This window comes from Piliocolobus tephrosceles, chromosome 5 (genome assembly GCF_002776525.5).
Source record: "Piliocolobus tephrosceles isolate RC106 chromosome 5, ASM277652v3, whole genome shotgun sequence".
NCBI lineage: Eukaryota > Metazoa > Chordata > Mammalia > Primates > Cercopithecidae > Piliocolobus > Piliocolobus tephrosceles.
The window spans coordinates 47,968,901-48,086,033 of NC_045438.1; the positions used below are offsets into that span (position 1 = coordinate 47,968,901).

General features: G+C 38.9%; 1 protein-coding gene across 1 annotated transcript; it reads left to right on the plus strand.

The window, feature by feature from the left end:
* Positions 1-47,772: 47,772 nt before the first annotated feature.
* Positions 47,773-109,595, plus strand: SAMD5 (sterile alpha motif domain containing 5). The gene is made up of 2 exons (XM_023188434.2): positions 47,773-48,470; positions 103,969-109,595. Exons 1-2 carry the CDS (start codon positions 48,012-48,014, stop codon positions 104,029-104,031), a joined length of 522 nt encoding a protein of 173 aa, XP_023044202.1. The 5' UTR covers positions 47,773-48,011; the 3' UTR covers positions 104,032-109,595.
* Positions 109,596-117,133: the final 7,538 nt, after the last annotated feature.

Here is a 117,133-nt window from a genome sequence, read left to right on the forward strand (position 1 = left end):
ATTTAGCAGTTGTTCTTCCAAATATGAAGTCTGTCTTATGTGTCCCATGGATTAAAGATTCCTGGCATCTAACGTGACCTTGGAGAACAGTGATTTAGTACAGAATAGCTGGTTGTCAGGCAGTGTCTTACAGATCTCAAATCTCAATTTTCTGTTCGCAAATTTTCAGTTTCAGAAATGGCTGAATTCATTGACCCAAAAGTCATCAGGCAAGCACACTGACAAAGACAGTGGTAAAGTGGAAACATAGTAGATCATTTGCAATGAAAAAACACAATAGTCAATAATTCCCAATATTTATGTCATCAGTGTAGCACATAATCATCTCTGGAGAGAAAATGACTTAATTAAATTAAGTTGGGAAGTCAGCCTAGTGATTATACATCTGAAAATGAAAAGGATTTCTTCTTTGGATATTTTCTTGCCAGGGAGTGTCTGGCTGTTTTGACTGGATATCTGGATATTTGCATTTGTAATCCAGGACAGGGTTTTCTAATATTTGATGGGATTGCTGGGTTGTATAATAGTATTTTCAATTTTATAAAAACCTGTTACTATGGGCTGAATGTTTTTTTGATGGTTAATTTATGTGTCAACTTGACTGTGGCTTGTGTCTCTGGAGAATTCGGACTAATAAAATTTGCATCTCCCCAAAATTCATACATTGAAGTCTGATTCCCCATGTGTTGGTATTTGGAGGTGGCCCTTTGGGAGGTGATCAGGTTATGAGGGCGAAGCTTTTGTAAATGGAATTAGTGCTGTTATAAGAAAAGATGCAAGAGAACTTGCTTCCTTTCTCTCTCTGTTCTGCACCACATGAGGATACAAAGATAAGACAGGTGTCTGCAAATCAGGAAGCAGGACCTAAGGAGACACTGAGTCTGCCAGTACCTTCATCATGGACCTCTCTCACCACTTCCTATTCAACATAGTATTGGAAGTTCTGGACAAGGCAATCAGGCAAGAGAAAGAAATAAAGGGTATTCACATAGGAAGAGAGGAAGTCAAATTGTTTCTGTTTGCAGGTGACATGATTGTGCATTTAGGAAACCCTATCATCTCAGCCCAAAATCTCCTTAAGCTGATAAGCAACTTCAGCAAAGTCTCAGGATACAAAATCAATGTGCAAAAATCAAAACCATTCCTCTACACCAATAATAGACAAATGGAGAGCCAAATAATGAGTGAAATCTCACTCAGAATTGCTACAAAGAGAATAAAATACCTAGAAATGCAATTTACAAGGACGTTAAGGACCTCTTCAAGTAGAACTACAAACTACTAATCAAGGAAATCATATAGGACACAAACAAATGGAAAAATATTTCATGCTTATGGATAGGAAGAATCAATATCATGAAAATGGCCATACTGCCCAAAGTAATTTATAGATTCAATGCTATCCCCATCAAGCTACCATTGACTTTCTTCACAGAATTAGAAAAAACTATTTTACCTTTCACATGGAACAAAAAAAAAAAAAAAGAACTCGTATAGCCAAGACAATCCTAAGCAAACAGAACAAAGCTGGAGGCATCATGCTACCTGACTTCAATCTATACTACAAGGCTACAGTAACCAAAACAGTATGGTACTGGTACAAAAACAGATATATAGACCAATGGAACAGAACAGAGGCCTCAGGAATAATGCCACACATTTCCAACCATCTGGTCTTTGACAAACCTGACAAAAACAAGCAATGGGGAAAGATTGCCTGTTTAATAAATGGTGTTGGGAAAACTGGATAGTCATATGCAGAAAACTGAAACTGGACCTCTTCCTTACACTATATACAAAAATTAACTCAAGATGGATTAAAGACTTAAATGTAAAACTCAAAACCATAAAAACCTAGAAGAAAACCTAGGCAACACCATTCAGGGCATAGGCATGGGCAAAGACTTCATGACAAAAAACACCAAAAGCAATGGTAACAAAAGCCAAAACTGACAAATGGGATCCAAATAAACTAAAGAGCTTCTGCACAGCAAAAGAAACTATCATAAGAGTGAACAGGCAACCTATAGAATAGGAGAAAATTTTTGCAATCTATCCATCTGACAAAGAGCTAATACCCAGAATCTACAAAGAATTTAAACAAATTTGCAAGAAAAAAGCAAATAACCCCATCAAAAAGTGGGTGAAGAACATGAACAGACACTTCCCAAAAGAATACACTTACGTGGCCAACAAACATATGAAAAAAAGCTCATCATCACTGGTCATTAGAGAAATGCAAATCAAAACCACAGTGAGATACCACCTCATGGCAGTTAGAATGGCAATCTTTAAAAAGTCAGGAAACAACAGATGCTGGCGAGGCTGTGGAGAAATAGGAATGCTTTTACACTGTTGGTGGGAGTGTAAATTAGTTCAACTATTGTGGAAGACAGTGTGGCGATTCCTCAAGGATCTACAACCAGAAATACCATTTGACCCAGCAATTCCATTACTGGGTATATACCCAAAGGATTATAAATCATTCGACTATAAAGACACATGCACACATATGTTTATTGTGAGACTATTCACAATAACAAAGACTTGGAACCAACTCAAATGCCCATCAAAGATAGATTGGATAAAGAAAATGTGGCACATATACAACATGGAATACTATGTAGCCCCAAAAAAAGGATGAGTTCAGGTCATTTGCAGGGACATGGATGAAGCTGGAAACTATTATTCTCAGCAAACTAGCCAAGGACAGAAAACCAAACACCACATGTTCTCACTCATAAGTGGGAGTTGAACAATGAGAACACATGGACACACGGAGAGGAACATCACACACCGGGCCTGTTGTGGGGTGGGGGCCTAGGAGAGGGAGAGCATTAGTAGAAATACCTAATGTAGGTGACGGGTTGATGGATGCAGTAAACCACCATGGCACGTGTATTCTTATGTAACAAACCTGCATGTTCTGCACATTTATCCCAGAACTAAAAGCATAATTTAAAAAAAAAGAGAAGGGTTTCATGTACATTTCTTGGGATAATTTGTGTTGACAATCGTATCTTCTGCAAACAGTGACACTTTTATTTCTCCCCTTCTATCAGTATGTTATCTACCTAGCTAGCTAACTATCTCTATCTCTCATTTCCTGATTTCAAAAGTTACCACAAAGCTAAAATGACAGTGTGGCATAAAGATAGACATGGAGATTCATGGTCTAGAATTGAGCATCTAAAAAACCCTCACATTTATGGTCTATTGATTTTTGACAAGCATGCCAATATTTGACAAAGATAGCCATCTATCTATCTATCTATCTATCTATCTATCTATCTATCTATCCATTCATCCATCTGTCTATCACCTTGCCTAATTGCACTGGCTAAGACTTTCTGTACTATAGTCAATAGGAATGATAAGGGTGAACATCCTTGCCTTGTTCCTGATCTTGTTTATTTTCTTTTTTAATTTTAGAATTTCATTTCGGTTCTTTATTTATATCTTCTTTTTTTTTAATTTGTTTCCAGAATGTTCACAATTACTAGTTGAAGAAAGTGGCATGTGCTCATTCCATCTTTCCGAGAACAAAAATCTTCCATTGATTTTCTTTTTTAAAACAGCTTTATTGAGATATAATTTGCATAACATAAAATTCACCTGTTTAAGGTATACAATTAAATGGCTTTTAATATATTCAAAAAGTTATGCAACCACCACCACCATGAATTGTAGGGACATTTTCATCACCCCAAGAAGAAATTCCATAGTCATAAGCAGTCATTTCCCATTTCTCCTAACCTGTGTATCCCAGCCGTAGTCGACTACTAATCTACTTTGTTTCTACAGATTTGCCTGTTCTGCACATTTCATATAAATTGAAACTACAATATAGTATTTTGTAACTAGCTTCTTTCAGTTATCATAATATCTTCAAGGGTCATCTATGTTATTGCATATATCTGTGCTTCATCCTTTTATTGCTGAATAATATTCTCCTGTGTGGATATTCCACATTGCATTTTTTTTTTTTTTTTTTAGATGGAGTCTTGCCCTGTCACCAGGCTGGAGTGTAGTGGTGCCATCTTGGCTCACTGCAACCTCTGCCTCCTGGGTTCAAGTGATTCTCCTGCCTCAGTCTCCTAAGAAGCTGGGACTACAGGCGTGTGCCACCACACCTAGCTGATTTTTGTATTTTTAATAGAGACGGGATTTCACCATGTTGGCCAGGATGGTCTCGATCTCTTGGCTTCATGATCCGCCTGCCTTGGCCTCCCAAAGTGCTGAGAGTACAAGCGTGAGTACAAGTGTGAGCCACTGCAACTGGCCTCCACATTGAATTTATCCACTCATCACTTAACAGATGTTTAGATTGTTTTCACATTTTGATTATTATAAATAATGCTCCTATAAACATTCCTGTATTAGTTTTTGTTTGAATATGTGTCTTGATATGTATGTACCTACAAGTGGAATTGCTGGTCATGTAATGTAGTAACTCTACATTAACATTTTAAGAAACTGCCAAACTTTTTTTTCAAAGCAGGTGCATCATTTTGCAATGTCACTAGCACTGTATAAATGTTCCAATGTCTCCACATTCTTGCCAACAGTTGTTATTATCTGTCTTTTCATTATAACCATCCTATCGGTTGTATATCATGATAATTTCTGTCATTTCAGTTGTTCTGATGGTTAATTTGTTTGTTGAGCATCTTTCCACGTAATTATTGTGTATTCATATATTTTGTTTGGAGAACAGTCTATTCAAATATCTTGCCTTTTAAAAACTTGATTATTTGTCCTTTTACTGTTGAATTTTAAGTGTTCTTCATATATTCTAGATACTAGTCTTTTATCAGCAAATAATTCGCAAATGTTTTTTCCATTCTGTTGTCTTTTTTATTTTTGTGAGGTTGACATGTTTTTTTTTTTTTTTTAATTTTGATGAAATCCAACTTATCTATTTTTTATTTGGTTGTTTTTATGTTTAATGTCATATTTAAGAAACTGTTACCTAAACCAAGGTAATGAAAAGTTTGTGTCTATGTTTTACGTTAAGACTTCTATAGTTTCAGCTCTTCTTCTCTGAGGTATTTGATTGATTTTGACTAAATTTTTGTGTACAGTGTAAAGTAGGGGTTCAGTTCCATTCCTTTGCATGTGAATATGCAGTTGTTCCACTACCATTTGTTGAAAAGACCATTCTTTCCCCCATTGAATGGTCTTGGCATCCTTGTCAAAAATCGATAGACCATAAAAGTGAGGGATTATTTTTTTATGCTCAATTCTAGACCATGAATCTCCATGTCTATCTTTTTGCCACACTTCATTGTAACTTTATAGTAACTTTTGAAATCAGGAAATGAGAGTCTTCCAACATTGTTCTTTTTCTTTGCTTTCTGTCTCTTTTTCTCTTCTTTCCTTTCTCCCTTCCTTCCTCTCCCTATTCTTTGAATTTACATATGAATCTTATAATCATCTTACCAATTTCTGCAAGAAGTCCTCTGGAATTCTAATAAAGACTATGTTGAATCTGGATATCAATTTGGGGAATATTGTCATCTTAACAACACTAAGTCTTCTGATTCACAAACATATAATGCTTTCCAGTTAATTAGGTCTTCCTTAATTTCCTTAAGCAATGTTTTACAGTTTTCAGAATATAAATTTTTGTGCTTTTATTACATTTATTTCTAAGCATTTTATTATTTTATGCTATTATAAATAGGAATTTTTTGTAATTTCATTTTGCACTGTTCATTCCATCAATTAAATTTTAACTTCAGTTGCTGTATTTTTTTTTTAATTACTTAAAGTCCTGTTAGTATTTTTTTCCATACTGGCTTAGTTGTTCATGCTTTAATACTTTTTCTTAATATGAAACATGATAAGATCACAGACCTAAATGTGAAACACAAAATTATAAAACTCCTAGAAGATAGCATAAAGTATAAATGACCTTGGATTTGGCAATGACTCTTTAGATACAGCACTGAAGGCACAATGTATAAAAGAGAGATTGATAAACTGGACTTCGTTGAAATTAAATTTTATGCTCTGCAAAACACACTGTTAAGAGAATAAAAGGACAAGCCACGGACAGGGAGAAAATATTTTTAAAACACATATCTGATAAGACTATTCTCCAAAATATACAAAGAACATTTAAAACTCAACAATAAGAAAGCAAATAACACAACTAAAAAATTGGCCAAAGACTTTAACAGATACCTTATCAAAGAATATGTACAGCAGACAAATAAGCATATGAAAAGATGATCCATATCATATATCATCAGGGAAATGCAAATTAAAACAACAAAAGATACTGGTACCCATCTATTAAAATGGCCAAAATCCAGAACACTGAAGCACTAAATGCTTACAAGGATATGGAGCAACATTGCTGGTGAGAATGCAAAATGGTACAGCCACTTTAGAAAACAGTTTGGAAGTTTCTTATAAAACTAAACATACCCTTACCATAGAATCTAGCCATTGTACTTGTCAGTGTTTACTCAAAGGAGCTAAAAACTTATGCCCACGCAAGGTTTATGGCAGTTTTACTCACAATTGCCAAAACTTGGAAGCAACCAAGGTGTCCTTCAGTTGGTAAATAAGAAAACTGTAGCACATCTAGACAATGGAATATTATTCAGTGCAAGAAAGAAATGAGCTATCAAACTATGAAAAGCCATCGAGGAAACCTAAATGCATATCACTAAGTGAAAGAAGCAAATAAGAAAAGTCTACATATTGTATTATTCCAATCATATGGCCTTCTAGAAAAGGCAAAACAATGGAGACAGTAAAAAGATCAGTGGTTGCCAAGGGTTAGCGGGGAGGGAGAGATGAAGAGGAGGAGTAAACAGGATCTTTGGGGGCAGTGAAGATACTCTGTATGATACTATAATGGTGGATATGTATAGTTATACATTTGTTTAAACCCATAGAATGTACAACACCAAGGATGAATCCTAATGTAAACTATAGACTTTGGATGATAGTGATGTGTTGATGGAGGTTCATCAATTGTAACAAGTATACGATTCTGGTGGTAGTTGGGTGTTGATAGTGAGGGAGGCTGGGCATGTGTGGGTGCAGGAGTACACAGGACATCTCTGTATCTTCGGCTCAATTTTGCTGTGAACCTGAAACTGCTCTAAAAATACCTTCTATTATTTTAAAAAATCAGATTCAGATTCATAGGCATTGAACTTATTCAGTATCTGATCATTTGAATATCTGAGGTCTTCACAGGTATATTTTTCTTGTGTTTTCTCTTTTTATGTATCATAGAGGCATAACCTCAAAAGGGTCTGATGCAACTTTAATTGCAGGTCTGATGTGGAGCTTATTTGAAGGTGCTCAGAGAGTATGTGGGTTTGCTTCTGCCAGAACCTTGGAAATGCTGCCAAGCATGGTCACTTGAAGCTAAATTTGTAGGTGAAGATTTACCACAGTGGAGGTGCATGCATTCCTGTTCCAAACCCCACTGAGTGCCAGTTTCTTGAAAGGAATCTTCCAGGAAAACCTGTGTTTTTGGGAAAACCCAACTGTGTTTCCTTCTGCTATTTGAAGCTGCAGGAGCAAATCTGAATGTTCGCCTGACATTCAGAGCCAAACTTGACAAAAGGTAAGTATATTAACTCTCTTCCTCCATGAGGTGATATTTTTCTACTTCACCGTATTGCAGAGATTATCATCTTTAAAGTTGCTGCTTTATGTGGCGGTCAGTTGCCCCAACCCCATCCAGCTTAAGCTCCAGATTTTGCATGTGGCTCCTTAAATTCTAGGACTGGGGATCCCAGGGATTGGCAAATACCATGAACAAACACAACTCCAGGATTTATATGCAACTCTAAATTTGTACTTTCTTATCATTTGGGCCCTTCTTATTATTTGTACTTCTCTGCCAGCTCAACCATGCATTGTAAAATACTTTAATACTTTTTACAGCAATTTACTTTCTTCTGGACATTTAGTCTACAAGGTGGTCTGCAATGGAACCTAATTAATATCTCTTTAATTTCACTCCAGTTGAAGTTAAAAAGTATTGAATTTGGTCCTGGTTCTAGCAGTATGACCTTTAATAAGTCTTTAATTCTCTCTGTGTCTTAGTAACTTCATCTGTGAAAAATGAGGGGGTTAGACCAAATGACCTCTATGGACCTTTCTGGCAATAAATGTCCATGACTCTTAGGTGCAATAAGTTTTAATTGCACGGGATCTTTGATTGTTATTAATTGCATTCAGAGAATTCTATCAGTAAGGATGAGATAGTTCTACTCAAATGTATAGCTTTTGTCTGACCTGAGTGGCTCATTCATTTTTCTCTCAGCTAGTGGGAGTTCTTATATTGGGGCCTGTACATCTGATTAATGACTACTGTAACTCCATTTTAAAATATTAGAAGAGTAAAACAAAACATACCAAAGCAAAAGATTTTTTTCTTCTCATGGATTTTAATAGTACCCCGAAGAGGTAAAATAACAATGTATGTCATTGAAAATAATTCATAACTACTACTTTTTTCTTTTTAAGATATAGTTTAGATTTCCTTAAAAGAGTTGTTAGTCACAGAAATTCTAAAATTTCTGATAACATTCCAAGATAACTATATTTTCGGCAGATTCAACACTTTCAAAGCCCTTCAAAAAACAACCCATAAATTGGTAGCAGGCATTGAAAAGGAAAAACCCTCTGGCAGCAAACGCTCTGTTTACTGCTGAGAACCCATGAATCATAAAGAACAATATAACCCAAGTGTGTTTCCTTCTGCTATTTGAAGCTGCAGGAGCAAATCTGTGGCCTTGAAGTAATGAAATGCACTGAGATGGTACAAAAATACATTATTCAGTTGCTTGCTATATAATGTGATTTAAATTGTTTTTCATTCCATTATCCTCGGCTCTTGGGCACTTAAGTTGAGGCAGATTTATGAGTGTTTCATAATTAACAAGTGTTCCTCTCTGACAAAGAAAGTAGCCTAATTTGGGAGGAGGATGGGGGTCTTTCTACTCTCTCTCCCTGCTGAGTTTCTCCTTCAACACCTTTACTTCCCACCAGTCCATTACTCCATTAACTTCAAAAGCAAATTAGAATCTATCCTCTCTAACTGTTCTCACTTCACTCAAATCAAAAAGCACTTAATTAGTTTGCTTCTAGGATATATTACAGCAATAACAGGATCTAATATAAACAGTATGTAATGATAGGGTCTAAGACTATGTGGGTTCAACAAACGATTTTGAACCTGAATTATGGTCAATGTTCAAAGGACATGCTGGACCAAGTCTATGACTGTATCCAACACTCGTAACATTTTCATCTGTCTGTAAAACCTTGAAGACCCACTTTGCTATGTTTGGTTAATGAGAATTTGACAAAAGTAAAAGTTTGATAGTTTATTTTTCCAAAGTGGTTTTAGTAGAACCTATTTATTCTCAACAAATATGAGGAGTTCTGGGAGGAAAGTGGCTTATCTACTTTTCTAACCTGCCTCCAACAAGCCTGGCACTGCAGACTGAAACACAGGAGTAAGGCTGATGTTCTCTAGTCCTATACCTTGTGGTCACTTGGGGGAAAGCCCAGGGCTTAAACTCCTGAAATTCCATCCCTCTTCGCCTAGATATAGAAAGCATGATATATGTGTGTTTTCCGGGATGGTTTAGTGATACAGAAACCAATAAAAGAAGTATTTCCAGAGGAAAGAGTGATTAATTCCATCCTGCTGAAAGAACAGAGAGGAGCCCTTTGGATTGGACAACACAGAAATCATTGGCAACCTTTCAAGAGAGTGGAGAGAAAAGGTATTTGACTGGGAGAAGTTAAGAAGAGAGGAAAAAAATGGGGACTAGATTAAAAACTTTGAGAGTTCTACTAAAAGAATAACAGGAAATAGTGATGTACCCAGAGCAGGTCATAGAGTCCAGGAAGTATTTAAGAAAGAAAATGTTAGACAAGTTTGTATGCAGATGAGAATAATTCAGTTGAGATAGAGAAACTGATATAGGAAAGAGAAGGTAAAATTGCAGAAGCAGAGTCTTGTAGACAATGGAGGAATGGACTGCTGTCACTCTGGTGGAGAGGTTGGTGGAGTTCAGGACATGAATGCTTCTCCCACTACAATAGAAGGGGAGGCAGGTGGCTGGGCACGGGGGCTCATGCCTGTAATCCCAGGACTTCAGGAGGCCAAGGAGGGTGGATCACGAGGTCAGAAGTTCAAGACCAGCCTGACCAACATGGTAAAACCCCATCTCTACTAAAAATACAAAAATTAGCTGGGTGTGGTGGTGTGCACCTGTAATCCCAGCTACCCAGGAGGCTGAGGCAGGAGAATCGTTTGAACCTGGGAGGTGGAGGTTGCAGTGAGCCAAAATCAAGAAGGGGAGGCAGGTAGGTTGGCAAATTTTGGTAGATGGGGAGGGTCTCAGCTAATTGTATCTATTTTTGCAAGGAATTAAGGGAAGCAAGGTGGATACCTACATTATTTCTGAGCCTTAGTACTTGAGGCTTATAAAATAAAAAACAAATTCTACTAAAGATGAGTGCAGTGAAACAACAGTATAAACGCGAAAGATTTTAATTATTAAATAATATGTTACTAAAATGGAAGTGAATATTTGCATATGCAAATGATTGGGAGAATCAAAGAAATGAAGGAATTTGCATTAAAAATAGTAAGATAAATAGGGTTTTGGGTTTAATACTTCAGGGTGGTCAATCAAGGTAAGCCCATTCCAGAAAGTTTGGGAAACCATTTGAAGAAAAATACAAAAATGTTACTGAAAGTGACCAAAAGAAAAAGTAAGATACACTCTATACTCTATTCCAGAAGTAGAAGACTGATTTAAGTCTATTGTATTCAAAAATATTACATTATGAAGGGAATGTAACAAACAGATTGTAAAATGTACTGGGAAGAATACATAGACTTGGTTAAAATTTTTTATTTAAGACAGATTCTAAACAAATTAAAAGATTGTAAGAATTAAGTTTGTATAGTATTGGCACAAGAACAGATAAGCTAATGAACAGAGCAGAAAACAGTGTAGAAGCAGACCCCAAATTAGAAAACGTTGACATCACAAACTAGTGGAGAAAGAAGGATTGTCAAATAGATAAGCTAATAGAATAGCTAGTTATTGTTTTTTTAATTATAAACTTAAACAGATATTTACATAACATTCTTCCTAACAACTACAGAATATACATTATTCTCATTGGCACATAAAGCATTCTCCAAGATAGACGATATGATAGGCCACAAAACAAGTCTCAATAAATTTAAAAAATCAAAGTCATATCAAGTGTCTTCTCAGATCACAGTGAAATAAAACTGGAAGTCAATTCCAAAAGAAATCCTCAAAACTATACAAATACATGGAAATTAAATGATCTGCTCTCACGTAACAATATACTGTAACCAAATTTAAGATGAATTAAAGGGTTAAGTAGAAAAAATCAAATGATATAAAAGCTAAAGAGATTCTTTACCTAGTCAGCTCATCTTTGACTGGGAAATGACTTCTTAAAGCAAAAATAGAGAATAATTGATTTGACTACATAAAATGTTAAATTTTTGTTTCAAAAAAACTATAGGTAAAGTTAAAAGACAGACTGGTAAACATAGACCAAGTATATGAACAACTAGTTTACCAAGAACAAATGCAAATTATTACTAAACATTTTGAAAAATGTAACTTCTCTAGTAATTAAAGAGATAAAGGTATAAACAATATTGTTATGTTAATTTTGGTTGTTGAAAAAAAATTTTTAATTACTTATATTGCCTAGAACTGAGTAAGACATATGCACCTTTGGTGGAAGGGAAATTGGTAGAATCTTTATGGAAAGTAATTTTAGCAATATGTATCAGACACTTTAACAGTGTAATTCCTTTTTTAGGAACTTGACCTAAGAAAATAATCAGAAATGTGAACAAAGGAGAATGTATAAGGATATTAATTATATGTCTATACTAGTGGAAGAAAATTTACATGTTATATGTACATATAAAAGTGGGAAGAAAATGTACCAAAATGTTAACAGTGTTTATCCATGGTTGATGAGATTATAAATAAGTCCTATTTTCTTCTTTGTCATCTACTATCTATATTTTCAACAAAAGTATATATTTCTTTTAATGTCAGTTTAAACTTTCCTCTTAGCACCACTCTTGCTGTATTTCAGAAGTTTGATAAGTTGTGTCACTATTATTATTCATTTCAAAGAATTTTAAAATTTCCATCTTGATTTCATTGTTGACCCCAAAATCATTCAAGAGCAGATCATTTACTTTCCATGTATTTGTATAGTTTTGAGGATTCCTTTTGGAATTGACTTCCAGTTTTATTTCACTGTGATCTGAGAAGACACTTGATATGACTTTGATTCTTTAAATCTGTTGAGATTTGTTTTGTGGCCTATCATATCGTCTATCTTGGAGAATGCTTTATGTGCCAATGAGAATAATGTATATTCTGTAGTTGTTAGGAAGAGTGTTCTGTAAATATCTGTTAAGTCCGTTTGTTCTAGGGTATATTTTAAGTCCATTGTTTCTTTGTTGACATTCTGTTTTGATGATCTGTCTAGCGCTGTCAGTGGAGTACTGAAGTCCCTCACTATTATTGTGTTGCTGCCTATCTTGTTTCTTAGGTCTAGTAGTAATTGCTTTATAAATTTGGGAGCTCCAGTGTTAGGTGCATATACATTTAGGATCGTAATATCTTCATGTTGGACTAATCCTTTTATCATTATATAATGTCCTTCTTTGTCTTTTTTAAACTGTTGTTGCTTTAAAATCTGTTTTGTCTGATATAAGGATAGCTACTCCTGCTTGCTTTTGGTTTCCATTTGCATGGAATATCCTTTATTTTATTTATTTATTTATTTTATTTTGAGATGGAGTTTCACTCTTGTCTCCCAGGCTGGAGTGCAATGACACGGTTTCAGCTCCTTGCAGCCCCCACCTCCTAGGTTCAAGCAATTCTCCTGCCTCAATCTCCCAAGTAGCTAACATTACAGGCACCTGCCACCATGCCCAGCTAATTTTTGTATTTTTAGTAGGAACGGGGTTTCACCATGTTGTCCAGGCTGGTCTTGAACTCCTGACTTCAGGTGATCTGCCCACCTCAGCCACCCAAAGTGCTGGGATTATAGGTGTGAGCTATAGTGCCCAGCCCTGCATGGAATTTTCACCCATTTACCTTAAGTTTATGTGATTTCTTATGTGTTAGGTAAGTCTCTTGAAGACAGACATTTGTTGGTGTTTTTTTTTTTTTTTTTTTTTTTTTGCCATTCTGCCATTCTGCATCTTTTAAGTGGAGCATTTAGGCCATTTACAGTCAATGCTAATATTGAAATGTAAGGTACTGTTCCATTCATCATGTCAATTGTTGTCTAGATACTTTGTTTTTTTTTTTTTTTTTTTTCATTGTGTTATTGTTTTATAGGCCCTGTGAAATTTGTGCTTTAAGGAGGTTCTATTTTGGTGTATATCAAGGTTTTGTTTCAAAGTTTAGAATTCCTTTTAGCATTTCTTGTAGTGCTGGTTTGGTAGTGGCAAATTTCTTCAGCATTTGTTTGTCTGAAAAAGACTTTTATCTCTGCTTCATTTATGAAGCTTAGTTTTGATTGATACAAAATTCTTGGCTGACAATTATTATGTTTAAGGAGGCTAAAGATGGGGCCCCAGTCTTTTCTGGCTTGTAAGGTTTCTGCTGAGAAATGTGCTGTACACTAACAATGACTAAGCTGAGAATCAATAAAAGACTCAATCCCTTTTACAAGAGCTTCAAAAAATAAAATAAAATAAAATAAAATACTTAGGAATATACTTAATCAAGGAGGTGAAAGATCTCTACAAGGAAAACTACCAAACACTGTTTAAAGAAATCATAGATGACACAAACAAATAGAAATACATCCCATGCTCATGGATGGGTAGAATCAATATTGCAAAAATGACCATACTGCCCAAGCAAATCTACAGATTCAATGCAGTTTCCCCTCAAAATACCATCATCATTCTTCACAGAACTAGTAAAAGCAATCCTAAAATTTATATGGAACCAAAAAGCCACCTTCATAGCCAAAACAATACTAAGAAAAATAACAAATCTGAAGGCATCACATTACCTGACTTCAAATTATACTACATGGCTATCATTATCAAAACAGCATGGTACTGGTAAGAAAATAGGCACATAGACCAATGTATCAGAATAGACAACCAGAAGTAAAGCCAAATACTTACAGCCAAGTGATATTTGAGAAAGCATACAAAAACATAAAGTGTAGAAAGGACACCCTATTCAATAAATGGTGCTGGGAAAACTGGCAAGCTACATATAGAAGAATGACACTGGATGCTTATCTCTCACCTTATACAAAAGTCAACTCAAGATGGATCAAAGACTTAAATCTAAAACCTGAAACCATAAAAATTCTAGAAGATGACATCAGGAAAACTCTTTTAGACATTGGCTTAGGCAAAGAATTCATGATGAAGACCCTAAAAGTAAATTCAATAAAACAAAAAATAAATAAATGGGACCTAATTAAACTAAAAAGCCTCTGCACAGCAAAAGAGATAATCAGCAGAGTAAACAGAAAAAACACAGATTGGGAGGAAATATTTACAAACTATGCATCCCACAGAGAACTAATATACAGAATATACAAGGAACTCAAATCAATGAGAAAAAAAAAAAAACAAAATAAATAATCCCATTACAAAAGGGACAAAGGACATGAATAGACAATTCTCAAAAGAGAATATACAAACAGCTGGCAGACATATGAAAACATGTTCAACATCACTAATTATCAGGTAAATAAAAATTAAAACCACAACGAGATACCATCTTACTCCTGCAAAATGGTCATAATCAAAAAGTCAAAAAATACTAAAAGTTGGTGTGAATGGGATGAAAAGGGAACACTTTTACCCTGCTGGTGGGAATGTAAACTAGTAAAACCACTGTGGGAAACTGTGTAGAGATTCCTTGAAGAACAAGACGTAAAAGTACCATGTGATCCAGTAATCCCACTGCTGGGTATCTACCCAAAGGGAAAGAAGTCATATGAAAAAGACACATGCACACACGTGTTTATAGCAGGACAATTCACAATTGCAAAAATATTAAACCAACCTAAATGTTCATCAACCAATGAGCAGATGAATGAAATGTGGTATATATACAACATGGAATACTACTCAGCCATAGAAAGGAATGAAATAATGTCTTTTGCAGCAATTTGAATGGAGCTGGAGACCATTATTCTAAGTGAAGTAATTCTGGAATGGGAAACCAAGTATCCTATGTTCTCACTTATAAGTGAAAGCTAAGCTAAGAAGATCCAAAGACACAAGAATGCTATAATGGACACTGGGGACTCAAGCAGGAAGGAGAGTGAGGGAGTGAGGGATAAAAGACTACCTATTGGGTACAGTGTATACTGCTTGGGTGATGGGTGCATCAAAATCTCAGAAATCACTGCTAAAGAGCTTATCAATGTAACCAAAAACCACCTGTAACCCCAAAACTATTGAAATTTTAAAAAAGCAAGTTTAAGATAAGTATGTTCTTTTTAAACAGGTGAAGGTATCAAAAGCTTCATCAAACATGTGCAGATACTATTCCTCATGATAATTATCTCCTAAATATAGTTTGATAAGGAAAAAGAGAATTCTTATTCATGGATGAAAGTGTAGTAGAGCCAGAAAAGACATATGTCTATAAGAGTTTTGACTTTCTATATTCACCATTTTAAGACAATGTTTATTCCAAAACCTAGTTTATAATTTTGAAGATTAAAAAATAAGATTATAGGCCATGTTTTTTTTAAAGGGAATAGCTTGCCTTATTACTGAAACTGCAAGCATTGTATATGAATATACAACTCAATCAACTGATTTATGCATATTCACAAAAATTACATTAGGTATATAAATTATGATAAAATGAAATGCCTTGTAGTAAACTAAAAGTGTGTGAACCAAATGTTTAAGAAATATTAAATGTAATAAGTCTACCATCTTACAGGTTGTCTCACTTAAAACTTATAACTAGAATCTATCAAGTTGGTGACAAAATAAATGCCTAGAATACAAAAGTGTAATTTATCCTTGTAGATAATTAATTTATTATACATTCTGCTTTGAAAATTTTGAAATAAGCTCAGTCTTTCTTTCACATATATCTCATAAACTCATTTATATTAAAAATGGTTTTGCAAATGACACAATGGTTTTATATTTAATTTAATTTTCATTATTGTCTTCTAGAGCAACTGTTTTTATCCTGAAATATTGAAGAAGAAAGATATTATATTGACTATGTAACTTACTCCAACAGCAGGATCTGCTACTTTCTTTTTATAAGATATTTATTTTCTTGCATTTTAAAAAATTCACAAGACATTCAATTCATTAATGAAATATTTTCCACATCATCGAAGCACTGGCTTTGTTTCTGAAATTCTGATTATATCAAAATTTATAACATTTGTCTATTATTTTTTTGAGCATTGACCTCTAGTGTGATAGCAGAAAACCAGGCCAAAATCTTTATAATGTAAAAAATACATTAGGCAATATTTTATGAGACTACTATAGGGAAATAACATACTAGATTGTGGCATTATTAAGACTGCTTAACAATCTACCACACAGAGGAGTTCATTTAACTTTAAGCTCTTTCCTGCCTTTAATAATAATGGCAATCCTTTCTTGAGTGCTCGGGAAGTTCTTCAGCTCAGTAGAACTCTCTTTTCACGGTGGATCCACAGAAATGCAGAAAGCACATGAGACGCCATTTATCTCTGCTATTACTATGATTGTTTCTGTTATGCCTTTGCTTTTTACTTTATTTTGACATTTCTTTTCATTTTGATACCGACCATTTGTTTCCTTCCTATATCTCAACCTCTTCCCTTTACTTAAAAGTATTATAGAAGCCCTCCTGTTTGCGAGGTTATGTGCTATCATTTTTACTGCTTTTGCGCTGCTTTTTAAAAATCAGTTTATTTCAGACACTTTAATAATTTTTGATCAAGGATCAATTAGTACGTGAACCTAATGCAGTGAAAAAGGCATATAATTTAGAGCTATTGGACGTGGAGTTGGTAATCCTTTGTCACTTAATAGTTATGTGGCTATTAAGGACTCCCAGGCTCTGTGAGCTTTGGTTCTGACATCTTTAAGGATAAAAATGTTTATTTCAAAGAGCGAATGAGGCTCACAAAAGATAAAGTTCTCAAAAGTGCTTTGTACAGTGAAATACTAACACTATTGTTATTTTAAAACTGAATGTTTCTTTGTCTTCCCTTCCTCCTAGTGTCTCTGAGGCTTTGCACATCTATAATTGAATCTGCTATTTTGTCTTTGTTAATATTCTGAGTTTATGCTAAAACCCAGATTCAACCATGCTCTGGAGCCCACACATTAGTACCTCATTCTATTCCAGTTTATCTTTGGGGTACAGGTACGGTTCTAGGCAGAGGAGCATGCAACGTGGCACACTGAACTCTGAACAGTGAAGCAACGGAGATAAATTGGAAAAGTGTTACAAAGAGTTAGAAAGAAAGAGACCAATTTTCATTGTATTACAAAGTTCTTTGAAGCTGCTATAATCACACTGCTATAAATCCATAAACACATTAGGCACCACATGTATCAAAATAAATTAATTTAGAGGAATAGACCAAGAGAGCTGGATAACTTAAACAGAGGCCTTTTAAAATCATAATAAATAAGTGTCTTTGACTTCTGCTTATGTTTGGCTTTCCAAATAATTGGAGTAATGTTGCTTATTATGCACTCAATGAACGTATTTTCTTTAACAAGAATTTGCGGAAACTGTACAGACTCTTTCACACTAGCCTGTTAGGTCTAGATGTGCCTTGTGGATTTCTTCACCAAACACCTCTCTCCTGATCTATTTAAGAACATCTACATGGCTTATCACTGCTCATTCACTCCAAAAATTTTCATTGAACACTTACCACGTGCTAGTGTTCTAAGCCGTGAGTATACAGCAGTACACAAAGCACTCACTTTCCTCCCACCCCAAAAAAATCTCTGCTGTCATTGAACCTACAGTAAATATTATGTTAGATGATAGTAAGTTCCAATAAGAAAAATAAAAGCCAAGAAGGGGCAAAGTGTATGAGGTGGTGGGGCTAGGGTTTTTGTTTATTTATTTGTTTGTTTGGTAATTTAATTACGGTGGCTAGGGAAAGTCCATTTAAGAAAAGACTTGAAGAAGGACTTGAAGGAGTGGGCGCTGCAGATACCTGGGGGAAGAATATTCCAGGCAGTGGAAGCAGCAAGAGTAAAGGTTCTGAGGCGGCAGCATGTGTGCATTTGAGGATCAGCAGTGAGACAAGTGTCCCTGTGTGGAATAAGGACGTGAAAAGTTGGTGGAGCTAGATGTGGTAGCATTTTTATGGCTTTGTAGAACTTTGTGAGACCATTGGCTTCTACTCTGAAAGAAAAGCAAAAATGGTGGGCATTGAGCAGAGGATAGATACGGCCTGACTTCCATCTTACGAGGATCACCGTGGCTGCTGGATGGGAACATATGTTAAGGTAGCAACGGCAGAAGCAAGGAGACCAATGAAGAGCTACTGTCGTCATCTTGGCAGGAGATGATGAAAGGTCGGGCCAGAACAGTGATTCTGAGGTCACCTAGAAGTGTTAAATGACAATCATCCAAAGGAGCGGTAGTTGAGCGTGCAAATCAGAAAGCCTTTATTTAACAAGGTAGGAGGAGGAACAGGAATCCTCAGAGCAAACCAAACCTAGCTTCAAAGTTGTAAGAGAACTAGGCCTCTGCTGGACTTAGGAAGAGAAACCAAGAAGCTGTTCTCTTATCTTCCGGCAACAAGGCAAGGATGTGTGCTTTCACTCCTTGTGTTCAGCCTTGTACTAGATGTCCTACCCAGAGCAATAAAACCAGAATAAATGACATAATTTGTAGAAGAAGTAAAGCTTCATTTATTCTCAGATAACATGATTATTTACGTAAAAATTCTAGGAAACCTGCAAACAAACAAACAAAAATCCCTACTCAAACTAAGAAGTAAATTTAGCAAGGTCACAGGATACCAGGTCAATGTGAAAAAATCAATTGTATTTCTTTATAAGGCCAATAAATTATCAGAAGTCGGAATTTTTTAAAGCAATGTTTACAATAGCTAAATATGAAATACTTAAGAATAAACTTTTACTAAAGTTTACAGGAACTGTACATTGAAGACTACGTTTATTGAAAAGATTATTCTTTCTCCATTAAAATGTCGTGATATTTTTGTTGAAAAGCGATTGGTCATACACATGTGAGTTCATTTCTGAACTATCTATTCTATCCCATTGAACTATATGCCTATATCTAGGCCAATACTAAACGTTTTTTTTTTTTTTTTTTGTTACTGTTGCTATATGGAAAGTCTTGAAATCAGATATACTTCTGGTTTATTCTTCTTTTTCTAAGTTGTTATGGCCATTCTAAATTTTTTGCAATTTTATGTGCATGTTTGAATGAGCTTGTAAGTCTCTACATATAATAATAACAATAGTAATAAAGTCTGAATCTATAGATCAAGTTGGGGAAAATTGAATTTTAACATATTGAGGTTTTTAGTCTATGAGAACCAGGAGCTATGATATTTAAATGCAGAGAGTGTTCTATTTAGGCCCTCAACAGATTGGATCATGCCCACCTGCCCACATTAGTGAGGTGTATATTCTTTACTCAGTTTATTGATGTAAATGCTAATCTCTCCCAGAAACACCCTCACAGACATACCAGAAATAATGTTTTCCCAGCTATCTGGGCATCCCTTAGCCCAGTCCAGTTGATGCATAAAATTAACCATCACAGCTGGGCACGGTAGCTCATGCCTGTAATCCCAGCACTTTGGGAGGCCGAGGTGGGTGGATCACCTGAGGTCAAGAGTTCAAGACCAGCCTGGGCAATATGGTGAAATCCTGTCTCTACTAAAAATACGAAAATTAGCCAGTCATGGTGGTGCACACCTGTAATCCCAGCTGCTCAGGAGGCTGAAGCATGGGAATCCCTTGAACGCTGGAGGCAGAAGTTGCAGTGAGCTGAGATTGTGTCATTGCACTCCAGCCTGGCTGACAGAGCAGGACTCCACCTCAAAAAAAAAAAAAAAAAAAGTAACCACCACACACACAAAGTGTGAACCCCAAAGGAAAAACATTGATAAATTAGACAAAATTTAAGAATTTTGTCCTAAAAAAACGATGTAAAGAAAGTGAAAAGACAAGCCACATACTGCGAAAAATTATTTGTGAAGTATAAGTATCTGATAAAAATCATGTATCCACATTTTATAAGAACTCTTGTTACTTCATATTAAAACAACTTGATAAAATAAAATGGGCAAAAATTGGACACTTCACAAAAAAGATATAAGCACAGAAAAGTATGGTCAATATCATTAATCATGACAGAAATGCAACTACACATCCAGTTGAAATTAAATACATTCAGGCAAAGTTAAAAGGGCTGACAATGATGAGTGCTGTGGACGTTGTGTAGCAAATCAAACTCTCCCACATCACTGGTCGGAATGCAAAGTCATTCAGTCACTTTGGAAAACATTTTGACAGTTTCTTATTCTTATCATATGACTCAGCAATTTCACACCTAGGTGTTTACTCAAGATAAATGAAAGCATAGTAGCATCAATTCACAGAAAGATTAGTGCTCAAATGTTCATAGCACCTGTATTCATAAAAGCCAAGAACTAGACAGAACATCAATTTTTTCCTTTGGGGTTGACACAAATGTCCATCAGCTGTTACATGGATAAACAGTGGCCTATTTTTTTTTTTTTTAATTTATACTTTAAGTTCTGGGGTATATGTGCAGAACATGCAGGTTTGTTACATAGGTATACATGTGCCATGGTGATTTGCTGCACCCATCAACCCGTCATCTACATTAGGTATTTCTCCTAATGCTATCCTTCCCCCCACCCCCTACTCCCGACAGGCCCCAAGGTATGTTGTTCCTCTCCCTGTCCATGTGTCCATGTGTTCTTATTGTTCAACTCCCATTTATGAGTGAGAACATATGGTGTTTGGTTTTCTGTTCTTGTGTTAGTTTGCTGAGAATGATGGTTTCCAGCTTCATCCATATCCCTGCAAATGACATGAACTCATCCTTTTTTACGGTTCCATAGTATTCCGTGGTATATATGTGCCACATTTTCTTTATCCAGTCTATCATTGATGGGCGTTTGGGTTGGTTCCAAGACTTTGCTATTGTGAATAGTCCCACAATAAACATATGTGTGCATGTGTCTTTACAGTCGAATGATTTATAATCCTTTGGGTATATACCCAGTAATGGAATTGCTGGGTCAAATGGTATTTCTAGTTCTAGATCCTTGAGGAATCACCACACTGTCTTTCACAATGGTTGAACTGTCTTTCACAATGGTTGAACTAGTTTACACTAGTTTACAGTCCCACCAACAGTGTAAAAGTGTTCCTATTTCTCCATGTCCTCTCCAACACCTGTTGTTTCCTGACTTTTTAATAATCGCTATTCTAACTGGTGTGAGATGGTATCTCATTGTGGTTTTGATTTGCATTTCTCTGATGGCCAGTGATGATGAGCATTTTTCATGTGTCTGTTGCCTGCATAAATGTCTCCTTTTGAGAAGCGTCTGTTCATATCCTTTGCCCACTTTCTGATGGGATTGTTTGATTTTTTTCTTGTAAATTTAAGTTCTTTGTAAATTCTGGATATTAGCCCTTTGTCAGATGGGTAGATTGCAAGAATATTCTCCCTTTCTCTAGGTTGCCTGTTCACTCTCATGGCAGTTTCTTTTGCTGTGCAGAAGCTCTTTAGCTTAATTAGATCCCATGTGTCAAGTTTGGCTTTTGTTGCCTTTGCTTGTGATGTTTTAGACATGAAGTCCTTGTCCATGCCTATGTCCTGAATGGTGTTGCCTAGGTTTTCTTCTAGGGTTTTTATGGTTTTAGGTCTGACATTTAAGTCTTTAATCCATCTTGAATTAATTTTTGCATACAGTGTAAGGAAGGGATCCAGTTTCAGCTTTCCACATATGGCTAGCCAGTTTTCCCAGCACCATTTATTAAATAGGGAATCCTTTCCCCATTTCTTGTTTTTGTCAGGTTTATCAAAGATCAGGTGGTTGTAGATGTGTGGTATTATTTCTGAGGGCTCTGTTCTGTTCCATTGGTCTATATCTCTGTTTTGGTACCAGTACCATGGTATTTTGGTTACTGTAACCTTGTAGTATAGTTTGAAGTCAGGTAGCATGATGCCTCCAGCTTTGTTCTTTTTGCTTAGGATTGTCTTGGCAATGTGGGCTCTTTTTTGGTTCCATATGAACTTTAAAGTAGTTTTTTCCAATTCTGTGAAGAAAGTCATTGGTAGCTTAATGGGGATGGCATTGAATATATAAATTACCTTGGGCAGTATGGCCATTTTCATGATATTGACTCTTCCTACGCATGAGCATGGAATGTTCTTCCATTTGTTTGTGTCCACTTTTATTTCATTGATCAGTGGTTTGTAATTCTCCTTGAAGAGGTCCTTCACATCCCTTGTAAGTTGGATTTCTAGGTAATAAATGTATTTTTAAAAGACGGCAACAACTGCATAAAAAGATACCACTTACCACAATAACTGATCCTATCTTTCCTTTCCACCACACCAGTACTAAAAGAAGAAACTTAGATTGGATTAAACATTTAATTAATTAATTTTTCTTTTATTCATTGAGCAATCATTTGTAACAGACTTTATTGAAAATTAATTGCTAACCAAGAAGGCAAGCCAGGACTTTGAGTCTGGGGCTTTTTTCTCAAGCAACCATAACAACATATCCTACACTGGGTGATTTACACAATGAAAATTTATTTTTCACAGTTCTGAAAGATGGGAAGTCCAAGACCAAGAGACTAGTAAGTTAGAATTCATTGCCAGGCCTCCTCTCTTGGTTTGTGGATGGCTGCCATCTTGTTGTATGCTCATGTGGCCTTTCCTTTATGTGTCATGGAAAGAGTAACTGGGGTATCTGGTGTCTCTTCTTACAAGGACACTAATCCTATTGGATCAGAGCCCTACCATCATGACTGCATTTAACCTTAACTACATGCTTAAAGGCCTGATATCAAATACAGCCACACTGGAGGTTTGGGCTTCAACATATAAATTTTGGGGAAGAAACAAACATTCAGTCCATAACAGATGGGATATGGCAAAGGAAATGGGAGTAGAGGGGGGATGGAAAGATGACTGTCTAATGGCAGATTCTACCAGTGGAGAAGACTTGCAACCCTGTGGAATGCAATGAAGAGGTGGAGAACCCCACTCAGATGACTTTTTATATTTAACTAGGGCCTATGTACACTGAGACTGAGCTTGGCATTAGAGATGTCACCAGCAGAGAGCCCACAAGGGACTGGAAAAAGAAATGCAGCCAGGGAAGGCCAGGTGTGGTGGCTCATGCCTGTAACCCCAGCACATTGGGAGGCTGTGGCAGGCAGATCACCTGACATCAAGACTTCAAGACCAGCCTGGCCAACATGGTGAAATCCTGTCTCAACTAAAAATACAAAAATTAGCCGGGCATGATGGCAGGTCCCTGTAATCCAGTGACTAGGGAGGCTGAAGTGGGAGAATCACTTGAACCCAGGAGGTGGAGGTTGCAGTGAGCCAAGATCGCACCAATGCAGTCCAGCAGCCTGGGTCACAAAGTGAGACTCTGTCTCAAAAAAAAAAAAAAAAAAACCATGCAGCCAGGGCGAACCTAAGCCTTTAGTCTTTCTTTTGTCTTTTTCCAATTTCCTCATGTACAGAAGCCTCTGGGTTCTTCTACTATGACTATGACAAAGTTGGAAGGGGTGGGCAACCTTGAAATACATTTTATCCTTCCTGCTAGCTCCAGATCATAAGGGTGGCCCAATTTTAGAAAAACAAAGAAATAAATATTTCAGTCTTTTGAAATTTGTGGAGCAATTCCTAACTGTTGTCCATTTACAAATACCTACTATAACCCTGGGACTGCTAGATAAAGAATAAAAAAGAATGACACATAGCCCCAGTTCATAAGCAGTAGGGCATACAGACACATAAATAGATAATACACAGTTTAATAAGTGCAATGATACACATGGGTACATGGCATTATGGGAATACAGGATAAAGGGGCCTTCCCTGTTGTGGCTACTCTGAAAAAGCAGGAGGGACCCCCACCCAAATTTTGGATCAGATGTCAAGATTGATGATGCCACACGCACCTCAAGAGGGAATGGGAAGCTTTATTACTTGCATGACATAGGTCTCTGGTGAGAGCAAGGCAGCCCCCTCAAGCAGGGCCAAAATGGCTTGATGAGGCAAGGAAAGAAGACTGGCTCTGGGTTTTTATTGTGGTTAGGGGCTGAGTTTGAATCTCCCACTAGATCCTAAGGAGGGGGAACTCGGGCGTTCATGTCAGCTTGGCTAGTTGTGACACACAATGGGAAAGGAATGGGTGAGGCATCAAACTGTCAGCAATCAATCATCAAAACTGGAGCCAGACTCTCTATTATAGTCTCTAATCCCTTTCAGAGGAGTAGGATGTGATTAGGAAGCTTTCCTGGAGAAAATTATGCCAGAGTAATATGAATCTTAAGAAAAGAATATTTCTTGCTTTATTATTGCTTATATTTGCTTGCAGACCCATAGTAATTGCAAAAAATTAAAAATACAGCTAAATATAACACAGAAATTGAAATTCACTCATGGCCTCACCATTCTAAGGCAATCACTGTTAATATTTTTGTTCCTTCCTGTCTGGATAATTAGAAAAAAAATATGGCCAGGCATGGTGGCTCACGCATATAATCCCAGCACTTTGGGAGGTCGAGGCAGGTGGATCACCTGAGGTCAGGAGTTTGAGACCACCCTGGTTAACATGGCAAAACCCCGTCTCCAATAAAAGTACAAAAATTAGCTGGGTGTTGTGGCGGGTGCCTGTAATCTCAGGTTACTCAGGAGGCTGAGGCAGGAGAATCACTTGAACCTGGGAGACGGAGGTTGCAGTGAGCCAAGATCGTGCCACTGAACTCCAGCCTGGGCAACAGAGTGAGGCTCTGTCTCAAATTAAAAAAAAAAAAAAAAAAGAGAGAAAGGAGAAAAAAAAAAGAAAAAAGAATTATTTAAAAAATGATAATTTTTTTCTGGTGTGCATTTTAGTAACTTCAGTTACTTTATATGTACCTTTTTGTCCATGGAATCTTGCTACAATCATTCTTTTTAAAGTTTTTATATAGAAAAATCAATATTCCTATTCAATTTTCCCTTCCATCACTGGTGATGCTTTAAGCCTATTCTGTTTTTTTGTTTTGTTTTGTTTTGTTTTTTTTTAAACAGAATTGAATACTACGCTTTGTAAAATCTTGCAACTCTATATTTCTTTGTTAGAGAAATGTTATTTTTACCACATCTATTTTCACTTTGCTGTCAAGAAACTACTGGAATTCCAACTTGACCTGGTTCAGTGTGTCTGTAGAGCCAAGAATCACCAAGAGAGCAGCAGTTCTACCTCGCTCTGCAAAGAATACAATGTACATTTGGAATTCCACATTCTTTTCCCCCTTCTACGTTTCAGGTGCTTGAAGAACTTGTTAAATTCAGAAAGAATCACAAACTTTCCTGTTTAAATATTTCCAAGGAGGTTTGACAATGATGCTTTAAAGACTGATAGAGTGGGGTTTTTTTTTATCCCTATAACTCTCGCCTTTTCAAAACCCCTTACTGGTATGTCTCAAATCACTTTTTATTACCACCATTCAGGAGAAAAGAAGAAAAGGAATTATCTATCCTGTCTTGCCTGTTTCCTAGTCTTCCTTGCTCATATCTGTTTCATTGTACTCTATGTGGTAAATATCAACTCACATAGTTCCACTATAAAATGAATGAAGTTAGGTCTATCATAAGGGAAAGGTAGTCACTGTTGTGGGTGTTGCAAAGAAAGTCTCCAATGTCCAAGGACCTTGGAAGACCTTAGTGCTCAAGGTAGTCCCCAGTAAATCCCCTCCTGGCTCATCAAAGGAAGGCCAACTTTGGATCATGGAATCATGTGAACATATTTCCACTGCATTTGCATCAGAGACACTTGAGTGAAATAATCAATATAAATGAATGCAGATGGACATTTCTTTTTAAAGGGGAAATGCATTTTGGATTCTTTACTTTGTGGAATCATCAGCTTGAGTACGTTCAGATCTTTGTGCAGAACACAAAGCCTGAAACATTTACTATCTGGTCTTTTATAGAAAAAGCTTCACAATCCCTGACCCAGTTGCCCATGTTCATATAGAGATAATTGTTTATTTATGTCACAGTTTATTAATAGTTATTATTAATAATACAGTGTATTAATAGTGTATTAATAATACAGTGGACATGGCACTGTAAGCACTTGAATTAATTAAAAAGTAAATTGTTGCTAGTTACTGATATAAAATAATGAGGTTATACCCATTATCAAAAAAGTATCTGGTAATTGGGGATATCATGCAGGGACAGACACTGGAATCATGCACACACACACACACACACACACACACAAACAGAGCAAATGACTTTGAAACTAGACATGTAGGCTGGGCGTGGTGGCTCACACCCGTAATCCCAAGACTTTGGGAGGATGAGATGGGGGAATCACCTGAGGTCAGGAGTTCGAGAACAGCCTGGCCAACATGGTGAAACCCCGTCTCTACTAAAAGTACAAAAAATTAGCCGGGTGTCCCGGCAGGTGCCTGTAATCTCAGCTGCTGGGGGGCTGAGGCAGGAGAATCACTTGAACCCAGGAGGCGGAGGTTGCAGTGAGCCAAGATCACGCCACTGCACTCCAGCCTGGGCAACAAGAGCAAAACTCTGCCTCGAAAAGAAAAGAAAGAAGTCCTGTGGCCTGTTGTATAATGTTTTCTTAAGACCTCATTTGTTCCTACAACTTAACTATATTGTGGAAAATATAGGTAGAAAATTCATATACCATTGGGTCAATACACAAATAAGTTTCATCTTCATCAACAGATGTTAACTTGGGTTGCTGCTGTGTATCCAAAGCTATAAAAGTCTAGTTTGTGTCCTAAGAAGCTTAGTAATAAGTATAATATTCATCAACATTTATGGAGCTTTTACTATGGGCCAGACTACATTCTGAGTACTTTCCCTGGATTATCTAATTAGCTCTGTGGGCAGCCTGTGAAGCGGGTACCATAAGCACCATTTGAAAGAGGAAATCCTCTAGCTCAGAGAGGTTCAATAACTTGCCCAGGGCCACATGACTATACGGATTTAGTCAGGACACTAAACCAGGCAGTGTCACTAAAAGTTCAGATACCTCACCTTTGTCTCTGCCATCTCCCCAAAGATTCCAGCCCTGTGTTGTAGGTGCTCCAACAGGGGGATCCATTGTAAAACTCTCTAGGTAGGGTGGGGTTACCAGAGTAACCCAGTGTCTGGAATGGTAAATAGGACTTGAAGGTCATGGTGGGAGGATACATTTTACCCTTCCAAGTTCTCAGCCACAGCCTAAGACACAGGCTTAACTTGATCTAATCTCTTAACAAATCCTCTTCAAGGTGGAGGATAAATTAAGAGCATCGCAGCCTCCATCTCTCCGTTTCTTCTGTCTTATGTCCATATTAGAGATGCTACACTTAAGTTTTTCTTTCTCCACCCCCATCTCCTTATCGGTGCCTTCTATACTGAGTCACAAAAGAATGTGTTCTTTCCATCATACAGTCTAACTACTGGATGCTACCACATGCTGCACAAACCCCCACGTCTTTACCTATCCATCCTCCCATGATGAAGAGCAGGTTGCCTCCGAGGCACCATCGTAAGTAAAATTGCAATGAATATTGTTATAGACCTTTGCAAGAATGTATTTGGGATACACACACACACACACACACACACACACACACACACACACACACTGGAGTGGAATTGTTGAATCTTTAAATGGTCTTTACTCCACCTCCCAGCAATACATGAAGTCTATCTATCTATCTATCTATCTATCTTCTATCTAATCTACCTACCTACCTATCATCTATCTATATAGTATGCTTGGCATTTTATTATACCTGGCAAGGTAATAGCTGGTATTTTCCGGAATATTCTTCACATAGTCATGGCAGCATCTAAAACCACATGTCAGATAGTTCCTCTCTACATACAGGATGAAGGCCAAGCTGGTTGGCATGCAACTGGCTAGGAAACCACAGCCCTTCATTCTCATAACCAGCCAAGCAAGTATTCCTTGTGTTATCATCAGGGTTTGGTATCTGTGCTGCCCATTGTACAGCAAGTCCTCAAGGGCAGTGAGGGGTATTACTCACCTTTAAAGCAAGAGGGCCTCTCACAGTGCACTCACTACATGGTTGTTGACTCTACTAAAGAGAGAATAGGCCTGATGTGGTGGCTTATACCTGTAATATTAGCACTTTGGGAGGCCAAGGCGGAAGGATCACTTGAGGCCAGGAGTTGGAGACCAGCCTGGACAACGTGCTAAAACCCCATCTCTACAAAAAATACAAAAATTAGCCAGATGTGGTGGCAATGCCTATGGTCCCAGCTGCTTGGGAGGCTGAGGTGGGAGGATCCCCTGAGCCTAGGGAGGTTGAGGCTACAGTGAGCTGAGATCATGCCACTGCTCTCCAGCCTGGGCAACAGAGTAAGACCTTGACTCAAAAACAAAAACAAAACAAAACAAAACAAAAACAAAAGAAAAGAAAAGAAAAAAGAAAGTGAACAGAGGGTTGAAGAATCAGTTTGGGAAGTAAGATGATTATATTTTGGGCAAATGGAATTAAATTATCAATTTAATTGATAGTGAGAGAGTCATGTATATTTTTTCTTCTGGAAACCAAAAAACTTGGATTTAAAAGCAGAAGAGATAGCTTAGGGACTAAGGTTCAGTTGTAGCTTTTGAGATGTTACTAGCAAATCAGTGAATTGCATGGGGAGAAAGTATATTGAGAGCACTACAGAAAACAAGTTGATTTATCAGTAAGTCAAGAAGTGTCCTCTTCTCAAGAGGGGCTGGAAGAGGAGGCTCAGAAAAGTGTAGCTGCAAGAGGGAAATCAGTGGAGGGTCACCAAGGCCAAGGGAAGGGTGGATGACAGAAAAGATCAGTGTCCTAGACTGCAGGGTGTTAGGGTCAGACAAAACCAAGCAGAGGCTACTGGGTCTGAAAATTTATATTTTATCAGTGTCTTCAACAGAGGCTTTTAGTTTATATTGGTAGTAGGAAATGCACAACCTCGGTTTTTCTTTTGTCTGTAGAAAATATTTCATTCATCCTTCTTGTCTTAGCTTGATTGTAGGAAATGTGACATGCCTATATGAAGAAGAAATTCTGAATGTAATATATTTAGGAAAAAAATGGAATCTTACTGAAATACAGTCAGGTTAAAATATTTTGCTTATAGATTACTCTGTACTGTACAAGGGCTAATTCCCTTAGTTCATCATATCACTTAAGAGTTCCTTTGAAAGTATAGGAGGTATGTGTACTTTTTTTAAAGGAGCTGTATGTATTTTAAAGAAAGGCACAATTCTGTATCTTTCTACCACATACTAATATTAACACCATTTGCTTCAAAGAAACCTGCCCTTACCTAGCAATTCCATAAGGAACTGCAAGATATGTGCACGTTAAGTTCTTTCAAGGTTGCATAATTTATTGTTGTAGTCTTATTTATCATCTTGTATCTTCCTTAGCAAATTTCCATTTTCGTGTGGACCTTAAGTTCTTTGTCAAAAAAAAATTAAACCTTTTCTCTATTAATCTCATAGAACTTCTTGGAGAACATAGCTTTTTTTCAAAGATCTTAAATTTCTACCTCTTCAGAAAAAGTCTACTTTACAGCTTTTATATTTTATAAATCTTTCATGGTGATTTTTATAAGTTATTCCCACTTTCCTTTTACCAATCAAAAGCACAACCTTTCAGAATTTTCTGGAAAGAAAAAAAATGCCTTAAGTCATTTCCCATTATTTCCAGGAATAGAATTAAATTAATGCAATAAAACTTAAAGAAGAAATTCATCTTTTCCTATAGCTTTTGTGCTCATTTCTTTTATTTCTTTTGTACCTGAAATTTATGTCTCTCTGTGCCTGCAGTCAGTGACTTGTAAATCGTCTTTGCCCATCTACACCATTGATCTCAGGCCCTGGAAAAAGATTTCTTGAGGCCTGTGATTTTCCTTCCTAAAGCATTTTCAGGGTGGTAGGTTATATTAAGGTGATTTTGATTAGAATGTATGTTGGGTTCTCTGGAATTCCATTAAGTATAGTCAACCCTTCTTCATCTCTCTAATATCAGGACAGGTACTTCTTTCACCAGTGCACTAATTGGTGCTCATAACCCCAAGGTACCTGTGGTCTTCAGAATCATCAAGAAGGTTGCCAGTATGCTTTAAGTAGGTGCTTTAGCATACTAAATCTTTAAAACTTAAAGAAGCTTATGATCCTCAGCTGGGCACAGTGGTTCACCCTTGTAATCCCAGTACTTTAGGAAACTGAGGTGTGGGGATCACTTGAGGTCAGGAGTTCAAGACCAGCCTGGACAACATAGTGAAACCTCATCTCTACTAAAAATACAAAAATTATCTGGGTGTGGTGGCATGCACCTGTAGTCTCAGCTACTTGGGAGGCTGAGGCAGGAGAATCACTTGAACCTGGGAATCAGTGGTTGCAGTGAGCTGAGATCATGCCACTGCACTCCAGCCTGGGCGACAGAGTGAGACTATGTCTCAAGGAAAAAAAGAAGCTATGATCCTGTATTATGAAGTTTTTATCCATCATATTATTTGGTGAACTAGATAACTCTTCCTTTGCTCTCTGCTGAATAACAGAAAGATGGTTCTATTTCTAAGCTGGTTTTTGTGACAGCTCCAATTTTTCATTTCCTATGTGAAAATCCCCTCTTGCATTTCACTCTGTGTTTTCTTCTGAATCCAGGTTTGGTTAGAGTAAACCTTCCACTAGTTCTGCACCTGCACCTGAGCATCTTAATGTAACTGAAAGAGAACACACAATCCTGCTGACTGGTCTCACTGGAGCTAATGACCATCAGCCTCAAGTGTCACTCTGGGATTCCTGGCACCCCTGCTCCATTTATCTAGCCCTTCACTCTCCTTGGGATGACTACTTCTGCACCATCTCCAGCTCCCTTGCCCTCCTGCTCTCTCAGCAGATGACCTTGCCTGTGGTCACCAATCAAAATAGAACTTCCACATCCTCTGATCAACAAATCTACAAACCCACTTTGAGTCTGTAATTGCAGACTCTACCTTCCAAGTCGTTACAGATGCATGGACCATCTGGGCTCCTACCCAAAGCCAGGTCCTCCCCTCATGCCTTGGATTCCATCCCCTCCCAGCCACCTAAAGACTTTGTTCCTGCACCACCAGCTTCTTCCTCTCTCCTTCGTTGTTCCTTTCTGTAGATCCACCTGGGGTAATTTTGTTTGTTTTTGATTTTTACAAAGAACAAGAAACTGTATTATCTGCAATACTGGTGCATAACAAATAACAAGCATAATTAGAGGGAAACTTCAGATACCAAGGTAATTTCTGGGGAGGTTTAAAAACCTTTAAAAGTTGATAGAATAACTGTTCATAAGGTCTTTTTAGATATAGGGCTTTTTACTTAACAACTTTTATTAACAGTTCTTACAATATGAAGTTCAACTAAACCTTTCACCTGTCAAGTTAAAACAGCAAGCAAAACAAAATTTCCCTAGTATATAACAGCATTAGAAATGGTTTTCTTTGTACATTCACACACATTTAATGTCTAGATTTGAAATTAATGATGTCTTAATTTTTGACTTTTAAAAATGGTTATGACAATGGATTTTCTTGATTTACAGATCAAAGTGGCTTTATAAATGATCAAGATACATGTACAAACGAAATTTCAGATGCTCTTGGAAACATGTCTTAAGATATATAGCACACATGATACATATTTGAGTTTACTCATCCTTTTGGGATAATGAAGAATACTCCATTTATCTTACACTAAAAATTTAGCCTTTGATAACTATGGCTTGAATAGATCATCTCCTACCATTAGAAGAGACTCTTCCTTTGCTGCTCACCCTTCTCCAGCCCTTGCCCCATTTCTCATATCCCTCGCAATATGACTCCTTAGAACAATTGCTCATACTACCACCTCCACTTCCTCCTCCGAGTCTCTCTTGAGCCTGCTCCAGCTGAAACTGCTCCTGACAAAGCCAGAAACTGACTCCTGTGGTATCTGATTTAAAGTCAATTTCAGTTCTCGCCTCTCAAGAACGTGAGCAGCACTGGACACAGTGACCCATTCCGTTTTTGAAACAGCTTTATTCACAGATTCTCGATCTCGACCTCACTGACTTCTCTTTTTCCTTCCCTCCCCCTCTCTCCCGCTCCTCAGCATCCCTTTTAGGTTCTGCATGTTGGAGTCCCCCAAGTTTTAGTCTTGGCCTTGTTCAATCTAGTCATTTTGTCCTGTGACTTTAAATACCAATTATATGGTGAAATGGCCCAAGTTTATATCTCTGCGACCTGTTTCCCTTAGCTACAGACTCATCTGGGCAACTCCATTTGAGGGTCTGCATTAGAAATAAATCGCTTGTTCCTCCCCACCCCCACTACCAAAACCACTCATCTTCTAACTTCTCTATCTTAGGATGTGGCAATCCATTCACTCACTTGCTGATGCCAAAAATTTAGAAGTCAACTTCGGTTTCTCTTTTTCTCAGTCTGCTTTCAGCGCATATCACAGTGTATCATAAAATATGTTTGCTTCTTACTAACTGTACTACTATCATCATGCCTGAGTCCACGTCACTCTCATCTCTTGCCTGGCCTATGAAGCAGCTTCCTAAGTGGCCTCACTTACTCTGTTCTCCATCCCTGTGGTGTCTATTCCATGGGGCAGCCAGAGTAGTCCTGTTAAATCATGAATCAGCTCTTACTGCTCCCCTGCTTAAAACTCTATAGTGGCTCCCAACACATTTGGAACAAGCTCCAACGCCCTTACAGTGATTTGGCCCTGTCTCCCCAATACCAATTGCTGCCACTGTCACTTTGCTCCAGCACATAGGCCTTCTTGAGGCTCCCCAAACACACAGTGCTGGGTGCTGCCTCACTACCCTTGCGTTTGCTGTTCCTTCTATCCAGAACACTCCTTCCTCTGGGTACTTCATGACATGTTTTATTCCTTTCTCCACTTTGTTTTTTTTTTTTCATTTTTTTATCTGAAATGATATATTTATTTAAGCTCCACGAGGAGAGAAACGTTGTCTCTCTTGAGCACTGCTACATCTCTGTGCTGAGAGAAGTGCTTGAAATAATAATAGATGCTCAGAAGATATTAAGTGACAAGACAATTAATCAGTGGTATAAGGTATTTTCCAAATTTTCAGTTCTGCTTCCACCCCTCTGGTACACTGGATAGGGGCCATATTCTTTTATATAGAGCTCTTGTATTTATCTGCTTGGGCTATGTATCAGACCATTCTCACACTGCTAATAAAGACATACCTGAGACTGGGTAATTTATAAAGGAAAGAGGTTTAATTGACTCACAGTCTCGCAAGGCTGCGGAAGCCTCAGAAAACTTGCAATCACTGCAGAAGGGGAAGAAAGGGAAGCAAACATGTCCTTATTCACATGGGGGCAGGAGAGAAAAGAATGAAAACTGAGTGAAGGGGGAAGCCCCTTATAAAACCATTAGATCTTGTGAGAACTCACTCTCTATCTTGAGAACAGCACAGGGGAAACTGCCCCCACGATTCAGTTACCTCCCCCTGGGTCCCTCCCATGACACGTGAGGATTATGGGAACCACAATTCAAGATAAGACTTAGGTGGAGACACAGCCAAACCATATCAGGCTGATATTACACAAAGCTATGTTTTTCTGTGGCAGCAACTGGGCAGCTTAAACAACAGAAATATATTTTCACAATTCTGGAGGCTGGGAAATCAAAGATCAAGGTGCCAACAAGAGCCTGGGGAGAGGCTTCTTCCTGGCTTGCAGATGGCTGACTTCTTGCTGTGTCCTCACATGGTGGAGGTCAGGGGCATAGACAGGGGGAGAGAGAGAGAACTCGAACAAGTGCACTCTCTGGTCTCCTTATAGTAGTAGTAATCCCATGGTGGGGCTCCATGCCCTCACCTAAGCCTAATAACCTCCCAAAGGCCCTGCCTCATAGTATATCATACAGGGGTTAGGGCTTCCACATATGAATTTTGGGAGAGGGGCACACACACATTCAGCCCATAACAGCTCCTTTTGTAGTTTTACTTCTAGGCCTCCTCGATGCTGACCTGTACGTGACATCTCTGATCTTTGTTATCGTCAGATTCATGCCCTGAGAGAGGGTAAGTTTTCTGTTTTCACTACAATAGGCTATATTGTGCCTGTCTACAGGGTTGCAGGTCATCCCATAGGGCAATGTAGAGCTTTCATAACCTGTAGACTTATTTAACACGTTATGGAAATTTGCAAACACATAAACTAGTAAACAGAGTAGTATAATGAACCCAATGCAATGTCACTCAGCTTCAACAATGAACCCATGCCTAATCTTTATGTATTATGTTATCACTTACTCCCTTCTGGGATTATTTTGCAGCAAACCCTAAGCATTATATGGACTTCATCTGTAAAAGTTTCATCTTTAATGTATAAGGAATCTCTATATTTACCAAAAAAGGAAAATGCGCATAACTATAAAACCATGATCACAGTTAAACATTAACAATTATTTTTTAAATATCAACACATTTCTGGTCAGTGTACACATTATTTTGTGTTTTATAATAATTTTTAACAGCGCTTGTTTGAATAAGGTTCCAGAAAAGTTCCACATTTTAAAAATTGGCTGATCTGCCTTTTATGTCTCTTGTGGAATTCTCTCCCTCTCTCAGTTCCTCCCTTTCTTTTCTGCTCCCATATTTTTTTAAGAAACCAGGTCATTCTTTTCTCCACAGTCTCCCTCAGTCTGGATTTTGCTGATTTCATCTCCCATGTGTTCATCTTTTGTACTTCCTATAAACGGGTAGTTACATTCATGGCTTTGATCAGATTCAGGCTCAATATAACTTCTGGCAAGACTACTTCATAGGTGGTGTTGCCTACTTTCAGTAGAAGGTAATAATAATGTCTGAATTTCTCTCTTTTTTTGATGTTGTCAGCCATTGATGATATTACTTAGATCAGCAGTTATCAAACTTTTTCTTATGAGCGTATTACATTCTTAAAAATTACTGAGTGTCCTGCAGAGCTTTTTTTAAATGTGGGTTTTATCTATTGATATTTATTATATTAGAAATCAAAGAGAAAGGGGCTTTAGAATATTTATTAATTTAAACTAACAACAAGCCCTTATAAGATGACAGAAATATTTTTATTGAAAATAATTATTTTCCAAAATAAAAAAATATTTAAGAAAAGGGACACAGTTTTAGATTTTTTACAAGTGTTTTTACTTTCTGTCAATTTAATAGTAGACATTTATATTCTTTCTGCTTCTCCATTCAATCTGTTGCTTTAGTTGAAGTATCTAAAGAACTTCAACCTCACAAAGATGTACAATTGAAAGTGTCAAAATTATTTTAGCACCTTTTTCTACAAAGAAAAAGGTACACATATTTTTTGGTTAATTGCATATATTCTTCTTTACCTAAACTTGAGAAATGGTAATTTATTAAAGGTTAGTTGCGGTGTATAATCTGAAACCATGTCAACAAATTTTCACTCTGTTACATTAAAATCCCTTGGTTTATCTTACTATTTTAATAGATATCTTATCCTTGTCTTATTTTGTGACATTATTTGGAAAATATTGAGTCACTGATACATGTGATCTTACAAATGTGAAAAAATGTCATTATTCAATGTCAAAGAAACACCACACGTATTAGAAACTATGAATGTTATTAGATAGAAAAGCCTATCAATATTGGGAAGCGATCCAAATAATGGTAGCAAGTGGAAATTTTCCAAAGTTCAAATTTTTACTTCAAAGCTTGAACCTTACCTTGAGCAGTAAGTACTGTCAGTTGTTTATTTGAAGTGTTCGATTTATTCTACTCATTTTCAAAAATATATCTTCCAGGTCCAAATCTGTATAACCATAAATTTTCTGTTGGTCACTTCTTAAAGTGAAAATCATGTACCATGAAAAATGTGGCTAGTTTAGCTGGCAACTCTAACAATCACATGAGTGGCTTTCAAGATGACCAGCATGGGTCAGAATGTAGCACAAGTGCCTCATGTGTTTTTCCTATTTTATTACATGGATTTTTTTAAGTACTCGAATTTCAAGATTCAATACAAGTAATAATTTTTACTACTCCATGAACGAAATTCTTACATTAAACTGGCCTTTCCTCCTGCAGCATGTGGTGGTAGAGAATATAACTGCCAGTAGCACAGTTGGTGCCACTGCCTTGATTTGTGTTGAGGCACCAGCTTTTTTGTTCACCATTGCTTTTGAATCACCAGTATAAATGTGAACAAAGGGGAAAAGGTCAATAATGTCTTAGCATTGCCATGAAAATAATATTGAACTTGTGATCTCCCTAGAAGGCTCCTACAGATGTTCAGCAGCCCATACCTAGAAATCTGCTGGTTCAGATGCTTTATTTTATTAAAAGTTGCATTAGTGATACTATAATTCACTTAGCTGGAATATGTCTATAAAAAAAAACCCCTCCTTCTGAATGATTTTGTTTACTCGGGTATAGATCATACAGAAAAACATAAAAAGTGTTTGATACACTCCCTTTATGCACCAGTGTTCAGAATAAGGAAGTGGTTCTCTAACATTCTTTAAAGGTTACCAATTAAGGTTTTATTAAAATATTAGATGAGCTTATGAGTTTAAACATATGTGATGGGTTTGAACTCAATTCAGTTATTACCCTTATTAGTGATGCTCCCAATTATTCCATCTTTGCCTGATGAGAACTTATTCAAGTTGGCCACTGATTATTTTGGCATGATCTTAATCATCTTTGATAAATTCCTTGCTTTCTGATATGAAAAAAATTTCCAGGTCTATTTTGTTCATTTACTGCTGTTGTTGACAGACAGGATTTTAAACCTAGAATCAGGCTTTTCTTCAAGGAGCCCTAGTTTCTTTTACTGAGAAATGATATTAGAGACCAAATTTGGATGCTAGAGATCTCATTACAATTGAGTCAATCATTGCTCTAAATCTTTTCATAGAGCTAAAAAATAAGCGTTTTTTTATAAAGAGAAAAATACATTATGAGCTCATACTGATATTTCAAATTAAAATTTAGGATTATAGAGTATTTATTTAAACTGATTGATCTTACAACTGTATCTCCTTTCAATTATGGCAAAAATCTTGCATCTCCACAATACTAACAATGATTCTTTTTTATACTGTATTATACACATAACAATCTCAGGATAATTCTCGTACTCCAGCCAACAGTCACATTACTGAAAATAGTTTATGACTTATTGCTGTTCTTTTTTCCACAGGGTAACCGTATTAGTCTATTTTCACACTGCTGTGAGGATACTACCTGAGACTGGATAATTTACAAATGAAAGAGGTTTAATTGGCTCACAGTTCTGCGTGGCTAGGGAGGCCTCAGGAAACTTACAATCATGGCAGAAGGGGAAGCAGGCACCTTCTTCACAAGGCCGCAGGAGAGCAAATGAGAGGGGGGAAGTGCTAGACACTTATCAAACAACCATATCTTGTGAGAACTCACTCACGATCAGGAGAACAGCATGGGGGAAACTGCCCCTATAATCCAATCACCTCCCACCACATCCCTCCCTCAACACCTGAGAATTACAGTTTGGATTAAAATTCAAGATGAGATTTGGATGGGGACAAAGAGCCAATCCATATCAGTAACTCAATCAGACATGCACAATCAAATTATTATTTTTGAAAGTCTCTTGGAATAGTTATCAGTTTGGTCATGCTACTCTATGGCAGAGGTTCATTTGTTTTATTTTAGTTCTAATTTTGAGAGGTTGCTTTTTAAAATTTCACTTTGTTTTATGATTATGTAAAGTGTTTCATGACTCCACAGTCAAATCCACAAAATATGTATTCAAAGAAGTCTAGGTCCTGTACTCAACCCTCTACTCTATTTTGCCTATCCCTTTTTAGGTAATAATTTCTTAAATGTTTATTCTTCCATTGTTTTATTTTAATTATATAGTCCTACCTCCTCCTTAAATAAAGAGTAGCATGCTATACATACTTTTCTGCATCTTGCTTTTCCCCTCTAAACCTTGAAGAATGCAGGGGCTATGAGGCCAACCTTCATGCAAAAATCCAAGTAAAACTTCTTAGTCTGCAGAAATGTAATTACTAATAGCCTACTGTTGCCTGGAAGCCTTACGGACAACCTAAATAGTAGATTAACACATATTTTATAGGTTATATGTATTATATACTATATTCTTACAATAGCGAGCTGGAGAAAAGAAATTGTTATTAAGAAAATCATAAGGAAGAGAAAATGCATTTACTGTTTCCTAAATGGAAGTGAAATGTCTCATAAAGGTCTTCACCTTTGTCATCTTCATGTTGATTAGTCTGAAAAAGAGGGTTGGTCTTGCTGTTTCAGGGGTGGCAGAGGTGGAAAAAGTCCTTGTATAAGCAGACTGGGGCAGTACAAACTGGTGTTGTTCAAGAGTCAATTGTAGTGATATATCCTGGAAATCACGACATTCTAGTGTATAGAAATAGTCTTCAATTCTTTCAACTGTTGTCAAGTACTTTATTATGTTGATGTACCATGGTGTATTCCATCAGTCCTTTATTGATGGATATTCGGGTTGGTTCCAATATTTAGTTATTACAGAGTGTTGTGATGAATAGTCTTGGGCAAACTATTATTTTATTTTAAAAATGTTTGCTAGTGTATCTTTGGGATAGAGTCCCAAAAGCAGAATTGCTAAATCCAAGGGAAAATACATACGAAATTTGCAGGATATTGACAAATCCCACTCCATAGGCATTGTGCTAAGTATTCAGTTATTTTTTTCTCATTTCTATACTTTCCACTTTATCCTCTGTTCTGTGAAAGGGCCGTATGTGCAAAATGACCTCCAAATGCTAAAGGAGTCAAGCAAGCTAAGACCAAGAAAAATATCACAAATCCAGTTTATCAGTCTGGGGTGTTTTACTGGGGGAGTTTACAGATAGAATCATGGTCTTGGGCAGCTGCAAGAGAGGTAGATCTTTACAATGTTACTCCCCAGACCCAGGGCTTCTATACCACAGGGGAAGGGCATATATACACCAGCAAGATAATTAAAGGCACTTTCCAGAACAGGCAAGAATGCTATGTGCATCAGAGCTATAATTTGTGCGATAACATCAAGGTTGGCTTGTTCTTTCACTAGGGACAGTACATAAAGTGGAAACCAGCAGGAATTCATGGGACTGGGATTAATCAGAAGTTAATATGGCAGATCAGCATCAAAGATGGAGTTACTTTTGTCTCCATACCCTCCACTTTGAGAAGCTGGGGCTAGGACACTGCACACATTTCTGCTTTATTAGTTGGCTCCCTATAGAGTTCTTCCAAAAGCATGCAAAATGTAGACTGAACAACAGGAAAAAGAATGACCAGGAAACTGGCTGCTTTCTGCTTTGTTTCCTCTTCCTGCCAGCGTCACCCAAGCCACAGCTTTTCACCCAGTAGGGGTAGGTTACAGTTTCCAACTTTCTACATTCCTAGAACCCTCTCAGTATCCACACGAGCCAGTCAGCAGCCCAGCTCAGAAGTCTGAGACTCTGCTCTGTAGGGGACCCTGGGGCTCCTGTACATCCAGATGATGCCCCTTCCTTGGAGGTCTGGGCCCAGCCTCATGGGGTTCTTTCTCCTAACCAAGCACTCCCTTTTCAGAATTCTGGGTCCCAGCTCAGCAGGGCCCCTCTTCCAAGTTTCTATATTCTAATAATCCCAACCTTCTTCCTTTGTTTCCCCAACATTTAAGGATAATTAATAATCCATTGCTTTCGATGGCAAAAACTGCAATGACTTTTGCATCAACATAATGCTTCCTAAAGTTACTACATCTGGGATACTTCAGAGTTTACTTTGTCTTTCAGACTCTTCAATACCTGATTAACAATTCTGTTTCTATTAAATTAAATCATATGAGTGGTATTTGACTCTCAGAGGGATTGTACCATTTTATCTTTATTTTTACTCACAATTTATGAGAATGCTTGTTCTCTCAACCTTGCCTGCTAAACCTTATGATTTGTGCTAATCTAATAGGTAAGAATAGTCTTTTAGTGTAGTTTGAATGTGCATTTTTCTTTTCTTTTCTTTTTTTTCTTTCTATTTTTTGAGATAGGGTCTTGCTCTGTCACTCAGGCTGGTGTGCAATGGCGTGATCATAGCTCACTGCAAGCTCAAATTCCTGGGCTCAAGCGATCTCCTGCCTCAGACTCCCCAGGAGTTGGGACTACAGGCATGCACACCATGCTTGCCATTTTTTTTTTTCAATATAAATGGGGTCTTGCTATGTTGCTCAGGTTGGTCTCAAACTCCTGGCCTCAAGTGATCCTCCCACCTTGGCCTCCAAGCCTGCATTTTTCTTACTTTGAGGCTACTTGAGAATCATTTCAAATGAGGGTCTATTTGCTTTCTTGTCTTTTTTTTTTTGCTGAGAACTCTCTGACCCATCTTTCCATAGCCCTGTTGGCCTTTTCTCTATTTTTAAATGCTTTTTCTGTATTAGCTATACCAATATATGGTTACTGTATACATTCTAAATATTTTCCCACAAGGACAAGCTGTTATTTGTCTATTTACTTTGCTAATAGAGGTTTTTGTTCCCATGCAAAGGTTTATCATATTTATATGATCAAAAGCATCAAGGTTTTTCCCCATTGCTTCAACAAGTTGAATCAAAATTAGGAACGTTTTCCCCACTCGGATTATAGAGGAATAAACCCATGTTACCTTTTAATTAAGTATATTGTTTCATCTTAATCTTTACGTTTCTGAAACATGACGAATTTATCCTACTGTAAAGCATAAAGAAAATGTCATCTATGTTACTTTTCTGGGCAGGTCCCTGAAGACCCTCTTTCCTTGCTTTTGACCCCAGCAAGTCCTCTAAGGCCACAGAATGCTGGCTGAGAGCATACTGCCCCAAGCCACGGCCCTGGTCCAAGCTGTGGGCACCTGGGCTCACTAAGACAAGATAGCTGAACAGCTCCAAAAAAGGGTTTGAAATTTGGCTTTCATGAAACTGTTAAGCACAAAAATTTTGAAGGAATATTCAAAACATCTCCTACTTTCAGGGGGTCAGTCTTATTTCTAGGAACTGGGCTTTTCTGATATAGGCTTTTACGATGTACACCTAGGTCTTGTATTTGCACATTTATAAATAGGGTCTAAGACACTATATATATATATATATATAGCCTCCAAGGTCAGAGATAGTTTCAAAACTGGGATGCACTCCACACTGCCTTGCTCCAAAGTTGCAAAGAGGCAAGATCTCAGACATTACTAAGAGCTCTAATTATGCTGGGTTCTTATAATTTAAGAATTGAAGAGTTATAAAGTATATATTCCAATAGCAAGTTTCAACCAGACAAGAAGCACTAAAGATTTTAAAACAAATACGTAAAATTACATTGCCTAAGACAGAAAACCAGCCACCTCTCAGTCATCAGTAGCCACGCAGGTCTCAGGAAGCAGGCTCCATGGGATCGCTTGTCCTAACTCCAGAATGGGAAGAAACTGTCAGATGGGAAAAACTGTTGTTTAGTCAATTTGCACTGGTCATAAATTGAGTGATTTCATCTTTGTGATTATATACATGACTTGCACTTGTCTGAAATAGCATTGACCGATATAATTTCACTTGTATGGGGTTATATAACCTAACATTTAGGTGCTAAATTATAATAGCTTTGCCAATTTAGAATGAGAAAATAAAGGTTCTTCTAAGAGCTGCCCATTGTTATCTAACAAAATACTGCACCTATTATTTTTACCTCAGGAGACACTAGATTAACCCTTTCCTCATCTTCTGGAGTACGCTTTAAAACACAGAACTTTTGGGGATTACCAAAGATGAGAGAATAAAATTTTTGAAAAATGGATCATATTTTATTTCCTATCACAAACATAGTCTGTAGCTTGGCTCTTTTTTTGTTAGTGACCTCTAAGTGCATGACGTCTTGAACATGCATTTCCTCTCCTTTGTTCCTTCTTTAAAGAAAGAAAGGCCTGTTATAACAGCAATGAATAATCTAATGGGATCCTGCTGGCACTCCCCACTGCTCCTTGTCTTTCCTTCTTTCATATGTGTGTTGTCACACACAAGTTTAATGTATACAGCTCAGACATATTAACAGACACCCCCACCCTGCCTGCCCCCAATTAAGTTGCCAACCCAGCACCTCACTCGCAGCCACCGAAGAAGAGATTGCCTGTTACATCACTCAAGCCCATTATTCTCTTTTCTCCCTATGGCATCCACTCCTTCTAGATGCTTTTTAGCTCATGGTTTAAGCAGAGGTAAGACATTTTTGCATTTTAAGATTAATATTATATATCTTTGACTTTTACAAGGCTAGACACCCTGGGGACTGACATTTAATAGATGTTAATGGAATTTAATTTTTACATGCACTAGGTGTGAACATTTATCTTCTAAAATAGTCTGAAACCTTAAACGGCACCAAGAAAATTCCATAACAAATTATTTTTCACTCTATATCCTTAAATCAAGTTACTGAGCAAGTAGAAAAGCTGTTTTCTGATATTTAGAATTGAAAACCTGAATATAATTATCATTAATTAATTACATGGAGAGGATCAACGGGCATTTTGCCATAGTGATTACCATTGCACAACAGTTCTAAAATGGTGCGTAAAAAGAAACTTTCTCCATAACCTATTTTCCCATTGATCTTTATTAGGCAAGACATCTCCTCTGCAAAAGTATGTGTGACCCCAAACATATTAAATACTAATCAGCATGACAAATATTTTGAAAATTTTTATATAAAGAAAAAAACTCTAACAAAGCAATGATAATCAAAAGTAACACAAAATTAGAGGTAGTTGACAATGTTTTCTGAATAAATTGTGTGTTCTAAGAATGTGACTAGGAGCAGAGTAGCCACTTGCATTTTCAAAGTACATTTTTGTCTGGATTTCAAATACAGTTTCATTTTAAATTTTGGCTAATATTATGATCACAGAATTTGGATAATATTACAGATAGAAGAAAACACTGCTTTGTATCTTTGTAACCTTTACAATTCATGAACTAACATATTTTAAAAAGCTGTCAGTTTATTCTCTACATATTTAAAATACTGAAGTCTCTCCCGTTCCAATTAATGAAGGAAAACTCTTCTTTTTTTGCTTCAGTGCCTGGAACTGAAGTGCCTACTTAATAAACATTTGATGAGTAAATGAATGATTTTGACAGTGGCCAAGTGCTTGCAGCAAAAATGAGGTAATGCAGTACATTGCAAAGAGCAATGTGAGGAAGCAGATCTGGGTTCTTGTCCCAGTTCTGTCACAAACTAGCTGTGTAACTTTAGGTAAAGAACTTGACCTCTCTGGGCCTTGGCTTTCTCCATGCAAATCTGGATGCTGGGTATGATCTCCAATGGCCTCTAGTTCTAAAAGGCTACAGTTCTAAATCTTAAAATTAGCCAATCGTTCTTGCCAGTGTCACTTTGAACCTTAGCCTTTAGTCTCCATTGAGATAGACACATTTTAGCATAGTAGCCTCTAGAATGAAATCTATTAAGAGGTTCAATATGCTAAGGCAAGCAGTGGAAAGATACAGTGCCTCAATGGTTCACCCAAAGAGGACTCGAGTAAGTAAGTATATGTTTGGACGAACGGAGGCAAGATGGTGCACTTCTGGGTTCTTTTTCACCACCAACTCTTACCGCACGCGCGAAAATGCAGCCGGCGCCTGGGAAGGTGCAGATCAACTGGGCATGTGCCAGGTGACGTCAATCCAAAGAGACCAAGAGTTACCTGGTCGCACCTGCTGAACGCCCCCCGACACGCCTGTGCCCCTCCTATTGCCCTCCCACTCCTAGAAAAGCCACTCTTGGCCAGTGAGCCAGGCGGCCTTCTCACAGCCCCACTGCTGTTGGGATGTCGGGACTGTGGGAACTCCGTCCCAGAGCCCCACGGGGGGACTCTGCCAGCCTCCTTAGCCAGAGGCCGACAGACTTCTCCCTCACACCTTAGGTTACCAAAATAAACTTGCAGTTTTGCTCCTACACTTGCCTACCCGCTGGTTCTTTTGCGCCTGCTGGGCTGGTCTTAGAAAAAACAAATCAGTATAGAAACGTACAAGAGAAATAGAAGGGAAACCTGGGGAAAAAAAAGTCTCCATCGCTCAGATTAGTGAAATCTCCAGATAGCAGGTTTCCTCTAGAGGTCAAAAGTGAGTAGGTTTTATTTATGACTGATTAACAAGTGATGAATTTATAAAAGGCTTCCCTTCCAAAGAGAGCACCAGGATGCTTTATTTCCTAATTGGAGAGTACTTTGCACATAAATAAAGGAGGATCACTGTCAGGGAAGCACTTTGACAGGGTAAGGTTGATCTTGTCTGTGTCCTGATTTACTGTATGACCTTGGGCAAGTCATTCATCTTCCCCCAACCAGTATCCCTAATCGTAAAACAGAAATAAAAATACTCATTGCCTTCACTGAGGATTTATAAGACAAGATGAATATTTTTAAGCCCCCAGAGGGGAAAAGGTCACATATAAGAAGGCAAAGAATGGCAGAACAGTGCTGTTGGACTTTTCATACAACTTGGGAAAGAAAACAACACCATAAAACTCCTGAGCTTTAGGCCGGGCGCGGTGGTTCATGCCTGCTATCCCAGCACTTTGGGAGGCCGAGGCGGGCGGATCACCTGAGGTCAGGAGTTCCAGACCAGCCTGGATAACATGACGAAACCCCGTTTCCACTAAAATTACAAAAATTAGCCGGGCGTGGTGGCAGGCGCCTGTAGTCCCAGCTACTCAGGTGGCTGAGGTAGGAGAATTGCTTGAACCCAGGAGGTGAAGGTTGCAGTGAGCCGAGATCAGGCTCTGTTAAAGTGAGACTCTGTAAAGAGTCTCTGTAAAGAGAGACTCTGTTAAAGAAAGGGGAGAGAGAGAGAGAGAGAGAGAGAAAGACAGACAAAAAGCTCTTGAGCTTTAAGTTTTCCAGTCCAAAACCAAACAAACCCACAAACAAATGAAAACAAACAAACAAAAAACCTCACCTCTTACAATCTGCGCATTTTTTACCCCTACATGTTGCACAGCACAGCACAGCACAGGCGGGGGACTGTGATGTGATTCGAAGGTGAGTAGTTGGACGGCTGAAGGCTGATACTAAATTTATCCCCCCACAATTCGAATCCCTTGCTCCATTGGGAACAGTGAGATCGTGGGCGAATTAGTTTTGAGGTCTCAATTTCTTCTTCTGTAAGATATGGCATATTACTATTTACCACATGTGTACAGATCTGTGAATGGATGCCTGGCAGAGAGTAACTTCCCGAAAAATATTTGCTGATAATTTCTGTTTCTTAGCAGCATCATTCAAACTGCTGAAATATTTTCTTTAAAAAAAATCAAAGATCCTTGTGAGGTAGTATTGGGATATAAAAATAAACGTGACAAAAACGTCTATACTTAAAAGGGGAATCAGTATAAAGTCACAAAGTCCACTTCCTTCGGGTGAATAGAATGAGTTTGGGGACAGGGACAACGCCTTAAAACGGGGCCGTGAGGACGCCAGGGGGCACTGTGAGTCCGCTTTGGCGAGGAAAAGGCGGCGGCCTGCGCGGGGCGGGGAGGGCTGCGCGCTTCCAGCATCCCAGCGCCCAGGAGCTTCGCCACCTACCAGGGTCCGCGACCTTAACTCGGCTCCGGAAAGGGCGTCCTGGGTGACCCAACGCTGGGGCCACAAGCAGCTCCACGGCTCTCCGCTTGGTCTCTCCCCTTCCCCCAAGCAGACAGTTCTTTCTGCCAGCTGTTCTTGAGATTCGTGAGTCCCGGGGTCTGGGAAACCAGAACCCCCCCCCCCCCCCCCCCCCCCCCCGCAACTGTAGGGAACGTGTTGGGTGCGCCTACGTAGGGTATTTTCCTGGGCAAAAGGACAGAAGTTGTCATCTGATTCTTTAAAGGGTTCGTGTCCCAAGAGGGGGTTAAGCTCTCTTGGTTTAGGGTAAGAGGGCCCACCCTACCTCCCAACCAAAGGCCAAACACACAGCAGGTCGGAAAACGACTCTGAAATCACTCCTTGTCCACCTCCCAAGGTCGGGCGAGAGACTGGCACGCCCCACCGGCAATCTTCAGGAAAAGGGTCAGATCCGGTCCTTAAACAGCTCAGGTGCGAACCTGAATCGCTCTTCTGCGGAAAGAGAAGAGACAGTACCTGTCCCCGCGGTCCCTCACTTCCCTTAGTCTCAAGAAGAGGTCAGACACCGGAAAATGGGGCCCAGGCACTTGGTCTATTCCATCTGCCACTCGAGTCCCCACTCCCAAGCGGTTGCTCAGACATTGGCATGATGGGGAAACTCGGTTGATTTTGTTACCTCCTAGAGGGAAAATGCCGTGGGCGGAGATGTCTGAGCGTCCCTTCCAGCACGAGCTGGGTGGTGCTCTATTGATTTTCACGCAATCCACGGGCGGGAGCGAGAGCATAGGCTCGGATTCACGGGCTCCAGGACTGAACGCATGGCAGTGTCCCTGGGAGCAAAGCCACCCAGGGAGCCCGTGCAATATACAAGGTGGGGGGCCCGGAGAGAAAGCATAGCGCCGACAAGGGTGAGGGGCCAGGCAGAAAGTAGGGTGGGGTACCGGGTGGGACAGACCGACCTAGGAGAAAGTACAACCCACCCAAAACTTTCGCAGACCCAGGAGCTTAGAAAGGGAGAGCCAGGCAGCACAGCAGCCTCTCCTGCCGCCCAACGTGCCCAGCTGCAGCGAGGAGGGGCGGCGCGCACGCCGGCTGGACGCTGGCCGTCCCCAAGTCGCGCCCACCCGCCGGGCCAAAGCGCCGCCGCTGGGGTCACTGAGTGGCCGCCCACGGAAGAAGCCAGATCGCCGGGCTCTGGGCTGCGTATGGGATCCGAGGAAGGGGGATTCAAACGCGGATCCGGAAGGAAGGGACACGGAACCCCGCAGCGTCTCCAGCGCCGTGGGGCGGCGGGACTGTCCTTGGGCTGCCAACGGGCGCGCAAGCTGGAGTCCGGCAGGGTCGGGAAGAAGTGAGCGCAGAGACTTCCACGGGCTAGAGGAGTCAGATCAAAGAGAAATGTGAAAAGCAACCCAGGGCAGCCAGCGGAGCTTGGTAGCGTAGAAGCCACCGGGTTCCCGCTGCGAGGAGTACAGTGACTGACACTCGCGAAGACGAGGCGCTTCCAGCAGCCGCGGGTCGGCGCGGAGGAGTCCCCTCGCGGCGCGGAGCGCGCCGGCAGAGACCAGAGCGCGAGATGCGGCGCGCAGCCTCCGGACCGTCCCGGCCGGGAAAACCCGCGGGCGGCGCTGCACGGCGCTGACCCGGCGCAGGTCCAAGGGGTGTGCCCCTGCCCCTCCCGTCTCCACCCCCTCCCGCGCCCGTCGCGCGCCCCTCCCCGCGCCAGCAGCGGCGGCGGCGCATCCAGGGGCGGCGCGGAGCGGCGCGGAGCGGCGCGGAGCGGCTAGCCCAGCCCAGCAGCCAGTGCCTGCGAGCTCCGCGGCTGCTTGGGGAATTCACTTTGCTGCTTGTTCGCTTCTCCCTTCCTCAGGCTTCTTCTGATGGCTTTCCGCCTCCAGCCCGAGCCTTTCCTTTAAAAGGAAAACTTTACTGCGATACCTTTTTCCCCTTGGAGGAGAGGATTAAAAGTTCCAAGAACTGGTGACGCCCGTGCCATTTGGGCGCAGGGAAGGTGCTCGGCAACGGGGTTCCCGGTCCCACCATGTGCACCAATATAGTTTACGAGTGGCTCAAAGCGCTGAAGCTTCCGCAGTACGCGGAGTCCTTCGTGGATAACGGCTACGATGACCTGGAGGTGTGCAAGCAGATTGGGGACCCGGACCTGGATGCCATCGGGGTGCTGGCGCCCGCGCACCGCCGCCGTATCCTGGAGGCCGTGCGCCGGCTGCGGGAGCAGGACGCCAACGCCGCCGGCCTCTACTTCACGCTCGAGCCGCAGCCGGCGCCCCCCGGGCAGCCCGCCGACGCCATCCCCACCGGCCGCCGCGGGGAGCCGTGCGGCGGCCCGGCCCAGGGCACCCGCGGGGACTCTCGCGGCCACACTACCGCCCCCCGCAGCAGGGAGCTGGTGAGCTACCCCAAACTGAAGCTGAAGATCATGATCAGGGATAAGCTCGTCCGTGACGGCATCCACCTGAGCAAGCCGCCGTACTCCCGCAAGGTAAGAAGGTGCCGTCCGGGCGGCCCGGGGCGTGCGGCGGGAGGGGACACGACCCAGCTGCCTGTGCCAAGGCTTTGCAGCCCGTTCCAGGTGACGACGGAGAGGCCAGGAGGCTTTGGGTATCTGGGACCCTCTTCTATGTTCTTTCTGTATTAGCCCATTATTTCTTCCTTCCTGGTGTCTCCAGTGGTTGGTAAGACAAGCCCCCACATCCAGATGTTATCTCTAAGCTAACAACCAAAACTCCACATCGTCTCTGGTGCTTGCCTGTCAGGAATCGGACTCGCGCTGCTTTTCCTGGTAGCCAAGGGGAATTCCTAATGTCCTCTGTAATAGTTTTGGGTTTGAAGAGTACCAGAAAAATGGTTAATACCTACATTGCTTTCTACCTTCCTTTCTCTCTTTCTTTTCCTGTTTTGAGTCTTGAGAAACTCCCAAGGGAAATCGGTGAACTCTTCAGAGAATGGGAAGTCAGGCCCTGCCTTTCTCAATTCCATAAAAAATCCCAGCGCTGCTGCAAATTTGGGAAGCGTTACCATTCACATGAGCATTTTAAGGGGAAAAGTGAAGGAAGCACGTGTCAGTCCACCTGAGATGATTTCCTAAACTCAGGTATACTGGAGGCAATAAGGTGCTAAGGACATCGGAAATAATCGGGTCACAGGATGTGCTTCAGAGGTCTGTACTGTCACCAGTTTGGTTTATTAAGCCAGATAAGATTAAGCCAGATAAGATTAAGCCAGTCACAACTGTGACTTCCAGGAAGTGTGAGTGAACTTGCATTTGGGAGAGGAGGATCGAGGACAAGTGAACTAAAGGGGAATCCTCTGCACAGGGGGCCTCAGGAAAGGAACCTGGAAGTTCCGAAATGTGGAGTAGGAGCTGGGTAATTAACAGAAAATTGTACTTCACACCAGAGCTCTGCTTCTAGCTGCGAATCTGTTCGGTTTAGGTTTCTAGCTTGGGCGGCTGTCAGAGTAGAGGGTCCTAACTTGATAGAGAAGTAGATAGCACAGGTAACCCTCAGGGTTGCGGAAGGTGCACAGGAATATGAGCACCTCAGCTTAAAAATCAGAAGAGCCCAGAGAGAAAATGATGGCAAAGATACTCAGCTGGTGGGCCACATAAACCCAACTCCCTAATAGGAAATGTGGTTAATCTCAGTGTTGTGTGGGCATCTTGGGCCCTGGTAGTATTGCTGTAGAATCTTAAGTAAAGGCCGTAATGCCTGGACTTAAGGAAGTTCAAGGGAAAGCTTTGTAAAGAGTAGATAACAATACCTAAGGTAGATGGTAATAAGGGGTTTACTATTATCTACTACCTTGCAGGTACCATAGGCAATTCAGATAACCTGCTTGACCATGTTAAATTGGTTTTTTAAGGAGGATACAAAGAAGGCAGGTTAGGAGGACAGAGTGCTTCAAATTAAACACATGTTCCGGTTACCCACTCTGACTGTGCCACTGATGTGTGCGCAAAACAGGAAAGGAGAGAACGCTTTTCCCAGTCAGTTGCCTGTATGTAGGAGTTCCGTGTGTGTCTAGTGTGGACAGAGAGATCTGGTCATGAGTATGAAGGCTTGGTCCTGGACACAGCAGGTCAAAGGAGATCAAAGCCCAGTTACATGTATGTTATTAGCATCCCAGGAAGTAAGGTGGGCTTAGTCTGAGAGAATGTGAGTACCTGGGCACTTGGTGAGGGCATAGTTCAAGTCCTGGCAAGAAAGGAATGCAGAAAGCAAAGTGTGTCACTAGAGCTTGCTTATTCTTCAGGAAAAGTGCTGTGTAATGGGGTGGGGAGAGCAGGGACACTGTGGGCTGGAGGTGAGAAGGGTAAGCTTGAATTGACACAGTTTAGTTCTGATTCTTAAAGAGCCAAAGACAGACCTACATATCAAACTTAGAGGCTGGAAAGGATGTTGAGGTGATGAAACGTCAGCGCATAGGCTTTGAACTGTGGACTCCTGCCTTGAACAGTGGGTAATATGGTAGTGCATTTGCATAAGTGCAGTTTACATAAGAAAATGCCAAGTTGCATTGCAATACTATTTACTTTCCACGTAAATAATTACTTCAGTCAACTTTGCTTTAAAATAAATCCCATAGCAATAATGCTTGATAACAAAGATATGCTCCTTTTCACTTTCTATACATATTTAATTCTCCTCAAACTGATGGAAGAATAAAATAGAAACAGAAGTGTTTTCATTATCTCCTTCACTGATCCTTGAGTTGGGGACCACAAAAAAACTTGCGCCGACAAACTTCATTGTAAGAAAGAGTAACACACAATGAAATAGGCATTAACATATAATTAATGTACACATATAATTAATATATATATATAGCAAGCTGAGCCTACACATGTTTAGTACCAGATCATGTTGATCATTCTGGATTTGTTGTTTATATGTGCATTGCCTCTTAAGTTTTGGATTTTAAATTATTGAAGAATTTGTTTTCTGATGTAGCTAGTTTCTTCATGAGCAGTGCTAGGACTTTTTCTTTTCTTATGTGATCCACATTCTAATTTCTCCACTTTCCTTGGCTTTATCATGATCGAAACGTGTAGTATTCTGTTTGTTTGTTTGAGATGGAGTCTCACTCTGTTGCCCAGGATGGAGTGCAGTACTAGGTCTCGGCTCACTACAACTTCTGCCTCCTGGGTTCAAGCGATTCTCCTGCCTCAGCCTCCCAAGTAATACCTGGGATTACAGGTACCTGCCACCACGCCCAGCTAATTTTCATATTTTTAGTAGAGGCTAGGTTTCGCCATGTTGACCAGGCTCATCTTGAACTCCTGGCCTCAGGTGATCCAGCCGCCTTGGCCTCCCAGAGTGCTGAGATTACAAGAGTGAGCCACCACACCTGGCCAGAATGTGTAGTATTTTTGATGTACATTTGGAATTCTGCTTGGTGGAATGGGCTTCAGTCTCCTTTGCAGTCATTTGCATCGATGATGCCTATGATTTTGTATTTTGCTGAGATTTTTAGATGGCTTGAAAGTGAATTATGCCAAAGATTATCGAGATAGGGAGAGTGAGTCTCTTACAGAGGAAAGTAAGGATTTGATCCAGTAATGGTCAAGGTTATGCGATTTAGGGACCAGTGAGTTAAAACATAAATAAAAAGTAAATTTTCTTGTGTTTTCCAAAGGGAAGTCTATAGCTTTGAAAAAACAGGAGCTTAGAGAGAGCACCAGGCTTGAAATCAAACATCATTGGAAGAGTTCCTCTTCTGCCCTGTATGTAGCTTCTCTGACTGCTGTGATTTCTACCTTTGTGAAATGGAGATAAAATAATTTTTTACCAAGCTTCTCTATGTCAGGCCTTCTGCTGGACTCTAGGTTGCTATGGTTGGCAGGATATGAAAGCTCTGCCCTCTGGGAACTTAGCATCCAGTAGGGAAGACTTAAAATGGAATGAACAATAATGATAATGTGTGATGACTGATTTGATGAGAAGTATATGATACCATGAACAGGTGTATCCAACCCAGTTTGCAGGGATTGGGCACCATCACAGTTTTTCCAGAACTGACCCATGGCCTGAGTACTGACGGTTGAGCAGACTTAGCCTGAAGAGGAGCAGGGTCTTAAGGGGAAGAGTGTTCTCAGCAGAGAACAGTGTGTGCAAAGGCCAGGAAGGGGAGGAGGTTTAGCATCAACAAGAATGGCAAGGAATTCTGTCTGGTTAAAGCACTGAGTGCCGGAGAAAGTGGCAGGAGATGGAGAGGCAGGCGGCGGCCAGTCTTGGGTGGCCTAGAAGTCATGTTAAAGAATTTGGAGTGTATCTTGTGAGCAGAAGGGAGCTATTGACACATCCTGACCGGAGGCAAGCCAAACACTTAGGAGATCGTTGCAGTGTCAGGAGAGAGATGCTGGTGGCATGGGCCACTTATGACAGTAGGGCAGGATCAATGGAAGTAGACTTGACAAAGCTTAAATGATTGTTTGGATGACAGGTTGGGAGGGGAGAGGGGTTGGAATGACACGCAGATTCCTGGTTTAGGATTGTGCTGTGATGTAGGAGACCCAGGAGAACAGCGAGTTTGGGCGAGAAAGATATTGCCTTCAGGTTGAAACATATGGAGTGTGAGATGCCTGTGGAATGTCCCTACATCACAAACAGCACACTGCAGCTGTGACTACAGATGAGCAGTAGAGGGAGGAGCCCTGGGGAACAGCAGGATTTCAGACACGTGCAGAGGAAGAGAAAGCTCTAAGGGAGGCTGTAAGTATATTTTATTTTCTAGCAGACTTGTCAAAGCAAAAGGGAAGCTCTAGGGTAAATAGCATGGAGAGACTGACAAGGGTAAGCAGAGGGTAGGTGGAAAGCAAGAGGAAGTGGTGTTCTGGAAGCCACTGGAAGCAGTGATGTTTCAAGGAGGAGGGACAGGTCCGGAAGTCAGATAACGGTCAGGTAGGACAAGAACAGAATCACTTCATGGGAAGTGGTAACCATGCCATCGGTTACCTTTGCCACAGCAGATTTGGATGATGGGAACAGTGGGTACAGACAGGGATGACCCACAACTTTGAAACCAAGTTTGATGAGAAGACAGAACTAAGGTTACAGCTGGAGGAAGAAGGGAGACTGTGTCAAGGGAAGGGTTTTGTGGGTTTGTTTGTGTTTAGGATGAGAGAATCTGGAGTATGTCTGAGTGTTAATGGTAAGTAGCCAGAGAAAAGGAGATGTTGGGGGACAACCCAGGAAACCAGAGTCCTGGAGGAGGTGCAAGGGAATTGTGCCCAGGGCACATAAGTGAAGGGAGCATTCACTTCTGCTTCCAGTGGGCGGGGAGCTTCTCTTCCAGGTCAAGGGGAGGGAAGAAGAAGGGGTCAGGAGACTGGGACCTTTGGAGTCATTACACCAAAGAGCTCTCATTTCTCTTTCTGACTGAGCGATACCAGTGAGAGAGGAGATGGAAGGATTAGAGGTTTAAGGAGAACATTGTATTAATATAGAAATGTTCGATGTTGTGATCTAGTGGAATCCTATACATTCCATCATGTAATGTTTAGATATGATCATAAACATTACATGATGGAATGTATAGGATTCTAAGTACGCACACACAGAAGGAATGCTCACCATTCACGTATTTGTGCATGACATTTTGTTGAATTCCATCATGTCTGGCAGTGCTTATAGGGCTGTGGCAGATATGAAGGGTATGGGGCTGTAAATATATTTGTCAAAGCAAAAGGCAGGCTCCAGGGTAAATCGTGTGGGGGAGGTGTCTAGATTTTTTCACTGAAAAGTTGCTCCTTGCCACATCTACCAATTAAAATTGTTTGAGTTAGTATAGCATTATTTAATAGTTTTGTAGGAGTGTTCATCTTCATTCATACCCTTAGTGTGACTTCTAAGAAGTAACAAGCATCACATACTAAGGCTATTTATGGATATTCTAGAGAGATGGCCTGGAATGAAGGGATTTCGAGAGACAGAGGTAGTAGGAAGGTTTCTGTCACTGGGGCCAGGGTAAAACATTTAGAAAGGAGAGAGAGAGATTGGCAAAGATGTGCTTGTGTCCTTTGGAGTTTTGCCTTGCATGTTGGCAGAAGCTGAAATGGCAATAAATATTCTTCCTCCCAAGAATTCCTTCTGCCCTCATGACATTACTAGGGACAGATTGGAAGCTGGAAAACTTCAACTGTCTCCAACTCAATCAGTGTCCTCAAATATCTTCAACCTATATCCTTCTAGGTTTTTGTTTTGTTTTGTTTTGTTTTGTTTTCAGTGGCTGATTGGAACATTGTGGAAAAAAGTGGGGGCCGGAAGAAGACGAGAGCTTTGATGGTGTGGGAACATCTGCCTTTGTGTGCTCCTCACTGTTTACTGCCTGTGGAGTTTCCACATAAGTGGACCATCAACCAACTGCCTGTCCACTCATCCATCCATCGATTTATTAATCTATCCATCCGTTCTTCCATTTATCCATTCGTCTCCCATCCATCCATCCATTCATCCATCCATCCATCCATTTATTCATCCATCCATTCTTCCTTCCATTTATCCATCCATCCATTCATCCATCCATCCTTTCATTTACCCATCCATCTCTCCATTCATCTATCCTTCCTTTTATCCATCCATCCATTCCTCCATTTATCCATGTATCCATCCATCCTTCCACTTAACAAATACTGAGCACATGCCATGTGCTAGGCTTTAAGATCAAGATTGTGAGGAACTAGACAGACATGGTCTCTGCTTGTATGTGGAGGCCCAATCCAATGCCTGACATGTAGTGGTTGCACCATGTCAAAGTTGAATGTTATTTCTGCAAACATGAAGGATTGGAGAATGTTGCACTTGTGTTTATTTCAAATGTTAAAAAAATCAACTCTGATTAAAACTCAAGTAAAGGTAATGAATGATGAAATTTCAAATCAGAATGTTTATTCCTCAAGGGTTAGTGAAGAAGAACTGGGAATGAAAATGCTACTCCTGTAGGACATTTTAAAAGAAGACCTCTTTCTGCAGCATGGCCAGGACTAGGGTGAAGCAAGTGGGACGACACCAAGGACACAAAATTGAAGGAGCTGCTGATTCTCAGGCTCATGCAAGCCCAGGCTTGACTAGATGCCTGACCACCATTAACAAAATAAATTAGTTACTGTGAAATATTAGTTATTAAGAGGTATTATAGGCATTCCTCAAATCATACACCAAGTCACCTAGTCTTCTATGCTTAATACCTGTCCTCAGGAGCAATGTGCTGAGAACCATATCAGTGCCCATCTCCCAGACTAAGAAAACATGGCTTCTGTGAGCTATGGGAGCCCATGGAATTCATTTAAGTAAGAATGATACTGCTTTCTGCTGACACGGTAGTGTAGTGGTTCAGCTCAACAGGCTCAGAACCAGATATCACAGTTCAAGTCCCAGCTCTGCTCCATACTAGGCCACTGTTGGCTCCTCTGTGAAATATAGGCAAAACTAGTGACTGCCACATAGGGTTGTTATGGAGATGAGATGAGCTAACACTCATGAACTTATTAGATCGACATTTCTATGTATCCTAGAACTGCCATAAAATGTTCCACAAACTAGATGTTTAAAACAATAGAAATGTATTCTTTACAGTTCTGGAGGCTTTAAGTCCAAGATTAAGGTGCTGTCACGGTCTTGCACAGAAACCCTAGAGGCCTGCACTGTGAGTCAGCTCTAAGGCCCAGCAAAGGCTTTAAACAGCATCCATGTCTGCCACTGTTACTTCAAGTACCTTTGGATCTGCCGGATCATATGGCCCAAGTGGCAGAGCAGCTTGCACGACAGCCTGGACCTGCTGCAGAACCTTCTTTTTTTCTGGCACTAGTCAAAATTAGCAGCTTTGGGGTCACTCAGTAAATAGGTTTCTGTAGCACACCCAAATGAGGAATATGTTGCTTTCAAAATTCAAAGAGGCTCACTGGGTATTATGCATCCTTCTTGGTTATAGGAAAAGCCATATGCAACACCTTATTCTTCATCTTAGAAGGGATGTCTTGATTTGCCCCACGTCACTGGACCCCTGCAGTTTTATCTTTTTTTCTTTTTTTTTTTTGAGATGGAGTCTTGCTCTGTCGCCCAGGCTGGAGTGCAGTGGCCGGATCTCAGCTCACTGCAACCACCGCCTCCCGGGTTCACGCCATTCTCCTGCCTCAGCCTCCCGAGTAGCTGGGACCACAGGCGCCGGCCACCTCGCCCGGCTAATTTTTTGTATTTTTAGTAGAGACGGGGTTTCACCGTGTTAGCCAGGATGGTCTCGATCTCCTGACCTCGTGATCCGCCCGTCTTGGCCTCCCAAAGTGCTGGGATTACAGGCTTGAGCCACCGCGCCCGGCCACCCCTGCAGTTTTTACTGAGGTAGAAAGTCCCTGATTTTTTGTCAGATTTATTTTCCACCTTCTGACATGCAAAGTAAGTCTAAAGTAACTGCTTCATTTCAGTCACTAGATCCAAACAGCATAATGTCATCAATGTAATAGACAGCAATGATGTCTTGTGGAAGAGAAGGGCAATCAAGGCCCCTGCTGGCTAAGTCATGGCATAGCACTGGAGAGGTGAGGTACCTGAGGTGGGACAGTGAAGCTGTATTGCTGGCCTTCCAACTGAAAGTAATCTGCTTCTGGTGTTCTTTACTAACAGGTGTTGAGCGAAAAAGAAACATTTGCCAGATGAACAGCCGGGCTGTAAGCACTCACCTGTGGTAGCTCCTCTGTACGTGGGTTTGCTTGGACATCTCAGTCTCCATCATACTGGCCATGTGTCAGCTGTGTACAGAAGGGTCTGCTGACCCAGATCTTATTCCTAATGATAGGGGTGTTTGATGATAAATCAGTGGTAGATTTTTGGTGGAAATGATACCTAGTCATTCCTGTGTACTGGAGGATGGAATAACAAAAATGATTTTTAAAAATATAAACATTTCAAAATTTAGATATTCAAAATTAGGTAGTAATCTTGAAAACAGTCACTTGGAAGATCACAGTGTTGCTGTTTCTGGGTTGCTGTTTCTCAGAACATTTCTAGAGCTCTGATGTCTCAGAACATTCTTTGGAGTATCTTCAGTGGTGGCAAGCCTTCATTCTTATCAGATAGATCTGGTTTGGGGTAAACACCTAAAGTAATTTGGAGTCAAATCAGGCAATTAAGAGTGATGACATTCAGTAAAGTGTGAAATGGAAAATGTAATCTTGGCAACAAAATAATGAGGTTTCTTTTTTTTGGTATGACTTATAGAATGGTTTTCAGATTTTATGATATTTATACTCCTTTTCCCTAGTTTAAAACACTTAAAAAATGCTCTTAGTGGGTATCCATGTTTGTAAATATGCAAATTCCTCCAAAATGCTTTTCAAAACACGAAAGTCAATTCCCCATGTATTTGCAAAGAGCAAGGTACCTGTCATGGTCTCTCCAGACGGAATTTTAGTGTAAAGGTGTCTATGACCCAAAAAAGGGAAGAATTAGGTAAATCGTGCATGGATGTCAGTAAACTGTGCGGCACTCGATGGAATAATCAGGATTTGGATAGTGTGATGGTGTTTTTAGGGCTCTTCATTTGCTGGTCCTTCTGTTCTTAGAAAGCCCTCTACTGTCTACCACCTTATCAAATCATAATGTAATCATAGCTGTGCTCATTCTTTCCTCCCCACTCTTGAGTGAAAAAAAGGTGCTAAAGGCAGGGGTGGCAATATTAAGGCTACCCTCATGAACTTTGTCTGTTCTTCAGTAGTTATCTAAGGCATACCCATGAAAAATAAGATAGAAATCAGAACTCTATAAATGGATAAACATGCAATTCTCTTCAGATTCTGTTCAAGTGCTCAGATTCATCAGAAATATGTTCTGAAACTAATTTTCCTGAAGTAAGGTGAGTCAGATGACATGGACTTGATCAGGGTTGGTTCCAGAAATAAAGAAGGCCTATCTTGAGGTGAAGACACCCTGAAGCTGAAAGAACACTGTCCAGGGTGGATTAAAGTACACTGGGAACCATAATTGATGGCACACAGCTTCTCAAGGTTATAGCGTGTGCAGAACTAGAAACAACATTGCATTTCTGGCTATGGAAAAGGCTTGTTATTACTATTAATACTACTAGTATTGAGTTGAAAGGTTTTAATCAGTGATTTTCTAAGTTTTATGAAAAAGTGTTCTTTCAGATCAGCCACTGGTTTGGACTTGGGGAGGCCTGCAAGGAGTAGTGAGGGAGTCCCCACTTTCAGTCAATATAAAAACTATTAAGGGCCAATAACTGTGGATCATGCCAAAAAGAATTAAACATACAATCTGTCTTACATAAAGACTAAGTGACATCTAATAGTTTAAAGAGATTTCATTACTGCTTCTAATTGAAATAAATGGTCTGATGCTCTCTAAAATCTTACTGTTACATTTTCATAAAGTTAAAAATGCAAACAAATAAGACCTCCTTGATTTGGAACGTGTCAGAAAGATAAGGAAAACGATTGGCATGTATTCTTTATTTAGCAAAGTTGTGATGCACAGATTGTACAAATTTAAAGATGTTTTTCCCCTGGGATATAACGTAACTCTATAATAAGACTAGAGATATACCTACTGCATTTGATACCCAAAATGCATCATTTTTTAATACCTTCACTTTTATATGAAAATTTACTTTAAGTAATAGTCATGTAATAATACACAGTAATTATTATTGTCCTCATTCCTTCTTTAGTTTTAAAGCAATTAATAATTAAAGGAATACATTTTAAAGTATTAAAATTTAGTAAAAATATTTCATCTGCAAAATAGAATTTGCATTTACCAAACTCAAGTATTGCACCTTGCAGTTTGTATTGTTTCACTGTTTTAATTTTTCAACACAAATAAAAACTTCAAGTGGTCACATTAGAATAAAAGAATTAATGTATCACAAATTTTGTTTGCTCATTTTTACAGATCATGGTGTTATTGTTTATTTCAAATTGACTGTTTAACTCAAGAATATGTAATCTCATGGGGGAGACAGGGCAGCTTTACAAAACTTACTCTTGAAAAGTACTTTTTTTCCAAGTATGTGGGTTGGGGGCCTCTGAATTAACTTCCATGTAGAATACAATGCTTATTAAAGGACAAGTAAGATGCTAATTTGAAGCTTATACAAACCATGAAAACTTAACATGCAGCAATTAGCATTTAGGCCAACAAAAAATTTTTCAAGGTGAAGTGTTTTATCACTGACATTGTTTAAAATTGTCGGCAGGACATGTTCATAATAAAAAGTTTTGTTTTTAAGGATTCCTTTATTCTTATAACTGGAGGGACCCTTCCCTCTGCCTGGTCCTTGCAAGATATAGAGAAATGTGTTCACTTTAAGAAAAGTTTCCGTATAGTGGTGCCAATATCTACCTCACAGAGCTGTGGTATGAATTAAATGGGATAATACTTACGAAGTTGCTTTGTAAAATTCTAAGATAAGTTTATAGATTTTTTTTTTTTTTTTTTCGAGATAGAGTCTCACTCTGTTACCCAGGCTGGAGTGCATTGGCGTTATCTTGGCTCACTGCAACTTTTACCTCCAAGGTTCAAGCGATTCTCCTGCCTCAGCCTCCCAAGTAGCTGGGCCTACAGGTGCCGCCACCACACCTGGCTAATTTTTGTATTTTTAGTAGAGACGGTTTCACCATGTTTGTCAGGCTGGTCTCAAACGTCTGACCTCAGGTGATCCACCTGCCTGGGCCTCCCAAAGCACTGGGATTACAGGTGTGAGCCACTGTGCCTGGCCAAGAACTTAATAGATTTTAAGTGCCTTTACTGATAGTGAGTAAACCATTATGTTTATAACACAATTCAAAAACTGTTTCTGTTAAAAAGCAAACACATTGTATTGAGAAAATTTGGAGAACAGTGAAACAGATTGATAATTTTAAGTGGCCTATATTACAATTTGTGACATTATGCTATATTTCTTTAAAAATAATTTACGTGTCAGAATACACAAAACTAGTATCACAGTCTAAATGGTTAAGAGTCGGGCAATTTTTTTGTCAGCAGATGTCATTTGAAAAATGATTTTCTCCTAGCTTTATTAAGATATAATTGACAAATAAAAACTATATATTTTTGGTGTGCAGTGTGATGTTTTGATATTTGTATACATTGCAAGATGATTAAATCAAGCCAGGTTATCCATTACCTCACATACTTACATTGTAATGGTGAGAACATTTGAGATATAATCTCTTGGCAATTTTCAAGTATACAACACATTATTATTAACTGTAGTTCCCATGCTGTATAATAGATCCCAGAACTTATTCATCCTGTCTAATTGAAATTTTATACCCTTTAACCAACATTTTCCCATTCTCCTTCCCTTCCGAAAAATGATTTTAATACTAATACATATTCAGTCTCAAGTTAATACCATAATTAATTTAAACATATCCTTATTGGCCTGAAATCTTACCCATGTTACTAATAATTATTTTTTTATTATTTGAAAATGTCATGTTTCAGAAGTGGCATTTCATCATTCTTTGAATTACATTTCTTAGATTACCAGTTCACATAGTTTTATATTTGTGGCTTTTTATGTATTGCCTGTTCATGGTACTTGCTTCTTTCTTCTACTGGTCTTAGACCACATCTTGTTGCTTTGCAAGAGCTCTCTATGGATTAAAGAAAACAATTATTATTTCATACATGTTGCAAATATTTTCCCAAGCATAAGAATGTAACTTACCAGAGAATTTTATGAGTATTTTTTAGATGTCCAGAAGTTTAAAACTCTTGTATTTTCTACCTTTTCAGTAATGTTTTAGCTATTTCTTTCAAACTGGAGAAATAGAGAGGGTGTAGTCTCAGACAGAATTGTCAATTCTTTCTTTACTGTTTGCTTGAATAAGTTTAGTTTTTGTAAACCTGAATTGCCTCATCTGTAAAATGGGTGTAATATTACTTATTAAGGCTATTGTGAGGAATCAATGAAGCAGTATGTAAAGGGCCTCATATAACGCTGGCCACACAGTAATCACACAGAACATCTGACTAATATTTATGATGTTATACATAACTTTATGATTGTGAAGTGATTCTCAGTGTGAAGACCTTATCTTAAATTATTAGTTCATTTCTTTGCCATTCTGTGGAGATGTGGTTGTTCTTGTCATAATTTTAAAAACTTCTTTAAATAACAGGAACTACAACTTGTTTTTACTGTCACAGCCATTAAAAAAAAATTGCTCAATTTGTCATTTGCCTTTTAGTTTTCTTTATTTAATTAGAGAAAACAGATCTTCTTTTGTGTTTGCTTTTATCTTTACAAATCTTTTCTCTAGTGCAAAATCCATTAATTTTCACCCATATCTCCCATTAATATTTTGGTTTCATTTTTACATGTAACTTTCTAATCTGTCTAAATTTATTTTAGTATGTGATATAAGGTAAAGCTCTATTGTTATGAAATTGCACACACATGATACTCTCATCTCCTAGTTTACAGGAATTATAGCTCTTATTTCTTTCTTCTAGTGTTATTGCACTGGCTAGAATTTACATAGCTATGTTAAATAATAATGACAACTAGGTATTCTTGTATTTTCCCAATTTTAATGGAAATACTGAAAGTATTTTGCAATTACCTTGCTGCTGGCTATCAGTTTAACATAGTTTTCATGACTATATTAAGGAAAAGCATTAAGGAAAACATCCTTCTTTTCCTAATTTTGTAGGAGTTTTTATTGGGATTGAATATTTAATCCTATGAAACATCTTACAGGCAACTTAAAAATAATCAGGAGCTTTCTAAACTGGGCCCAATATTGTGATGTATTAATATTACATTAACAGATTTCCTAGTCTTAAACTATTTTTACATAACTGAGAAGAAGTAAAAAATGAAACAATAGCTTTTAAAGAAAGCTGAGTGTGAGATGAGAAATTTATAATAATCTTACTCCAAGACCATTATACATTCTTTTACACTATTGTATATCTTTTCTTTCATGATAAATGTTTGACATTTACCTTCAGTTGTGTAACCACTTTGATGATTGTTGTCGTGATATCATTACAGTTGATTGCCTGCCAATAACTTTTTGGAAGTTTCGGTCTCTGTCTAGACAGGTACATGAGGCAGTGATAGCAGTGGGGCGTGGGGACCAGCACCCCCGTTGCTCAAAAGGGAACAGCCACATAGTTGTGGGTAAAAGTTTCCTTTTCTGGCTTTTGCAGACATTCTGTTTTTGAACCAGGGGACAGAGACTGTGAGGAGGCAAGGAGTTAACTTGAATCTCTACTGATTTTACTGTTTTCACAGTAAAGAGGGTTTTTTTATTTTCCTCAGTGTAGTTCAGGAAATTCCTCCCAGGATCTGGAATTCTGTTCTTCATCCTCCACTCTTCTACTCGCCTCTCCCTCAATCCCCCATAGTCGACTCCCTTCCTGCTCCCACCCCACCCCAGACATTTTAGTGAAATATACACTTAGGAGCTGCTTGCCAGATGCCATGTCAAATTGAAAACCCTTATAAAAGAAATTGAAATGACAGTCATTCTAATTTGAATCATGGGCTTTGCATAGAAACAACAACCCAATGTGTAACAAAGAAAATTGAAAATTCTACAAGAAATATTACTATAACAAATCCTTGATTTACATTTAAACATTTATTGAAACATCAAATAGGTGGAATTTTTTTAAAAGGTCATTGAAGCAAGGATTAAGAACAGGGTACAGGAATCATATTTTCTGGAGAACATACCTCAACTGGGTGCTAAACTCAGCAAGTTTGCAGAAATGGATGCACCCAACACTTTCCAAGGTAACCATCAATCATGCAATAAAGATATAGCCACTTTAAACAACCATGTATCAATATAGAATGGAACATTGCTATATTAAGACACGCTCCTCTGGGAAGTTCTTGATTGACAAAAATAGTACTGTGTTAAGCAGCAGCAGTATTTTCATGGCCAGAAAGTAATCAAACTAAAGATGAGCTTTGTGAAGAGAAAATATTTCACATAAAAATCCATGGAGTAATTCTTAGGACTTGGACTTGCTTCCTTCAGGATCAGGTTAAGGGGCAAAATGTGAAACGTGAAAGTAGAAACCGATAATTTGCTAATTTGTTAATTACCCACACAACTGGTCTTATAGTCACTGTCATTTACAGGCATCTGAAGAAAGGATGGGATAGTTGCTGCCTGGGATCACACAAACTCACTCTATCTCTGGCTTGCTTAGGCTTGTACAGTAGGAGCACAAATCAGGATATTCATATTGAACCCATTATAGATTAGAGTTGAGGCAGAGAGTATGCGAGGAATTTACTCTTTGAGACCTACTTCATTACAGAGAGGTGGTAGAGAGTCAGAGTTAGGTTGGTGACATTAACTTTTCAGTTTTATTGCAGTGTCATTTTAAGTCAGGGATTTTACTGCCACTTTTTGGCATAGCAGTTTGGGCTAGTGTATTTCTCTCTCTGTTAATGTGATCCTTCATGTTGATATACTTACCTTGAAAAAGGTGGCGAATTGACTCTTCTGCTCTTCTTCTGATCACTTCTCCAAACACTGTGGTGTGACCCACTTGACCTGCTCTTCGACAGCCAGTGTGATGTTCTTGATCATCCCCAACATAGCTGGTTTTGGATGAGCATGATAAATTATAGTAACAGTGATTTGGGGGGAAAGGGGAAGAGTAATGGTTTTTTTGTTTTTGTTTGTTTGTTTGTTTGTTTTTTGAAAGCAGGCAAATTGTAAAAGCAAGAGCTCCTATAATAGTGAACTGAAGCTTTATTCTGAAAACCTTTTCATCGTGTTTTGATTTCATTGTAATAATTAGACTTCTTCTTCGTTTGGCTATATGTTAATTAGTTACAGATATGTCTGCCATTCCTTTTCACTTCTGGAGCGGACTTCTCTGCTTGCTTGAACCACCTCCCTCCTTCTCTCTGTGGAGTTTAGAAAAGTAAAATATTGTTTTCCGTTCACACCTAGATTCACTTTTTAAATAAGACTTGCAGAAGTTGGGAGAAGCTTCGTGCTGTTGGTGGTCTGGTCAGCTATATTAATAACATAAGGAAACAGCCTTGAAATATGTCAAGTCACAGAAACAGTAGTGAGTTTATATTTATTATCATTTGTGAAGAGCCCTTTACCACAGTATTTCATTCAATCCTCACAGCAAGCTCTTAAGGTAGAGATTGTTTTTCCCATTTCTGTTTCATACACAAGGAAAACGAGGCTTAAAGAGCTTAAGTAACTCACACAAAGTTACATAATTAGAAAATTTCGTTTGAAGGCCACATGTACTGACCTCAGAGCCCATGGTTCTCATAACTGCAATTTCTCCAAGAAATATTGCTTTATAAGATTCGGCAACTGCCTGTTTCTCTGTTGGTGAAAAGTAGGTATGGTATAGGGAGTGGGTATGTCTTAGAGATTTTTATTAAAAAAAAAAAGTAAGACTTAGCAGCCTGTGCCCTCAGGAACTTGTGGCAATAACCGCTCAATCAGTAGGGTTTACATTGACTGTGGTAAGTAGGATGAGTAGCTGTGGGGACCTGTCTGCGTGGTTCATGGACTGGGCATCTAGTATGACAGGAAGGAAGATTTTCATGGAGGTGGTGATGGTGTGGCTGACCCCTGAAGATGTGTGTTGGAGACAAGTGTGTCATCAATTTGGCCAGCCTGGAGTGGGAATACATTTTTAAAAGTCTATAGAACACTAATACATGGGGAAATAAGAATAGACTGGAATCTGTGGAAATGGTATTTAATCTTTTAGTAAACTCTATTAATTGATATCCAAAGTATTAATAGCTAGAGGTTACAAGGGTAATGACTCTAACTTTTCTCACTTGTGACTTGGCATTGTTGTTACTGGCAATGGAAAGGCCAAATTTAAATCACAGTCATCAACCTTCTAAAGAGAGAAGTTCAGAATTTAATCAAGGTGTGAGCTATGGGGGTTGGTTACTATGTGAGCAAAATCAACACCTATGTCAAAAAGTCTGATGAAGAGAGAAGCCTTTGCCAGTCAGCATTAGGGAGACACTGGTTGCTGCCAATGTCCCTGAATGTTCTTGACCAGTTCTGCTTCTTTAGCAGGATCAGTCTGTTGATGTGTTCACATACAAGAAGAAAAGCACAACCAAGAAAGCCAGCATGCCTTCTGGAAAGCTAGATGGTTTCATGGTGGTGACATCAATCTCCAAACTAATCTTCAATTTCAACAAGCAGCAGGTATAGGCCCAGCCTTCTGGCCATTATCTTTGCATATACCACAGAGACCACACCTGGCTGCCTTTTGAGACTTCATCAGTGTCACCTACAACCACACTCTTCAAATAGCTTGTTAGAAATGAATTCCTAGGGCAGAGCTCAGACATGATGAACTGGGCTTGTTGCAATTCAACTAAAAAGCATGAATATGTGCAGAAGGAATGGGAGCAGTGTTTTGCAGGGAAAACACTTTAAAACTGGAGTTTTATAGGCTTAGATTTGGTGAGTCTCATATTTGTGTTTAGTAGTGCATTTTAGCCTATTATGTGATTATTAATTAATACTATTACTTACATTTTGCAAATATTAATTGAGCATCAAGAATGTGCAAAGCACTGTTAGGTGTGATGGGGGAAATTCAAAGGTGACAATAGTATGAATGTGCCCTAATGGAAATTATAGTCTGGAGAAAGATAAACACTCACACATCCACGGATCCATCCATTCATAGAAATATGTGTAAGTAAACATAACATTTCAGTGTGATATGAATGCCAAAATGAAATACAAACCTGTGGGAGCACCAAGGAGAGAACTATTCATTTTGACTGAGGTTTTGGAGTATCTTTCAGCAATAACTGAATGTGGAGGACAGATAGGATTTTACTAGGCAGAGCCACAGTGTGGACTGTATACTGGAAGCTAAGGGAACTGGACTGTGAACTCCACAGGGATACTGTCCATTTATAAGCTTTTGTATATTCAGCACCTTGCTATAAATATTTATTGAATGAATGCATGCATGAAACAGCATTAGCAAAATCTCAGAGTGGCAAAAGTGCAAGGTATGGATTGGTGAGTGGTCCACTTTGGGTGATGATAGGATAGGGGACAGTAGTTATTTGGTATAAATGAAGCATAAGGTTGGGCTGAGCTGTTGAGGAACTTCCCTGTGGTACTAATGAGTTTAGAATTTATTCCAGAAACTGGGACCTGTCAGATATATTTGATCTGAAGAATTACCTAACCCTGTTTATTTAATGAAGCTCCTTCACATTTTTACCATTTTTGGATTTCTTTCCCATTCTCTCTTCAGGAGTTCCTAATCTCTTTATCCCTAAGCACGCCTTTTACTGTATCCCACCTTATCCTCCAGCTTTGAAGCTTTGCATTGAAAAGTTTTGCTACATTGCTCCAGTGATAATCAGTTCATTTTCCTATTTTCATTGATCAAAGGGACATAACTCAGCGTACTAGTCCATTCTCATATTGTTATAAAGAAATACCAGAGACTGGGTAATTTATAAAGAAAATAGGTTTAACAGCTCTGGATTCTACAGGTTATACAGGAAGCATGGCAACATCTGCTTCCAGGGAGGCTCAGGGAGCTTTTACTTTCGGTGGAAGGCAAAGTGGTGATCCAGCACTGAGCATGGCCGGAGCAGGAGGAAGAGGGGGCAAGGGCAGAGGTGCCATAGACTTTTAAACAACCAGATTTTTTGAGAACTCACTATACATTTCCAAGGGGGTATGGAGCCAAACCGTTCATGAGAAGTCCACTGCCATGATTCAGTCACCTCCCACCAGGCCCCACCTCCAGCACTGGGGATTACAATTCAACATGAGATTTGGGTGGGTACACGTATCCAAACCATATCATTTGGCCCCTGGCCCTTCCCAAATCTCATGTCTTTCTCACATTTCAAAATACTATCATGCCTTCCCAAGAGTTCCTCAAGTTCTTAACTCATTCCAGCATTAACTGAAAAGTCCAAAGTTTCATCTCAGACAAGGCTAGTCCCTTTCACCTGTGAGCCTGTAAAATCAAAAACTTGTTAGTTACTTCCAAGAAACTGGGTAATTCATAAAGAAAAGAGGTTTAGTTGGCTCACAGTTCTGCAGGCTATGCATGAAGCATAACAGCATCTGCTTCTAGGGAGGCCTCAGGGAGCTTTTACTCATGGTGGAATGCAGGCGTCTTACATGGCAGGAACAGGAGCAAGAGAGTGCGCAGAGGGAGGTACCATACACTTTTAAACAACCAGATCTTGTGAGAACTCACTCACTATACAAGGAGGGAGGCTGCTAAACTATTCATGATGACTCCAACCCCATGACCCAGTCATCTCCCACCAGGCCCCACCTCCAACACTGGGGATTACAGTTTCACATGAGATTCGCTGGGGACACAGATCCAAACCATATCACTCAGGAACCGGATAAACCAGCAAGGGTTAAGCATGGATTTAACTGTTGACTGTATTCGTTTGCTATGAATGCCATAATAAAATACCACAGACTGAGTGGCTTCAGCAACAGAATTTTATTTTCTTACAGTTCTGGAGGCTTGAAGTCCAAGATCAAGGTGTGGACAGGTGTGGTTTCTTCTGAGGCCACGTGCCCCAACTTGCAAATGGCCGCCTTTTTACTGTGTCCTCATGTGGTCACCCCTCTGTATTTTGCCTGTGTCCTAATCTCCTCTTCTTATAAGGACACCAGTTATATTGTATTGGGACCCATCCTGTGATCTTATTTTACTCTAATCACCTCTTTAAAGGCCCTGTCTCCAAATACAGTCACATTCCGAGGTACTGGGGATTAGGACTTCAACATATTAATTTTAGGGGAACGCAGTTCACCTCATAAGACTGACCTAAGGAGTTACATCCGTGCTGTACCACCTGACTTAGAAAGTTATGTTGTCAGTGGTTAAGTTAATCCCAGTCACATGTGGTTGGAATTGGAGCTTGACTCTAACAGCTGATCAAACTAGATTGTTGCCTAGTGAAAGTGGTCTCCCCTAAATAGTTCCGTTTCTACCACATGCAGGAGCAGTCACTATTACAATAGCTTTAAGTAGGCTTGGAAAAGATGAACATAAATCCACTGCATATTTGCATGGCATTTGTTAGAGAATAACCCCCTAAACAAGGGCCAAACAGTACCATTGATGAAATAAATCTCAGACTCCCAATTCACATGGTCCTGACTCCATCACTTTTGATCTGTGTGACCTCAGCCAAATTGCTTCAGCTTTCCCTGCCACTGTTTCCTTATAGATAAATCTAACGTAACAGTGTTTCCTCCTGCCTAGAAATGTTCTGAGGATTAAGTCAGAAAATGTATGTAAAGCACTTAGCTTAGTGGTTGGTACATAGTAAGCACTTAGTAAACTATTATGTATTCAGTGTTAACTTTTATTAAAGATGAAAATGGCAGATCTATTCACAGGCATGTTAGCAATAAAACTACTAGTGAAATATTACCACTAGTGAAATAAAACTACTAGTGAAATATTTGCAGTTATATTTATGTAAATCAAATATGTTTTCATACATTGGCAATCATGTTTTAAAAATATTGTAAGTATTGTTCTTCTAACCTTATCAAATAAGATATAGATTTTATTCTTATCTATACCCCAGTATTATTCAAGAATAACTTCAATTGGTCTTAATCCAACAATTTGATGAATACCAATTTAAATGTAATGTAGGTGTATTTATCTTCTAGAATTGAACATTCTCTTCTGCTAATAGTATAAACGTTAATTGTCTTATAAGGTATACACGCAGATGAGCTCTCTTGTTGTGTTGCTAAGATATACAGGATGATTGGACACTTATTGTTTCATTATAGACAACCTCATAGGAAGCCTTCAGAAGGTTTGCATAAAGGAATATAGCACACATAGAAAATGCTGAATAAACTCATCAGTAATGATTTCCTTGGGTCATTTTTACTTTCTGCCTACTTCATCTCTACCTCTAAGCAAAGCATTTGGTTTTATCAATGCTTTTCATACCACTTATTTTGCTAGTATTATACTCATTTTAGAACATTTTTTAATATCCAATAAAAATGAATTGGACACTCACAAATATTTTGTACTATAAGAATTTTTTTTGAATATTATCATTAAAACAGTTATTTCAGGATTTCTCAGTTTATACAATGCATATGGCAACTGAGATACTTATGATCTGCATTATGTATTTATTAGAATAAAGTTAGTGAAAAAGATTTATTAGTTCTAGAAATCGGTTGAGAAGACATTTAAAAATGTCATGTGCATTAGGGATTCTTCAGCACTTTGTCTTATGGTGTTTTTTTTTTTTTTTCTTAAAGTATGTTTTTACCATATATGGGGACGATTTTTTTTTCCCTCTGATACTTAGGCTCTGTGTAAACTCCAAACAGAACTATCAAACAAACATATTAGAGTTTTGCTGCAGAAAGGACAATATTTATTTTTAGTGTTCGAGATTTCTATGCAGTAATAATTAACCTTAGATTTTGAACTATCATTGGAGGTGATGTGGACAGGAAACACACTGATACTGGAGGAGAAATTATTTTTTGCAATACAGTAACTTACTACCCTGCGCACACAGGCAGTGCCCATGTGCAGGGACATTTTACTTGTCAAGATTTACCTCGCAAGAGCATGGTCTGTGCGCAGCACAAAGGCGGCAGGTGCGGATGGCTTTTTTCTCAGTGATAGAGCATGTCAGTTCTTATTTCCTATATGCTGAGGAGCACAAAGCGAAGCAGCCGGTGTTGCCCTCTGGGGCCAACCAGCTCCTTCCTTCCCCTTGCGTCTTGGAGATATGCCATCCTGTCCCAGTCCCTGCCTCCTGAGCAACAACTGGCTTGTGGGTTTGCTTTTTGTCTTTGTGGTCCTTGTCGAGGTTTGTGTAATTAATAAGCAGAACCACCAGTGAGAGGCAAACCTTGTGGACAGGGGAATTCCTACAAAAGCTAAGAATCACCAACTGAAGAGAGCAAAGGTGCAAATGGCTTGGGGTGGAGTTGAGGAATTGCCTGACCAGGCCATGGTTCCCAAACACAGAGAGAAAAAGCACATTCAGGGTTCTCAGCCCCAGGCATTTTGCATAATCAGCCTTCTTTGCTGTTTCTACTATTTGATGTCTTAATCTGTTATTCTGGGACCTATAAAATTGTGGAACACAGATCCAAGTTAATCCAAGTTAACCTCTGAACTTGACCTACTTTCATTTAGAATTAGTCTTATTTAAAGTTGTAAACTACAATCATGACTGAAACACACTAAATAGTGTTCTGTTATAAAGCATAAACCTTTTTCCCTTTCCTGTAGATCCTTTCTGGCTGAAGAGGTCTATATAAGAAAACCAGAATGTATTTTTCAGTTATCCCAGGACATTTAAACTTTTGAGAATTTAAAAATGATAGTCTTAAAAGTTTTTTCTTTTTTTTTTCATTTTAGAGATGATAGAGATTCTTAATTTTGGTTCTGATTTTTAGAAAAATATTTTAATCCTGTTTATGTGAATAAAGTCCAGTCCACATGTGAAATTACACTGAAGCCATAATAATCAGTTATGATTATGTAAATTGTAGAACTGATTTTGGCTAAGCATTTCAAAATCCTGCCCAAAATTGCAGTATTTAATTGTAATCTTAGATTATTACCAGGATAATTGCTGTTTTAAATCTTCTTATTTCCATATGATGGGAAGGCAGGCCCATGCCTTACTCATCTCCTCGGCCCCAGGCCCAGCATAATGCCTGGTACCTGGCGGGCACCCAGTGAGTGTTGCTGGGAATGGAATGCTCACGAGGACACGTTCCTCCATTTTCATTTTGCCCATCGGTGCAAACAAATGTATCAACCAACATTCATGTCAGAACTTATTGCTCATTATTGCAACTGTAGGATGGCTTCCCATATAAGAGCTTGGCCAAAATCAACAAAAAACATTCTGTGAGAACCAATTGGATATATGAAGTTGATAATGAGGGATATTATAGAGTTTATTTATTTTGTAAATTGTGTGCTACATAGCCTTTTATTTTTGGTCTAGAATAAAATATTTTATTTAAAGATGAGCAATAAAACGACCCATAATAGAAATTTGTATGAGATTATATCATCCAAAAGTTTTAAAAAGGAGGAAATAGGAGAATTGTATTCAATATAATAATTTTTCATGGACAAGATAAAAATATTGAAATATTTTGTAGAAATTCAATGGAGTAATCATTTCTATAGAATAGGATCACAAAAGAGATACTAAAACCAACAATTATGTAGATACTACCAGAAAACAAATGTTCATCTCTTTTTTCATTGCTCTATTACTATCCCCTAGAACACTGACTGGCACATAGTGTTTCTCATATATATATACACATATATATATATTTAAAATAATTATTTTTATTTCAGTTTTGGAGGTACAGGTGGTTTTTGGTTACATAGATAAGTTCTTAAGTGGTGATTTCTGAGATTTGGTGCACCTATCACCTAAGCACTGTACACTGTACCCAATAGGTAGTCTTTTATCCCTCACTCCCTCCCACCTTCCCCCACCTCCTTGAGTCCCCAAAGTCCATTATATCATTCTTAGGCCTTTGCATCATCATAGCTTAGCCTCCACTTATAATTGAGAACATATGATATTTGGGTTTCCATTCCTGAGTTACTTCACTTAGAATCATGACCTCCAGCTCCATCCAAGTTGCTGCAAAACACATTATTTCATTCCTTTTTATGACTGAGTAGTATTCCATGGTGTGTGTATATATGTGTGTGTGTGTGTGTGTGTGTGTGTGTGTGTGTGTGTATATATATGTATATACACCACATTATCTTTATCTACTCATTAGTTATGAGCATTTAGGTTAGTTCCATATCTTTGCAATTGCAAATTGTGCTACTATAAACATGTGCATGTGTCTTTTTCATATAAAGACTTCTTTTCCTTTGGGTAGATACCCAGCAGTGAGATTACTGGATCAAATGGTAGTTCTGCTTTTAGTTCTTTAAGGAATCTCCAGACTGTTTTTCATAGTTGTTGTACTAGTTTACATTTCCACCCACAGTATCAAAGTGTTCCCTTTTCCTATCAGTAGAGTTTATAACATAGTTATAATGAGGTTATGAATGTGTCCACATGCATACATTTTTCCTCCCGGAGAGCCAGTTGTTAAACATTTAGCCCTGCACCACCGAGAAGGCATTTTTGTTATGGTTACTTGTAGTTCAGATTTTGACTAATAAATGTCAACTAAAGTTCTTTTAAAGTGAGATTTGGGGGAGTGGTGGTGTTTTACTTCCTGTGTCATCCTCCCTGTACAGCAGAATGAAAGCAGTGCAGCCAAGGGGGAGGCCTTGGTTGGGAAGGGGGCTGGCAGTGCCAGCAGAGGCCAGCACACCTGGAGCCCAGACCCGACATAGGGGTCCAGACCAATCCACCAAGCCCTGGGGCGGGTACAGGGCTTGTGGGGCATGAAGTTTATGAAATGTAAAGGTCTTCTTTAAAGGAAAAGAATACAAAATTAGGTAAAGGGCCTGGGAAAACCAGGGCAAGAGGGCTTAAGGCCTCAACTTCATAGTAGACCTACTGATCAAGAAGAGAGAGCATTTAGGAAACCAAGGCCGGGCGCGGTGGCTTCCACCTGTAATCCCAGCTACTCCAGAGGCTGAGGCAGGAGAATGGCTTGAACCCGGGAGGCGGAGGTTGCTGTGAGCTGAGATCACACCATTGCACTCTAGCCTGGGCAACAAGAGTGAAACTCTGTCTAAAAAAAAATATAGGAACAAAAACTGACAGCAGGAAGGTAGAGGACAGGATTTGCAAGAGCATCAGTGGTGACAGAAGGACAGCAAGAAGAGAGTCACCAGGAGTCCAGCAGAATGAAGAGATCTGTATTAGAGAAACAAAACCAAGAGGATGTGTGTCTTCCCTTCCTCCTTTCTCCCCCTCCCTGCCTCCTCTGTTATTTTAAGGAATTGGTAACACCACTGTGGGGCAGACTGGCAGCTGCAGATCCAGGGATCCAAGAAAGCTGATGTTGCAGTCTTGAGGTTGAGGGCAGTCTGGAAGCAGAATTCCTTTTTTCTTGGGGGACTTTAGTCTTTTTCTCTCAAGGCCACCAACTGATTGGATGATGCCTACCCACATTATGCAGGCTAATCTGCTTTATTCAGAATCTACTGATTTAAATGTTAATCAACATCTAAAAATTACTTCACAACAATGTCTAGACTGATAACTTACAAAAATAAACTGGGCACCACAGTCAAGCCAAGTCGACACTTAAAATTAACCATCAGAAGCCCCAGTGTAGATTCTCAGCCTAGCCCAGGAGATAAGAGGGCCAGGAGGGCAGGTCATCTCTTCCCACAGTGTGGACGTGACCCGAGGTACCTAGAATAGAGGTGAAGGACTGCAAGAGGAATGTGGAATTCAGAGCCCTTTGATGCCATTAGCTAGTTTTGTTTTGGGCCCAAGGGCGGTGAACCCTTTTACCTTTCCAGCCTGAGTTTTCTGCTATGTGAAGTGAGAGCACTTGTAGAGACATGACGAGTCACAGGCGAAAGGACTGAGTTCTTTTTTCTCATGGCACCCTTTTTAAAGCAAAATCTCATGTGAAATCCAAACCTCCCCAAACAGAGTTCAAAGTATCTTGTCTAAATGAATGGTTAGGGCAAGGATTGTAACCACCCAGGGGGTTTACCCTGCCGGCTGCCTAGACAGAGCCAATTCATCAAGACAGGGGAATTGCAAAGGGAGAAAGTATAATTCATGCAGAGCTGGCTGTGCAGGAGACCAGAGTTTTATCATTACTCAAGTCAGTCACCCCGAGCATTCAGGGAGCAGAGTTTTTAAGGATAACTTGCTGGTTGGGGGAAGCCAGTGAGCCAGGAGTTAGGGATAAAATCATAGGAAGTTGAAGCTGTCTTTTTGTGCTGAATCAGTTCCTGGGTGGGGGCCGCAAGATCAGATGAGCCAGTTTGTTGATCTGGTTGGTGCCAGCTGATCCATCAAGTACAGGGTCTGCAAAATATCTCAAGCACTGATCTTAGGAGCAGTTTAGGGAAGGTTAAAATCTTGTCACCTTTAGCTGCATGACTCCTAAACCATAATTTTAAATTTTGTGGCGAACGTTAGTCCTATAAAAGCAATCTAGTCCCCAGGCAAGAAGGAGAGATCTGCTTTGGGAAAGGGCTGTTACTGTCTTTGTTTAAACTATAAACTAAGTTTCTCCCAAAGTTAGTTCATCCTGCGCCCAGGAATGAACAAGGACAGCTTGGAGGTTAGAAGCAAGATGAAGTCAGTGAAGTTAGATCTCTTTCACTGTCTCAGTTATAATTTTGCAAAGGCAGTTTCAGTCCCTTCCTTTAGGTTTTATAACACCTTAATTTCAAGGTATAGGCTATGAAGACAGGAAAAGGCCGTTGATTGCTTTGGCTTCTTCCCGCTGACAGGAGACACAGTGGGAATGGGAGTGAACCCCAAGGTGAGAAGTGTGGAACCGCTTTGTAATTGTCTAAGCGTACTCATGCAGACCTGGTTGAGCTTCCAAGGCTTTCAGGGCAAAAACATTAGTATTTCCTTTCTCGTTTTACTACAGTGTTTAAGTGAACAGCCTACTATAAGGTAAATAACGAGTCCTAGGATGAGGAGTACAATTTTCAATTTTAAAAGCAAAGATTTGAAAACATTAATTTGGGGACTTTTAACCCACACATAATTTAGAATTTAGTTTAAACTGCAGAAAAAACCTTAAGAACAGCTAACAACAGGGTACTATAGTTTTTCTTTTGAAGCATAATTTTTTTCTTTAGTCCCCATTTTTATTAAAAACAAATCATGATAGAACTGATTTGTTTACAAAATAAACTTTAGTCTTTCTGCACTTGACCTAATTATTTGCATACAGTGTAGCAAGAATAATTATTTTTTACTTAGACTTTTTAAATTGGCTTTGATAAAACTTTATTCTATGAATAATTTTAGCTAAGACTTTTTAAAAGCCGAGCCTAGTCATCGTTTATATCCTTAAATATCTATGAGTTGGGCAAATTCCTTTTCTCTGGAGGTCCTAAGATAATTTGGGGTTCCTGGGCCTGTTAGAAAGTGACATTTTTTATTTACCACAGGTCAGGAACCTTGTATAGGGAATCTGTTTTAGACAAGGTGTGAGGTCAGATGCCCTAACGTGCTTTAATTGGCTGTGTAAATCAACTTGGATTCTTTAAAGGCACCATGCCATTTCAGTCAAAGCCTTAATAAAATAACCAAGTTTTGTTTGTTTGTTTGGTTGGTTGGTTTTTTGAGACGGACTCTTCACTCTGTGGCCCAGGCTGGAGTGCAGTGGCGTGATCTCAGCTCATTGCAAGCTCCGCCTCACGGGTTCACGCCATTCTCCTGCCTCAGCCTCCCGAGTAGCTGGGAGGGACTACAGGTGCTGCCGCCACGCCCAGCTAATTTTTTGTATTTTTAGTAGAGATGGGGTTTCACCATGTTAGCTAGGATGGTCTCCATCTCCTGAACTCGTGATCCGCCCTCCTTGACCTCCCAAAGTGCTGGGATTACAGGCATGAGCCACTGCGCCTGGCCAAGAAAACAGATTTTTATTGTAATATGCAATTAACTATACTGCCATAAATTGGGAATACTTACAAATAGTTTTTAAATTCTGGAGAAATAAAGTAGAGAAGAACAAATCTGCTTTAAGTTTTGTTTATAGGAGCATACTTGTTAAAAGTTGCAAATAGCTTTAAAGATATAAGTTTTTTTGGCTTTGCAAACAAAAGGTTTAGCAATGTTTAATGCATTAGCTTTTTATGACAGTCCAAGAAATTTGTTTTGTTTTTAAATTCCAGTAGCACAATTTTAAAAATTATTTGAGACCTGCACTTAGAGCCTTATATTTGATTATAAACTGCCTTTTGAAAAGGACCAAAGTAAGACAAAATATCTGTGGATGATAAGTCTGTAGCCATTATTGAATCTATAATTGACTAGGAATTTTGGTTACTTCTGTGGTGTACAACAATTTTACATAATTATAATTATTGATAATGTACACTAAATTATATCAACATTGTAGAAGTTTTCCATAATTTTGGAATACATCTTAATAACATATTTATACAAATACAGTCCAAAGAAAACCAAACACCATTCACCCTTATATTTGAATAGTTTTTTATTCTAATGTTACAATTTTCCAAAGTTATTAATCAGAAACCTGCATTTAAGAACACCTGTTAAGTTTTATAGCTGATTATAAAATCATTTTTTAAAGAGGACCAATGTGAGATAATAATTGTCTGTGGATGACAAACATTTTAGAGCAGCCACAGTTAAAGTCACAATTGATGAGGAAATTTACTTCTGTGGCACATAGTCATTTAACATAATAATTGTAATTATTACTGATAACATATACTAAGTCATATTAGAATTATAGCAGTTTAACATAATTTTGGAATATATATCAATAACACATTTACACAAGTATAGACCAAAGAATGCTAAACACCATTTTATATTTGACAATGCTTTCTGTTTGATTTTTGTACCAAATAAGCCAAATGCCATTTTTGGACTTTAGAGAACCTAATATCTAAAATATTAGGTTAGAAAGAGACATGATTTATAATTTGATTTTGGAAAGTTTATTAAATATTAAAGGTTTAAAACACTGGATATCACGAAATAGAATTCCAGGTCACCATAAGTTATTCATTTGGCCAAAATGGTAACTCCAAAAAATTTTTTAAAAGAGGAAACCTTTACTCTGATAGAGGAGACTCAGCTTTCCAAACAAGACCCAATAAAGATAGCATGAAGCTAACTAAATTAGTCTCTTTTCTTTTCTCCCTTTTTTCCTGGCCATTTACCCAAAGGAGATAATAAAACTCATTTGTAATTTTAAACATTGCATAAAAATCATCTTTGAAAGAGAAAAGTAAATTTCATGTTTGCATTAGTGAATTTTTAATGTTAAAGCTAGTTTTTTATTTTTACTTTATTTATTTATTTACTTATTTATTTATTTGTTTGTTTGTTTTTTGAGGTGGAGTCTCGCTGTGTCATCCAGGCTGGCATGCAGTGGCACGATCTTGGCTCACTGCAAGCTCTGCCTCCTGGGTTCATGCCATTCTCCTGCCTCAGCCTCCTGAGTAGCTGGGACTATAGGCACCTGCCACCACACCCGACTGTTTTATTGTATTTTTAGTAGAGACAGGGTTTTTTAATAAAATTTTATATCTGTTCAGTTTTAATTTGACCATAAAGTAAGATTTTTATAAACTTTTTAGAACCCTTCACAATTTTCCATCAAATAGCAGATTAATTTTTTTAAGAAAACCCTGTTATTTGGACACATGGGCCCAGATTCTGGCCCCACAACAGTATCGTTTTAATGTTTTAACCTATGGAAAAAAAGCTAAGTAATTTTTTTTTTAATCTTAGCCAACTTGTTTATACTCACAGATTTGAGACGGAATCTTGCTCTGTCGCCCAGGCTGTAGTGCAGTGGCACGATCTTGGCTCACCGCAAGCTCCGCCTCCCGGGGTTCACGCCGTTCTCCTGCCTCAGCTTCCCAAGTAGCTGAGACTACAGGCGCCCGCCACCTCGCCCGGCTAATTTCTTTTTGCGTTTTTAGTAGAGACGGGGTTTCACTGTGTTAGCCAGGATAGTCTTGATCTCCTGACCTCGTGGTCTGCCGGCCTCGCCCGCCTCGGCCTCCCACAGTGCTGGGATTACAGGCTTGAGCCACCTCGCCCGGCCAATTTTTTAATGCGATAAACTCTTTTTAATGCGATAAACCCTTTCACTTTGCTTAAACTTTTAGTTTTGTTCCGTTACTCTTTTAGGTTAAGACCATCTTTAAGACCCTCTGAACTAGACAAAATTATATTCCCTTTAACAAAAGCCATATTCCCGTGCCTTTTTATAATCTTTTAACCAAAACACATTTTTTACACACCTTGCATGTAAAACTGTTTCTCCCATTGTCTTAATTATATGTTACAATGTTACTTTTATTTTTAGTGAAAAACTTGATAAATAAGCAATGTTAATTATGTACCGGGGTGATCCTAGGATGTCAGACAGAAATGAAGATAAGATTTGACTGTTTTTAGGATAGTTAGTGGGCATAGCTCTTCATATGTCCCCAGGCCTTATTCATAATCTAATGCTCCAAAGTAGGTAAATCAAACAGTTTTCAAAAGTTAAAGAAACACTTTGACCTTGAAGCATTTAGCAAATCAGATATCTGACCTTAATTTAGACCAAATGTTTACACTTTGAAGACATTTTATTTTACTAATAATTTTTAAAACTGTCTTTATTTCCAAAAGATTACTGAGGTCACGTGAACAAAAAGACATTAAAGGTTTTATTTTTTTGACAAAATATTTGATTTAAGCGCTTTTGTAAAATCAGTTAATCAGAGCTTTTTTATATATAAACATCACACACACGCACAACACATATACATACAGACAGAAGATTCAGCACTTATAAGATTTTTCATTTGCCAGTTTTGTGATTGGATTACTGGCTTAAGGGTGGATCACTTGGAGGAACAGGGCTAGGAAAGCATGCATTTGTCGAGTCAAATAAGCAGCAAAAAAGCAGCCGAAAGCAAAGACAGATCCCCAAAATTAAGGGTGCCATTTTATACTGGATCCTGGATCCCCAAGAGGAGGGAAATATCTCCAGGAGAAGACAGTGCAGTACATCTACTCTGCATTTCATTGCAAGGCAACCCAAAGCCAATCAGCCCGTTTTGTAATCAGCCTATCCTTCACGGGAGTCTCATCTCCCAGTCGGGGGTGAGGATGTTTTCTTGTCTTCCAGGTGGCCAAGAGCATGCTTCTCTGATCCAGGTGTTCAAAGAGTCAAGTAGCCCTCCGTAACTATTATTAGCCATCCCTTAAAGTATATTTCCTACCTAGTTACTACACACCAAAGTTCTTTCATAATGCAAAGTAATTTCTGATGCCCCCAAAACTCAAAACCATCAGATAACACAATGCAAAACAGAACATAACCTTTGATTTTGAGAGGGATTTATCTGCTTTTAATTCCTGGGGAATCATGAGGAAAACAGATGTTTCTTTTTTTTTTCCCCCAAAACGGGGTCTGTGGTGTCTTCTCTGTTTTTCCCAATGATTTCCAGGCTACCAGAAGTTATCTTAGGACCTCTTATGGGTGCATTAAGAGTGGCAAGACAAAAAAAAAAAATGGAGAAAAATAATTTGGTTGACTGAGAAGAAAAAGCTTTTCTCTAGAAAAAGAAGTTCCAAGAAGAGAAAAACATAAAGGCCTTTTAAAGATATTTATAGCTTGTTTATCTACTTTTAATTGAGCTGGCTTTTAATCAAAGTTTTTTAAAAAAATCCTTTAAAATTTTTTTATTATCCAACTTTAGCCACGCCAAGCAGCCAATGATTTTGGCTTTTGAATTTTACCACAGGTAATGTCCCACATGAAATTAATCAGTTTTAACTAAGATTATAACTTAACCATGGACACATAGGTGTCTTAAAGAAATGGTAAGCAGTTTCTTTTCTTTCTTTTTTTTCTTTTTTAACAAGATTTAGAATCTCCCTCAGGGTAGTTTAGAGAGAGGTAAATTTAAGACTGCAAATCAGAAGCTAATAGGGGGAAAAAACCTCAATAAATGAGCCACAACACCGGGCCCTTCAAGCCACTTTACAAGAGAAAATCACCCCTTCCTGTTTTATGGAACCATACACAAGATTCTTAATTTGCAAGATGCTGCCCAGCGGGCTGCAGGGGGGATAGAATTAACATTTTCCACCCCAGCAAAACACACGTAACAAAGCAAACATTAGTCACCTTGTTTGGCACCAAGTATTAACCTGGCAAAGCTCAATAAATGGCAAAGTTACATAAATAAAAAACCAGAAAGGAATAATTCCGGAAGCCAAGAATAGAACCCAGGCTGTCATTGTCAAAAAGCAAAGCCTTAGCTACTGAGTTGGAGAGCAGTGAGCAGTTTCTATTGCTCTGCCCAGAAGGAGCCTAGAGAAGCCAGTTTCAAGCTTGCAGTGGCTTTTAACTGCTTAAGATAATGTTTAGGTTTATGACGGGAACCTCCAAATTCCTGTCCTCTGGATGGTGGAAACCAAGAGAAAGTATCCCCATATGGTCACAAGGTTAAGCTCTTAAGGACACAAAACAAGACAGAGAAATTTCATACAGTATTTATTGGTTTCAGAGACCTGTAGCAAAGTTTGTAACTGACCAGCCTGCTGCAAGCTTGCAGGGATCTTAAACCCACATTCTATCCTTTGATACTCCTTTCTCCATTACAGAACACAGAAAAGCAAATTCTTAGCACAAAGTACACCAGATTTGCTGCCACCTAAGACTAGTCTTATAAATCCTTTTTCTGTTAATCAAACCCTTGCAGAGAGACAAGAAGTGACATTTACCATTTACCCAGACAGAGAAAGACAGAGAGAGGGGGACCAGAAACTTGCCTGGTAAGAATTTCTTATCCTTTTTTTGCCAGCATACCAGGTTTCTGGGATCCCTTTCTCTGCAGCTTCCTGAAGAATGGAGTGGTTTCTGATGACCCTGCTCACTGCACCATAGCTGTGGGGTTCAAGCTACATTTTTTTTTTTTTTTTTTTTTTTTGTGATGGAGTCTCACTCTGTCACCCAGGCTGGAGTATGTTGGTGCAATCTCAGCGCACTGCAACCTCTGCCTCCCAGGTTCGAGCAATTCTGTTGCCTCAGCCTCCCGAGTAGCTGGGATTACAGGTGTCCACCACCACGCCTGGATAATATTTGTATTTTTATTAGAGACGGGGTTTCACCATGTTGACCACGCTGGTCTCCAACTACTGACCTCAAGTGATCTGCCAGCCTTAGTCTCCCAAAGAGCTGGGATTACAGGCGTGAGCCACGACACCGGGCCCTTCAAGCCACTTTACAAGAGAAAATCACCCCTTCCTGTTTTATGGAACCATACGCAAGATTCTTAATTTGCAAGATGCTGCCCAGCGGGCTGCAGGGGGGATAGAATTAACATTTTCCACCCCAGCAAAACACACGTAACAAAACAAACATTAGTCACCTTGTTTGGCACCAAGTATTAACCTGGCAAAGCTCAAACTTTTTCCCGTTGGTCCCTGTTGTCTTTGATTCATTCCAAGTGGGAAGGGACGACCTCCAAATGGTAATTCACAATGGGGTCTCTGGGCAAGGCAAAGAGCAGCTAGTCACTCTGAGAGACAGGCCTGTTGAGCCTTCTTTAGGATTCATTGAATGTGACCAGACAAATAAGGAGGGTTCTCTGAGTTAGGCATGCTGGACTTCCATCAGCAACCCCTTCTGAGATCCCTTCCACATATACAAACACACACAAAGACAGACAGAAGGCCTTCCGAATCAGATCCCTAACCAAGAACTCCAAGAGTGTCTCTTCCAAACGATAGTCCTATTCTCCATTTGAGAAACCTCCTCAAAATCTTCCTGATTGAGAAGTCTCCCATACCAAGACTCTTCCTACTACTTAGAAAGAGCCAACCAAGATCCCCCAGGAGCTGAACAGACACCCCACAATGGGGCTATAGACACAGACACCCCATAGTGGAGCTACAAAGAGACACCGTGCAGTGGGGCTACAGAACCAGTTTGGAGAAGGAAGGAGGTGTTGGCAGTGCCTAGGATACTTACCAATCCAGACACCCCACAATGGGGCTACAGACAGATACCCCACCATGGGGCTACAGACAGACACCCCACCATGGGGCTACAGATAGACACCCTGTCATAGGGCTATAGTTAAGAGACATCTTGCCAGGACTATTTCTCCATTGCAATTAAATCCATGCATATTGTGTCGGCAGCACCCTGCCAGTAGAGAGAGGACCAGAGTCAGTCCCCAATCCAAGAGAACTAAGTGGCTGCTCGGGCTGGCTTCTGGATCCATTGCTGGAGGTGTGCCATTGAACCGGTGGCAGGTAGCTGCAAGGACAATCCCGGATAAGCCCCCAAATTTGTAACCAGCCAAGGGGTTCACCTGCCCACTGCCTAGACAGAGCCGATTCATCAAGACAGGGGAATTGCAATGGAGAAAGAGTACATGTAGAGCCAGCTGTGTGGGAGACTGGAGTTTTATTATTACTCAAATCCGTCTCCCTGAGCATTCGGGAAGCAGTTTTTGAGGATAATTTGGTGGGTTTGGGGAAGCCAGTGAGCCAGGGGTCCTGACTGGTCAGGGATGAAATCACAGGGAGTCAAAGCTGCCCTTTTGTGCTGAGTCAGTTCCTGGGTGGGGGACAGAAGATCAGATGAGCCGGTTGATTGATCTGGTTGGTGCCAGCTGACCATCAAGGGCAGGGTCTGTAAAATGTCTCAAGCACTGATCTTAGAGGCAGTTTAGAGAGGGTTAAAATTGTGTGGCCTCCAACTGCATAACTCCTAAACCATAATTTTAATTTTGTGGCTAATATTAGTCCTGCAGAAGCAATCTAGTCCCCAGGCATGAAGGAGGTCTGCTTTGAGCAAGGGCCGTTACTGTCTTTGTTTAAACTATAAACTATAAACTAAGTTTCTCCAAAAGTTAGTTCAGCCTACGCCCAGGAATAAACAAGGACAGCTTAAAGGTTAAAAGCAAGATAAAATCAGTTAAGTTAAATCTCTTTCACTGTCTCAGTTATAATTTTGCAAAGTTAGTTTCAGGATTGGTCACCAGCAACCCTGGGTAGGCCGGACAACTGTGAGGAATGTGATTTGAAAACACTGATTGGCATCATTCTAACCATACTCCCCCATCCTAGTTTTTTTAAACCACTGAACCTACGTCTGTCCGAGGATCACAGAATGACAAAATTAAGAGTGGAAGTCATGTTCCTTCTAACTGCAAAATTCTTTTTATTGATTGAAAGCTGTTTAGTTTTATCCTTGTTTACATTAATTTGCCTAAACACACATGTTCTGATACCTAGAAACAACTTTGTAATTTAAAAATAGAGCATTTTGCCCAGCACTTTGGGAGGCCTAGACGGGCGGATCACAAGGTCAGGAGATCAAGACCATCCTGGCTAACATGGTGAAACCCCATCTCTACTAAAAAAAAATATAAAAAAAAAAAAAAAAAAAAAAAACTAGCCGGGCGCGATGGCGGGCGCCTGTAGTTCCAGCTACTCCGGAGGCTGAGGCAGGAGAATGATGTGAAACCGGGAGGCGGAGCTTGCATGAGCCGAGATCGCGCCACTGCACTCCAGCCTGGGCCGCAGAGCGAGACTCCGTCTCAAAAAAAAAAAAAAAAAAAAAAAAAATAGAGCATTTTGGTAGATCTCTCATTTCTCCTCTTGCTAGAGAAAAGTTCTTAGAGTGAGGGCAGAATTATAGAACTTAGTTGAACCTGCATAAAAGTGAGAAAATTTTAATTAAAAAGATTTACTATCAGAGTCTTCATATTGGTGTTTGTGTGGTTGGTTTATTTGCTTGACACCTACCCACATTATGCAGGATATACCGAATTGGTTATAATTACCATAATTTATAATATTTAGGTATGTATACTTGAGAAAGGACACCTTGTTCTGAAATTATGCAAAGGCTAGGTATTGAGAATTATGGACAATTTTCTTTACTACTGCAACACTAAGATACGGTCTCTAATGATGAACTTACAGTTGACAAAGACAAATCTGTGAGATATTAAATGCATAAGTTAAGTGACAGTTTGAGGCAGCAAATATGGGAAATCAGGGTGGTTATTAAATGAACTAAAGGTTCAGAATAGGGAAAATGATTTCTTCAGGATGAGGTGATCTGGGTATGCAGTCAGGTCTAGATATGAGTTGGGAGAAGGTTTGGAGGCATTGCAGGAGAGTGTAAAATGCAAGCATACATGGGAAAGGAATGTTTAAGGGAGAGCAAGCTCCTATCTTTTAAAGATAATAAGAAAGGTATGTTTAAAATTAAGATACTCACAAGAGATTAAGGCCCTTAACAGTATACTGTGAATAGAAAATTATAATGCACATAATTTATAAAGTACTTCCTAAGGTGGCACAACATTTTTATAAGAAAACTGTTGGGTTTGCAGGGCTGTAACCCCCATTGTGGACAACAGATACGTTATTGTCAAAATATAGAAAATTTGATTTTAATGAGCTGACTTGCATTGCATGATCAGTTGTATGATGTTAATAGTAAATAGTATATTTAGATATATCCATGTGAATTCTAGTATTTATGGAATATTAATCTGAAATTCTGAAAGATGCACTATCTTAGATTTTCCCACATAACCAATCATTCTTCCCAGAGTAACATTTATATAAATTTATATGTGTAGCAAAACAACTTGACTTATGGTTATCTAAAGTATTCATCAGAGGAGTATTAAGGGTTTTTAAGAAGTGGTTATTAAGTTATAAGCACTTAAACTTCTGTAGAAAGTTATATTCAGAGTATGGCCATCTCTCAGAATGGCTTGGTGGATTATCCTGTATTCATTTCTTATATTCATGCAAATAAAACTGTTGTCATAGTGTCCTTGTTACCTTTTTGCAGATTTAGCGACATACCTTTGCCATCTTTAGTAAGGAGATTCATTTATGCTGACATTGCAGGATCTGTTGTAGTCAGCTCTGATGGGTGGAGGTTTTGCAGTGGGATGGGAAGTGATGTACTACTTTATATCCTTTTGTGGCTGGTATATTCTATTTGATTTTTTACTCTATTTTTTGCATACCATTGTTTGCTGTAGAAATGTAAAATCCTGAGTGAATAAGAAACAATTCACATAATTTTGTTCCAGAACAGACGACCAAATTTGGCAGCCTAAAATACTGTTACTTATTGCTGTAGACAAAATGAACACTTTCAAAGTTAATTCTGCATAGCTGAAATTCTTTGGCAACAAAATAAATTCTGGATACTAGTAGAAAATTTATGGATTTCAATTAGAGTTTGTAGTGTGTCATAATTCCAGTTTTATATTCCATGCAGTTCAGAGTTTTGGGTTTTTAATGGGGCCAGTGCAGTAATAATAAAAATGATTCAAAATGCACCCAGTAATTACAGAGATTTGCTGTTGCGTTTGCATTAAAAGTGATGATGATTTATGCTTGGTGAAATTGTGGTCTGTGGCTCTATTTAGGGCATTCTTGCTATTAAGCTGCTTATTAGTTATGGTCAGTGATTTAAAGCTTAAGACCTACATTAGAGGGCTGTAAAATTATTTATTCTTTAATAGATAATAGTAAATTTGAAGCAGACGTTAGGTTAATTATAATCTTGTACATTAACGAATACAGATTAGTCCTTTGTCTCTTTTTAGGTCTTTTGAAATTCAAGTAAATGGAAAAATGGTTGATTGAGTTAGAGAGTTCAGTGAATTTACTTTCCGCTTCCTGGTTTGTAAATAGTTAACACCTTTTCTGAATGTTCTTGAAGAGAATTTTAACTTCTCATGGTGGCTCCTTCTCCATGCTAAACAAATGCAAGTTCTCTCAATAACCTGTCTTTGTTCCATGTTGACATTCCTTAAATTAGCTGAAAAGATCCGAGAAGGAGGCTTTTTGCCTGATTTGTCAAATCAGGGGTGGGGGTTGTGGGGGATGGAAATGTAGTTAAGGATAAGTGGACTTTAATTTGGCATTGCAGAAGGGAGTTTGTCATTATTCCTATTACTAGTAATTATGTATAATTTACATATATATGTGTATATATTTATACTCAGGTGCACACAAGCACAAATGTGTGCATGTGTGTGTGTATATATATATACATAAAACACAGACACACACATATATACATACGTAAATCAGGATTTATATACTCTTCTTTATAGTTTGTGTAAGATGGAAATCATCTAATATATAAACATCAAAGTGTATTAGGATAGGAATTTCTTGTAACATTAATTAAATTTGATATTCAAATTCCTGTGTGATGGTTGGGTGTTATGCTAAAACAAGATAAATATCTAAGAGAAAGAGACTGCGTATAAAACTGTTAAATCAAATGAGAAGATATGTGGGTATTATTCAGGATAAGGTTTGGTTTCAGGATATGGTTTAATAAGAAAATATCTGCCCCTCCTCCAACCTCCTAATTCTCAACCTTAGCATAATAAATGCTTATTTCTGGCTCTTGCAAAGTCCTTAGGGTCTGTGGAGGCTTTGTTCCATTCAGTGATTCAGTGATCCAAGCTCCCTCCATCTGGTGGCCTATCATCTCAAAACATGACCTGACCTCTTCAGGAACAAGTGAAGACTGGCTTAGGATGATTTTTAAGAGTGAGGCCTGGGCTGGGCATGGTGGCTCACGCCTGTAATCCCAGCACTTTGGGAGGCCAAGGTGGGTGGATCGCCTGAAGTCAGGAGTTCTAGACCAGCCTGATCAACATGGAGAAACCCTATCTCTACTAAAAATACAAAAATTTACTGGGTGTGGTGGCACATGCCTGTAATCCTAGCTACTCAGGAGGCTGAGGCAGGAGAATTGCTTGAACGCTGGAGGCGGAGGTTGCAGTGAGCCAGGGTCATGCCATTGCACTCCAGCCTGGGCAATAAGAGTGAGACTCTGTCTCAAAAAAAAAAAAAAAAGAAGAAGAAGAATGAGGCCTGGAAGTGACTTCTTTTATTTCTGCTTACACCCTATTGACCAGCTCTCCATCAGGTGGCCCCAACCTATCTGTAAGAGAGCCTGGGGACTAAAGCCTTTTGTGTGTGTGTGCTAAGAAAGAGGAAAACAAAATGGCATTAGATGAACACAGTGTTTTGTCCGCTGCAGTATGTAAATGCTTCTGAACTCTCTGAATATAATCATGTGAATTTACAATCAGAAAAATGCCAAAAATGCATGGCATCTTTTTAAAAATTTCATGATCTCCCCATTCCCTTCTGCCCTATGTGCTAAGAATGGGAAAGAAAAATAGTTGGTTGTATCTAGATTCATATCACTAGTGGTTTGGTACACTGTAGTTTATTCTAGTTATTCTGCCTCTTTCTTTCTTTAGAGTTGTTGATGGCCTCACCTGAGAATAACACTATACAGCTGGGCAAGGTTGGCGTTTCCCATTAGTCTGTCCCACTTTGGGTCCTGTCTTTCCATCACTGACCTCTTCCCTCTTTCCCCGGTTGAATTCTCTTCCTTTTGTGAGAATTAATGGTGCACATTCTGAAGGTGGGAAAGAGTCATTATTTAACTGTTTAACAGAACACCTCGGTTGATAAATCTAGTTACATGTTGCATTAGTTTTCTATTGCTGCATAATAAATGGCCACTAACTTAGCTCCATTTATTATCTCATAGTTCTGTGGGTGAGAATTCTGGGCAAGCCCCAAACTTGAGTGGATTCTCTGCTCAGAGTCTCAGAAAGCCAAAATTAAGGTGTCAGCCAGCCCGGGATCCTATCTGGAGGTTCTGGGAGTGGGGAATCCACTTCCAAGCTCATTTAGTTTTTTGGGAGAATTCCTTGCAGCTACAGATAGGAGATTCCCATATGCTTTGCTGGCTGTTAGCCATGGTCCGCTCTCACTCCTTTTCATGTGGCACCTTCCATCTTCAAACCAGCAATGGTGGGTTGGTTCTTTGCAAGCTTTTAATTTCTCTGACTTATTATTTTCCAGCCAGAGACATACTATGCCTTTTAAGGGCTCAAGGTATTAGATTAGGCCAACCCGAGAGAATAATCTCCCTTTTGTCATGTACTGTAAGCTCATCGTGGGAGTGCCATCTATCATATATTCACTGGCTCCACCCACACTCGAAAGGGAGGGGATTATACAAGAAGAGGAATCATTGGGGTCATTCTTAGAAATCTGTTGACTGCGTATATTTCTGCCCAAGATAGCTTAGGAAGGAAGTTTTTTCATAGAACCTGTAGTTTTGCCCAAATGCAGAATTGAAAGGCAAGAAATCTTTCTTTGTTGAAGAATTAGATACTGATAGGGGAAGAGGAGGTGGCTGAAGCTGGTGGGGAGAGAGGATGAATTTTCTTTTAAAGGCTTCTTGATATACAGAAAATACTTAAAAAGCAGCTTAATTTAGGTAATGGGCATATAAGATAGTTTACTTGCTTGATTTTCAAATTAAGAACAGCACTCATAAAATCTCATTTAATAAGTTCAGCAGGAAAAAATATAATAATAGCCAATTAAGAGAGAGATTTAGCAGGGAGTGGGAAGTAGAGAGACAGCACAGAGAGCAAAATCCATTCAGAGATCTTTATAGAGGAACAGTATCCCTTGGAGGATACTGTTGCTAACTATTATTAAAAATCAGGTTGTGATTTTACATGAGTGGTTTAATAGTTTTTGTACATGTTGCTTCCTCAGAGAGACCATCATTTCAGTACTCCAACACTCATTATCATATCACTCTCTTTCTGTCTTTCTAGAAAGTGGCAGAATTTGAAATTGTCTATGTAACATGTCTAATTGTTTATTCTCTGCTTCCCAATTTGAATACAGAATTGCGTGTTCCCTGTTAACTTTATCCCAGAATGGGAAATACAGAGAACCAAGTCCTAGTCCCAGGTCTGTCATTAACTTGCTTAGAAGTCAATTCATTTGTGATTCTGAGAACTGAACTCATCGCAACATCTATAAAATGAAGAAATGTACAGTAGAGGAATTAGATGATTTCAAATGCTTCTCCCAAAGGTATCTTCTATGCCTTTTTTTCCCTTTGGAAAATGATCTACTTAAAATGATCTGCTTTCTTGATTAGTACTTAATGTTTCTAAAAATATTGGGTGGTCATGTGCTGAAAGAAAAGATGGTGCTGTGAAGGAATTTGCACAGGATTCCCTGAAGTCAATTGTTTCTCTTACCCTTGGCTTTTTCCCTATGAAAATGAAGGCAGAGTATGATGGATTGTATTTCTCTTCTTGAAATCACCTTTCTTGCATGGCCCCTCCCTGCAGGAGTATTATGTGTCTTAACCCTTTGATCTCTGACATGCTTTGGTTAACGAAAGGTGAGTAGAAGTGATGTGTCTGTCTTCCAGGCAGAAGCTTCACAAAACTGTGCATGGTCCCCAAATTAAATCTTTTCCCTTAGTCACAATGACTGGCAGTGATCCTGGAGTGAAGAAGATGGCACAGAACCATAGCTGACCCACAGTGGATTTGTAGCATGAGTGAAAAATAAACCTTTGTTGTTGAAAGCCATTGAAATTGTGAAGTCATTTGTTACTGCAGCAGAACTGGCCCCTCCTGACTGATACACGTGGCCTGATACTTGCGTGCACCAATTCAAATCATCTTGGCCTGAATTCGTACTGCAGCTACTGCTGAGTAAACAGCTCTGCACAAGTTTCTACCAGCATCACATAGGTGCACCCTAGCAACTCATTGGTTTAGGCCTGTGCTTGTTGCTTTCGGTCCAGAGGTTCCTGTAACTTTGTCATGTACTCCCGTGGGAGCTGGCTGGGCACTCATACATGTATGAACAGGAAGTGCAAGGATATTAATGCCCATGAGACAAAACTTGACAAATGGATAATGGAAGGTGATGGATAAATGTTTCTCTCTTTGTTCTTTTTTCATGCACAGTTCTGAGATGCATTTCCTAAGGCTCCTGGAAAGATTTTACATAATAGAGCAACACATCTCCAAGTGGCCAACCCCTTCACGCATCACATGGTTTTGGGCTTTCCTTCCTTTGTTTCACTCTCTCCTTCCTTTTATTCTCTGGGATCACATTCCTCAATAAACTGTCTACATATGAGGCTTTGCCTCATGTTTTGTTTACTGGGAGAACATGACTCATCACCAGTTAGACTCTCTTTGAATTGAACCAACTTGAACATTATCCCCCACCATAGCGAATTATGTACTTCTACAGCATGGAGGATTATACTGTACATTTATAGTAACTTGCAAAACACAAACAGTTTTCTACTTAGACTGGAAGTTATTGTTAGATTTGCTGATTTAAAAATAAGTTCTCCCTTCCCCCATTAATCCTCTATCAACTGGCTATTATTAAAAAGTCAAAAATAGGCCATACGTAGTGGCTCATGCCCGTAATCCCTACACTGGGGGAGGCTAAGGCAGGAGGATCACTTGAGCCCAGGAGTTTGAAGTCATAGTGAGTTATGATCACTGCACTCTAGCCAGGGCAACAAATGAGACTCTGTCTCTCTTAAAATAAAAAAGTCAAAAAATAGCATGCTGAAGGGAAAGGGAACATTTATACTCTTTTGGTGGGAATGTAAATTAGTACAATCTGTATGGAAAACAGTACAGAGATTTCTTAAATAATTACAAATAGAACTACCATTTGATCCAGCAATGCCACTGCTGGATATTTACTCAAAGGAAAAGAAATTATTATATTAAAAGATACCTGAACTCGTATGTTTATCACAACACTATTCACAATAGCAAAGATATGGAATCAACCTAAGTATCCATCAATGGATGACTAGATTAAAAAATGTGGTATATGTACACAATGAAATACCATTCAGCCATATAAAAGAATGAAATTATGCCTTTGCAGCAATATAGATGGAACTGGTGGCCATTATGTTAAGTTAAACTATTCAGAAACAGAAAGTCAAAAACTGCATGTTCTCACTTTTAAGGTGGGGGCTAAAGAATGTGTACGAATAGACATAGAATGTGAAATAACAGACATTGGAGACTCAAAGGGGTGTGAGGTGGGAGGGGTTGAGGGATGAGAAATTACTTAATGGGAAAAATGTACATTATTGGGGTCACTGTTAGACTAAAACAGCCCAGACTTGACTACTACTCAATATATTCATGTAACAAAACTGCACTTATGCCTCTTAGATATATATATATATACACACACACACACACACACACACACAGACACTCCCATTATTAGTTCTCAGTCCATTCTGGTGCCATAACACACAGATTTTGATTGGGAGGCATCCATGTTTTTTGGCATTCAGTGATTTGTTGAGTAGCATGTTGTTAGACACAAGTTTCAAAGTGAAAACACAGTAGAGGGGTTGGGAGAGCTGCCATTCTATAATGCCTGTTGTCCTTCCACTCCAAGTTGTCAGACCACTGACAGTGCCCTGGGGGCACAGTTCAGTTGTTAGGTGCCAAGGGAAATATTGTTTTGTTTAGGAACTGAATTGGCCAAATTCTCGTTTGCGTCTGGGCTCTGTTCCCTTTTTCTCCTCATCAGTCTATTCCCTAGAAATCATAAAATTATAGCATAATAGAACCAAATCTTAAAATCATCTAGCTAACTCCCTTATTTCATAGGTCAAAAAACAAGAGGTTAAGGAAAATGATCTACTTTGTGGGGTGAAGGAGAGAAATTAAGGGGGAATGTAATTTTGGCTGTTAAGAAAATACCATTCTCTTTTAACATAATTAAGTTCTTGATTGTGATGCTCTTAAATGAACCATGAAATTCTAAGCACTTACCATGCAAGTGTGATTTTTAACTAAGCCTTTTTTTTCTACCCCCAATCTGAATGTTAAGGTGGCAGATGCATAACTAATCTTAGCTGAATCTATATTAAGAAATCAGCAAGGTGTCTTTATTTAACTTCCATGATGTGTGAATATAATGTAATGTTAAATAGCATGATTTTGCCCATTATGTCGTAAAATAAAAACAACTCCCTTAAAGTGATAGTAAAATGCAGTAATGTGAAAGGTTATTTTTTATTTGATCTCAAACAAATGAAAAGCACAGAAGAAAAGAATTGGATACCTTATTCTTAAATGTGATTCTTATATATATGTATTATATATATACACTTTAACATTTTAATTTATATATATTTAATACTTTTAAACCTGAAAAACAAAAGTCAGTGTTTGGGTTTATATTCTGTGTCACACAGAGGAAGCTCCTATCAGCAGGAGAGAGGATCTAAAATCCTTGTTATCCGAGTTTAAATTTTCTGAAAAATGTTCTTGCTCAGATATGTCTCCATGGGTCTGTATTAGTTCCAAGAAATTTGGGTCCTTTCTATTTTGTCTCTGGAATTGAGGTTCCTGCAGAAACTACAAGGGATTATCTGTGTTCTTTGCTGTTTAATGTCTTTGCTGCAATGAGTCAGATTCCTGAAGGAGTAAACAATGAAATGTTTTAAGGCTAACTGTGGGAGATTATGTGGAGGGGAAATACAGCTATTCTGAGAGAAGACATATAAAATGTTGGCCTTTTGCTTCTTGAAATAATACTGTAAAGACCTCTTGCCTGTTGTACATTAACCACTGCAGGCATGTTATATTTGAAGTTGGGATTCTGGGGTTCAACTTTTTCTCAGTTAATGAATTTTTGTTTTAATGTAATTGAATTTTCTTTAAGAACCCAGTTTCCACTTCAGAAGATACCATTCCCCTGGGAAAGTGGCTCCCAATCCAAAGAACACAGACCCTTGAGGAATTAATACAAAACTCTTGGAACCTATTTGGACACCAACAATTGTCAGTGAACATCTGCATAAATAGTGTTTTATATAAATACATTTGAAGGTATTCTTACATTTTTGGTCACTTTTTAAAGCAGTACTTTTTCTCAATCAAAGGGTAGCAGGAATATAAGAAAAGCCTAACAGTAAGGTGACTCTGTGTATGTGTTTGTGCACATGCATACATATGCCTGTGTGGGGCAGGGGTGCGGAGGGGCCATCTGTGTTTTTAAAAACAATTAAAAAGGCCTTTATGCTTTAACAAGCTGAGATCTACTATGGTAGTTATGTTCTATACAGCATGCATCACAAAGCTAAATAAAAATTTTAAAGTTAATGGCTAAACAGTGCTTAAAGCATACACATTATTCATGATTTATTCTAATAACATTTGTGGATGACTAACTTAATAATGGTGCTGAACATCCATTATGTTTTTGTTCTAAACATGTGCCTAAGTATCTATGCCTCCTTAGGGGTGGCTTTACATCACTCAGCTATTGAACTAAGATATATAATTCCATGTCTTTATATAGGATAGGTACTGGAAAAATCATCCAGACAGGTATATAGGCTTCCACTGTGCCAGATCCTGTTCTAAACAGTCTTACAGATATCAGCCCATTTAATCTTTAGGATAACCCTCTGGAATGTAGGTACTACTGTGGTTCCCATTTTGTAGATGCGGAACTGAAGCAGAGAGTGGTTAGGTTGGGTAGTATGTCCAAGGCCATCCATCCATGAAATAGCAGAGCTGGACTTTGAATCCAGAGTCTGAGCAGATCCTTTGCCCTGTCCTGCTTCCCCCAGGGAACTTCATGTCTGTCCTGGCAGGAAGGGATGGGATGACTGCTGGGGAAAACCTAGAGGCTGGCTGGTTTGCTTTGAAGTAGTATGCCTCATGTGTTCTCCACTCCCTACCCCCAACTTCCAAATTGTTTTCTCTCTTTCTGTTTCTTTCTCTCTCTCATATACAAACTCACATACCTACAACCACTCTGGACCCACTCTTGACACCATGCCATAAGGTTGGCTGAGAGGTCCTTTTATCTGGGCTTTGCTCCTAAACATTCTCCTAGGAATTGTCACTGTATAACACCCAGCATGAATGGGTAAGGTCTCCAATGCATGATAGAACTCAGTCCTATTTACATATTTTCCTGCTTTAGGTCACCCATTTAGGTTTTTTCCGAATTCATTTGGACAAAGTCAACATCTTGAGGGTTATTCAGATGACTTTGTAAGTCCGTTCTTTTAAAGCAGTTAGCAATGGTCTAACTTGAAAGCCACATCACAACATTTTTTTTTTTTTTTTTTTTCTGAGAAGTCTGAAAGTGTTCTTTTTCAGCCCTGCCAAAATTGGAGATGAGGTAATGGGATGGAAAACAGCACGGGTACCCTGGACTTCCTTGATTCTGGCTGCCACTAAACATGTGTGTTAGTCCATTCTCACACTGCTTTAAAGAACTGCTCAAGACTGGGCGATTCAAAAGGGAAAGAGCTTTAATTGACTCACAGATCTGCAGGGCTGGGGAGACCTCAGGAAACTTACAATTATGGCAGAAAGCAAAGCAAACATGTACTTTTTCACATGGTGGCAGTAAGGAGAAGTGCTGAGCAAAAGGGGGAAAAGCCCCTTATAAAACCTTCAGATTTTGCAGGAACTCGCTATCATGAGAACAGCAGTATGGGGGTAACTGCCTCCATGATTCAATTACCTTCCGCCGAGTCCCTCCCATGACACACGGGGAATTTTGGGAACTAGAATTTAAGATAAGTTTTGGGTGGGGACACAGCCAAACCATATCAACATGCATATGTGCCTGGGAAAGAATTGCTAAAGAGGATGACGGCTGTTGTCTTGCTTCCTTGCCCCTTCCGATTCATCAAGTGAGGTCATGGCCGGTGGAGGCCAGGCTTCAGTGTTTGGGGAATTGAGCTTCGTTGCCAGGAGGCCACAGGCTATTTTGATATGGCAGACTGACTGCACTCAGAATTGCTGGGTCGCTTCAAAAGCTCTGGCAAGCACAGTCTTTCAGAGAACCATGTTTTTTTCCAGGCAGAGCAGCCGTCTTTGCAACCCCCTCACCAGACTTCCTCAATGGCAGGAAGGTTCCAGACTTCTCAGTTCCTGAACGGGCTAAGTCAGATGAGAGCCAGAAGGGTGAATGTGGAGTGATTGCTAGGATGGAGCTATCATTTGAATGGGCAGAATTCTATTTCAGACTGACGACTTGGTTTGACACTTGATGCTGATTTTATGATACCTACCTTGACTTCTTGTATCCAGACGTGGTATAGAGCAATAGTTTTCAAAGTGTTGTCCCCAAGGCCCTTTCAGGGGGTCTGCAAGGTAATAATTATTTCATAACAATACTATAATGTGATGTTATTTGCCTTTTTCACTGGGAGGGCATTTGTACTGGCAGCACAAAAGCAACAGCGGATAAAAATGTTAGCGTCAAACTGTGTTAGTACTTACTGGATTCTTCACCCGTATGCACACCCACATACACCTGCCAAAAGAAGCAATTTTTCCTTAAAATAGCCTTGATGAAGCAGTAGAAATTAATGTTTATTATATCTCAACCTTTGTGTACATGATTTTGAATATTCTGTGTGACAAAATGAGAACTACTCATACAGTGCTTCTGTTGCAAATGGACATGTATGTAAATCTTGTCCCCTTGCAAACCACTTGTACTCTTGTTTGAGTTGCTGGCTCAGCTGGCTGCTTCTTCCATGTAACACCATTTTCACTTGAAAGAGCAGCTGAGAAACAAGCCATGCTTATTTCGACTTGGGTATTTGGTAGATTTCTTAAAAATAACTAAAGTGAACCTAATATTTCAAGAAACATGATTGATAGTATTTGTTGTTGATGATAAAATGTGAATGTTCAAGTGAGAACAAGAATTTCAGAAAACTTATTATTTGTCCCAGTGACCTTGATAGTTTCATACTGCCTAAAGATTTTTTTAATTAGGCTACCTTGGGTGGTGATATTAACACATGGGATTTTTAAAATATATTGAATAATGAGATGTGTTGACATTTGGAAGATCTGCATAATTCAGAAACTGAATATTTCCCAAATGACCAATACATGATACCATAAAATCATGTATGATGGAAAAAGTCAATTAAAAGTAGAAGATTGACTAAGATTTTAATGTAATAAACAGTAAGAAAAGTTGACTGATATGGTTTCAAATTTCACATGGCAAGTGACTTTTAAGAAACCATCTCTTATCAAGTTTTGCCATGGTATTAAGATGAATATCTACAATTATTTATCTGAAAAGTCTGTTCAGATACTCCGTACTTTTTCAGTGACACGTCTGTGTGAGGCCAGATTTGCTTCATATACTTCAATTAAAAACATATTGCGACAGATCAAATATAAAGAGATATAAAGAGACATACAGAGATATGCACAAAAGTAGAACAATGCCGTTCTTCTTAATTTTGGGGAGAATATATGTTTATTTTTCATAAAAATATTTGTGTTCACATGTAATGCATTTACTAGTGTTATTTTAAAATGAGTTAAACATATATTTTAAATATTTCACAGTTATAATTTAAAATACAGTACATATCAATAGTTATAACCCATAAAACAAAAGCTCTTTGGAATCTTCAGTAATTTTTAAGAATTCAAATGACTCTTAGAACCAAAACCAGAGAATGGCTGGGATACAACATTGCAGTGTTTCTCAAGTTTCTGAGAAACATAGTATTGTTATGGAGGTTTCTAAGCTGTCATGAAATTACAAAAAGTTTCCCAGGTTGGGAATAGTGACTTTTCATTATGTCTTTAAATACATCAGAGACAATTACTTAAATATTTTTATCTTTAAAATGAAAACTTCGTAGAGCTTTCATTTGTAGAGCATGTGTATGCTTATATCACACATTAAACTCTCATTCTTCAATAACTGATATAAAAACAAAAATACTGGCAATTATTTTCAATTTTAATTTATCAGAAATAAATTATATCTACAACGATGGTATGTTATTTTTAGAGCAATGCTTGGAAGTGGCCACTAAAACCTTCTTTCTTGTCTTGCAATTTAAAATAAGTCACAAATATTCAAGTAAATAATAAATAAACCCGTGGATATTTTGAGTAAAAGAAAAATAGTAGTTCTATATGTTGACTATTTTCTATTTTTGATGCTATAACCAATAGTTAAATCTCAGTCTGCGTATTAATATACATGGAGTCAACATATAAACATATAGTTTTTTTATGTATTTTAACAAATCATATTTTTCATACATAATTTAAACAGTTTGCATCATTTATTGAATAGGAAGAAATCAAACTTTTTCATTATGACATTAAATATAACTAAGCATCATGCATAACATTTTATATTCTGAATAAAAATAAAATAACTTTTGTCTAAAATCACCTTTGTGTCTATCACCAAAAGCAATTAAGGGATTAAAAAAATATTTCTAATGGCATTTAAAATTCTGTGTTTCCTGCAAAGGAGCCCATGTTTTCTAGGGCTTCTGTAACAAAATAACACCAACAAACAACAGAAGTTTGTTTTCTCACAGGTCACAGCCGGAAGTCTGAAATCAAGGTGTCAGCAAGGTCATGCTGCCTCCAGAGCCTCTAGGGGAGACTTTCCTTGTCTTTTCCAGCTTCCCGTGGCTTCTGGCATTCCTTGGCTCGTGGCTGCACCACTCCACTCTCTGCTTCCACTTTCACCTGGCCCCTTGTTGGTGTGTCCCTGTGTCCTCTCCTCTCCTTTCCTTATGAGAACACCAGGGATTGGATTCAGGGCCCACCCTAAATCCAGGATGATTTCATCTTGAGATCCTTAACTAAGAACATCTGCAGAGACTCTATTTCCAAATAAGATCACATTCTGAGGTTCCAGGTGGATGTGAATTTTGGCAGGGGGATGCTATTCAACCATTACAGTTTCCCAATAAAAAATGATTGGAGAGCATGGAAGTAGTTTTAATAAAGTGAGATTTGCTGTTGCACAGAACCACCCTGCCACTGATTAGCAGTTTGACCCTGGCGGGTTGTCTACACTTTAAAGCCTCAGATTCTTCACTTATAAAGTTGAATCTAGGATCACCATCACATTGGCTTGTGGTAAGAAGTAAAGGTGATTATGTAAAAGTGTACATTCTCATCACAGTCCCCGGGAGGTAGGCACAGAGGGAGTTCACACAGTAAATGTTACCAGCCGTTTGCTGCTGTTGCTGGGGCAGGCAGGTAATAATAATCATAGTATGTTCTATAAGCACACTGTCATGGCAATTATATTGGTGATAACTGAAGTATGAGTTAGCAGATTAATGTTAATGGTGATTTCAAAGACAATTAGTATACAATAATAGATGATTTTCCTGTGGAGCAGGTTGATGAGAGAGAGAGGCAGAAGGAGAGAGAGAATGAGAACCTTAAGTGAGCAGCCCAGGAGCCTGGTGAGAGCCAGGCAACAGAAGCATTGTATCCAAAAACCCACCATATTTTAAAGAACTGCAGTAGAGGCCAGACACTGGCATTCAGCACACTCCAGTATTTATGGCTATTTCTGTTCTGGGCTTGTGTTGCATAATTATAAAGCCTGTGTCTTGATCACATTTTCGATGGTATTTGGAGGACCTGAATCACAAGACAGAGAAAAAATCTAAAGGCACCTATCACTGTGATTCCAGTCAATCCAATCTAAACCTGCCCTCAGCTGTCAAATTGATTTCCTGTCACAGTTCTCTTGGTGGCTATTTTCAAATCTCTCCCTTGTCCTCCTAGAAACTCTGCCCTTACCCCTCTCATGGGCTCTTCTGCAGGTAGCCTTGGCCTGTCAGAACTGAGAAGCGGTCCACAGCACACTCCCGCCCTCCCTCCTTCTCCCACTGACCTCCAAATGTGTGGGCCCACTGACCCATCTGTCTTCATTCCTTCTGATTTTGATGAGAAATTACCCCTCTCCCCTTTAAGACTAACTCCCTCCTTATCTACTCCGACCCAAGTGATAATTATGGTTCATAATTATCCCTTTGTTTTTTGCATTTAGTCTGTCTCCATGGAATCCTTCTGCTCCATGTGTAAATATGCCCAAGCTCCCTCTTTGTTCTTAAAATCACTGTCCTTTCCAACTACCAAATACGTCCTTAATCGTTCCATTGAACTTCTTGAAAGAGTGGTGACCTTGCCCCCGCTTCTTGTTGTGATCAGCTGTTAATTATTAAACAGTGGTTGAAAGTACAGTACAAAATTCCCAACAGTTAGAGTCCCAGTCATTTCTTCCTGACTGAGATAAGGCATGTCCCTGACTCCAGGCGGTAAGGCGGCGCTAGCCTCAGAAGCAGCTGTCTCTGGACGCTGCCGCCTGCAGACCACAGCCCTGTGGGTTGTTCTTTTGTGTAGGAAGTTGGCATTCTCAGAAGTGTCAGTGATGGGTACAGCAAAGTACTTTTAAGAAAGTAGGGAATTTGCATAGCTATGCAGTTGGAAAAATTATAAAATCGGTTAATGCCCCAGGATAGCATAAACAAAGAGGCTTTGTTTTTTAAACACTGAATTTGTTTCTGATAGTTTCTTCCTGAAGAAAAAGCCATAGGAAAATGTCCAGCCAGCCTCTCTACTATACTTTCCGTTTGCTGAAAGCTGCAGAAAAGTCCTGAATGAAGGTTAGAACTTGTGTGGCCCTGAAGAGGCAGCGAGAAGCCCTGAATTTTTCTATGGGAAGTAGAGAAAATAACTTCACTTACCAAGGACACACCTCTGATGAAGACAGGACAGTGAGAAGAGTTTATAAATTAGGATGGCATTTAAATATTTGCTTCTAAAATCGGAAAAAAAAAAAAAAGAAAATACATGTAGATCATAATGTGGATCATTTTGGAGTAGGCCAAACATTTTTCTCTTCTATAGAATCTTAGATAATGTACCCTAGAAGACTTATCTTTAAATAGAAAAATACCATATTGGGACACATGTGTATGCCAGCTATTTGTATAACCTAACATTGCATCCTTCAGTCGTCTGGGGTTCGGGAGCCAACCTGAGCCTTCCCCAGTGTAGAAGCCGAAGAGGAGATGCTTAGAGGAAAGATGATCGTTAAGACACATATGGGCTCTGTGAACATATGTTGATCATGTTTTCTTTATTGTATAGGCAATAAAGACTATCTGACTTTCTAGACTAAACTTTTCTAAAAGGAATTTAGTTTAGTGAAAAATTTTGGTGAAAATTATAGTAGGGATGATTCAATCAATCAGCAGTAGTAGTGGCTGACATTACATATAATGCTCCTATAGGAGATATGAACAAATGTAAAATGTGGGGGTTTTGTCCTTGGAGAAATTTACAGTTACACTGAGGCTATATTTAACTGTTCTCTCTCCACACAAATTCCCACCTTTCTTGGTCCTATAGTAATAGCCAGTGTGACATAGCTGAATGTTGGAAAACTGAAGTTGAGTTCTGTCATGAGGTCAAAAAATCTTGTGTCTTGTCACCAACCACCCAAAGACTCTGCTTAGTGCCCCTGTGTTACCCAGAAGGATGGAAAGCAGCAATCCTACCATCATCAATTTTTTTGTTACACAGTTGTCTCCCAAATTGTATGCAAATTTCACATACTATTAATATACAGTCACCAGTTATATTTCTTCAGCAACCAAATATGGAAAATGTGTGTCAACTGGTTCTACAGCTGCAATTGAGCTATATCCTTTAGAATAATGTCACAATAGAGAAGTGACTTCTGAATGGTGTTTAGCCTGCATATCACTCTGATTGCCTTTAATTAGGGTGAAAATCACAAGCTAAAAAGAGTCACAGACTTGAAGTCACTTAAAAATCAGAGTAATCAACTGAGAAAAAAATGCAATCTCATAAATCTTAATTTTTAACCATAGGATAATAGTTTCTTCCTTCAATAAATAACTTTTACTGCCTCTCCCTGCTTCTCAGATTAGAATTCTAACACTGATAGGAGATTTGGCATAGGAGAACTGCCTAGCCTCTGAAATGAAGGGCCCCTCAAACCCTGTAAAAGCCTAGAACAAATGAAACTGCGAAAGTCACAACCCAAGAATTAGGTTTGGGTGGCTTGAATGTAAAAACTCCCTGATTGAGAGTGATCTCAAAGTCAAAGGGGGAGAATAGACCAACTGTGATGTAAACATTTTAGCAGTGTTCTCCTAGAAATAGGGAGATAATAATTTGGCACACTACAAAGAAACTTCTGGCAATCACTTTAGAAAACAACAGTAACAAAACCTTATCTTTAAAAATGAAAAACGTTAGGGGTGTTAAGACACCAAAATATAACTTGGTATTCCTGCAGTGGTTGGCTTTCATGAATTTATTTATTTATTTGTTTGTTTGTTTGTTTATTTATTTATTTATTTATTTATTTTTGAGACGGAGTCTTACTTTGTTGCCAGGCTGGAGTGCAGTGGCACGATCTCGGCTCACTGCAACCTCCAGCTCCCAGGTTCAAGTGATTTTCCTGCCTCAGCTTCCTGAGTAGCTGGGATTACAGGCACACACCACCACGCCCAGCTAATTTTTGTATTTTTAATAGGGACAGGGTTTCTCCATTTTGGCCAGGATGGTCTCAGTCTCCTGTCCTACCTTGTGATCTGCCCGCCTCGGCCTCCCAAAGTGCTGGGATTACAGGCGTGAGCCACTGTGCCCAGCCAGCTTTCATGAATTTTAAGAAGGGATCAATGCCTTTCATGATTTTTAAGTCAACCTAGTATGATGACCGAGAAAGAAGACTGTGAACACATGTGACTAGATTATTTTTCTTGGTGGAGTAAAGAAAGAGCTTTAATTTTCTTCATAGCGGTGTGCCTGAGAATTTAGGGGGAAAATGAAATATGAGAAATGTGTGATACATATGGGAACAGCTCTGTGAAATGCATATTCGTCTGTAAGAGTTATCTTCAGCAGTTACCTCCTTCAAGCTTGTCAGAATTTTAAAACTGTTCATTTCTGTTCCACTCAAAGAGTGAGATCTATCAAGACCAGCCTCTGGAGTGCCACAATGTGATTAGCCAGAAAAGAATGAAGGCACATTCGGCACAGGGAAATCACCGACGTGTCCTATGGTCATGAAGCAACATGTGCTCCACTAATTATTGTTCTCTGTGACTGCTCTCACGTCTTGAAACTCTCCATGACCCATTGTGGAAATCCTGTTCATCTGCCCCTCAGCCTCTCCCCCAAAGAATGAAAAATAGCAGATTGCAAGGCTGGACTTGTCTAATGAATGTGATTTGTTTTTGTGGAACCAAAGGCATGAGAGGTTTTGGAGGCTGTTAGTTTGACACTAGATTTGTGAAATGACTTCATGGTTCACACCGTTGGATGAGTTTAATAGGCAGGGTGTCTTTGCTTGCTAGATGATAATCCGTCCAAAGGCATTTTCTTTGTTTTTCTATGTTTCTAGAGCAAAGAGACCTTTGAAGGTAGGCAGGATCATGTCTCTGACTTCAGGCAGAAGTCTGTTGAACATGGGGCAGACATGGAATCTTGCATTATAATGAGAATGTCCTCAAGATACAGCAGACTCCCTCTGTGGCCTTTTCTTTTCCTGGAAGTAGTCTTGCTGCCATCTGAGTGACCCCTAACGCTATAACCTAAGGCTTTTCCTGGATTTTTTTCTGACACAAATAGCTAGTTTTCTTGTACTCTATAGTAAATGCAATTTTTGGTGTTAACGCCTTTTATGTATTCATTTATTAGAGCATTAAAAACCAAAGTGTTGGCCAGGCACAATGGCTCACGCCTGTAATCCCAGCACTTTGGGAGGCCGAGGAGGGTGGATCACAAGGTCAGAAGATCGAGACCATCCTGGCTAATACGGTGAAACACTGTCTTTACTAAAAATACAAAAAATTAGCCAGGCGTGGTGGCAGACGCCTGTGGTCCCAGCTTCTTGGGAGGCTGAGGCAGGAGAATAGCGTGAACCCAGGAGGCGGAGCTTGCAGTGAGCCGAGATCGCACTACTGTACTCCAGCCTGGGTGACAAAACGAGACTCCATCTCAAAAAAAAAAAAAAAAAAAACAAAGTGTTACCTTCTTTATATTCAGGTAACTTCCCTTCTCTACAGAATTTTCCCTCACTCCTCCTCCCTCCCCGCAAAAGCCCAACAACTTGGTTTGTTCAGATAGGTTGAAGATTACTTTTTTTGCAGTTTATAACAAGAGCTGATGTTTAATAGAGGTGTTGGGTTCGATATGGGTTTATTTTGGCGACTATTTGAACATATTAATTAGTGGTAACATATCATTACTTAGTATTACAGCAAAATAGCTTGATTCTCTGGAGAAAGAAACTTCGCGAGCCTGGATAGTAATACTTTCCATCTATTTAGATGTGATTGCCTGATGGTGCCACCCAAACTAATTAATAATGACATATTAGCTAACATATTGCCGTCAGCAGGTGGCTGTTTGAGCAGGGGTGAAAATGGCAGGTGCTACAACAAATTGCTGTACCCTAGAGAAATGTACAGAATTCTTCTTTTAAAGAGTCTTGATGATGTCTGCAATATGATTTTTATTTTTTGGGCGCTTACAAGGCTTGGAGAGGTTGGAGAGATAGAGACTAGAAAAGCAAAACTAAAGAAAGGAGAACAAAATTGATTTAACCTTTTCCAATAGTTTTCCAATTCAATAAGCAAGTGGTTGGATCTAAGCAGCACAAAATTCCCAGGAAAGACTCAGGCATCCTTCTTCTTCCTTCCAACTTTCCTTTTCTTCCTCTTGTTTGTCCATCTAGATCTGTCAAGGGATTGTGGGCACACAGCAGAGCCCTGACAGACGGGCAGTGCAATGTAATCTACTGCTGCTTTTCAATTTCAGAGGGATAATTGTGACAATGAAGGAGTTAAAACTGTCAACAACTATCAGAGCTTGGAGATAATTAGTGTAATATAAACCCAAGAACTTTGATGGCAAAGACCACACAGCAAATGAATTCGACTAGGTTGCTGCTTTGTAAGAAATACTTAATTAACCTCTTTCCAGCTCACATGCAACTATGGTTTTTATATGCCTATGTGAAAAAGTTACTGTTTATACATACAGATGATAATGATTAAATATGATTGTGAATCATTTTTACTTTGGAAGATGCATTTCGAATTAGCACTTGCAGCTACAAGCTGAATAGATAAGTGCTCTTCCAGCATGAGATAGGTTGCCTTTGGAATGTCTCACAATGTATTGACTGTTGCTGTAGTACTAACGTTGCTAACATGTAGTACTGAGTAGTGTGACTTAGGATGAACTATTATAAGGTATATTTTATCTAACCTTTTTTTTTTTTAAGTTTCCACCTCTTAGAAGGAAAATAAAGTAGACCTTTTTAAACAAAATATAGGCTTGACAAGGATAAAATACATTCTTTGTTAATTAGCTTGAAAGAGAAAATTGATAGATAACAAGCAAAAACTCTTAGGGCTGTTCTTCAAAAGTCCATGTGGTAAGCAGAAAGAGACAAGTATGACTTAAAAATAGGAGCAGAAATCCACGATGGACTAGGGGAAGAATGGGTAAAGGAGAACTTCAATAACCCAGATATGTTCAAATCCACAGGTCCCAATGGCTGGCATCCTAGAGTACTTAATGAATTGGCCGAAGTCATCACAGAACCGCTAGATATCATTTTTGAGACCTCGTGGAGGACTGATGAGGTGCCTGAAGACTGGAAAAGGGCATATTTAGAACCTTCTTTCAAAAAGGGAAATGGATGATGACCCTGGAAATACTCATCAGCTTAACTTTTTGCTTGGACAATTTCTGGAATAATCAACTTAGTAAACTGGGTAACTGGCTTATAGCAGCTAGAAATAAGGCAGTGAACTATCACACATAAAGAAGTACTGAGTTCATTTTTTAAGAAGATATCATTATGAGATACAGTCCTATGCATTTCTTGGCATTCTCCCTTCCATTCTTAATGAAAACAGATGAGGTTGGCTAAGGCATTTGAGTCATAACTTACTTTAAGTACAATATAACAAAAAGGTAGATTTCTGATATTAAGTAGTAATTATATTATTTCCAATTTTGCTTTTAATTTGAGAACAGTAGCTTTAATTTTTATATTCTAGTATACATTCTACTTCATTTCATATAGGACCATGTTTTCATAAGATAAGATACATAATTCTACGTAGAATAGTTTGGTGAAGGAATTCTTATTTTAAGGTGCTTTTATATAGTTATTTTGTATATTGGTACAATGATAAAGCTGATGAATTAAGGAACATTACCAAGGGAAGACAATTTCTTCTACCTTCTCTTTTTAAATTTAATCTGGCTGAGGTTTAGTATTAGGACTAATAAAAGTGTCTTGCTCTGACTTGTATCAAGCAAGAGCCAGCTATTTTACTTCATAGCTAGTTTCTTGCACTCTATGGAGACTGCCAGGGTCACAGACCACAGCCTGTTCTGAGCTGCAGTGCTTTATCCCACCTTGCTCTTCAGGCTTCTGACTTCAGGCCTGTGAAGGCCAGGAGGTGGGCAGTGGCAGTGGCCTGAGGAGTCCTGTAGAACTACGGCCAAAAAAGAGAGTAGATTGAGGTGGGGGGAGGAAATTAAGATGAATCTAGAATTGTTCTAATTCTTATTGTTCTTGTGTTTGGATGCTCGTAGTTTTATTTTATTTTATTTTTTTATTTTTTTGAGACAGAGTTGCTCTGTCACCCAGGCTGGAGTGCAGTGGCACGATCTTGGCTCACTGCAACCTTTGCCTCCCAGATTTAAGGAATTCTCCTGCCTCAGCCTCTTGGTAGCTGGGATTATAGGCACGTACCACCACACTCAGCTAATTTTTTTGTATTTTTAGTAGAGACGGGGTTTCACCATGTTGGCCAGGCTGGTCTCAAACTCCTGGCCTCAAGTGATCCACCCACCTTGGCCTCCAGTAATGCTGGAATTACAGGCGTGAGCCACCACACCCGGCCTGGATGCTGGGAGTTTTATTTTCTGCTTAGAAAATGCAACCATGTTGATGGGACCAAAAACTTAGTTGAAAGAAGCCATGGCAAAAGATGTTGACATGCAGCAGGCTCCTGAGGCTGTCAATTTTTGAGAGCTCCCAAGTAGTACTGCATTACGGAATCTACTACTTAGAAGTACGTACAAGATGTAAGTTCCTATCAGCATTGTCATGGTAAGAAGAATAAGAAACTCTCAAAGGGAAAGAAACTTACATTCACTTTTTCTTGGTCCATTTTGGTTCCTAAGAATAGATAGGCAATTAAGAGGGATATTAGGTTTCTAAGGGCAATTTTAATACAATACTGCTTTAAAAATCTGAAGTTTAAATAGTTTAGCTATTTCTATAGGTTAATTCAGGCACGAGTAAAATCAGTCTCATTATTATATACAAATGTAAGGAAATTGAATTTTAAAAGCATGTATAGGTTGTCCTTAAACTATACAAAAGCTTGTAGTTTCATAAGGATTATATTTCAGTCAACCTTTCATCTTTTTTTTTTTTCCAAATGAACTAGGGTCTTTAAAATTCCTAAGATAGATTCTTTTAAGTGGTAGGGGAGTCTGTATAGATTACAGATATAATTTATTGTGATAACAAATGGCTTCCTGTTTGACCTCATTTCCAGGTGTTGCGTCTGTGGCCGATTTATTTCACAGATGTACATTTGCATGCACTTGTTGAACTTTGCTAGAAAGAATGTAAGTTTTGAAAAATCTATTACTTTCACTGTGGCCATTATGAGGCAATCTACTGCAATGGAAAAAGGGTTCCTTGGTCATTTCAAGTTTTATTTTCTATTTGAGTAATATCTAACTTCAATTAATTTGCCAAGTTTAAACCTTTCTGTGTCTGCTGTTAGAATTTAAAAATAACAATGCTCTACTTAAAGTAAGAGTCACAGTCAGCAAAAAAGCCAGTGGATTTTTTAAAAGACATCTTAGTTAAAGCTAGAGGAAGAAAACTTTCAAATAAGTGAGAAGTATTGAAGGACGCCCATGAATTCCTTTGCATTAAAATCAAGATGAGGTAAGACGTAAAATATAAGAGAAAGGAATTATTTTTACAGTGAATTATATCTGGAGACAATTAGTCTTAGGAGGAGTATTTTTTTCAGTGTTTTTTTTTTTTGTTTTTATCTAAACACCAATAATATATTTAACTTTTGAATATAAAAGAAGTAGCAATTGACTAAGAATAAATATGTTATAAAAACTAGAGTATTGTCTTGATTTGCATTTCCTAGAGCATTAAAAGAGACTAATTATAGACTTTTACTTGATAATATTGAGGAGTTTGGAGGGTCATAACAAAATTTTCTTTAGTTCATCTTAAAATTTAGGGAGGTAAAAAACGATTTTATTCACATGAAAGATTTCTTGGCATAGCGAAGGCATAATGTTAAGGGCTCTTTCCTTACCCATGTGGGAGCCGAACCAGTAATTGTGGGAAAAACTGAATTTATAGCAACAAAAGATAGTAGTTTCTCAACCTGGAGCATTCAAGCAGTTTCTCAGTTCAGAGGTATTTGTAGCATCTTGTTGTTGTGCAATAAACAATGACAACAATAAGCATTGAGTCTGCACTTCGGAGTTACTCAAGTCTTAGTTTAAATTCTAAAATTATTCCAGTAGTATTTTCCTGTGGTGAATCTGTTAAGGATGTAAGCTATACTGTAGCTTGGGGAATCATCTTGAGCAGTTATGAAACTCATTAAAGCTTCTTTTCCCTTGTCTGTAAAATGGGAAAAATAAATACCTCTATAGTTCTTAAGAGGCTTAAGAGTTTTACACCCACATACAGTCCTTGGCTCAGTGCTAGGCGTGTAGCAGGTGCTGAATGCCTCTCTCCCTTCCCTTCTTTACTCTCAGTTGTCTTATTTCTTCTTATGTAGAAGAGATTACCTTAAAGCTGACTAGAAAACTCAGACATAAATTGACATTTCCTTATCATTGCCTGAAACCCACTGAATAAGTCCCCTTTGATTTCTCTAAGGAAGGATAAAAATGGCTACAGTACTGGCTCATCATAGCAGTTCAGTAAATGTTTATTGATTGAATGAAAAGAATTTGATTTAAGGAAACAATAACACTCCATCCTGGGCAAAAGAGCAAGACCCCGTCTCGAAGCAAGACAAAACAAAACAAAACAGCAAATTCATAGAGGACGGCAGTTTCAAGTCTGGGGAAATAGTCACATAGACAGATACGAAGGTATTTCATTAGCTTTCTTCTTTTTATGGCAGCTTCAGATTGACAAATTTGATGTACAAATGAGTGAGTGGCATATGTATATTTTCCTCTGATTTTATGACTGATTTACAAATTAGGAGTGCAAATGGGCTATTCCCTGATAGCATCTTCTGGGAAGAATCCAGCCAAGATACAAAGCAGATGATGGTGGATTGGCAAACTCTTTTCTATGAAAAGAAAAACCAAATGTACCAAGGACTGGAAAGCACCTGCTTGAAAATTGATATGAGCATGTCTGAATTTTTCTTTTATAAGAGCCTGAGTATTGTTAACAGCTCACTTGCACGGGGGTTGAAAAATAACAACAAAAAAAAAAGTTAACGTAATTAAAATGCTTGGACAAAACATTTGCTTTATATAGATTCTTATATGTAATATTCAATTAGGTATCAAAATAGGTTCAGGCAGGTGGAAGAGTTCTGAATTTTCAAGGCAAATAAGGCATACAGGGTGGAACATTGCATCTACGGATGAATAAGAGAAATAAGTGAAAGTCTGATCCTACACTGCCAATTCTCAGACCGAGTACAAAGTGTTAGGAATTTTTTATATCAACTGACATCTTGTGCTTAGAGTAAAGCCATATAGATACACACATATTTACTTTATTAAATCAAATTGTGCAGAGCAGAGCAAATCCATTAGCTTTCTCTTTTAAAGTTTTCTAATTTTACTCTTATTAACTCCCTCAGTTGTCATCAATTACATATTCCTACATCAGATATTTTACACTATCAGAATCTTTGATTAAAAAATCATCTTCAGCTTTACATTATTAATCTCTGAGGAGATAAATAACTTTCTAGTCCATGATCATTAATCACTACTATTTTAGATATTTCCATAAAAGGCTTAAAGGGAAAAAATAATGGTAGGTACTTCAGAAAAAAATGGTGGGGCATGGTGGCTCACGCCTGTAATTCCAGCACTTTGGGAGGCCGGGGTGGGCAGATGATTTGAGGTGAGGAGTTTGAGACCAGCCTGGCCAACATGGTGAAACCCTGTGTCTGCTAAAAATACAACAAAATTAGCTGGGTGTGGTGGTGTGCGCTGTAATCCCAGCTACTAAGGCAGGAGAATGGCTTGAACCCAGGAGGTGGAGGTTGCAGTGAGCTGAGAACGCACCACTGCACTCCAACCTGGGCAACAGAGTGAGACTCTGTCTAAAAAAAAAAAAAAGAAAAGAAAAGAAGAAATGAAGAACATAACTTTTCTACTTATCAAATAGATAATTTTTTAAAATTGTTTAAACTCCTGGAAATTAAGTGTTATTTTTTATTACTGCAGTTGAGAGATACCTTTTAACAGAGGAAAACGAGAGGCTAAATTCCATGTTTAGAACTAAGCAGTATTTTTTTTCTTAACAATTTTGCCAAAATTTCTTCCACCCGACCAAAAGGAAGTACATCTACAATAAATCTACTTCTAAATATTATTTAAGATGGGAAATGTGTTTTATAGGTATATTCTCTATAATACCCTTAATTAGTTGAATTATCCCTTATCATTCCAAAAATGAAATGCTGTGTTAAATATCTCCAGGGCAAAGTGGTATGTTGACTGGGACAAACGTTAGAAATTGTATTGTTCATTGCAGTTGTTGTCCTGTTCCCCAAGCTTGTCAGTGTTTAGAGATACTATTTGGGTTATTAAAGCCATTGTTCATAGAAAATTTCTGCCCCTACAGAAGTGTGTGCATGGGCCTTGGAAAATCTACATGTGTATATCTGAGTAGCCAAGCACAGATTCACTCTAATTGAAAGCAGCAGTTTGGTTTTGTAAATGTAATTGCAACTGACACTTTCTTTTTCTTTTCAGTTATTATTATTTTTTAAAAGGATGTTATGAGAAGGCACTATGAAAAGCCTAATTGGAACAACATTATGAACCATGTAATGTATGCCCATGCACATGGTGATTTGCAAACATATGTCCGCTCTTCAATAAATGTTACGGCTTTCACAGCGGTTCCGCCTTGGCCTCTTTTGTCATCTTCCACATTTTGATGAATGCGATGGAGTTTGTGCATTGTTTAAATTGACAATATGTAAATGTTTATGGTACTATAGCATTATGGTCAGCATGGAAAATCAGAGTTCTAACTGGAAAGAAAGAAAAAAGTGGCTCTTCCCACACTGCACACCAAAGTGAAATAAATCCATTTTATGAGCTGGGATTCTTTGGTATGGTTGTTACATAGGAGTATGTTGTAGCCTTCTCTTGTATGATTCTGTGCCAGTCATGGCAGCTCACCACGGTGGGAGATGGGATGGTGGGGGCTGTCGGGTGGTAATAGGGGCCGTGTATGGAGTTTCTGTACCTGTGTTTCTGCTGTGGTTCCCGCAGCCCCTGAATCTCCATCACCTGGAATGTGTTGTGATTCACCTCCAGATAAGCAGTATTTCAGTGGTCATTCATTAGACACAGAGTACTGGATTCGAATCCCAGCCTTACTACTTTCTGGCTTCAGGACCTTTGGCAAGTGGACTAACTACTGTGCATGCTTAACACAGTCACCAGTTCCCAGACATTAATTTGAAGACGTTTTATCACAGTGTTTTGGGTTTTATAGAAATGTCATCATGTGCGACGATTTCATGATGGTGCTTATTGTTTTTCCCACTGGATACAAGATGAGGAGAAAGTAAATATAAAGAAAAAACAAGTATGGTAAATATTAGGAGGAATATGTACGAATTTGAATTTTAGAAATGAAAAGGACCTTAGGGATAACCTAGTCTGATTCATAAATTGTGTAGTTAAGAGACTAACGTGCCAGGAATTTGTGGCCTGTCCATGATAACACCCCAGGTTGGTGGCAGACGATTGGCATTCTTCCATCTCCTTGAATCCTGGCTTTTGTCTGATGTCAAATCCTGGGAAGTATACCTAAAGCGTTCTGTGGCTCCTTCCAAAAAGACTCATTTTTCTAGAATGGACTTAGTTTGAACTTAGATCCCTGGTTTTTAAGGCATAGACATAACCCTTTTGTTCATAAACCAAAGCTCCAAGCTGCCCCAGGGCTCTGCAGGGGCCAGCATTGTGGCTTGAAAACCTGATCTTTCAGCCTTAAAACCTTATGCTTCAAGTCCTCCTTGATCTGATAAGCATATTTAGAAAAGTTCATGACACTGGTGGGCAGCCCTAAAAAGTACTTTTTAAAAATAAGGAAATGTATGCCTGCAGTAAAGTTCACAAGTAAGTGTTTGTCAAAGAATAGGATGGTTTATATTATTAATGAAATCACATCACATAAGGCAGCTTTTAAAACATCTTTCATCTGAATCTAGATAATGAATATCTTCTAGTTTCATTCCAGGCCATTTGCTGTCCCACTGAGGATTTTTTTTAATTTAAAAGAGAAATCTTGAATAATTTTAAATGAAAAACTTACTCCACCCCCCCCCCCCCCCCCCCCCTAGAGTTACCCTGAGGACAGAGTACATTCATGTAATTATGGACACTTTTTTGACTAACTCGTCTACTTTGAAGTACATTCATGTACCAATAACAGGATGTCTGTGGAATCTCATTTGTTTCTTGGCTGAATAATGAGCACCAATTGTGAACACTGTATATTCGGTGTACATTGTTTTAGATCCCTTTAGCTCAATCAATTTAACTTCAACTTCATTTTGGAAGTTAATTAATCTACATAATAGCATTTACAAAAATATCCATTTTGAGTGAAGAATATACATTTAATTAAAAAAAAATCTTTGCCTGTAAATCAGAAGTTCTTAAATCCAGTCTCTTGGTTTTGCTGGTGAGCGGAGCTGTCTAAGTCACTTCCTTTTACACCTTCAGTCTCCCATCTGCAAAAGTGCTCAGTGGACAGCATTGCTAAACACACCCTGTGAAAGGTTTGAGACACAGATGGGATCTGTGAATAACCTCAAGTTTTTGGTTTTTTTTTTTGATGACCTCCACCAGGCCATCAGTACATCTGGTTTGTCCCCACTGGGGTTGTTCCCCGTTTGGTGTTTCCCTCATTCCTAGTGTATTATCTGGCATGGTGCAGTGCTCAGTAATATTGTAGAATGAATGAAGGACTACGTAAATTTTCTCATAAGCCTAAAGAAACTGAATGCTGAAGTTATATGAGATGGTTAGACAGGGCATTTCCTATTTTCAGGGAACCTGAAGGAACACTGTGACTTTGTCTTGGAAGGACAGTGGCTTTCTCCCCCATACCTGGGAAACCAAGTTTCCCTTTTTTGGAAGTTCACTTTATGGTGTGATTTTGTTATTATTCAGATTTTCTGAATTTCCTGTTTACTTTTCTATAAAACCATAAATACAAATAAAGTTCATAAAATAATATTTTATAAACTCAATTAGGTTTGCTGTTGCAGAAATGTACTAAACATTGTAATTTGTGAAAGCACACAAAAACTACTAAAATGACAGGAAAACAGGGTCTCACCCTGTCACCCTGGCTATAGTGCAGTGGTGTGATTGTGGCTCACTGAAACCTCAAACTTCTGGCCTCAAGGGATCCTCCCACCTCGGACTCCCAATGAGGCACTATTTGAATTAAGATTTTCTTTAGGTCATATATTCCTACTATGAATTATGAGAGGGATATATATCTGCAATTAAAACTAGTAAGAATCAATTGATTTCTGCAATTATAGCTAATCAAACTATGGTTAATGTACTTAATCACATACATGTTAGTATATGGTATACTGCTAGACAAAATACCAAGACATTTTGATGTGTTCAGCACAAACCCTAATTTACTTCTTAGATTACATTTTGGACACATCTCCCTTTAGATATATTTGATATAAATTTGTGACCCACAATTTTGTCCCTGGAAAGAATTATTTCTTCCCTAAAGGGTACTTCTACCCTCTAGCAAAATAAAGGCAAAAGAGAGTGAAGTAGTTAAGAAGAGTCCAGGATCATTCAGACCTGACTTTGAACCCCACAAAGCTGCTGAGAATTATAATTGCTTGCCTTAAGAATGAGCTTGCAACTCTGCAGTCATTATGTGTCTTGTTTTCCTTTTCTTTCTCTGATATATATGGATTACATGGGAGCCAGAAATGGACATGAGAGCTTTGAAGTCACAAAGGCCTGGATACAAATCCCAGCTCTTCACACCTGGCTGTATTAGTCCATTCTCACACAGCTATAAAGATACTACCCGAGACTGGGTAATTTATAAAGGAAAGACGTTTAATTGACTCACAGTTCTGCATGGCTGGGAGGCCTCGGGAAACTTATAATCATGGCGGAAGGTGAAGGGGAAGCAAGGACTTCTTCACATGGTGGCAGGAGAAAGAAGTGCAAGCAGAACAAATGCCAGATGCTTATAAAATCATCAGATCTCATGAGAACTAACTCACTATAATGAGAACAGAATGGGGGAAACCGCCTCCATGATCCAGCCACCTCCCATGAGGTCCCTCCCTTGACACATGGGAATTGTGGGGATTACAATTCAAGAAGAGATTTGGGTGGGGACACAAGCCAAACTATATCACTATGCGACCTTACGTAAGTTACTAAATCCTTTCCAGTCTGTTCTATTATCTCAAAAGTGAGGTTACGAATCAGAGGGTTTCTGGGAAAGCTTAACAAAATGACATGTAAGATAATGATAGAAGATTTTGTATTGGAGGAGGAGGAGGAACACAAGTCCTTACTACATATCAGCTGGGCAATAGAATGTGGAAGGTGGGAACAGAAAAGAAGTTTGTGACTCATTAATGAAAATTGTTTCCAATATATGATAGAATAAAAGCTTTCATTCATGGCCGGGCACGGTGGCTCACGCCTGTAATCCCAGCACTTTGGGAGGCCAAGGCGGGTGAATCACGAGGTCAGGAGATCGCGACCGTCCTGGCCAACATGGTGAAACCCCATCTCTACTAAAAAAAAACAAAAACAAAATTAGCAGGGCGTGGTAGCCGGCACCTAACTACTCGGGAGGCTGAGGTGGAAGAATGGCATGAACCTGGGAGGCAGAGCTTGCAGTGAGCCGCAGTCACGCCACCGCACTCCAGCCTGGGCAATAGAGTGAGACTGTCTCAAAAAAAAAAAAACCAAAAAAAAAAAATTGTTACATTCATTACTCAATTAAAAAACAAAAACATCAAAAAATATGGTTGCCAACAGTAAAAAAAAAAATTTAATATGTGCCCAGGATAATTCAAAGCACTCCCCGTGTATTATCCCATTTAATCTTTACAATAATCCTATGAGATTATTGTCATTCTACAGATGAGGAATCTGAGGTAAACATGGGTTTTTCATAATTTACCCAACGTCACACAGCCAGTAACCAGGAAAGTTAGAATTGGAATCTCAGCAGTGTGACTTTAGGCCTGTCCTCTTAACCTTTATTTATCTTCTGTGGGGACTAAACTTAGTACAGAATCAAAATGTAAGGACCACATATCAAGAAGCAGGACAGTAGAAGAAGAAGATTGACAAAGTTCTCATAAAAGAGGGGGTGCTTGAGGGATGAGGAGACCAGATGAAAGTGGTGTCTTAGTCTGATTGGTGCTGCTATAACAGAATGCCTGAGACTGGGTAAAGAGTAGATATTTATTTTCTCACACTTCTGGAGGCTGGGAAGTCCTAGATCAAGATGCCAGCAGGTTGGGTTGTCTGGTGAGGGTTGCATTCTCCGGAGAATGTTGGCTGTGTCATCACGTAGCAGAAGGCAGAAGGGTAAGAGACTGAATGTTTTTCGAAGCCTCTTTTATAAGGACCTTAATCCCATTACTGAGGGAGCACCCCTCATGGCCTAATCATATTTTAAAGGCCCCACCACTTAATACTATCACATTGACAACACCTGAATTTTGAAGGGAACATATTCAAACTGTAGCATTCTGTATCAAATATCTTGTATTTCATCAAATCTAAGATGAAAAGCACCACCAGTAAATACCATTAAGAAAGGAGAATGCTGCCAGTTTAACTATATTAAAAGTTTACAATATTTTTTCCATTTAGATTTTTATTTTTGACTTATTGATAGAGCTATCTTAGGCTTATTTTTACATAGATATTTATGATTTAGCAGTTAAACATACATAACAATAAAAGCAAAGCTAAGTAAATATAACGTAATTCTATAGTACTTCTGTAGGCAGTTGCTTCTGAATCTTTTCAGTTCATGTCCATCTATGGCCCAGTTGTCCTCACAGGTTCTCTGGCCCACGGAGGCATTGCTAAAGTAGCACTTCTGAGAGCCCCTCTGCATATCTGGATTTCATCTAAACCTTTCTATGCATTTATATGCTGGAACTTTCTTGATCTTCCCGGAAGTTGTCTGCAGAAAGTTTTCAGACAGCAACACATTCTTTTCTCAGATAACCATTAAATGGTTTCTTGGCTCAAATGTCGCAGGTTGCAGCTCTGCAGCAGTTGTGCCACCAGGAATGGCAACCATGTCTGTGTGTTTGCGCATTGTGGCAACTGTGTCAATAGCTGCCAGTCAAAATTGACTGTAATTTTCTGTCTCCTCTTTTCAACTCTGGTTTCACACATGTTAAATGCGAAAACATGTACATTCAAATCAATGAAATTACAAGGAAATTTGGACCATCGATTTCATTTTACCAACTGTCCCTTGACATTGATAATGATATGTTAGTCATTTTGCATGTACCTGCCTGAGACTCAGAATAAGAATATCTTTTGATATTTTTTGTAGTTGACTCTCTGCTAATATTATTCTCCAGTGGGTCTCTGACATGATTTACCCCATGGATACGCACTACATACTGGTTGTGTTTGGCTTACTGCCATTATTCTGTATCTCATGGAACTGCCTGGTTCATGAAAAGTCTTTAAATCATTGTTTAAATATTGTTTTATAGAATTTAGTACCTTTCCCCATGGAACAATATCAATGTTTTATTTTATTATTTTAATTTTTAATAATAATGCCTGATTATAGGATTACCCCTTGTACTACCAATACCACACCCACTACTGGAAGCAGAACAGGAGTTTGTTCTCACTGCTGATTCAGGGAAAGAAATACTATATGTTTTCATTGGAATTCTAAGTGGCAGCTCAAAATTTACTATTTGGCCTTTAAATAGTAGAATTCTGTTAAAATACTTTAAACTTTTTTTTTTTCTTTGAGATGGAGTCTTGCTCCTATTGCACAGGTTGGAGTGCAATGGCACGATCTTGGCTCACTGCAACCTCCACCTCCCGGGTTCAAGCAATTCTCCTTCCCTAGCCTCCTGAGTAGCTGGGATTACAGGTATGCACCACCATGCTGGACTAATTTTTGTATTTTTAGTAGAGATGGGGTTTCGCCATGTTGGCCAGACTGGTCTCGAACTCCTGACCTCAGATGATCTACCCGCCTTGGCCTCCCAGAGTGCTAGAATTACAGGCGTGAGCCTCTGCACCTGACCAAATATTTTAAAGTTTTAAGATGTCTTCAGGAGCTTTTAGACTTCCATTCCTTTATGCTCTGTGTGGTATAGTGGAAAAGGGGTGGGGCCTTGGGACCAGGGAGAAAGTGACTTCACACTCTTCACTACCAGGTGGCCTTCATTAAAAAATACCAAGTGCTTTCACTAGTCAGGGCAAGTTATGTACACGTTTCATTCAATCCTTCTAGTAACCCAACAAATAGTTGTTGTTACTGATCCGTTTTACAGGTGAAGCAGCTAAGGCACAGTTTAAGTACCTTAGAAAATTAACTTCTGTTATCTGTGATGTCCTTAGATTTATAAAACAAAGACTTGCTGTATTAGCCATAACATACATAAAGCACACTGCACATATTTGGTGACTGAAATGGCATCTAATTTTATTACACTGGTTTTTAATTGCTTTTCTCCTCCATTTCCCAAGGAGTATTAAATTGCCCTTTGAAATAGCCTTATAGATTCTAAAAGGAAAGTAAAGCTTTTAGAATTTTAAAACTGGAATAAAAATAACTTTCTATTATTCAATTTGATTCTACCTGTTTTGTCTTATGTGATTGATAATCCTCATTTTTTAAAATTAGGAAAACCAGTAGGCAGGTCCATACCTAAGCCCAAGATTTCCTACTGCCTGCACATCTTCTCCTTGATGCCTAAATTGGAGGAATTTGTACTTCACAGTGATGAAATTCTTTTTTTTCAGTGGATCTTTGGGTGAGGCAAGCTAACATCATCTATACTTTTGTGAATCAATAACCATCCAGCTGGATACATAACTTCTAGTAGTTCTTATCTTTATAAAACTTCAATGTCCACGTTAGAAGTATTCCTTTTAGAAAACATTTGTCATTGCCCCTACCAAATACAAAGAAGGGTAATATTTATACACATGTTTAAAACAGAAGTGAATTCAATAATGTGATAGGTATAATTAATTAAGGCATAGTTTTGGAGAAACATTACAATAATTGCCTCAAATTTTTGAGCCTGTCTGTCTTCTTTTCTTCTTTCCCTCCTTGCTTCCCTCCCTTCCTTCCTTCCTTCCTTTCTTTCTTTCTTTCTTTCTTTCTTTCTTTCTTTCTTTCTTTCTT

What these genes read in the sequence shown, in the direction of transcription:
- SAMD5 (XM_023188434.2), top strand. Translation starts at nt 48,012, where the DNA reads ATGTGCACCAATATAGTTTACGAGTGGCTCAAAGCGCTGAAGCTTCCG. An exon ending in AGCCGCCGTACTCCCGCAAG is followed by an intron (nt 48,471 to 103,968) that starts GTAAGAAGGTGC and finishes TCAAATCCACAG; the next exon opens with GTCCCAATGGCTGGCATCCT.